Genomic DNA, 144,179 nt, shown 5'->3' on the forward strand with positions numbered 1-144,179 from the left:
ATTGGTGCAGCAGAAAATGAAGTTGCCTTTGCATAATTTTTCCAGCTGTTCTAGATGACAGAATTAAGATAGATAAAAAACCTCCTGTTTCACCATTGATGGCTGGGCCATACTGATTGCAACAGTTACTCAGAAGCATACTCAAAAGCAAGAGGTCCATCACGACGCCATGGAGTGTGCTAAAGTGCCTGATGCACTTTAAATGTGCATCTGTGACATCTACACCAAAAAGTGTGGTTTTGTCCAAATTCTCATGCGTGAAAACATGCAGACGTCTCCTTTGACATACAGATATATATTTTGTGTGCAATAAAATTTTGATGTCATAAAATTTCAACTCTGACTGTGTGTAATGCCCTAGCAATATGGTGCATGACGATATGTGATGTCTATTGGCGCAAGGGCCATTTGATGGCCAAAGAGCGCCCGGTCATCGTAACGAATATGAACAATGATTATGGTAAGCGGCTGTAAAAGGGCCTTAAAATTCCTCGCGCAAAAGGCGGGTAAAACACATATGTATTAAAATCATGAGCGTGACGTGAAATGTATGGGTAGTGGGAATAAATAGAGAGAGAATTAATAGCGCAATGACACTATGGGTATATGGCATGAGCACGAATGCCTCGTCAACGCCCTTGAGACCAAGGGCTGCGAGGCAGGTGCTTCTTTAAAGGGGCCCTGCAACACTTTTCGAGCATGCTCAAAAAGCGCTGCCGATCGGTAGTCGAGGCTCTCGAGAACACGCGAGCCAAATATTATAGCGATGCGCACGGCCTGGAATTTACAATAAATTCTCAGTCAGCTGAAAATCGCTCCCTCTTCTCTCGACAAATGATGTATTAGTCCGCAAAATATGACGCGATTGTCGGCAGTTCCACCATTGGCTGATGTTATAATCACAATAACACCCTCATTATTACTTTCATTGTTAATTTTGAGTTCAATAAGTAGATAATATGTACGTTTATATTATGTTATCGCGTTAAAAACACCGAACAAACATTAATATTAGCACTTCCGGTCTCACCGACAGCTCATCTGCTCGTAGTTGCGTGGTTCCGTTTTCTTCGCCATGCGCAGTGCCGAAAACGTGAATATTTCTGTGCTTTTGACCATCGCCGGTTGCCGTTGAGAGTGGCAGCCGTTCGAGTGTTGCCTCGTCAGCTGAGAACTGCATCGTCGGCACGTTCTCACGACCGACCGAGGCACGGGCGCAGCGTGTCTCCGATAACAATGCTGGCCTCCGGTAATGGCGGCGCTTCGGGGTCGTCTGCCAGTGCCGTCTTACGAGGCGGTGTATCGGAGTATGGGCCGAAACCGATCTCAGCTGTCATTCGTTCCAAACGAGCGCGCACGTTTGCTTCCATGGTTGGCAGAGTGATGAAAACACTACGGCGTTCGAGGTGCACACCCAACATTACCAAACCGACGCGCAGTTTTCAAGCACGCGCGATACACAGCGCGATCGACTCCGCTCGACGAGAACGACGCAAGCCGACCGGAAGTGGCGGCACAGACCACGTGGTTGCGCCGAGACGCCAGAGAGAAAAAAATGCCGCCGGCGCTGACGTCGCCTCCTCGCACCTCCGCCCTCCCTCCCTCCCCTCACGCCGCGCGCAGCTTTCCGCGCGCTCGCTGCGTTGAGTTGAGAAAGAAAGCTGCGGAACGTGATCTCTATAATTTGGTAACACCACTTAGACTTGACTGATTCGAAAAATTTTTGCGGCATATGACTAGTGAAGAGTCATACGTCAATAATGAGACTATTCCAATATAATTAAGAAAGGTGTTGCAGGGCCCCTTTAAGTGTAACTACCGCAGCAGCAGCCGCTGTTAGGAGGCCATGCTACGGAATGCCTGTGTAGATAACATGAAAGTTACGAACTTCTTCTAAAAACGCGAATAGTGATTGGTGTTTAAAAACTGGTTCCCTACCAATGAACATTGATGGGTGTAATGGAATTTGTTGTTGGTAGGGCAGTGGAAAGTGTTTTTTCCTAAGTGTGTCTAATTCTTTACACTGTATTAAAATGTGAAGCACGGTTAGTGCTTCACCACCTTTCACACAAAGGTGGATCGCCACCAGACAGAAGGTGTGTGTGTGTGTACTATGTGTGTGACCGATTCTAAGTCTGCAGAGTGTAACTTCTGTGTGGCGTGACTTCGATACTGGCGGCCAATTTCCCAGACGCGGTTTGACAACGTGTAGTTTATTTTGTGTCTGAGTGTCCCATGTGCTCTGCCAAAAGGCCCTGAGCTTTCTTTTGAGGAAGGGTTTTATGTCTAGTGTGGGAATAGCTATGGATGTATTGGGACTGTTTTCGTGGGCGGATGCTGCTAGCTGGTCCGCCAACACGTTGCCTTGAATCTCGCGTGGCCCTGGCACCCAGCACACTATGACATGTTGCTCGAGTGTGTATATCGTGCATAAAAGAGTGTATAGCGAGACAAGTACAGGGTTTTTGTGTTTTTGCAAAGTTTTTAATGCTTTGACCACGCTTAGGGAATCTGTGTATATAACTGCCTTTTGTAGTTTTAATTGTTTAATGTGTTTAACGGCCGCAAGTATTGCGTAAGCTTCTGCTGTGATAATACTTGAATTCTCCACGGGGCTGGTGCGACAAGCACCCGTAGAAAGACGAATGCCCGTGTGGTGGACAGGGTCAAGCACCTTCAACGCGCTCGGTGTCACAGACTGATAAATTACCGCCCCATAGTCTAGACGTGTGCGTATGCGGCTTTTATAGAGACTCAACAGGCACTTCTTGTCACTACCCCACGTAGTGCGTGACAATACTTTCAGAATATTCATAGTTTTTATGCATTTGTTCTTGAATTAGGGTGCAGAATACCGGAAGCAGAAAAGGATGGACCAACCGCTGCGTACGACACAGAAGTATTGGACTTTGAGGCGTCTGTAAAAAATTCTGGACAAGTGTACTTGTGCTGGAGTTCGAGGAAGTGTGTACGGATATGTGGAAGTGGCGCATGCTTAGTAACTTCCACGAAAGAAACATCGCAATCTATAAGCTGCCACCACCACGGCGGTAGTTGTGCAGCGGGAGCCATTAGAGAGTGTTCGAAAAGTGGCACACCCATTTCCTCGGCTAAGCCCCTCACGCGAAGTGAGTAGGGCTGTCTTAACTAAGGACGGTGGTCAAAAAGGGCAGAACTGGATAAATCATTAATTGTGGGGTGTGATGGGTGTTCCTTGTCTGCGTTCACTTTGAGGTAATATAAAAAAGACATGTAAGATCGCTGCAGGTGGAGCGACCACCCGCTTGATTCGACGTAGAGGCTTTCCACGGGGCTGGTGCGAAAAGCACCCATAGAAAGACGAATGCCCGAGTGGTGGACAGGGACAAGCATCTTCAACGCGCTCGGTGTCACAGACTGATCAATTAAATTACCGCCCCATAGTCTGTACGTGTGCGTATGCGGCTTTTATAGAGATTCAACAGGCACTTCTTGTCACTACCCCACGTAGTGCGTGACAATACTTTCAGAATATTCATAGTTTTTATGCATTTGTTCTTAATATACTTTGTGTGTGATATGAAGGTAAGTTTCGTGTCTATGATTACGCCTAGGAATTTATGCTCCGTTTTCACAAGTAGCCGCTGACCGTGCAGATCAATGTCCGGATCCGGATGGAGGCCTCTCTTTCTTGAGAATAATACACAAGTGCTTTTTCGCGGGTTAAGGTTGAACCCGTTCTCATCTGCCCATTTGGTTACCTTGTTCAAACCAAGTTGTACCTGCCGCTCGCACATTGAAAGGTTGCAAGATTTATAACCGATCTGCACGTCGTCGACATATGTGCAATAAAACATGTTACGCGGGATTGACAGACACAAGAAATTCATTTTGACAATAAAAAGTGTACAACTCAGTACCCCACCTTGCGGCACTCCCGTTTCTTGGACAAATGTTCAGAAGAGCACACTGCCCACTCGAACACGGAATGTTCGATTGGACAAGTTACTTTCTATTATATTTAGCATTCTCCCGTGTACACCTAAGTGGGACAAGTCTCTCAATATTCCAAAGCGCCAAGTGGTGTCGTAAGCCTTTTCCATATCGAGGAACACCGAAAGAAAAAATTGCTTGTGGACAAAAGCGTCGCGAATTTGTGCCTCGATACGGATAAGGTGGTCAGAGGTAGATCTACCCTCTCGAAAACCAGATTGGTATGGGACGAGTGATTTGTTTGCTTCGAGGAAATGTATAAGTCGGCGGTTTATCATCTTTTTTTTGTTTACAGAGGCAGCTTGTCAGTGCGATGGGCCTATGCTCGCAACGGAGGATGGGTCCTTGCCCTGTTTTAGAATCGGAATGATAATGGCTTCTTTCCAGGCCGAGGGGATCTCGCCGGAAAACCAAACAGCATTATACAGTGAAAGGAGGGCTTTTTGAGTTTCAGATGGCAAGTGTTTCAACATTTCATATACAACACGGTAGGAGCCTGGGGCGGAATTATTGCAGCAATTAAGCGATGCTTGTAGCTCAGCTATGCAGAAAGGTTCATTGTATGCTTCGTGTTTTGTGGATTTGCGCCCCAGTTTCTGTTTTTCGATTCTTATTTTGTATCGTTGGAAAGCTTCGGAATATTGCGATGAGCTCGATACCTGTTCGAAGTGTGCGCCTAGGAAGTTCGCCTGGTCTTCTAAGCTGTCGCCTTGTGTGTTTACTAGAGGAAGTGAATGTGCTTGTCTGCCTGCTACCCTACTAACCATGTTCCAGACTTTAGCCTCCTGTGTATATGAATGCTCGATAAAAACTTGTGCCAACTTTCCCTTCTTGCCTGTCGTTCTCCTACCTTGTGACTTTATGTTCTTAAAATTTGTAAGATTCTCCGCTGTCAGAGAGTCCCGAAGTAACTTCCATGCTTTGTTTTGTTTCTTGCGGGCATTTCCGCACTCATTGTTCCACCATGAGACTCGTCGTTTTCCAGAGAGTCCACTTGTTTGTGGTATACATTGGGCTGCAGCGTCAATCAGAAGTGCTGTAGTGTACAGCTGCATCTAAGGCAGACATGTCCGTCCAACTTAAGAGTGTAACTTTCCGAAACTGTTCCCAATCGGCTTTCTCAATCTGCCATTTTGGAACCTGAGGGGGACATTCGTTATTGGTGTGCTCAGAACTATTGGAAAGTGGTCACTTCCATAAGGATTGTTGATAACTTTCCATTTAAATAGAGGTAAAAGCGATGGAGATGTTATGCTAAGATCTATGGAGGAGTACGTTCTGTTTGCAAGGCTGTAATAAGTTAACTGTTTCTGATTCAAGAGACATGCACCGGAAGTAAAAAGGAACTGTTCAATTAGACGACCTCGCGCATCGCAGCGAGCGACACCCCATAAACTGCTGTGTGCATTCAAGTCTCCAAGGACCAGATAAGGTTCTGGAAGTTGATCTATTAAGTACTGGAATTCATTCTTTTGGAGCTGGTAGTGCGGAGGTATGTAAAGCGAGCAGATTGTGATCAGTTTGTTGAAGAGAACGGCTCGAACGGCCACTGCTTCAAGGGATGTCTGGAGTGGTAAGTGTGTACAGGCTATTCCTTGTTTGATTATAATGGCTACACCACCGGATGGCGCCATAGCGTCAACTCGGTCCTTTCGAAAAATAACATAGTGTTGTAGAAAGTTGGTGTGTTCGGGTTTCAAGTGTGTTTCTTGTACACACAGCACTTTTGGTGAGTGTTCGTGTAAGAGTTCTTGGACATCGTCGAGGTTTCTTAGCAGTCCTCTGGCGTTCCACTGTAGAATTTGTATGTCCATTTTAATGTAGTATGGTGCTGTGTGTACAAAAAGTGTTTCCTTAAGTTACAGGGCCCTTTCCAGGCCCCGTAATGCGCGCTTTTTCTTTTTTGGCGCGCTCCAAGGAGCTGCGCCGTTCCTTCGACGTCTGAGACGCCGGAGTCGTGCTGTTTGTGTCCATCACCTCTTCGGAGGTGGTGGATGGTGCCTGCTCAGCAGGCACGTTCGCGGCGGCTTCGGGCCTGACTGCGCTTGCAGCGGCCTTGGGTCCAGCAGGATTGGGAGTCTGCTGGCCCTCTTTGGGAGGTGGCGGAGCAGCACAGGCTACTCCAGCCGGGGGCGCTGATGGCGCGACCGCAGTCACATTCCGTGTGACTCTTGCGGGCACTGGGAGATGTGGCGCGGTGCCCCGGCGCGACACATCAGCATAGGAGAGACTAGACTGGTTGTGGAGGGAGAAACGTTTGCGAGCCTCTTGGAACGATAGGTTGAATTTGACCTTCAGTTGTATTATTTCTTTCTCTTTCTTCCACCAGGGGCATAATCGTGACTAGGCTGGGTGGTCCCCTTCACAGTTCACACAAGGAGCTGCAGATGTGCAGCTCTCAGACAAGTGCTCCTTAGATGCACATTTTGCACATGTGGCGCGCCCTCTGCAGCTTTGCGACCCATGTCCAAAGCGCTGACACTTAAAACATCGACGGGGATTCGGAATATATGGTCGGACACGAAGCTTACAATAGCCGGTTTCAATGGAGTCTGGCAGGTTGCTATTTCCAAATGTAATAATAACGTGCTTTGTTGGGATCTGTTTATCATCTCGCCTTATTGTTATTCTTTGGACTTTGACTACGTTTTGGTCCTGCCAACCTTCCAGCAGTTCACTTTCGGATAGTTCGAGGAGGTCATCATCAGAGATCACACCGCGCACCGTATTCATCGACCTGTGCGGGCCCACTGACACTGGTATGTCCCCAAATGCTGTGAGTTTGGATAGATTGTCATACTGTGTCTTGTCGCAAAGTTCGAGGAGGAGATCGCCGCTTCCCATTTTTGTTACCTTGTAACCTGGGCCGATTGCTTCCGTGAGAGTTTTGGACACAAGAAAAGGTGAAATTGCTCGGACTGCCTTGTTTTCATTCTCACTGTGGGCTACATGGTACTTCGGAAAGGTCTGTTTAGGTTGTTGTAAAGAAAAGTTCTCATCGGTGCGCCACCTTTTCAGGCGGCGATCAGGGAGTGCGGGAAAAGGGTTATCCATATAAGAAATTTGAAGTTCGGCAGCGATGGTGAACACCCACCACCGAGCCCAACGAGGGGACGCTTCAAGGTAGAACACTTGAAGTCGCCAGCCATACATTGCCGCTATAACTAAACATAACTACCCAAGATTGAGTAACTACACAAGGTTAACCCTTGCCGCCAGGAAGATTGGAAGTAAATAGAAGAGAAGAGTAGACAGGAAAGATGTAAAGTGAGAGGGAAAGACGAAGTTGTGGGTAGAGAGAGACAGGAAAAGGCGACTGCAGATTTCCCCTGGGTGGGTCAGCCCAGGGGCGCCATCTACGTGAAGCCGGGGCCAAAGGGGTGTGTTGCCTCTACCGGGGGGCCTTAAAGGTCCAATCACCTGGCGTCGGCTCAACCCCCAGGATCCCCTTTTCCCAGGACACGGCAATGCCACGCGCGGCTAGGCGTGGGAGGGGTCGACACCCCCCGTTAGCTCGGGTCCGTGGTGTCGCTACACACCAAACGCCTGCTTGTGCAGAAGCCCCTGCGGGGAGCAATACGGTGCAGTTTCCAGTGTGAGTGCAATGAAATCTTTTGATCACAATCAGCTGCTCTGCGTAAAAGCAGGAAAAGAGCCAATTATTGTCAATAATTTGTTGAGATCAGGCTCAATCACCATCAAAACTGTACTGTGCTACTTTAGTATAAACAGGATGCATGCCAGCTTGATACATGTGAATATTTCAAATATTTAACTGTATACTTGCTGTATCCTCGTGTCATCTATAATCTGTATAAATAAATGACTGTAAATGATTCTGTATGCTTTGAGCTCTGTATAACATGAAGCCTTCATATTGCAAACTCATAAGGTGTGTTCTTGTAACAAATTCCACTGGAGGACAACAAAAGCAAGAGAATAAAAGCACCTAAAGATGTATAAACTTGAATGAAACATGAAAAGTCACAATCTGTCTGCCACTAAGCAAGTGTTAAAGATTATGCAATCAAAACAAACACATATCTGTGCACCAATACGTCCTGTGTCTTAAAAGCCATGACCACACTACAGGAAAACATATGCAAGGTGCTGCAACGTAAACAAGTGTTTATTTGTCTACCATAACCATCAGCCTCCTTTAATGAGGGATGAAGGCCGATTTCCAATTAACCCTCCACTGTGCGAGCAGATCCCATTCTATGCCTGCAAATTTCTTAATTTTGCTATCCCAACTAAAAGCCACCCTTGGCTGCGTTTCCCACTCCTTGGCATTCATTTCATCGCTCAAAAAAATCATTGGTTGTCTGTCTTACACATTATGTGATGTGTCCAAGTCCACAGGTTCCACATATTTTTCATGTCAATTTATAGACAGGACACATGGGCTGATCCCAAACATAGGGCAGGTCAACATAAAATGTGTTCCAACCCTGAGGGCAGTGTAATTAGGCAGTGCACCTCGAGTTGCGAAACTGTGACTCAAATGTGACTGATTTCCGGACTTCAGTAAAAGGGACACTAACGGCAAATAATTTAAGTCAGAGTGAAAGGTCAATGCTTGAGAACGTTTAAAACGCCGATATTACACTCAGCAGCACTTTAGCAATCAAGAAATTAAGGTAAATATAAGACACCATTTTCGCCGCCAGTGGGACATACTATAACACAAGCCCGATGACGTACTAGAGCCTCAATACATTTAGTCACAAGTACTCGAACTGCTCATGAGAGAAAAGAACATTTCGGTGCATTACAAGACGGAATAAAATGCCACTATAGTGTATTTCACTCTGATTCATGAAAAAACTTTTTTATGTTACCCTCGAGAATGATGCAAGTTCCATTTGCACTGAGCTGTGCTCCACTAGAGCCCTTGCTCTGTTGCGACGCAGCAATGGCTGTCGAAATCCAAAGTTTGACGGCAACCCATCTGGCCGAGGAAGTACATAGTGTAAACGCGAGCACGTGGAATCTACAGGCCACCAAAGTGACTGGTCAAGTGCGCGTGTTCTGACCAAAGAAAAGAAGCTTCCATCACGCCTACACCTGGAATCCCTGCATATACAGGCGACTGCACACACGCTGAACAGGAGTGATGGGACGCTTCCGACAATGTACTATCGCTGCTTACGTCACGTACTTAGGCGTACTTAGATACGCTGTGCCATCCTTATGGCTTTTATTGTGAAGAAGACTCCTGTATGGGGGGCCGAAACGTCAAGTAAACTGTGTCCCATTTTTGGCCCGTGTATCTTTTCGTGTTTACACTAAGCAATGGCTGTCAGGCAGTGAAGTGAGTCAAGGGCAGGCATAGCTACATCAGAAGGCCGTTCTCGTAGGCGGGCAGTTTGAATTGCACCAACGGTGTGCAGACTACTAAAAAGCAATTCTCTTACAAACTAAGCATTTCTTTGGCATGAAACAAGCAGTACGAGCTTTATGGAATGCTATTTCAGCAATCCACGTGGACTTATTATTTACCTTTAGTGCCCCTTTAAAGCTCGACCTAACGAAACCTGATTTCACGAAGTTCCCAATCTAAAGAACAAATTTCCATTCTCCAGCAAATACCCATAGGGTTCAGTGTTATCAACCCAAATTAACAAACTAATTTGGTCAACAAACCTGTTTTACGAAGTTTTTCCAGAAATAACTGGGTGAAAAAGGGGCGACTTCCTTCTAATTCTGACTGAGATGGGTTTTTCTTCGAGTGTGTGCTCAAATACTATTAAGTTAAAAGATCTAGGCGCTTTAGTTATGACCCTAGCTTCGCTTTGACGAGGCTGCATGCCGCTCTCATGCACGGAACAATGGACTCAGCAGTTGGTAGCACTCTTACATATCGGATAGTACTAAAGGCTTTTGTTATTTTATTGCTTATGCGGCCGAGAGCACTAGTTCTCCTCGCAGATTTCTCACTCGGCCTGCTTGCACAACCGTTGCATTCGTTCTCTGCATCATCACATATTAGTAGCCTGTCACACCTTCACATGACCATCTGCCTGGCCTGCACCATCCGGACATGGTGTCCCTTATGTCTAGGCCACCCTCATAGACTTTTCAGGTGCACAGGCATGGGTTACCAGCAAAAGCAATATCATGGTAGCTTTTGGGTGTCGCTACGTTACAATTTTAGATTTCAAGGGACCGAAGAAGCCCCTTCTCGATTTTATAAAATTCCCGTTTTAATTAATTCGAGCGTGGTCATCACTTGATCCAATCGAGTTTCAACTGTACTTTGTAATCATGGACGTCATGTAATCAAATAGGGTCCTTTAAACAAGGGGATATGCACATCACTTTTGTCCTGTCAATGTGTGCCTTTGCAATACAAACGTCGCCAAGGCACTCCCCACCGTGCGATACATACTCGTTATATGGCGCGCTCTCTGTAGGTATTTTCCGATCCGGAAACGACGCTTTTCTTACAAGATCGAGGTGTGTTCTGTATCGTCCTCGGGCGATTCAAATGCGATTGCGCCGAATAGGAGGTTAGCTTGCAAGTGCCAGCCGGTCTGGCCACGGACTTGGCCAACCCGCAAGGTGTGACTGAGTCGAGGAAACGAATATGCGAGAATGAACGTGCTTCTTGCAGTGTGGTGATATACGGTCTTGTGGGGAGGGAGCCATGGCGAGCTCGATCACCGTCATCTCAGGCAGCAATAAAACTATGATAGGCTCCTTTGCGGCGTCACCATGGGCTAATGTTACTACCGACGCCCATCACTTTAGCATTATGTGTCCCCTCACTGTAGATCGTACGTGAGCTGATCAAGACAGAATTTAAGCTTAGCAGGCAATTATAAAAGCATAAATGGCTGCCCATCTGGCTTAAAATACTGGCTTTCTCGTTTTGTCATTCACCCATTCATGTGTATAGTACTTCATTAAATGCTGCTTCTACCCTGCCAACCCTTCAAAAAAGGTCAACGCAAGTTGTTCAATTATTAACCTACACATGATGGAGGACAACAGCTCCGAAGTATTACCCCTGACACACGAGCACTCACATCTTTCGAAAAGGTGTGCAGTGACACACGACAAAGGAGTATCTCCCTTCCGGAAAAGTTCCACTGCGAGAAAGCAGATCCCGCATCTACTTTGCGAACGTAACGCAGCGTGCACATCTCAACAACTCAGCCTTTCTACGAAGGCTAACTGGGTGTGGTCATAATCCCCTACGGGGCTGTTGTGAATATGCGTGACCCCCTTCTCCCTCCCAAAAAATGCACTGCAACGACGCGTTCGCCTAAGCCCATCAAGGGGCCGTGATCTGAGGAACCGGAGCTAATCGCAGAGGCCACCTAAAGAACGTGTGCGGTGCCGTGTGTCAAAGGGTTCTTCAGAGTAACTTCACAAAAGTGGTTTACTGCAAAGTACTTTACTTTTTTTCCCATGTCATGGGTATAAGAGTGCGCCTGCAAGCTGCTTGAACGGCACAATGCAAGCAGAACGATGATAGCCTCTCGCAGTGCGCTCCAGCAGCACATTTCAGACACATTTTTCTGGACGACATATATGAAATAAATACTACAGTTCCTACGTGCGGAAACTCAGCCGAATGAACGTACAAGTCAACGCACGCACAGGAATCAACATGCGTAGATATCGATGTGGTCATATGAGAGGCTACATGATCACAATGAAACCACACCGACCGCTTACCTTGTCAGTGCCGCAAGTCCTCGTGTCCGGCGCGCATTCTCTGGGTCGTGATATATGGGAGCAAAGGGACAAAGGCGTCGTCGATCTGACGAAGCAACAATGCTCCACCGAACGGGCACATTCCCGACCCGCCAGGGCGACGGTGGGCTCTGTCCTCAAAGGAGCGCGCGAATGCAACACGCACCACCAGAGACCACACAGAACAAAGGTGTATGCATGCGCAGAACACGTTGGAACTAATAATACGGCAGGGCTAGCAAAGAGCCGGAAAATTAGAGGAAAAGCTCCCCATTATAGAATCCGCAAGGGCGCCGCCATTCCAACTAGAGGTGCGCGTCAGCGGTACAGTGTAGTAGCAGTAGTAGCGTAGTTAGAGGTGTGCGCCAAGACGTCGGCAAGACGTCGGCGCTAAAGTCGGCGCGCCGCCGCCGACACTTATCACTTATCGAAACGTTGACTTATCGCTGCGCCGCCGCCGCCGAGGCCAACTGATCGGCGCGCCGCCGCCGCATCGAAGCACCCTACAACCCCACTCTCGGCGCGATCGGAGCGCCATTTAAGTACGATTAAATTTTTTAAAGACGATAGTCTTTCTTGGGATACTTAAACAGAGAAATTTTGGTCTGTCTTTCTGTCTGTCTGCCTTTCTGTTTGTCGGCACGTCCCTCGATTCAGCCACTTGGCCAAAGTTGAACCACTTGCCCAAGGTCCATACCCAAGGGCCAGCCAACGTTCTATAAAAGTTGGGCCAGCCATCTTGAACGGCTAACTAGGTTCATACCATAGCCTCCTCTATACTTTATAGAGAACACTGTACTTTATAGGCAGTGACTATTCCGACCCTCGTGAAAATAGCGCTTCGTTATTCTGACGCGGGTCAGAATAATGGCATCTTCGGTTGGCGGCACTCGTGGCGTATTCTCGTGCGGTGCCGTACGTTCGTCTGGGTACAGTGGCTAGAATACTAGAAGTGTGATCACCGCCAAGCGGCTGCAATGGGAGGTAGTGAAGCCGCCTTGCGATGTTTCCGCTAGGTGGCGCGCGCTGTCGTATACACGTCAGGCAGCGTCAGGCTCTCAGGCTGAACACGTTGTTCAACGCTGCAACTCGCCGGTCAAACGTGATTCTTTTGCATGTTTACGCTGTTCTTTCGTGCTGCATTTGCTGGTCGGACAGCCTTGTCATGTTTACGTTATGTTTTTTGCGGGGTGTGTGGCACGAGCAGACGTCAGAGCCACTGTTTTGTGCCTAGATGCTCAACTGTGTAGAAATCGTGCAAGCAGAAGCATTCATTGCTTGGAGTCCCGAAAGACGACCATTTGTTCCAGCAGTGGCAGCGTAATATACCAAGAGCAGACAAGCCTTTGGAAAAGAATGCTGTCGTTCCAATCGCCAAGATCCAATCGAAAAGCTATTCGGCATAATTCGTCAGTTATCCGGGTGCAATGATCATCCCACATCGACCCAGTTCCTTACTGCCGTGAATTCCCTTAGCTTTTACAATTTGGTAAAAGCAGCAGGCACGGACAACTGTGCAGGTGACATACTTACGTCATTAGTTGGAACTGATGAAGTGGCCATCCATGTCTACGATTTACTGGACACTGGAAACCTGGACGAATGTTCAAATCTACTACAGGCATCGACTCTCCTTTCTGACCATGTGTATCCTGTGCAAGTCAGTGACGGAAGACTGGTGTACTATTTGGCCGGATATGTGGCACGGAGGAAAGTTATGGCAACGAAATGCCGGGACTGTTTTGAGCAGCTCCTCACATCCCTCGAGAACGCAGATAAGGATCTTGTGTCATTAACAGCGTTCTGTGATGTTGGAGGGCTTTTGTACCTGTCACCGGAACTATTTTCATTTGTGGAGGCACTGGAGGCCACATTCACATTGTGGTTCAGTTATAATAAGCTCCAAAGGGACACTATAGTTGAACTTCCTAACTCGATGCAGACCGTACCATCCGCAGGGTGCGACTTGCACAAGCAAGATCTGACGAGCAACATATAATGAAGTTTTTTGTTCTCACACGGCTTCACTTCTTCGCGAAACCTCTAAACAAACAGAAAAGTTCTGCAAGAGGAGGATAAAAGCACCTCAAGCTTCGAAGAGCGATGTTATGTGCATCACCCTGTAGTGTGCTAGCTTTCTTCCCTACTTTGATGCCTCCCACTTTAAATAAAATGTGTGAGAAGAGTGAAATGCTCTCCGATTTTCTGTGCAGTTGTTAATTGAAATATATTTCCAGTGTGAATACGCAAGGATAATTAAATCCTTAAGAACTATCTCATGCAAAATGTTAAGTATACTGTATAACAACATGAAGAAAATGAATATCAGTGTCATAGTAGCATTTTTTCGTGCTTCTTGAGGTTGCGTATAACCTTGTGAAATGGCAATCCCCTCAAAATGTTAATCGGTTACATTTCTCAGCATCGAGGAATGATCACAAGCAGTGGCAAGCTTAGCTGGCCGCTATGTTTGCGAATGTAAAGCTTCACTTATGATACTGTGCGTACGGTCATACCATACGGTGATAATGTTTGATAATATATGCCGCGAATTTCATTCATTTATGAGACACTTACACCCCGCAATATAGTATAGTAAATTTACGGCACAAACAAAACCATATCCGCCACAAATCAGCCTTGACATGGCAGCTGCAGCGAGCCGAGCGAGCGACGTGTAAGCTACAACCAGCGCCACCTAGACAGCGCCGGTCGAGGCATCGGTGGAGAGCGTCAGCGCAGGCGGCGCGGTCTTCACACTTCCCTATTCTAGCCACTGTAGTCTGGGCCAAGGAGGTTATATACTATTTCTTCTGGAGTGGAGGTGGCGCCCCCGTAAGTGAAGCCGGTCGCCGCCATATTGCAAAAGGAAAAACTCGGAAGCAGACGACGCAGTGCGCTCCGTTGCCCCGCCGTCGCAGTTGTCTTTGGGGACGGTGGCATGCTTTTGTAAAGCAGTTAAACATTTTACGAGGTCATGGTGACTTCGTGCGTCGCTTATGGCTGCACAAATCACAATAAGAAGACACCTGGGATCACTTTTCACGTGTAAGTGTCCTCACTTCGTTCGCTGACGATTGTCTGTTTTTCCGTGCATGCTGTTAAACAGGAAACAATTTGAAAGGTGCGCATACATGTAATACATGCGTACAGTTGTATCGACGAAAATTTTACGCTTTAAATGTTCGCTGACACGACGTTGTACGTGATTTTGAAGTGTATGCACGAAGTACCAAATGATAGGATGCAGTCTAGCTGGACGTACCGAGCATTATTGGTACGAGTAGGAAGTCTGAACGCCCTCAGAATTCCGAGCTTTCTGATGTTTTCTTGCAAGCCAAGATTGACGGCGTGCATGCATATTTATCCGGTGCATGGATATCGAATTTGATGCATGTTTATCGAGGAATTGGCAAACGCAACATTCCATGACTTGATTATCCGCGTTACATATGTTTCCAAAAGACGGCGCGCAGCGTTCTACCTGGGGACGTGCCGGTCGAAGAAGTGGTTAGAGAGCTAAGGACGATGACCAACTCTGACCACCTCTGCTCCATGTAAAACAATTTTATCTCTAAAATAAGGTGCCGCCCGTTTCATGGCCGATCCCCCGCGGTGGGCTGCGCCAGGTTGCCAAGGAACAACCAACCAACCAACCACCTCTGCTCTATTCACTTCGCAGAATGCTGCTTCGACAGAACGGGGCAGACGGCCTGGCAGTGTACCTACAATTTTTCCTGCTTTCCCAGCGCATCTACAAAAGCCTGTTAGTTTCTACCTCCGTGACGTAGCTTCAACACAAGTAGTTACGAAAAGAAGAAATTGCGGCAAAAGCAAGATGTAACTCTTTTGAAATCCGACCAAACCGAAACTGAAACACCGAAGGACGCGGCTGCTTTAATTTTTTATGCGTCTAGTCTGAGAGGGCGAGCTACCTCGTTTTGAGGCTGTGCGCGCTGCGCTTGCCGTGATGGCACACGTCGCCCACGTAGGATAATGCTTGCTAATCCTCCTTCTGGCCAAATGTTCGCGTGATGGATGTGTGCTTATGTAAAGAGAAAAAGTGCGTTCCACGTTAGCTTGTGGTTACCCCTTGAACACTGACGCCGTTACATCGCAAAAACCCTGTTCCTAGTAGCATATATGTAGTTACAGTGCGCCAGCGCGCTCGATATACGAAGCACCCCTTCGACAACAGATTATTCTGAAAGTCTGCAGCTGACAATGGGTGTATGACAATTTATTTCATAAACGAGAAGAGGCAACTGTTCGTGGGTGTAACTTTAAAGCAGTTTCCATCTCATTTTTTGATTGTGGGACTGCAAATCAACGCGCGCGCCGCGCGTATTCCATTGCCGTCTATGGCGGTCGCGCCCTGTTTTTCCTCTAGCTACATGGCCGCCGGCGGCTTCACTTGCTCCCGTTGGCGGCGGCCGGGACTGCCAGACTGCCACTCCAGAGGTTCTATAGAACCTCCTTGGTCTGGGCACCACGCGTGCGGTGCCGCATGTTCGGCTGGGCCGGCCACGACACGAGTGCACGCCACCGCGCCACCGCGGAGATCGACGGTGGAGCGTGGTGCAATCCCGTCGTGCAGCGCGCTCTAGCAGACGACACTGCGGCAGCAGACGACGTAGCAGGAGAGCCGCGCAGTTCAGAGGGCATTTTTCGCAGACGGTCAGGATGGATCCCGCGTCTTGCAAAAAGCTAATTGTGCTGCTAGAATCGAGTAGCTCATCGGATAGCGAAGACGACACAATCATCGCTACCATCCAAGAGCATCGACGCGAGCGGCCAAAGGTGGACAACTTCGTCGCTGATGTTGTGGCATCGTTCGATGATGAAGAGGTACAAAGCAGTTGGGTCAGGTTCGACGTTTGATCCTGTAACGTTTGTTTTCGTTATTTCTTTCCAGTTCAGAAGACACTTCAGACTGAGTCGCAGTACCTGCCGACTCAGTCTGAACCACTCACATGGCGGGACGCCACAGAAGAGTGCCGAAGAACACATTTTAGCTTTCCTTTGGTGAGAGCGCGCTTACATTAGAATGCTCAAACGTTGTCGAAAACAATTATAATAAGCTACGAAAAAATGTAGTCACGAGGACATCTTCAGTTGAGATCTGGATGTGACTACTTGTTACAGGTATGCTGGGAAGAAGGCCACATTTCGATCTGTAGCCCAGCTATTTGGGATGTCAGAGAGCACGCTCCATGAAGTGGTGGACCGGGTCGCCGACTTCCTCGAGGCTGTTGCTCCTAAGTTCCTGAAGATGCCGCTCACAGAAGAGGAGAAACAGCAGACGAGTGTCTGCTTTGAGGCGGTATGTATGTATTCTGCCCAGTCAAAAAAATTCAAGTGGTCCAATTGGAAAAATACCAATTGGCACTAACTGGTTTTCGACCAATTGGAATTTCGCCACCCATTGGAACGCACCAATTACATCCAATTGGTAAACCAGTTCATATCCAATCGGTAAACCATTTGGGTAGAGCTAGTGGTAATTGGTTGACCAGTTGATATAGACTGGGGTCCAATTGGTCAACCACTTGAACACGCATGGTCATCCAATTGAAGCTAACTGGTGCCCAAATGGGTAACCAGTTAAAGTGAATTGGTGTTCAACTGTAATCCAGTTAATCGTAAATGGTCACCCAATTGAAACTAGGTGGTGTTTAATTGGTCAACCACTTGAACACGCATGTCATCCAATTGAAGCTAACTGGTGCCCAAATGGGTAACCAGTTAAAGTGGAATTGGTGTTCAACTGGTAATCCAGTTAATCGTAACTGGTCACCCAATTGAAACTAGGTGGTGTTTAATTGGTTAACCAATTGAATAGATGTGGTAATCCAATTGAAGCTAACCGGTGTCCAAATGGGTAACCAGTTAAAGTGAACTGGTGTTCAACAGGCAATCCAGTTAATAGTAAATGGTCACCTAATTGAAACTAGGTGGTGTTCAACACGAAGAGCCTTTATTACACAACAGTTGTTCGATGAAAACATCTCATACAGAGGGGGCTTCATAGTACAGCTATACAATTCCTGCTACCAAGGGTATTCGTTGTCAAACTGTTGCCCGTTCTGCTTCAGCTTCAGGAGACAAGGTCGCGGATATATTCTCGTTGCTTAGGGTTCTTTCTTTGTTCCGCGTTGCGTCAGCAATGAGGCATGCTGCGTGAAAGAAAAATATGACAAGACTGTGAGGAAAATGAGCTACATGGCTGTAGTACAGAGGTTAACACACTTGTCTAAAAAGCTGTAACAGCACGCTCCAGCACGAGCAGTTTGAGATAGCCCACGCTCGAGCATTCACCCTAAGCAGTCATGCATGCAAACGTCCTCAGTACAGTCCAAAGCGCGCCGTTTGAGTGTTCTAGACAAGTGTGTTCACCTCTGCACGAAGGATGAAAATGTTCAATAAGTTGGTATGCTGGGCCAGTTGGTGCAACATATTGTAGATTGTATGAGCGGAAAACAGCAGGAATAGAAGGAAAGAACTTGACAGGACAGACGCTCAACTTCCAACTGCAGTTTATTGGAAATTTTTCTCACAAGTGCAGCCACCTTACCACAAGAAAGACAAGGCCAACAGGAAAGTTACTTATCCGACTACCGCCCTTTAACTATTTAGAAAGCCTATTTCTTTATCATTCAGCGCTACGGAGGGAACACTGATGCACGTGGTTGAGTATGCTTTAATCTGTACAGCTTCCGTGATCTCTGTGGTCAGTCTGTTTTGATTTGCTAAGAACATTACTGCTCGTAAACTGCGGATTGCACCCGCAATCTCTCTCAAGAGACAGGTGCGTGCCACCTGCGAGAACCTTCCATGACGATGCATGTTCTCCGAGTCTGTCATTTAGACACCGGCCCATCTGGCTGATGTACACTTTTCCGCAGCTCAACGGAACTCTGTACATGGCATGCGTTTTTGTGCAACCTTTCTGGTTCCCTTTTCCCTTCCCATGATCTTTAACCATGGAGCACAGCTTGGCCAGTTTGCAAGGGGCTGTGAGCACGACGTCAACCCCATGCTTGCGACTAATCTTCTTCAAATTGTGCGACACAGAATGCACATACGGCATGACCACAATCTTTTGTTTTCCTTTTATCCTTGTTGTTGGTAGCATTTGTGCTCTTTAACTCCTTTAACAACGTGCCACCCACTGCAACTAGCAGACTGTCAGGGTAACCCGAGCTGAGCAGGCGACTCGCTTGCAGAAACTATACTTTATGTTATGCAGACAAGGCTTCTTCAACGACAAACTAAGGCAGGAAATAGCAATTGCTCTTTTTTTTTTGACAAGCTTACTGTGAGATGAATCATAAGGTAAAAGACCCTTCTTAGACCGCAGCGAAAATTCCCAGCAAACATGGTCAACTCAATTAAAAACCTCGGTAACATCTAAAAACTGCAAATCATCATTGGCTGGTTGTTCATGAGTGAATGATAATGAACTTTAATCGAGTTGACCATGTTTGCTAGGAATTTTCGCCACGGTCTAAGAAGGGTCTGTTACCTTATGATTAATCTCACAGTAAGCTCGTAAAAATAAATAGCAACTGCTATTTCCTGCCTTAGTTCATTGCTGAAGAAATCTTGTCTCCACAACACCTGCTCAGCTCGGGTTACCCTGACAGTCTGCTAGTTGCAGTGGGTGGCACGTTAAGGAAGTTAAAGAGGACAAATGCTAACAACACCCGGGATAAAAGAAAACAGAAAATATCGTGGTCATGTTGTATGTGCATTCTGTGTGGCACATTTGAAGTAGATTGGTCGCAAGCACGGGGTTGACTTCGTGCTCACAGCCCCCTGCAAACTGGCCAAGCTATGCTCCATGGTTAAAAATCATGGGAAGGGAAATGTGAACCAGGAAAGTTGCACAAAAACACGTGCCATGCACTTTGTTCCCTGTACCGATGAGGTCGTGTACAGTTTCATTGAGCTGCGGAAAAGTGTACATCGCCCAGACGGGCCGATGTCTAAATGACAGACTCAGAGAACATGCATCGTCATGGACGGTTCTCGCAGGTGGCACGCACCTCACTCTGCACTGCGGAGATTGTGGGTGCAATCGGCAGTTTACGAGCACTAATGTTCTTAGCAAATCAAAACACAGACTGACCACCGAGATCACGGAAGCTGTACAGATTAAAGCATACTCAACCACGTGCATCAGTGTTCCCTCGGTAGCCCTGAATGATAAAGAAATAGGCTTTCTAAATAGTTAACGGGCAGCAGTTCGGATAAGTAACCTTCCTGTTGGCCTTGTCTCTCTTGTGATAAGGTGGCTGCACATGCGCGATTCCGTGCTCTCCGTGAGAAAAATTTCGAATAAACTGCTGTAGTAAGTTGAGCGTCTGTCCTGTCAAGATCTTTCCTTCTATTCCTGCTGTTTTCCGCTCATACAATCTACAAGATGAAAATGTTAGCGATGTAACAATACTTACCGCGTACAAGTAGCTCCCACACGTCATGCTTGCTGCGCCCGTCACCGTGTCCACTGCAGTTGGCTGCAGTCGCGAGCCAACACTAGTTAGGGTAAAGAACGAAATGTGCGAAAGCTGCTAATAATGCAACAATTGCAGAAGTTCAAAAGTAAAATACTTACCTCGAATGTGGCTGAATCCACGGACTGTGCCAACATGAATATTTCAAAGACGCCTGATATAAAATACGCCGGTGACCTGTGGCATGATGCGTCTGATGCGTCCACAAAAAAGCGCGGTCCGATCGCGATGACTATGCTGATGGCACTTGCCGCAACGCACGCACTTCTGAGAAATTAAATTTTAAGATTCTCGCTTGTGTCAACAACAGTACAAAATTTTGTAAGCAAGAATTGTTTTTTTTTATTTTAGAGCTTATTTTTACCTTATCTTCTTCAAGTGCAACTTTTTTGGAAGGGTTGTTAGTACGAAACCAATGTTTGTTCAGCCGTTTCCTGTCCGTGTTCTCGTGTCAGCGAAGTGCGGCGGCTGTTCGCAAACTTCGCATGGGTTGTAAAGTGGCTAGGCTTGCAGGTGGTATTCAATTGGTTGACCAATTGAGTAGATGTGATCATCCAGTTGAAGCTAACGGGTTCCCAAATGGTTAACCAGTTGATCACAAATGGTCATCCAATTAAAGCTAACTGGTGCTTAACTGGTGAGCCAGTTCAATCAAACTGTCAACTGGTTATCCGGTTGAATGCATATGGTCATCCATATATATATATATATATATATATATATTGGATGACCATATATATGATGGATAAAGAGAATTTCTTCTGGCTACCGTAATAAAAAATTGTCAAAAGCTTCGTAATATATATATATATATATATATATATATATATATATATATATATATATATATATATATATAAGAGCATGACCTACATTTTTTTAGGGTTGCCATGTTAGTTACAAACATATTGCAACTAAGTATTTCAAACAATGGGTCTACTACGATTGTATAGTGCTTTTCCAATTCGAATGTGCACATCCAATTGGACCAACAAGCATTCCAATTGGGAGGCCAATTGGAACGCACTGTTCCAATGGTTTTCCAATTGGAATTTCTGACACCAATTGGACTAAGAAGCATTCCACTTGGGAGACCAATTGGCAAACGGTGGACCAATTGGAATGACCACTTGGAACTGTGAGGTCCAATTGGTCCTCCCTGTTGAAGTGCAGCATTCCAGTTGGTTTCCAATTCATTCCATTTGGGACCAATTGCTGGGAACTGGTATGACCAGTTGGACCCATTCACTTTTTTTGACTGGGGCTATTTATGGGAACGCGCAATAAACCTTTTGTTCTGTTGCTGAGCGTCTGGCTCCGAGTCACGTCCATTACAGTGGCGACGAAGACAGGCAGCGGACCAGCGCAGGCCCGAACAAGACGCGCAGTGCAATGCCAGTCAGCGGCATCGGGGAGTACAGCCTCGGTACAAGTGCGTCATGGGACGAGTATGTGGAACGACTTGAAATGTACTGCGAAGCCAACAAGCTTTCGAAGGATGAAGAAAAGCGCGCTGTTTTACTCAGCTCCTGTGGAGAAGAAACGTACAGTCTCATCGTGACGCTGGTCAAACCCGAAAGGCCAACTGCTGCAGCTTACGAGAAGATCAAGAAAGCGGTCCGAGAACACATGCATCCGAAGCCGTCAGTGCTGTACGGTAGATTTTTATTTTACAAGCGTAACCAAGCGCAAGGCGAAAGCGTCGCAGATTACGTGACAGCGCTGAGAAGACTGGCTGAAAACTGTGGCTTCGGAGACGACACGCTTCCTATGGACGAGATGATGCGAGACCGTTTCGTCTTCGGCATCAGCAACGAGGCTGTGCAGCAACGCCTACTGGCAGAAAGGGACCTGACATTCACTGTGGCGTACGACATGGCCGTGACAGCGGAAGCAACCCAACGGCAGCAACGAGAAATCAGGACACAGAGCCTCAGCGACGCGAACGGCATAGGCGACGCGGCCGTCCACGAAACGCGCCCAAAGGAGCCAGCTGCGTCCAGAGATGGCGTCTGTTACCGCTGCAACGGTGAGCACAGTTCTAAAACTTGCAAATTTCGTTATGAAGCTTGTCACTATTGCAGGAAAAAGGCCATATCGCTAGAGCTTGTCGCTTCAGAAAGAATCGCCGTCAAGTCATAATCAAACTGCGGCACAGAAGCGAGGAAAAAATCCGGCACGGAAGCAAAGTCAGGCAAGCAGACCGTTGCACGAAGTGGAAGAGCTTTACTCTGTTTACGAAGTTCGCGAGTCAGAAAAATTTATTACCACTGTGCTGATCCAAGGGAAAGAGGTGCAGATGGAAGTAGACTCAGGAGCGTCTCACTCGCTGGTTAGTCAAGAAACGTGGCGAGCAATTGAAGGACGCGCAGGCAAAATTCCGCTAGTCAGTACCGGAACGCAGCTTGTGACTTGGACGAAAGAGCCACTTGAGATGCTGGGAAAAGCATAGTCGAAGTGCGTTTCAAAGAAAAATGTGCAAAGTTGCCTTTACTAGTGGTGAACAAGCAAGGTAGTAGTCTTCTTGGAAGAAGTTGGTTTAAGGCTTTAGGAATTAAAATTCAAGGAATAAAGAAAATATCTGATGAGTCAGAAATACTTCAGCGATTTCAAGAGGTTTGCGAATGATCTTCCAGGATGCACTCAACAACCAGTGCACATTGATCTAAAAAATGAAGCACAGCCGGTGTTTTTGAAAAGCAGAGCAGTACCGTTTGCCCTTCGAGATGACGTGGCAGCAGAGATAGACAGGCTTGTTAAGCAAGGCGTGTGGGAGCCAGTACAGTCCTCTACATGGGCAACCCCCATCGTAGTCGTGAGAAAGCGAAATGGTTCCGTACGCTTGTGTGGTGATTATCGCAGCACGGTGAACAAGGCCGTTCAAAGTAGCCTCTATCCCTTGCCCACAACTGATGAAATGCTAGCAACGCTAGGACCAAGCAAAATTTTCACGAAGCTGGATTTGGCTCAGGCCTATCAACAGCTTGTGGTGGACGACGCATCAGCTGATGTCCTTACTGTAAACACTATGAAGGGCTTATTTAAAGTGCGCAGACTGCCTTTTGGAATTACCGTAGCGCCGTGGTTGTTCCAGCGCACCATGGACACGTTGTTGGCAGGAGTATCGGGAGTCAAATGCTATCTCGATGACATCTTAATCTCAGGAGAGACGCCAGAACAGCACGCAGAACGCCTACAGGCAGTGCTCACCCGGCTACAGAACGCACGTCTGCGGGTGAACAAAGAAAAATGCGAATTCCGCAAGTCGAGCATTGAGTTTCTGGGTCATGTGATTGATGCTACGGGCATTCATCCTTCTACAAGCAAAGTGGACGCGATCCTGAACGCACCGACGCCGTCATCAAAGAAGGAACTGCAATCATTCCTTGGGCTAATTAATTTTTATAGCCGATTCCTAAAAGGAAAAGCAGAAGTCGCGGAACCACTTCACCGCTTGTTGGACAAAGACAGTGCTTGGAGCTGGAATAGCCAGCACGACCGAGCCTTTGTTGCGCTGAAGAAATTGTTATCGTCAGAAGCAGTTCTTATTTCGTATGACCCAAAGCAAACAATTGTGCTGTCGTGCGACGCATCACCTGTTGGAATTGGAGCCGTGTTGGCTCACCGGGAACAAGATGGCACAGAACGCCCAATAGCATACGCTTCTAAAACGCTTGGATCGAGCGAGCGAAAGTATGCGCAGATTGACAAGGAGGGCTTAGCCATCGTGTATGGCGTAAAGAAGTTCCACCAATATTTGGCTGGACGTAACTTCATTGTTACAACTGATCACCAGCCTCTGCTGGGATTGTTTAACAGAGAGAAACGCATTCCGGAAGTTGTTTCCCCAAGAATGCTTCGTTGGATTCTTCTTTTGGCTGCATATGACTACACCTTGGAATATCGACCAGGTCCCCGCAACAGCAACGCTGACGCATTAAGCCGTCTTCCAGTACCGGGACGCGAGGACGAGACGCAACCACCTGGTGACGTGTTGCTGTCGGACGCTGTGGAGTATCCACCCTTACAAGCGTCTGACATCGCGGAACTCACGAATAGAGACCATATATTGCCAACTGTGAAGAATTACATTCTCTCTGGTTGGCCAACAAAGTTTGACAACAATCTTGCGGCTTTTGCAACAAGAAAGAATGAGTTATCTCTGCATCGGGATTGCATCCTCTGGGGAAATCGAGTGGTCATACCTCAAGCAGCAAGAAATAATGTTCTTCGTTTGTTGCACGCAAACCATCCTGGCATGACAGCTATGAAAAGTCAAGCAAGATCGCTAATATGGTGGCCGAAAATGGACAAAGAAATCGAGGAGTTTGTGCGTCAATGTGAAAGATGCCAAGTGAACCGCCAAAGCGATCCAAAAGAACCAGTTCACTTCTGGGTTAAGCCAGACCAACCTTGGAGCCGTTTGCACATCGACTTTGCCGGACCAGTACAAGGCGAAGTTTTTCTCGTCGTGGTGGACGCATTCTCCAACTGGGCTGAAGTGAAGATTATGCCTTCCATGAAAACTTCGGCAGTAATCTCAGCTCTACGTGCACTGTTTGCCACTCACGGAGTTCCAGATGTTATCGTTTCCGACAACGGAACCGCATTTACAAGCGAGGAGATGCAAGCGTTTCTCAAGCTTAACGGCATCCGCTCAGTGCTTACAGCACCTTATCACCCTTCTAGTAATGGAAGGGCCGAAAGAATGGTGAGGGAAGTAAAAGAAGCGTTGAAGAAACAGTCGGGAAACGACACCCAATGCAAGATATCCGCTTTATATAAACAACATACCACCCCACATTCAGAGACTGGAAAGAGCCCGGCGGAGATGATGATGGGCAGAAAATTACGTTCAGCATTAGACAAGCTGCACCCAGTCCGTCAGCACTCCACCTCTGACATCACTGTGAAAGGATTTGGGGTAGGAGATTCGGTCTACGCCCGATGCTTCGCTGCGGGACCGCGATGGAAGTTGGCTGAAGTAATCAAAGTGAAGGGTCCTGTCTCCTATCTAGTTCGAATGGCAAATGGAGACGTGCACCATAGGCATCGCAACCAACTGAGGCGTGCATGGCCGACGGAGAAGCCTTCAGAGCCACTACCTGACTACCACTTCCTGCTTCCTCCGGTACAATCACCTGTCGACGTGGAGCCTGGCATCACCAGCCCAAGTCCTCTGCCCGAGGGACCCGAGCTGAGAAGATCTACACGAACTCGTAGACCAGTCGTTCGTTTTGGCTCCAGTGTTTAGAGACATTGTGTATATATTTAAACTTTGTGGAGATAGGTTTGCGAGACGCTTACCCTACGAGGCGACCGGCAAGGGACGCGACGTTCTCCACTGCCGCAGCGAACAAAGACGCTACGGCCGGGTTCGTCGATTCTCCGGCACGGCGCAGAAAAGGCACTCGAGGCAGGAGGTCAACAAACAACACGGGTTTATTAACCCAAGATGCATCACAGTACGACAGTCACGGGCTTGCAGGCCGTAAGGGGAACTCCGCAAGACCGATCGAGTACGCTTGCCAGCGGCGCTAAGACTACCACACAAAGGGCAGCGGTTGAGCACACAAACGAGAAGCCGCCTGCTAGAGCAGCGCGTCAACCTCTCGTGCTAGCCTGAGAGCATCTCCCGCGGGCAAGCCAGGGCCCGACAGAAGCGAGCACAAGGGGGAAGGGGGGTTGTCACTGGCGGCCAATGAGGACAGGCGTTGCGCAGTGACGTAAGCTAGCTTGGTGGCGTGAGCATGTGAGCATGTCCAGGCATGCCCGTACGCGCACCCGCGCGCCGGGAAGCTGACGCATGGCTCGCACCAGACAAAGAGGCCTGGCGCTGCCGCCGTGGTCGCCATACTGCCGATTAACGGCTGTTCCCAGCGCTCGAGCCGCGCGGGGCCAACACGCGCGCTAGCTGGGGAACGAGGCGCCAAAGGGAAGGGCGCGCTCGATTCCCACAACTTAAAAGGGAGGAATGTTAGGACGCGGCACCAAACGCCGCTCTCTGTGTTGAGGCGCACGTGAGCCACGTGCAAATGACGTCATCTGTTAGCCGCTATTTATGGGAACGCGCAATAAACCTTTTGTTCTGTTGCTGAGCGTCTGGCTCCGAGTCACGTCCATTACACCTATGAAACAGACATAGAAGAGCAATCATGCAGTGGTTTTGCAATGGCTCAAGTGAAATATCTTATTTTATTCGAGCAATGCTAGAAGAATCGATTCAGTGAGTTACTGATCACATTGGCAGATATCAACTAAGCATCAGCAGGTTGACCATGTACCGCTTGCACACACAGAGACAGAGGGGAAAGAAAAGCAGTTTATGTACTGGAGGAGGAGTCGAGTTGCTAGGAGGTAAGTTAAGAGGAAAAAATGTGGGTGAAGGCAGACCGACAGGTGGGCAAATGAGACCAATGATGGGACAGGGCATGGAGAAAGCTGTGTAAGCACGAGAGGGGAGCCATGAATGAGCGCCAATGCATGTCTCTGGGCATGGTCACGGTGTGCTTTCGAGTTTCACGCGTTACAAAAACCAGAACATGTGCAGGCGCGCTGGCGTATTGTTTCTAAAATGGGCAGTTTGCCAAATGAATGCTCATCTGCCATTGAAAGCAGGTCACATAGTCGATGAGGCTGCATTTTTCCAAAATAAGCCCCAGGGTTCTCAAGAAAGAAAACCATTCCAGGACTTTCAAGGGCCCTGAAAATGTACAGGGGTGGTCAAAAGTTCCCAGGCCGCAACGCCCACCCGAGGAGCAGCAGCTCGCTGCTATCGGGGCGCTGTTATCGCGATCACGCCTTGGTGCACGCTAGCGTTGAACGTGTGCATGGAGGGGGGTGTGCAGCCCTCTTTCTTTCTTGCTCTCGTTCATAAGGAATCGAAGAATAAACGCGGCGTGTCCTGTTCCTTCACTGCTAGCTCTTCGAATTGTACACTACTGTGCAGCGCTGCTTATTCCACTATATAAGATGTTCCAACTAGACCCAACACAAGCTCATCTAAATGCATTTCGGGCTCAGACCATGCTCGTATGCAGTGAATTGGCCTGCGCAGACATCTGAGAGAGCTCCCGCTGTGCCAATGAAAAGTTGAGTGCACGATATTGCTTTCCAGGAAGGTGAAAACCACAGTAATGTATACGGTGTCTAGCAAATGTGGCCGCAAGCATGATGCATCACTTTCCGGAACACTGCTGCCTCGTTACACGCTGCACAGTAGTAAAGCTCGAAGAGTGAACAGTGAGGGAACATGACGCACCAAGTTTATACCTCGCTTTCTTTTCAAGGAGTGCAAGAAAGGGAGAGGGATGCGCCCACCCCCTCCCTCTCCACGCACACGCTCGACGCCAGCGTGCGCCAAGGCGCGATTGCGATAACAGCGCCCCGATAGCAGCAAGCTGCCGCTCCTCGGCCGGGCGTTGCGGCCTGGGAACTTTTGACCACCCCTGTACTTCTGAATTTAAGACATTTCCAAGGACCTGTAGGCACCCTCTTACAGCGGCACCTACCAGCACACAAATGCACAGCCACCTGAAACATTAAATGTGGATAGACTTTAACTATTATAACTGGCTTCCAGTCACACTTTTGTGCCTTTGGGAAAACCAGAAAGGTTTCATTTACCTGGAATTTTTCCTCGGCTTACTCGGACCACACAGTGGCCTGAACGTTCACTAAAAACGCAGCCAACCAACTTTTCTTTTTCATGAAATTCTGACGCGACGCAAAATCTCAATTATTCGTGCTCTAGCTGTCTTAATGCTACTGTTGTAACAGCGACCAATGGATGCATGGCAAAACCAGCTGGCCACTGTTTCACTCTTGCACGCGAAAGTATTAGTAAGGCAGCATGCAAGAAAAATATGCACAGTTTTAATATTCAAAGGTTTAAAGAATACCCTGAGCGTTATTATTAGATTAGGTATTACACAAAAACTACCACCCCTCACTGGCAAAGTAGAATATTCAGTTAAATACGCAAAATAAAACCTGTGAATGAATGAAACAGTGAAATTACAAGGAATGCCGATTTGGCAACGTCGTGGAAACAACATCAGTGACACTACAAGTTGAATTCTTAGGTTTTATGTGCCAAAAGCCTGATGATTATGAGAAACACCATAGTGGAGGACTCCTGATTGACTTTAACCATCTGGTTCTTCTTTTTATGTGCACGTAGAGATAAGCACACAGGCATTTTTTTATTTCACCCCTATCGAGATGTGGCTGCCATGGGTGGGAATCAAACCCGTGACCTCATGAAATGCACCACAGCACCACGCCCACTAAGCTGCCGTGGCAAGCAGCATGATACCCAACCTGTAGTGGACTACTTTGTGGTCTTTTAGACAGCACCCACGCAGTCTTGCACAAATATTGGTAACTAAACTCCTCACTCAATAAACCCACTATTCCCCATAAAACTAATGCCTACACCTTGTGGCCTTGATTTATCAACATAGTGATTTTTAGTGTCCCTTTAATTTGCACACATTAATACACATATATGTTTCACAACCCTGAAAGATGAAAGTCAACACAACAGGAGCCATTCATGAATCTCACATAAGGTAAGTAATCACCCATGTGCTGGAACAAAAACAACAGTCAAAGAGACATTTGCTGGAGATTCACATGAAGAAGATACAAAGCATGAAGGAGATAAGAAGCATGAAGATAGGTACAGATTGCTTGCTCAGCTCTGCGAGGTAGGCGTTGCTTGATAAAAAGTTTGCTGACCTACAAGGTCTTCTTACGACATGAATATGGCACAACTTAAACACATGAAAAAGTTACTACTAACATTGTTGTGCAAGTGTAGAGTTCAATTCCACCACGGAAATGACTTCTGATCTATCTATCCGCATCAACGAGTCAGGGCAAAAACAAAAAGAAAAGCTAATTTGCAGATGCTTCAATGAAGAGGTTTCTTTTTTTTTACTCCTTTTTCCTCATCCTAGGCAGTTTTATTTACCCTCAAGGAACAAGCTCCATACGCCGAATGCTAATGTTAGAAGAGAGCCTGTTATGGGCTGCCACCTTTTGTATGTTAATTGCTCGCACGGCCACTGAGTGTGCAAATGAGGGGAAGTTCTTCTTATGAAACATACATGTGTTGCTCTCTACATCTGATAAGACCAAGAAGGATAATGCTGGTTACGCTTACGTCACGAAACTTACACGTCAAAGCACATGACGTGATGATGTAGTGCCGGGTTTTTCTTTTCCATCAGGGTATGACTAGCTTTTCACTTTTATTTCTCTTTTCAGGAGCCAAGTCTGAGAGTGCTACTCATGCAGCAACAGTAGACTTGACCACCTATCACTGTTTTTTCATTTTGCTGAGCACACCTAGACCCCTGTAGGCAAGAGAGCTTCTTGCCTGTCATCCCACCTTGATGTCCCAATAAAAGGAATTTGAATATACACATACATTGCTAAACTTTTTAAAAATATACAGTGGAATTGTTTAAGGCTTGTGTTCAAGTTAGTTGTAATAGCATGCTTGTAACTGTACACAGCAGTGCAAAGTTGAAACATACACTGAAAAGTGAAACAAGCTCAGACGGTCTGCGTCTCCTATGTCCGACATTCCAAGTTTGCAGCAATGTACTGTAATTACAAGTAGAATTATGTACCCTTTATTTTCTGTTTGTGTTGAGATCTGGGCCACGGCCGCTCGAGAACTGAAGGTGTACTCGCAAATTGAAACACGTGCACAAAATAAAGAGTGCTGCAGCTTTACAAGATGCAGTGACAACAACAGTGAGAATTTTAATGTTGGCGAGAATTTTAATGCGTGTTTCAGAAGCAGAAAGGAGCGTTTGTGGTTCTTGACTTCTCTCTTGTATCAGTGTTTGCACGCCCTGTATTTTTAACATCAAAAGGTAGAAAGCTACTTTAATATGCTCGTAACAGCTGCTAGTGAATCTTGGTTACTGAGCAATATTCAGACATCTGCAGCTGTTTCCAATGACGTTTATTGTCCACATCTGAACAAAATGTGCCGTGAGCTGTCGTCTACGTCAGGCACTGAGAGCATGGTGCAAGCAGAGTAAGCGTTACATACTTGAAGAAAAATAAATGCATTTATCAGTTTAAAAACTTGAAGCTTTTGGCAAAATGATTCGAATGAATAGCTCTGAATAAACAATTCACCGATGATTACTAGAGGCCGGATTTTTAGGTAAAAAAGTGCATTTTAGGTGCTAAAAATAGGCAGGCAAAACAACATTTTAAGGCCTCCAGTATAGGCACAATAAATTTTTACATAAATGTAAATAATTTCAAAGGAAGACGTGCGCGACCTCTATCTATGACAGGAAAAAAATATTAGCGCGACTTGCACTAAGTAGCGCAAGGCTGGGTCGCAGCAGAGCTGATGGGCACCTAGCTGGTCCTGGCTTGGCTAGGCTTTTACCCTCACCTCTTTCTTCTTCCCACCCCTGCTATACTATACCGTACAGAGCTATGCTTGCTCTCTTTTTTCTATCTTTTTTGTGTCTGTTTCTTTCTTTCGATCTCTTTCTCCCTGTCTCTTTATTTCTCTCGCATCCTATCTTTTTCTCTCTTTCTTCCCTTCATTTTTACCTATTTTTCTCTTTCTTTCTTTCTCGCTCCGTGTACTTGTTCTCGCCTCCTCATTTCCCTTCTCCTCACCCTCACTTCCATTTCCCACACTATGCTCTCCTAGCGTATCTGGATAACCTAGTGGTTACGATGCTTGCCTTTGGACTGTGGGGACGCGATTGAGCGCGTTCCGTTTCATGATATGATGATCATTTTCTATCAACGACACACGGCAAACCTCGACCATAACAGCTCTGCTGTAAAAATGTTGTTGTTTAAAGTGGTGCAAAGGTGCCAATAGTTGAACATAGCCATGCGATTGTCCTTAGTTCTGCACGGTTTGCAGAACACGGTCTCTCCGCTTATCTGTAGCATGGTGAGTCAAGTGTCCACTGTCGAATTAACACATTCCTGGGTGTCTTTCTTTTTGGTATGACTGAGAAGGGCAGAGCAGGAGCAGATACCCAGCTCGCTAAAAGACCAGATGGAAGGGATTCTTCCTAGTGACGGGGTCGACTCGCATAGAGCCAATTTCTCTCCTGGTGGTGAACACCCTAAAAAGGTAAATTACAAACTCCAAAAGGCAGAAAAAGAGTGTTCCACACACGCCGCCATGGCTGCAATTGGCGCTGACTAACACTCCCAGGTTTAAATTCACATATATGCCCCATAAAGTGGACGGGGGGATGACCGCCGCCGTAGTTCAGTGGTAGAGCATCGGACGCGTTATTTGAAGGTCGCAGGTCCGGTCCCTGCCGCGGCAAGATTTTTCGTCCACTTTACTTTCTTCACATTTATAGCCTAATTACTACAAATAACATCCCCTATACTCTCCTTGGCATTATTGTCTGTTAGTTCTCATTAATATTGTGTTTAAAAAAGAAAAACAAGCCCTTAAAAAGTAATCTTCTTTCCTTCAAACTACACAAAAGCCACGCACACATCACATCTTTCTTTCTTTTTTGCTCTTCATTCTCCCTTGACGGCTCTCTCCGGTTTCACATTTGCCAACCACTCGCGCCATATCAGCGTGGCGGCGTGCACTCGCCGGCGCGTCCCATTTGACTACTGCCAGCGGTTGCTTTACGGAAGTTGGTTAAACTAGAGTCAGAACAGTCAATGTTGCCCGTTAACATATACAGTGGTCTCAAGCTACACTCAAAAGCGAAATTTGAGGCTAAATAAGGTTAATATAGGCGCCAATTTTGAAAATAGCCTTTTACAGGCACTTATAGGCATTTAGGCACAAACGCCAAAAACAGACATTATAGGCACTATAAAACACAATAAAAGCCCTTCTAAGCCTCTAATTCATGCTCATATTATCAAAGTGGCACAATAGGAGCACAAGGAACAAAATAGGCATTTCCTACAATCTGGCCTCTAATGATTACGATACTGCCTAGTGCTAATTCTGAGTGCAGCTTTGTGTTCTGGCAAGGCTAACTGTGTCTGAAGTTTTGGCTTTCCGAAAGGTATCGACTAGCCATAAACCATAATTTTTGTGACGTACGACAACACTATTAGTCTTTCTGCGGATAAGTGAGGAACATGCTACACATCTGTAGGGTATTATGTGCACTTTGTTGATGCTGCATGTGGCTGATGACGATGAAGAATTATGGCTGAGCACACTGCAGTGGGTGGGGAGCATTAAACCACACTCTCCTTGCACAATAGACGAGTTGCAAAAAATAGCGCCATCTGTACATATGTACAGAAAGCAGCCAACGGCCGCCATTGTGCATGAGCAGTCTCGTGCATTTGGCTGCACATGCATACCACCTGGATCACACAAAACGTTCACATCCAAGTGAAATGTTTATCTCACGTTCATACTTCTTGTCACTAGCACGAGCGCCGCGTTCTTGCGTGTTTTTTTATTGGTTTTCATGCACAATGGCGGCTCAGTCCAGTGTTGCCTGAACACTTTGGGGCTTTTACAGTGTTGCTGGTATTTATGCAACTCGTCTATTAGCAGTGTGTCACGACTAGTTGTTATTTTACTCTTCTGCCACGCTATATTACATAGGTTAACGCAATTCCTTGCTCGACATGATGCCTATATAGGGTCTTTTTGCAAATGAGTTTCAAGCACTAGCGTGGCTCTGTGGTAGAACACTCGACTGCCACGCAGAGGGCCCGGGTTCAAATTCCATTTGATCCTGCGTATTTTTTAAAAAATGTTTTTCATGTCTATCGGTTACACCGCCAATGGCAATGGCAATGCTGCTCAGCCCAAGAAAGGGCACCTAAGAGCTGTGCTCTAAAAGCCACAGCAGAAAGCGTTCGTCACTGATGAAAATCGAGACACTGTATTGCCATCCCTCATCAGAAGTCAGAGACAAGGCACAAACCACCTAGGTTTTACATGAACAAACAAAGATGGTGCCTTAAAGTGGCCATTTATAGAAGTTGTCAGTGTCCTGCTGTATATATATGGTGTTTCAGCTAACTAGTGCCATGTATATTTTTTAATTTCGTACACTCTAAAGAAAAGCTGGAAAAACAAAACAGGGCAGTTATTAGCATAAATGAAATAATCAGACACTGCTGAACAAGCATTATAACTTTTCTATAGAATGTTTCTTGTTAGAGCTACTATTTTAAAGGTGAATTAATCAATCTTTGTTAATTATCTAGCTTATCGAATTGGCATTTATCTTAGCATGGATGAAATATTCTGACGTTCCATAACAAGTGCTACAACTTTTGTATTGAAGATTTTTTTGCTAGATTTACTAATTAAAAAGTTAATTAAGCAATCTTTGTCAGTTACCCAGCTTGGCGAATTGGAAAAATATGCTGATGTGCTGCATATGGCTCAGAACAATAATAATAAGCCAATTCGACACGCATAGCGCATATGTTTATTTTTTTTATTACTGGGCACAAGTTAGCTGAAACACCCTGCATATATGTATGTGTGTATGTATGTATACATATCCTCTAAATGATAAGAACATGAGTAACTGGTATCTGCGGAGGCCAAGCTCACAGCAGGGTATCGGTTAACCCACATTCAAGAGCCTCTTCCCGAAGAAGAGATGCCAAGTGATAAGAACACGGATGTACGTGCCTGTCTAACAACACAAAGTTGTTGGGAAGTGGTTGCCTTAGCAGCATCACTCACAGAAACCTTTTCTCTAATGTTTCAATCAGGGCCCAGCCTTCGTCAGAGCGGTATATATATATATATATATATATATAATATATATATAATTATATATATGCGCAAACGCATTATTGGGCATATTTATGCACATTGCCTTAATTTACTGAAATATGTTTGTACGTTTGTGAGCAAAATTCAATGCACAAAAGAATGCACTATGCTATAATGGCAGTAACTTTTAACACCATAAGTGCAGTGTGGCACAGCACAACCGATGTTAGAGGCATGGATTTAGTGTTTTTGTTTTGCCCCTGTGACATGGGTGCAAATTAGATGCCATGCTGAACCACATGGTCCTAACTTGTTCTGCTGAGTATATATAGTATGCATAGCAAATATACATAAATAATTTTAATATACAATGTATTAACACTGCATATACATAACACCTTCCAAGTGAGTTTACTGATTGTCCAAAGTGTGGACATTACCATTCAACTTCACTTGCTCAACTTGATCTGCCGTTTCATCATCCCCTTTCATATTCCTCGATATGCTTGCTAATGTGCAATAACGCACACCTTTCGTTCCTTGCACTAACATTCTGTTCAATGCAATGAAGGAAACAACCGTTTTTGTTGGAACGTGCTCAAGCACGTTGCAACAAAAACGGTTGTAGCAAGGACGTATTGTGAGCCTGTTCCGAGCTAACGTGATCATGGAGTTTCCTGCTAAATCACTGCAGAACTCTGGTGCAGCAATCTTTAAGTCAGCACGAGAATGATGCTTAGGACGTTAGTTTGTACAACTCTTATGCTTGTTACTTCAAATGTTCACAATTTTACTTGCTGCACACCACAATATCTGTCGTATTTATTGTCTTCAATTTTGATGCAGCCCCGTATTTCCGAATGCCGGAGGCAAGACTCTGCACACATGAAGGATTATTGCTCAATGTTGCAGTTACAACGCAAATTTTGCTGAACATGAATCATGTGCAGTCACAAAGCTGTTAGAAGCCAGAACGATGAAGTTCAGGCAAATCCACATGCTAACATCATTTCCGAGCTAAATGAACTACCAGCTTAAAGCTCCCGTAGAGACTAGCACCAGAGTTAGGTGTTAAAAGTTTAGCACGAAACTTCACGACTTTGAAGAGAAGATAACCTGTCAGCCGAACGTCTGCAAGTGCTGCATTGTGTCCTGATCATTAACTTTTCTTGGAAGAGTGCTCATCCTACATGCCTCACCGGTCAACCTGCTGTAAGCATTTAGGAATTAGCGTATGCATAGAGCTTAGAAAACAGGATGAGAGAATTACTCACGCGAAGGCGCTGCCCATGGGGAATCCACATCTTCGAGCTCGGGGCTCTCGTTGCCATTGGTGCTACTGCGCTCGGATCAAACGACATCTTCTTCAGCTGTCAACACAGCACCACAGGGTTAGTTAGAACATCCGTCTTGCTTCAAGTTCTCAGCGTGCAATTAAGATACAATACCGCCAACCTATACAACTGCAGACGTTATACATTTGAGCTGGTCTAATTGATAAGGAAGAGAGATGCAGGTGAACATTGCTGCAAATTTTAGAAAATTAGAGATGTGGTATATAGATGTAAAAAAAAAGAAAAAGGCGGCTCTGGATATGCTACTGCGCGTGGCGGGAGTCAAGTTAATTAAGCGCCACGCAGAAGACGATACAACAATCATAAAACGTTTCAACTGAACGCGCACTCAATAAATAAATAAATAAGAACACAGCGTCAAGGTGCGTGACAATATCATGAGCGGCTGTCACGCAATATACCTGTGACGGGTCGCAACGCTGCCTAGTAAATCGTTCGCGGCTTCGCGAGACGCAGATGGGATAATTGGCAGCGCCGTTGCGCGATTTTCACTTTTTCGCTCACGGTGTTCGGCGGGTTTCCGTCGGTCGGCGGTCTTGCACAACAGCACAGCGCAGCGACCAAGCGAGTCGCACGTAGCGGACAAAAATGAATCACGCGAAGACACCGCGTCCGTCCGGGGCAGTTTCTTTTATTTTTTGCTCTTGCCCGATTACCGACGACGATCGCAATCCCGTGAAGGTCAATCATAATAGTGCCACGTGACGCGAGTGGAGTCCACAATTATAAACCTACCCCTTTAAGCGCACAACAAGCACGCTAATTTACGCGACGAGACCTACGAAAAGTTCCCGACTCTGTTCTCTGCTGTTTATCCTTGAGTGTTTCTAGGACCTCAGAGGACAAGTTCGATAACGATCGAGGGGTAAAGAAGCATTGCGCGATGCCTCGTCGGATAAGCTACCGGATCGACGCGATTTGAGCGCTGACGAGCGCACCACTTATTAGTTTTCCTCTTTCTAACTTGGCGGACGCACGCAAGCAACTTACCTTCGTCGACGTACGATACACCTCCGGCACCCGCTAGACTCTTCCGGCGTTGTTTTAGCGTGACAGCGAGCGAATACAAAGCTGACGTAACCTGTGAGCAGCCCGATGCCGGCCCCGAGCAGGAACGAATAAACTCAATTGAACTCTTGTGAGAGCGAGTTGCTCCGGCGCGTACAAACACAACCGGCCGAGCAAGACCGTTCTCCACCCCGAAACACGAACCAAACTTCCGCACCCACGCTCGCTGCCGCCCGCCGACGAAGTGAGCGAGGAAAATGAGCGTAGAGAGTGAGGAGAAGCGCGTTGCTTAAAGCCGTTTAAGTACAGCCGTAGTAACGCCTTTTAGAACTTTTTTAATTTGTACTGCTACTAATTAACTGAAGGTCGCGTTTAAAAAAATAAAATAAAACTGGACATTTTACGATTAATTTGCTGTTTAGTTTGATGTATGAGAGTCAGTTTGCAAGTCTTCCTTAAAACATTGCACGTAAGTTTACGCAGAATCATAAAACGCACGCATTACTGTTGTTTAATAGAAATATTTAGTCAGCAATTAGTAATTCAACTATAAATTGTAACGTTACTTGCCACCAAATTAGGCCTAGAAACACTCAGCGTCTGCGCACAATGGGGCAAAGCAAAACCAAAACAAACGCGCGTGTCAAAAATCGTGCGTAGGCGGGCTTGATCGCGCTTTTGTTTCGTGACCCGAGCGCGTGGCATCGTCTGCTACGATGACCATCACGGCGTCGGCACCGGGAAAAACCATAATTCAGGCGAGCACGCTGTCGTCTACGGCAAGGTGAGTTCTGCAGCACTGCATCGTGGTCTTTCCCATCGTCTACGCGGACATTTCAACGAAGGTTGCTTTAGAGATGCCTCCTTTTTTTTTTTCCTTGCGCTGAGGCGAGTTAACCATGGAGCCGATGCTCGCTCGTGCGTGCGCTTCCGTCCCGCTTAAGAAAACAAAACGCGACGCCACTTTTTTCCTCGTGTTCGATTCATGTCTTCGTAGCTGGGTTTTCTGCCTCTTTCTTCCGCCTTGTGTCTTGCTCGCGACCTTTAGACGCTTATCTTGTGGGCCCTGATATACACACATATATTATTGAACGTATATGTGTATTTTTGTTGCGTGCGTCGTACATATATCTTTTGTTTTTTTCTCGAGGCCGCAGTCGCGACGAGCGTCAACTGCGGACCCGCGTTACATGCGCGACCACGAGTCGTACGTTGTCTTGGAGGCGCCGGACTCGCGACTTCGTCGAAGCCTGGCCCGTCAGCAAGTTTGAAGCTTTTCCTGTTCCGACGGAGGTGCGTTTAATGTTACGATATATAGACAACCTGCTGTGTATATAGTCAACCACAGTGCACACGAATATTCAGCGCTCTAAGCGCGATATCAAAACGCGGATAATTCGAAATTCCGGTTAATTCGAACAAACTTTGAAATATTGGTTGGCTTGCCATGTTGCCGTCAGACAGTATCTAACGAATTGAGTGTAATCAATTATACTTTGGCTAGCTTTGTAACTGAAAAAATTATTTTTGCTCAGTAATGTTCACAGCATTTCGGAATTTCGTTTAGAAACCATGGTTATACAAAACCAGTATTTTTTTTTAGTGACAAGAAAAGCCGTAACCAGTGACGGACCTTGTCACAATATTTTGGCCACAGCCATAGCAGAATGTGGGTCATGCTGCCTTGATATGTGCATGCACAGGCAAACACAAGTACTCGTTTCATCTGAACGCTCCACTAGAATCTTAGCCAATGAAATATGTATCAGTGCTGCTCTGTTGTCATGATCACATTGGATACCGACGATGCCAGGAAGTCACCTATGGACGGTTTTTTTCAGCTTTTGTTTTCAGTACTGAGAAGGGCTTCTCCGAGCTGCAGCAAAAACAATGAAATGCTGTGCTTCATAGAAGACACACATGCCAGCATCTGGCTATTAGTAAGCGCAACCTTACGTCTGAGGTGTTCATGCATTATAACACCCCCCTCTCTGCAGAGCGCACATCAAGTTGGTAATAAAGTTCTGTTGCCAGTACCTCACAAGAAAATATATGGCCAACTAAAGTTTTATTTGAACATCTAAATAGCGCGAACTTCAGGGACGAAAGACAGGGAGAATGTGACACACACAAGCACGAGAGATAGTGTAGTAAAACGTAGATTAGTAGTAGTAAAACGCGAGAGATAGTAGAAGCAGCAGAGATGGCCAAGGATGTTAGGCTTGTATAGCGGTGCCTTCCATTGCTCTGTCCAAGGAACTATGTTTTTTGGGCGTATTGCAAGATAGTGGTATGTGATGTATTATTTATTTTGTTCTATGTAACTGGTGGTGTGCCTTTAGCGAGATAAATCTTATCACTTAGGAGTGAATGTGGTACGTGGATGTGAAGCTGCGCAGGCTGGGGTTACCTATATATTCATGTGTTTTCTTCAATAAAATCAGTTGGAAGTTAGCGCTTGTGTGTGTCGCATTCTCTGTCTTCGTCCTGAAGTTCGGCTATTTAGATGTTCAAATGGAGTCCAACTAGCCCAAACATGCACCGTGCTAAAGTTTTAAAAGCATTCCTTGTGAGGTAATTGAATCAAGTGTGAGGGCAGCTGTGGAGGATGCATTCGAAGAGCCAGGCCTCGCGCTTATTGTAATAACTGCATTTGTGAGATTTTAATATTGATGTGGAAGAAAGTAAACCACAAGATCAATTGATATTTTAGCAGTTATCACCTGCATTACGTTATTGAAGTGGACTGTCATCTTTCTTTTTTATTATTTCTTTTCACTAATCGCTATGAGCCATTAGTTAAGCAAGAGAGTACATTTTTTTACGACTTCAACAATAGCCAAAACATGCCTAGCGTGTGTGTGTATTAATGATCTGTGTGTGTATCTATATTCTGGCCCATCTGTTAGAATGTTACAGGGCGAGTAAATGTGATAACCCTAATCTATTGAGATTTGTACTTATTTCAGATTGGGATAGTTCAAGTTGAGTTAGTTGAACAAACTATTTACAGAGCTGTAATTCACTCCATAAAGAAAGCAAGAGGGAGGTGAAAGAAAATGCAGTGAGCACTGTAAATGACACGCCCCCAGCAGGATACCTTATAAGTGCCCGTGGCCAGGAAGAAGAGTGTGGCAATTGACTAGAGTTAGGAAGAGAGGAAAGTACACTGAAAAATCTATAATTAGCGGGACTAAAAGGTGTAAGTCTTGTTTAGTACAAGCCGATCTCACAATCATGTACAACAGCGGTACGTACTGTGCCACGTGGTAAAGATATCCGATTATTTTACAGGCTGCACAACCACTGTCATCTCGTTCGGAGCCCTTGTGCCAACATTTGCAGTGCCTCGAAGCCGACGCAAAATCCTCCAAGCCTGGAGACCAGGCAAAGCTGGCCTTCCTCTTTTTGTTCACGGGCATCACACTACGGCCAACGATGGGTGGGTACAAATGCATTGCAGTCGAAGTTGTGGTTTGTGTCCATGTATGCCTCTGAAATTAAAGTAGCCTGCACGCTGCTGTATTGAGAGGAGAAAAAGAAAATTCAACAAGAGAAACGTTGGGGAAGTCAACCAGAGGAGCGAGGGATGTAGTGTATAACTTCAGCAAAACAAAAGGCAGGAACGTTTGCCTTGAAGTGCGAGATAGTCGAACAAGGTGTAGCTATGGCCAGCGTTTGACGAAGGAGTTGTCTTGGTCGTGGCTACAGTTGCAGGCTTTCCTTATGGGTGCTCATGTGTGCATAGTTCTCGGCTCTCTCTCCCCCCCACCCCCCCCCCCTCACACACACAACACTAGATGGTGAGCAAAAGAATAAGCGGAGCGTACAGTAGGGTGAGACAAGTCAAACGTGTTCAAAGGAAGAAAAAGTGAATGCCTGAAAGGAAAAGCCGTGACTGAGAGAGAAGACGTAGGGGCACTACTTTCAGACTTCCAGGAAGTATGGTAACATAAATGAAAAAAAAAAACTGCGTGTGTCCGCAGCCACCCTCAAACTGATGGGCCTGTTGTTTTTTTTCTGGGAAACGGAAAAGATAACTTTTGGAGATTTGAAAAAAATGAGCAGTAAAAAGAGGAAAAAAAATTGACAAAAATCAAGGACAAGTAACCGCACTTTTTTTTCACTCTCTGTCACGACTGAACTCCCAACCACATTTTACGTGCTGCTTTCCGTGTCTCTTCTTTCAACATTCCCACTGCTGCTGCTGTCGCTGCTGTATTGCCAAATAGCATCACGCGCACGACAGCATTCCCATATATACTACGTCTAGAGCTGTGCTGGCCTTGTCCCTGGTGTCACTGCCAAGGCTAATCTTGTACATATGCGCAAGTGTCCAAGAAAGTTTATGGGTCGTCTTACAATGGGCACACAGCTGCCATGATAGCCTAATCAGTAAATTGCTGCAATAGGCATAATAAAAATAATCCGCGTTCAAGCTCCTACTTACAGCGACTTGCCATATCGTTCACTTTCACTTCCCCCCTTTTTTTCTTATTATTTCTACATTTCATTTAATCAGTATAATTATCTCCCTATGCTCTTCCTGGCTTTATGCTCTCTCTCATCTCTGTATTATGAGAACAACAAAAACAGAGCAACAACGACAACTACAACGAAAGAAAAATGAGCTCCTGGGATCCTTTAACATTCTTCCTGCTTATTGTCACTGAGCTGTCACTTGGCTATTAAAAATATCTCTCTCACTGAGGTTCATCAACAATGATGGCATTGGTAAAAGACAAGAAAATGTGCAAGAACAAGCGCATGTGTCTAAACAGGTGCATGATTGTGAGGTGCAAACAGTTTGTATGATTGCACACTGGAGCAGTTAGCACAAAAACAGACGCAAGCGAGAAACAGACACGAGACGAGCGCTAACGAGATAACGCTCGTCTCGTGTCTCTGGTTTCCCGCTTGTGTCTGTTTTTTGCGCTAACTGCTCCAGTATGTAATAGGGTTTGATCCCAACATGCTTTTTGTATGCAGGGTTTTTCATTTAAACTCGTGCTAAGACTTAAAAAAAAAATCAGCACATGTATTGCAAGAATGGATTAAACCTACTATTATTGTTGACAGTCCCCTTCAGCAACTTGGCGTATTATTTTACCAAGAGCTAAGGTAAGCAATTAACAGTGATTAATTAACAAAACTTTAAATTATTCGCTTAAATGCAAAATTCGCAACGGAGAAGTTGTAGACTCTTGAAAACTAGCCAAACCAACTTTTATGTTGCGATAGGAGCTGCGGTTTTTAATTTTCCTGGGATGCAAAGAAAGCGTGCACAGTTTTGTGAAGTACCTCATGACTATAGGTACATGCATGTATCAGCATCAGTGCCGTAAACAATATTTGATCAATCTGTGATGGAGAATTTTCGACGCAAAGTTCAGTCTGAATTAAAGTACGAATTGCCCAAACATGAAAATTGATATCCAGTGGTCGCGCTCATAATTTTTTTATACATGTTGCCGTTCATTGCCAGAACCTTCTCGTCCTTTATGCTATAACACCAAAATCCTGACAGAGCTTCAAAAATTGCCCTGAATTATTTGTCGTGTATCTCGCGGCTATTTTGCTTCATTGCTTCAACAAATACAATCTTTTGTAACTAGAAGTCTGGATCGTTGTATCTGGTATTTTTCTGTTGTGCAAGGCCTACACGTGCATTCGGTTTGTGTGTAGCAAAAATCATTCATTCATAGCAGATTAGATGCCACACTACATAATGTTGTTTGCATGTAACTGCCTAGTCACATGATATCTTCCCAAATCTCACACACTTTCTCTGCATCCTAAAAAAATTTAAATCACAGCTGCTATCATCACGGCAAGAGCTACGTATATTTGGATGTTTATCACACCATACAACTTCTTCATTGAAAACTTCTATCTTGCTGAAACTATTAAAAGTTGGTTAATATTTATCTCATTGTAAAAGATACGCCAAGTTGCTCAGTAGGACGGTGAGCATGCAAAGTTGGTTAAGTTTTAAAGCCTAGCATGAGTTAGCTGAAACACTCTGGAATTTTGCACTGCTGAAAAGCACAATACAAACTTTTGTTGCTGCTTGACTATGCAGTTGCTGTTGTTAACAGTATAAACCTTTTGCAAAACCTCTGCAATACAACTTTGCTTTACTGAAAGGCAGCTGTCACATGTGCTAACGCTATAAATTTATGACTGCAGCGAGGGAGGGAGGCAGCTGCGCAGCTGCTAGTAAAAGATGAAACGAGGAATGCCTCCACGTCTAGTTACTGCATCATGGTCTGTGGAACACGTGGAAACTGTCTCATTCGTTGAGATGGCCTTGCTGCTCTATGGCCAAGTTACCAAACGAAGTAATTACAGGAAGAATTAATGGGTGCCACCACATGGTATTCACTTGGCCCAATTTGTTAAGGAAATCATAAATATCTATAAAAGAACAAAATACCATCTTGACTTCATGAGTACACAAGCTTCTTTTGATGCATTGTTGCACAGTTGTCATGTACCCACTCGGCAGCAAAAAAATAACAAAAAATGTGAAAACGCCAAATTGTGCATGATACACCTACAAAACTTGATGGATAAAAGAGAGGAGTTGTGGGGTGACATATAGGTTCTTATTTTGAGTGCTTGTACAAGATTTAAGTTATCTATACTAAAACACTGTTTTTGGTATGGTGTATATCTTGTACAACCTATATATAGTTCCAGCCTTGAAGAAGACAAGTCCACTTGTCGAAACGTCGGCTCGAGCACTCACCCCCTGTTTACGGATTTTTTCATCTATATAATCATGTATACCTTGTATAACCTCACGTATATTTTGCATATCTTGTATAACCTTAAAATATCATCAGCGACCTAAATTGAGCCGAATAATTGCTCGAATGACGCAGGCACTTTGGCCCGGTCAAGTTCACCATCAATTCGAGGCTGCCACTGGGAGCGGGTCTCGGATCGTCGGCGTCCTACAGCACGGCCCTGGCGACGGCGCTGCTGGCGAAATACGGAGCCGTGCAGCGCGCCCTGTCCAGCAAGGACCGCGAGCTCATCTGCTCATGGGCCTTTCAGGCAGAATGCATTCTGCATGGTCAACCCTCGGGCATCGACAACACCATCTGCACCTACGGTACTCATCAATCAACTTAGTATATGCTCACCATCGTGCAATACTGACAGGAATAAATTTATGTGTACCCTTTAGGAAGCATATAAATTGGGGGTTATTACACGTATGTCTCAGATGCTATGTCACAGTTTCTTGATGGATCTATATAATGTGTATGCCAACCGCATTGACATGTTTGTAGTTGTTTTTTTTATTGTCATCACTCATGCTGCTCTTTCTCCCTTTTCAGTTTGGATATCTTGTTTTGTCCCTATAGTACAATATCTTCAACACCTTTATGGTGCTGCAGATATTGCAAATAATTTTAGGAAAGGTGAGGACAGGCAAGAATAATTAGGAAAAGGATTACATTTAAGGTAGACAATTTGAATTTAGTGTCTTAATTAAAGAGCATATCCTTATCAGGACCACAGTGGCCCATTTTAATAGAACAATGGTTTCAGACTGAGCCTGCCATTTGAACCGTCCTACAGTACTAGTGAAACGGGCAGTTATGATGACTGGTTCGCTATATAAAATAAATGAGTGTAAAAAAATGTAGTCAATACAGGGAACAGCATGAGCACTCATTATCAACTGACATCAGTTAGCTTGTTTATTTATAGCCTGTGGTGAAGTTTGTTTCTGTGTGTGTGCAGACAACAAACATCAGTTGTTAGGTCATTCTTTGCACTCTAATTTATTTCACATGGACATTAATCAAAGCTTCGATAATTCTTTATTTGCCTTCCATGCTGCTGAATTTTGTGGTTACTCTATTCAAGTCAACAAATGCTCTTGTGAGTGAGTTTGTGATAATTTGATTTCACTGTACTTTTATTTATATACTTTTGATTTTTTGTGCCTTACCTCAAGAGATGAAAGACTGGTTGCGGCCGCATCTATAAAAATTGAAAAAAAGGTCATATGTAGTGTCTGGTATACCTAACCTGGAAGATTTGAAACAAAACGGCAAAGATTAGTTTTGAACAGCTGTATAGTTTTAGCATGTAATGGCTTTTCCTGAAAGTATATGGAAATAACTTTTTCTTTTTCAGGAGGTGCTGTTCTATTTAAGGGCGGGAAAATAAGTGAATCTCTTGAGAGGTGAGTTAAATTCGTGAGAGGCGAGTATGGTCTGTCATGGAAGATTTGCATAAAGTTAGTGTTTCTCACAAAGAAAGCACCACAGTTAAAGAAAAATTTGTCCCAGTCTTGAGATTAAACCCGAGACCAACCCCTATCTGAGGCATTCACTCTACCGTCTGAACTCTGAACATTCCCCCAACCTCGAGGGCTTCCACAGATCTGATTGCTGCATTTAGTGCCCCTGTGGTCCGAGTTGTCGAAACACTAAACCTCACTCGGTGATCGAGTAAACTCTGCTTAGGCGAGATGTTACAATGATCTGCATTGGTCCTAGGTTCGATACCTGAATCGGGACAAATTTTCTTCTACTGCAAAGCTTTGTTTCTGTATTACCTGTGTTTACTTTGTAAATTCATGCTATAGATAGGATGTTGTCAAACAGTGGAATTAGTTCATACTGTTTGCTCTCCACCAATAAGGAAGCAGTAGGTAACGGCGTTAAATTTCTTAAACTTCGTATTGCTTTCGTAAGAAGATGGCTTTTGCAAAGTGCTTTTGTTGTATGGCTCAAAAAGGATGAATGGGCACTCACCTGCATGAGCGAAAGTGGCTGGGAGGTCATGTCAGAAATCTAATATGTAAAGAAGGTGTGTAACTCTTGTGACAAAAGTGTGAATATGTTACTCTTGTATTACGCCCACACCATTCTCCATATTGCCACGTGTATGATGTAAAAACATTATAGAGTTTTCTCTAATGTTTGGGCCAGTTTAGTGAAACTTCTCACCGCCTCATCTTGATCGAAAAAGAGGAAGTTGTGCCCACCAACAGGGCCAAAGTGCATCAAATCAACAATGAATCGTGTAGTACTGTTAATTAAATACTATTAATTTTGTTTAATTTTACAACCTAGACTCTTCAATGATGGATTCATTATATTAAAAACGCAGTGCATTAACAGAGTGCAAATTCACATTTGCCACAGGTCCCACGTCTCGTAAACTTTTGTTGCTGGCTGCACATACGGGGAACAAAAAAAAATTGCATGCATGTGTGTGTATATTCGCTGCATAATCACTAAAGCACAAGCACTGAAATTAATGTGTACAGAATTAAATTAAAGCAGGTGAGAATGGCAATGTTGCAATAACAAAATAAAAGGCTATTTCAATGAGTCGCCGCTCAGAAAAAATGGACAGAATGAAAGTTACGTGTAGCTCAGATGAAAAGAAAAAGCATTAGGACCAAGTAATAACATTTTAATCACCAAGAGAGTCTGTAGATACACTCTCTCGGTAACTTAGTTACTTCTGATATTGAGACAGCGCTAACTGCTCAGCACATCACTTTTCTCATCACAACACCAGGATACTCTCTTTGTTCTTTTCCTTCAGCATTCCCAGCTACAAGGTGTTGCTGGTCAACACCCGAGTTCCCAGGAACACCAAGGCTCTGGTGGCAGGTGTCAAGAAGAGGCACGATCAGGTAGCGTGTTGTCAACATGCATCACCCACTCTTGTCGGATGCCTACTCTCAAAAACAAATCGTCTTGTGTGATCACTTTTACGATATATTTGTGGCAGCTTGTTTGATGTTATTTTTATGGTATATGACGCTATCCAATGATAAGCGTAGTTCATCGAAGGATTGCTAGTCGAATTAAACGCCATGCGTTTGCTCGTATATTGCACATCTGTGTCTTTACAGATGTTTACGAGGTATATAACATTTCCACCCGCATGGATCTGCCTTTTTTGTGAAACCAGCTTTTGTGAACAAGCGTGATTAATCTTAATTTAATCATATTATTCAACGAAATATGAGGTAGTCCCACAACCAGTGACATTATCAAAACAGTCGGCATTCTTTTCGTCGCAGTCAAATCCAACAAAGTTCTGATCAGGTTAATTGAACTGAATGCCTTCCTGTTCAGTTTCCAGATGTTATAAAGCCGGTCCTGGAATCCATTGAAGCAATATCCGAAACCTTTTGGAAGCTCCTGAAGATGGCACCCGAGGTGGCAGAGAACATGTTCTCCAAATCCTTGGTAAGCTCTTACCAAAACATTTCAATTACTGCTAATTATAGTTGATCTTTAGATACCCTGATTTTAGGCAAAAAAGAACAAAAGCATGACTGTTACCAAGGTAGTGTAATAAAAGATTCCAGGAGCCCTTCCCCTATCTGGAAAATCGGGGCAAGCTAAGTTTGGTGTGTGCATGCCTGACCTACTACTTTTATTTTTTTGTATCACATTGCGCAATGCTCCCTCCTAACTTTTTCCTCCCTCTGTGCCGCAAATTGGCGAATTAAATTCAATGATAGGATCTTATAATGCTGTCATATTACGCTTATTCAGGCAAAGTGAGAAGACCTATGAGCATCGAGTATGACAACTTAATGGACCAAGTGCGATGTTGACCCCGAGCCAAAAAAGGAAGAAGCAGGTTACTTTCGCACTTGAATAACAATGCTGTCTGGTGGCACCAACACAGAAGCATTCTTGCACCATTCCCACCTTACTGTGCGACTATGCAGACCTAGTCTAGTTAGGGATGTACACTCTTGAACAATATGAAAGGGAACACTGCAATTGCCTTCAAAAGGCCGCAGTGGCTAAAAGAAGTTTCCAAGAACAAAAATCTCCATAACATCAAATGTTCAAGTAGAAAGGCAAGTCAACCTGCACATCACGAGCAGTTGTTGCTAAGCACAAACTTGGTGTTCCCTTTCATATTGCTCACGACTGTACCATTATGGGAAGCTAGATTCCGGGAGACATGTGAAACATGTAGGAAAAACATCGTCACGGATGTGGGTGAGTCAAGCATCCCCGCGTGCTTTGTATTTGAAAGTGCATGAGTGTGCGTGCTACGCAGGAACTGGTGGAGATGAACCAGTCCCTGCTGAACTGCCTTGGAGTTGGTCACCCACGACTGAACAGGATCGCCGAGATTGCCACCCTGCATGGTCTTGCTGCAAAGCTGACGGGGGCGGGCGGCGGTGGCTGCGCCTTGCTCCTGTGTCGTGTTGGCTGTCAAAACAATGTGGGTGCGTAGAAGTTTGCCACCAAAGACCAACAGTCTTGATGGCCATAGAATTGTTTTTTTTTTTTTTAGGACAATTTCATGCAGCCAGTGTAACAAGTTGGTGAAGCTTGCACTAAGTCGTGCAAGGCTTGAAACAGCAAAACTAGACGATTCTGTAGTCTAATCTGGTTGCTACTAGGTTGTCGCTAGGCTTTAGCCAGGTTAGTCGTGACATGGATGTCCAAACTCCAGAACCGAGTGTTTGCACCTGTCATAGATCTATGGGCACGTCGTCGTCAATGTAGGGCTTCCATCGCTTCGGGCTCTTCTCGCAGCCGCCGTTGCCTTTCCCGTTCCCTAGTATGGCAGCTTTGCACTAGTCGTGCGAAGTCTTTCTATCTTTTTATGTCTTTATTCCCATTATTTCTCTCTCTCTTTCTTTCTATAGCTTTCCCTTTCTTAGTGAACCTGTGGTGAGTAGTGACATTTCCTCCTCCTCACGCTCGCTTCCCTTTCCCACCCTTTTGCTACACTATACAAGGCTATGCTATGATCTGCTAGTGTGCCTGGATAGCCGAGTGGTTAGGACACTCGCCTTTGGATTGAGCGTATGCAGGCTCGAATCCCGCCTTGTGAAGGATTTTTTTCAGCAAAATTTTTCTCTTTCTTTATATCTTTCTTTCGGTCTGTTTGTTTCTCTCTTTCTGTCTTTCTCTCTGTACTTGTTCTCCGGGTTATTACAGGCCACACCGTAGTGGCGAGTAGTGGGATCTGCCCAAATTCTGTGGCACATACCTGTTCATGATGACGGTAGTTTTATGACAGGCCACAAACACAAATTACGGCTAGTTTAAACAGCTTTGCTGTTAAAAGCACATGCATCATCATGTTTGTGTCATCTAAGAAGCCAAGCTGTCTTTGGGGCATCTGTCATTGTAGCTCAATTGCAGAGCACTGCAAACGTAATGTGAAACATATGGGCTCCAATCTCACAAAAGGCAAACTGCCCTAGAGTCAACTTCCATTCGTACTTTCCTTACTTCAACATTGGCCAAGCAATGCAGTTTCTTCATAACGATGCCTTCCAAATCACTGCCAGCTAAATCATTGCCAATGGCGGCTTCAGGAGCAGTTTTGGAGGGGGCCGCTGCACGGCTACAAGTATATAATCACATGCACATTCGAAACGGGTGGCGCAAAAACAAGGGACAAAGGAAAGACTACACACCACAGAGCGCCTTTGTCCCTTGTTTTTGCGCCGCCCGTTTCGAACATGCATAACCAATTCCAACTAACGGCGTGATGGAATCTGGCCCCGGTGAAGAACGGGGTGGCATGTGGTTGAGGACATCCGCGACCTCGGTTTCGGTAAAGGGAACGTTCACATCACACGCTGGACAACTCACGGCGCATCCATCTCTGGGAAGTCCCCAAGGATCGCCGTTGTCACCAATACTTGCCCAGGCATCAATTCTTCTGCAACAATCACATTGCCGAGGATTCTTTGTGTCACAACAAACGTGCTCCCGACAACATCCATTTGAGCTAGGGATGTCTATTGAGCTATAACTTACATCAAAAGCAGCCAGGGCATTGCTATTTTGTTAAACCAGAAATGAGTACACCAAGTGCAATTTTGACTTACGGTGAAGTGCCCATCTTTACTGGCAACAAAAAGATTTATTATGCCTTCTTAACTATCTGTTAAGATTTAACGCTAGTGTCTTTTGCAAATGAAATTCTGCGCAGGTTCGAGTGGTGAAGCTGAAATGCTCACAGTGTGCAAGCAGCTTGAAGAGGAAGGCTTCCTCTACTGGGAGGTGGACTTGGGTTGCCCCGGTGTCACGCTAGACTGACCTCGTGAGCCAAAAGGAGCTAATTTCAGGCCAGAGCACACTTTACAGTGCAGCATCGATCAAAGGCCAATGTGCTTTCAAAGCTTTATTTAGTAACGCAACACATGTCTACACTCCTGTCCCGAATGCTTGTGTACACAGTACAATGCACGGCGCTGCGCATACATTGGTACGGCATACTGTATGTATGCTCTCTGTGTAGCTTAGGTTTTCCTCGGAAGGACCTGCATAATCCTGGGAGCCATTACATGAGGGAACCTTGCGTATGGGACCAAAAATATCATAGCGCAGTGGCTTCCATATCCATCTTGAAACAGGACAGCCCTGAGGACGTGGATGTATAGAAGGCACAAAAAAAAAAAAAAAAAAGACAAGGCATAGCCTTTTTTGTTGCCCCCACATCTGTCCCTTCAGCACTGACATGATTCATGATGAGCTTGTTCATGCTTCCATGTTAATCCCCATGTCCAAAACACTAATCTAACTAGCCACGCATGATGTGGCTTCGCTGCCGCTTCACGACAAAGAAAAAGTCACGGTGAGCGCAGCAGATGGACACCTGTCTTAGTGCTAAGCCAACTAATGCGTAAAACGTAATTTTGTTGACGGAACTGCGGGCAGTTCGAAATACTCATCTCTCAGCCTACACAGTCATTTTGATTTTACTGTCTGAATCACAGCGCACATGATACCAACCATGCTTAACTGAACACAAAAAAAAGCTATACTCGCACTGTACTTCTGCAGATGTGACATTGCAGTGCTAACACATTGCAGGAAAAAGTAGTTTGACAAAAGCAGCTATGCACTGATCCATGCACATTTTAAGGTGGACAATTTTGACGGATGTCATTGGCGACACCAGTTTGAGACAAAGGAAGTTCCACGTATCTTTCAAATGCGCCTTTGAACTTGGCCACCATGCCTATGCTAGTTCATGTGACATATGCATGGATGGATGGACGTATGACGTACGCATTTTGCTTGTGCAGACTACAGTACCAACACCTTGTAACCTAACCCTTATACTGTGCATTTATTTAAAGCATTTACACACTAAATAAATAAAGTTCACTTCATCCGAGCACTCGTCTTTTGTTGTGCACTTTTGATGGTTAGCGTCAACACCGACCAGAGCACTGATTCACGTGACGACACAAGGGTTGTGAGAAATCCCAGTGGAATGGCTGCGGAATAACTTCGACCACGCGATGCTTTTTAACATTCAAGAAAAGTTCAGAGTGGAAGAATTTTTGCATTCTGCCGCTTTCTTTTTTTTTTCAAAATGCTTTGTATGCTCCCAGTAATCGAACCCAAGACCTTGTGCACGTGACAGGAGGAGAATGTTAGACATTGTGGCACTTGGGTGACATACCACAAGTGCACCTTATAAGACCCGCACACTCAACTTCAGTGACCAGTGAAATTGAAAGCCACTGAATTCCACAAACCTCATTGAACCCCTTCCTCAAGTCTCTACGTTGGTGGTTGGCTTGTTTGTGGGGTTTACCATCCCAAGGCCGCTCAATCTATGAGAGACGCCATAGTGGAGGGCTCCGGATAATGTCAGCCACCTATAGGGTTCTTTAAAGTGCACCGACATTCCACGGTAAATGGGCCTCAAGCATTTTGCCTCCATCAAAACGCGACCACTGTGGCCGGGATTGAACCCTCATTATTCGGGTCAGCAGCTGAGCACCATAACCACTGGGCCACCGCTGTTGTTGCCTCTCTCTCCAGGCTGAGTTTCACTGAGAGTGAACGAATGACAGTCTTTTAGTAACTGTGGCTTAGTAATAGCGGTGGCTTAGTAACGGTGATTTAGTAATATTCCAGTGAAATTCAAGTCCCTCGAGTTGAACGCATGGTAGCCTTCTCTTACGCAATCTTGAGCAAGGACATTTCCTTGATGCATTTTATGTTGTTCGAGAACACTGTAATCTATAAGATAAGAGAGTGATAAGATAAGCAGGCAAGTAGTGCTTCCTCAGACTTCAATTGCATCTTCTGCACTACACAGAAGGGTGATGTAGACAAAGCACTGCAACGAGTAAATGTTGCTTTCTGCCTTAGACAACAGTTCCATGCATAAATCGAACCTTGAACAGTTTTTTCTTTTAAAGCAAAGCAAAAAATGACGCCCGAAACAAGCACTTGTTCTTCGTAACCCAGAAAGAATTTGCCAAGCACAGCTGTGACGAAATTGTGCACAATTTTATGTAAATCTGTGCACTGAGCTTGGATGTTTACGTAACGTTGGGTTTCTTACAGTAAAGTAATCAACATGCCTTTCAATTCAAAGATTAGCTGCAAGGAGGTTTTGCGATGTTATCTATTGCCAGTGTGATTACCTGCAAACAAAATTTTTTTATTAGAGCTATCAGCACTGCAAAAAAAGAAATTAAGGCTCAGTACTTCTTGCAATACAATCGAACACTGATACCACGAAGAGCACAGATATATTGCTAAAAGGTATAAAATGACATAATGAAGTACCGTATACACTCGTGTAAGGGCTGCACTTTTTTTCCGCGATTTTGATGGGGTGCGACCCTTCCACGGAAGTGTGAAATTTTGGTTCAATTTTCGATCCACGTATGGAAAAACCTATTTAATCGTGGCATATATACTTAACGATGGGATATCTCGTAAAAATTAACGGCGGCACAAAGGGTCAATGGCGCCGGCGAGAAGAGCGACAAGATCTCCCAAATAGTACCGCGTGCCCGAAACTCGCAGACAGCGCCGCGTGACGAAGCTGCAGGACAGCTACTGCCATTTGGTAGCTCCCGTGAAATGAGTTGTACGCGAGACGCAGCAACGCTGCCGTTTGCTGGCGAGATTTTTTTTTTTTTTTTCAAAATTTGGACTGCCAAGTTTTGGGTAGCAGCCCTTACATGAGCGTGGCCCTTAGTCGAGCGTATACGGTAAATTTAAAATGCTGCTTGTCACTAATAGTGCCTAACAAATACAAACCTATCACATACATTGGATTTAATGAAGGTATTTTGCAGTGGCCGTGGCTTGTTATGGTAAGGCTCAGCTGTACTACATTTTAGCATTGCACGTCTGAAGTGTTATAACATATGTACTTCAAATCTGACCGATGTTGACTGAGAACAGGCATGTGAAATGAAGTCATAATACGAAAAAAGAAACAGGCATTCCAATGACTTGTATAAGTTTATTCATTTTATGCACAATGAGAAAAACATAATTTGAACAGTTTTTCCATGCTCCTCATCTAAAATACCTTTACATACAGTACCTCCAAGGCCTCTGTGACATGCCCCATCACAACAGCTAGAGGCAAGCAGCCCCCTGTTCCCGAGGATGTTTTTACTGGCATGATCACCAAACAACTAATTTGAATACAATCAACACGCAACGTCGTTTAGTTTCTTCTACCTTTTCATACCACCTCGGCCACGACACCAGGTACCAGTCTATTAACGCCACAGCCTCTGTCGCGAATGGAAATCTATATGGGACTTTCGTATCTGACGTGATGCAAAGGCTGCGGCCGACGAGATTACGATGCAGTCACTCGAGCAGCTCATCTCCTTCCTGGATTTCCTTGAGGCTGATGACCTCCAGCTGACCGCGGCCTCTGCTCTCCTGCTCACGAGCTCGTCCACTGCCGGAAGTTGCCCGGGTCCGTCAGAAGCACCTGCACAACAGACGCACGCACGTGCAGGTAGTCAGACGCTGCTGCACACAGTTCAGACAGCAGTCCCTACGTGCCCATACTTAATCTGCAGTTAAAATGCTGTGCACAATACTTAATAATCATGTGTGCTGCATAGTGCTGGCATCTCTCTCGCACCCCGGTCTCTGTTAACCTATGGCTTGAGTCAGCTGACTCAACCGAATGCATAAGGACTTCTAGAACCTGTCATAGCGCCTTATTCACTGTCATCCCTTTCAGAAGGCACCCATTCTGTAACTCTAACGGGCTATCTGTTACTGGCACTATGCTGCTATGGGGGGTATCACAATATTAACAGCGGGAACCTATGGTGCTGCGGTGGCCTCGTCCCATCTGGTGGTTTGCCTTGAGCATTTTGACTTTTAGTACGAAGTGCACCGGAGACATGGACAAGGAAAGGGGACAGGACAGCGCTTATTGTAGCCATATCGTCGAGTTATTGTTAATTTTGAAGGCTATCACTCTTGGTGAGGAACTTGCAATAATGCAGAGACGGCAAGCATTTTCTACTTTAATCCTTTCCGCACCATTCCGTGCACCATAATGCAGTGCATGCTGACCATAACGCTACTGCTTTGCACCGCACGTCATAAATGTCTTTGCGCTGAAAGGCATGGGACAGCTCAGATTGCTTCCGGAGCACGAAAGCAGTGTTTTGCAGCAGCTAGTAGGAAAAAAAAAAAAGAAGCAAGATAACTTTTTCAGTTATAGATTACCACAGGAAAAAAGTACTGTTAAGAAGCTATTTTATGACAGCTATGGCGAACGATATTTCACATCAGAGTTATTCACATGGTAACATTGCAAGAGGGATAAAAAATGACTCAGGAGAGGTACCGAGCGGCTCAACATTTTTAAAATTAATTTTGATATCATGGAGAAGAAAATAAGCTTTACATGGATATTTTGTCTTGACACCATTTTTGCTTTCCCTGCACATTGTCAAACAGTGGGCGCACGGAAATACAAGCGGAAAAGTTGCCAGACTAACGACACTTTATATAGTCTAAATCTGAAACCAGGGATGAAGGAAAGAGGTAATTGCCTTACGAGCGTGTGATACATGTGACCTGCGCACGGAGGACTAATGTGCAAGGTTCCCTCGAAGCACTAAATTACAGTGAAACCTCGGTGATACGATCACAGCTCATACGAATTTCGGGGTGATACGAATTTTTGGTTGGTCCCGGCCAAGGTCCATTGGCCTGCAATGCAATGGAGTACGGTTGTTGCGAACCGATTTTCACACAGCGACGTTTGATAAGAACGTACGCTACCGCCCAGCTACGAAGAGGTGCTGTCCGCGCTGTCGTGGAAGACGCGCCAAGCACGTGCGAGGGCGGGAATGCCAGCGTGGGCATGCGCGCCGCACCGCCAAATCGTCAGAATCACGGTGTAAGAAAAACAATTTTCTTACGGTCAGAATAAACCTTCAGAGACGCGTCACGGCCTGATGAGGTTGTGTGCGTGAATCTTGGAGGCTCATGTGCCTCTGTGTGCCTTCGCGTTTAGGTTACACAGGACATTAGAACCCTGCTTTTTTTAACGCGTCGACGCGGGCTGCTGTCGTACTGTGTTTACACGTGCCTGCCTCGTGCATCAGACATCGCATGAAAGGTGGACGAGGACCAAAAGAAGGCGAAGATGGTCTTGGCGAAGGAGTCAGGTCTCACAACGCCAACATGCGCGATCGTTGAGGTTGTACTTGTGCGGGCACGGCCGTAAATCTCCCAAAAAACATTCCCAACACTTCCGCGATAACAAAATCACAACACAGGACCATGGTTCTGCAATTTTGTGGCCTTGATGCATCGCGTCAAAGCGATTCGTTCGTTACTTTTGCTGCGCTGCCATGGTGGTCTAGTGGTTATGGCGCTCGACTGCTGACCCGAAGGTCACGGGATCGAATCCCGGCCGCGGCGACTGCATTTTCGATGCAGGCGAAAATTTTTGAGGCCCGTGTACTTAGATTTAGGTGCGCGTTAAAGAACCCCAGGTGGTAGAAATTTCCGGAGCCCTCCACTACGGCGTCTCTCATAATCATATGGTGGTTTTGGAATGTTAAACCCCAGATTTTATTAGTATCGTTACTTTCGCTGCAGTACTTCGATGTCATGCAAAAAAGCATACTAAAATATGGAAGGGCTATTGCTGTCGCGGGTCACAACGCACCTGGTTCATTAATTAAATACGCGCGTACGGACCGTATATTTACGAGTGCTGGTACGATTGCCGACATCTAAGAACTTAACTGACAATCATTCAGGTTTCTTCCTGACGTTGCTGCGGCCCTGAAAAACAATAAAAGAAAATGTATGCCAGCTTTCTTTTGTCGCATGCTAATTTTCCGTGCTTTCTTGTGATACGAATTTCGGATGATACGAATATTTTTGGTGGTCCCGTGAGTTCGTATCACCGAGGTTTCACCGTATCAACACACGTCTACACGAGCTTTTCCAACCGTTCGGTGGGCATTTTTTTCGTATATGACTCAGCAACGTATGTTTATCGTCTTCGTCGCATTGTGCGAGTGCAGCAGCTGCATGTTCCTGCTGCACACTTTCTTTTGGAAGTGTGCGCTGAGTGTGTGGTGGATCCGGCCTGGGAGTGGTCCACCTAAAGAGGTGTCTATACTATACATACTACATGGCAAGTTTTGCCAGTGCGGCAATCGGGTGAAACAATCTAGCCTCGCACGCTCACTGGTGCAGTAACTCGACAGAGCAAGAAAGGCAGACATGCCTTCACACAGAGGTGGTACGCAGTCCATGGCCACCCGCTTGTCTGGGCAAATTCTTGACGCTTATAAAGTAGCCGGTGCAAAATATCTGCATAGAGTTGCCAGCAGCCTGGGAAGCTGGAAACGTGGGTCTATATACCGCTATAAAAGTCAGCATGCGGTAGTCATAGAGTTTTCTAAAATTAACTAGAGGGGACTCTGGCACTGCGATCGTTCAGCCACCATGGGAATGATGGGTAGTACACGGATTTGCCTATAGTCTTCATGCTTGTGGGCTTTCAATGCACTTGTGGCTTTGTTTATTGTTGTTTTGGTTTTCTTTTGGATAAAAGAATGGACCGTTGTGAACTTCGTGACCAGAGTTCAATTGGTGAGCCTAAAAAGGTCAAAGTGGTGAAGTGGAACCGCTGACTGTTGCTGAACCTTGTTTTGCAACAAAGCGGACGCAGGCGACGCGGAGCCAAACGGAGCCGAAAGAATGAAGTCTAGACAAATCCGTGTACTACCCATCATTCCCATGCTGGCTGAAGCGCCATGCATTGCAGCTCCCATAGACACTAGCGCCAGAGTTCCCTCTAGTAAGTATTGTAGGAAACTATGGCGGTAGTGAGATGTTAGGCCTTCTTTTCCTGGCTTTAGTTTCATCCAGAACGTTCCATACTAAATTGCGGATGAAGCAGAATCACAGTTCTAACACAGCTGTCAGTTTTTGCCAGGGGCGTAGCCAAGGGGGGGGTTGGGGGGTTCAAACCCCCCGAAATTTTTCAGTTTTGCTTGCGTATATAGGCACGCACACATACAAACGCACGCACGAACGTACATGAAGTATGGTTGAACCCCCCCCGAAAAAATTTCTGGCTACGCCCCTGGTTTTTGCTAAACGGAGCAGAAAATGAATCCACAATTGTTGGTTTCAGTGTTTTGGAGCATTGTGGTGCAATTTCAAGGAATATTATGGTTTGGGGCAAATTGGCATGGGAAGTCATGAATGTAGTGCTTTGGTGCAACTGGTGCAGCTGTACCATCCCTGTGGTAATGAAGTGCAAGAGGTACAAAAATTGGCTACAATTCTCCCCCTCCCCCCTCCACACCAAAAGTCACACTGCGTAACGGCCTTCCACCTACTGTCATAGACGCTAAGCCTAATGCTCATGTACCCTACAGCCGGCACAAAGAGGTTCCTCTTGCATGGATTGAAGTGTAGTGCAGAAGCAAACCAGCAGCTATAGAAATTGCGCCATGTAAAATGTGCCATGGTCTACAAATAACACATGAATGCGTCACACATATCCGCTACAAAATGCCATTTGTACAGCCAATGCTGCCAACCATTGGCAATTAGTGCACCAAACCAGGTAGACAAGCGGCTCTCAGCTTGTACAGTGCCGTCCACTCTTAGGGTGAACACGGCTCAACGTGGCTGTGCTCTGCGGAGCGCCAGAGCATATAGCGCGGGTGCGCATCGAAATGAAATGGCGCAGGCGCACGGGAACGCGCTGCTCTTGCTGTACTACAGCGAAGCAATCGCAGGCGTGCCAGCACCGGCCAGCATTGCAGCAGACGATGTGATGTAGTCGCTCCTGTGAGTTCTTGTGCGCCTGCGCCACTACGCTTTGATGAGCGGCCGCTCTGGGTGCACTGGCGCTCCGCAGAGCCGTGTTCACCCTAAGAGTAGACGGCACTGTACAATTTGCAGATTGATTCCTGCTCAAGTGTGACAAACTGTGCACACGAGCAAGCGTGCTCAGCCAACGCTCCCACAAGGCTGTTTCCGGGAGGTGTCGGCTCAGTACACACAGCCATAGCGGGTCTGCAAGTCATGCAAATTTAATGGTTCACACAATGATAATGATTCTTAAGCGGTGCTGCCCCATGGGTGTCTTGCTGCTCATAGATTATCTAAGTGTGGATATGGAATGCAATAGCACCGTTAAATCTAAAATACAACGGACATTTTCTTCTCTAAATCAATAAATTATATGAGTTAACCGGGGTTAATGAAAGCCAGTTGCACTTGTCTGAACTGCTCGTGGCACCTTAAAATGTAGGCTTGTGGGAATAGTAAATTTTAGGTTTGAAGCTAATTCGAAGCGAATAGTGATTTGGTCAATAATTACTAATCAAATTCGAATAGTATATATCACATATTATAAAGAACAATGAGCATATTTGTCGTGACCCAACTAACCTACACAATATTTGTTTTAAATTGAAACAAGGCATGTGCAAATATATTTTTTTTGGTTCAAAGGAAGTGGAAGCAGAATAGTAGCAGGATTTAGACTTTCGGTGGAATGCAAGCGATAACCTGTAAAATATGTTAAGTTTTAAAATTTACTATACTTAGAGCATATAGCGGGTACAGTCGAACCCGGGTATATCGAACTCGCCAAAAAACGTTTATTAGTTCGATATATGGCATAATTCAATATAGGCCCGCTATAGGATTTTGACACAAAGGCACATAATAAGAAAAGTTATTAATATGGTGGCTTACTTGCGTGCCCTACTTTGGAACAAAATAGTCCTGGATTTTCTTCTGTGTCAACGACTTCGCTGCCTGCGACAGCACACACCCTCCACGTTGTCCAACGAGTCGGAGCAGCTGAGGCTGCAACCTTCCACATTCACGCAATAGCGCCGGACCAACGCAAGTGCACTAATCACTTCGGAGGATGTAGGCAATGGGCCATCGTCAATTTCCTTATTGTTGTCGCTTTGGCTCGTGGTCGGCACGACGTCTGCAACGTAGCCCTCATCTTGTAGCTCACCCATGATGGCGACATCATCGTCCGCACTGACGAACTCGTCGAATGTCGATCCGTCGATAGCTCTCGGGAACTCTGCCAGCTCGCTCCAAACTTCGGCGGAAACACCTGCGGTGTTTTCAGTGCTGTCATCGGAATTTGGGGTGTCATCACCAGGCATACGGAAGCCGGCACGCCTAAAGCAGTTCTGGATCGTCTCCTTCGTGACATCTGCCCACGATCTACTCAACATAGAAAGAGCTCCGAGCAAGTCGATCTTAAGCTCCCTGCCGACACGAAGGTTCACAGAGCCCCAACAGGCAACACCACCAGCACGGACCACGCTGAATGAGGACTCGAGGAAAACAGGCAGCAGGAGGCACAAGCATAAAGAAAGAAAAAATGGCGCTCACTTCTACCGCCTCTGTACCTCGGAGAAAGCACGACGGCCTCTGATTGGCTGCAAGCGCTGCGAGCGGGCCAGGATCATTTCTTGCAGGGGGGTGTTCGCCCGTGCACAACCGGGTCTAAACCACTTTTTCTAGGGTGGCGCCGGCAGTTTTCCCCGCCACCGCGAGGGAAAGCCAACTTGCTGGGCACTTTTGAGGCACATGGAGTTTGATATATCGGTTGTCGTTGCTTTTCGTTCGATGTAACAGTAACTTTTGCTATATATCTCAATGTAAATTTACCGTGTTTAGAAATTGTTCGATATACGGGATAATTTGATATAAACGGGTTCGATATAGTCGGGCTCGACTGTACAACAAGTTCTAAGCTTAAAAAAATTATGAATCGATGTGAGGGCATTATGTTCATTTAACCTTGAAGTGGGGCTTCGTGGCAGTGCGTATTTTCCCTGGAAAGGTGTATTCACAGTGGAGCACCCCTCCACTGCAGCGAAACTGCCTTCACAGGGGGTTTACATGCGGACTAATATACACCTATTCGTTCATTTCGAATACTTCGAAATTTCGAATACTGTAACATTCGCACAAGCCTATTAAAATGCCTTTCGAGAAACGATCGCAGGCTAGCTAGTCGCGCTTGCACTGCCATTTGCTGGCCACCTGGTCAGCTAAGATGGTGAAGCAATCACCCAGGAAAGTCATTCATCCTGGGTTCGAGACCCAGACCAGAACAAACAACTTTGTCAAGTGGGAAGCTTTCTTTCTGAGAAATCTACATGAATTTCCGCATAGCTTTGTGCTACAACATCGTGGATGGCAATTTTTCACCTTGCTTGCTTTTGCAGAACTGATTTGCAAGTAATGCAATGCTGGCACTTGACAAAGATGTGTGTATATGCGTGACAGGTAGAATACTGATAAATACCGCGCTGAAACCTTCCACTGCAGCCCTTCGAGTAGGAGAGAATTAGAGAATGATTGTAGCACGCTTTGCCGTCGAATGACAGTCTTTTCCAAACAAGGCACTAAAGATGCACTGACCATCTCGAGGGTGCCCGTGTCACCATGGATGGTGGCCATCTCGACGGATGAAGCGAGTGCTTCCAGGCGTGGCCGCACGTTTTTGCCCTGTGGCAACACCACGCGCAACTTCATCTGTGACCGCTCCAGGGGCATCACTTCTTTCAGCTGACGGATGGCCTCTAGAGCCTGCAGTGGACATTTAAGCACAACATTAAATTCGATTACAGAACACTGATGATGATGACAATTAGTGGATTTTTGTGACGTAAAGCCCAGGGTGGCCAAAGACCGCCGTGTCTTTTATGTGGTGTTAGCGATGACCAATGATTACAATGACAGGGTGTATTATGGCTGTAGAGAGGCCTAAAATCAGGTGCTACTATATAAAAGCATCAAAGACATGTATATGGCAGAGAATTATGGCAGTGACACATGAAGTGATCTATGGGTCTTTAATGAATGACAAGCGATCATAATTCCAACAAGTGAGAAAATGTGATTAGCACAAATGCGTCCTCAAAACTTTTGAGCCCAAAGGCGGGGGGAGTATGTGCTTTCTTTGATACAACTACCACAGCAGCAACCTCAGAACATTAATGTAGGTAAAAATCCTGCAGACTAGACATCGATGAAGAACAGGAAAAGAGAGAACTTGCTCAAAGCGAGTGTAGTTGAATCGACCTACAATGAACATCACAGTCATGGAGGATGCATTTGTTAGAGCCAAGCATTCAAATACTGTATTAGTGAATAAGCAAGAAGGAGCCAATGGAATGGGAAAACAGTTACTGCTTTCTAAAGGCATTGGTAAGCTTACCTTGCTTTTTCGATGTCAACAATACAGTAGAACCCCGCTGTTACGTTCCTCACTGCTGCGTCTTCCCGGCTGTTACGCCGTTTTCCGCCGGTCCCGGCATAGCTCCCATAGGATACAATGTATTGGGAACCCCGCTGTTACGTTGTAACTGTCGGACCGTTCCCGTATGATACGTCGCGAAGTGCGCCCGGAGCCGACCGAGTGACTACCAAAGAGAGCGGCCATGGTGCATTTTCACGCAGCTTGGCCTCGTTTGACCGTAATATTAGCCGCATGAGAGGCGCAAGCAACAGAATCTTTCAATTGATGCAAACAAAAGCATGGCCTTCGAGATTCAAATTGCAAAGATGGCGTCTATGACGTAACTGCTCGCGAAAGCAAGGCCTTCGAGATTGGCATTTACTATTGACAAAAGCATAGCCTCTGAGATTTGCATTGCACAAACATGGCGTGTATGACGTAATTGCTTGCGAAAGCAAGGCCTCCGAGATTGGCATTCACTTCTGCCATCGCGTTGGTGTAGACTCATCATCATCGTTATTGTCGGAGAACGGGAGGAGTTCGAGCTGGTTGGAGCTCGCATGGTCGTGCGTGCGGTTCGCGGTCGGACTCGCCGCGCCGGTCGTGATTGCGTGTGCTTAGTTCTTTCATACCTACAGCTGTTGGTGTTAAAAAAATCACATACGTTGATTACATTTCTGTGGATAAGGCCGTCCTAAGCTCCGCGTTTCTATCCATCGACTAGATCGCGGCTGAGCGCGCCAATTTTCGTGCTGCTCGTAAGAATTGAAATAAAATTCTGTACCACTAAATATTTTGCCGTTTTTCCTGTTTTTCGGCTCTTACGTTTCCCGCCTCTTACGTTTATTTCCTACGGTCCCTTCAAAAACGTATCAGCGGGGTTCTACTGTATAAAACTGGCTTCCAGATTGTTCAAAGCAAACAAGTGGTGTTTGACGGGAATGTTTAAACAGTCATGTGAGCTATTTCAGTGTTGAAATGTAATCAACCACAATTGTGACATTTTCCAGTCATCGTGTAACTGCCACAATTTCTTTTTTTTTTTCCAATTCACAGATGACAAAGCTTCATGCCTCACTAACAATGCCCCAACGTATGCATGACTAGGCAACATCAACTTTGTCATGTGCAGAGAAAAAGACATTCTAACCAATGTTTTGAAATAACTGTTTCAGTGCAATATGTTGAAGCCTTCACACAAGTCAATTTTATCTTCCAACTGTACCACCACTTTCACTCTAGATGAGTCTGCAGCGGCAACATCTTCGTTCTAACACACACTGCCACAGAAATCATGAAAACTATGACTAATATAATAATAATTGTGTGGTTTAACGTCCCAAACCCATGATACGATTGAAAATTATGACCATCACGGTATCTTCCTAAATAAGGCTTGCTGGGCGCGTTGTTACATGGTACTTGGTAAGTGTTCACTAGCAAATGGTATGGTATGCATGTTCAGAATAAACGCACATTTATTATAATAGGATAATTATAATGACCGGAACTGCATTTCTACAGCTTCCATTCACCATCAGAAGTCATGACGCAGTATGTTTTCCAGCTGTGAGGAAGTGGCACCGACCTGCTGCTTGGTGCTCTTGTTGGGCCGCACCGAGAAGTGTGCCTCCTTCATGGACCTCTCGACAATGCTGACGGGGTAGGGCCGCTTGGTCTCTGGGTTGATGCACATGTCGGCCACCAGGGTGGCAATGTCCCGAAAGCTCGATTCCAGCTGGCTGTGGCGTTCCTTCTCCGACACCTGGAGCTCACCCTTGGTCAGGATCTGAATGTCGATCGAGTAGTGGGAGGTTAGCAATCGCGATAACACAATTTCACTCCAGCTAAACTTGCCATACGTGAGCAGTGTATGCCATCGAAATACTACAGTGTCTTATCATGGGTGGTACCGCGTTGCGTAGGCGTTGTCTGCTTTGGGCAAATGCTCTGCGTTGTATGCCAGATATATACACTCGGCAGCATTTGCGGGTCACTGTTCTTGGTAGGGGTGGGCAAACAGTGAAACTTGATCTAAAACTAAATTCAAGTTGAATAGTGCCAAACAGTGGCCAAAAATATCAAATACCAAAGAGTGTGCCTTCGGAAGCGTCGATCAGTTATGGAATAGCCACTATTTCAATCAGCAAACAGTGGCAATCTATTGGAAGGGTACCGATGGTTGATGACAGAGCTTCTTTTTGGCTATAGCCAATTTGGCAGGTTTTTTTTTTTTTTTTTACCGCCACATACTATGTACTGTTGTACTTGATCGTTGCGCTTCACCATCATGAGTGCAGCGTCTTCACAAAACTTCCGGCACTCGTTCACAGCAGCGTTCAACAGAGCTGCTATTCTCTGTTTTGAAAAAACACAGTGGCATGCAAGTTTGTGGAGTTTCTGAACTGGTGGTGAAGAAGTGGCGGGTGCTGATATAATAAAATTTCCACATGTGTCACCAGGCTCCATAGTTTTCACGGACCAAAATGGCAGAAATACTGGTGATGCACTTCAAAGACGGCAGGGCCTGGGCATAGAAGTTACAAAGAGTGCTGGCATGACAGTGACCAGTGAGGAATAGTAGTCAGTCCGGCAACTGCGTTCATAATTTTCTCTTGTGGAATGCACTCGCATGTATGAGATTTCTATTTTGAAATGCGTTAATCACACATAATCTCCTTTGAGGTAAACATGCTTTAGAGCTAAGCTTGTGCGAATATCACCTTTTGGTTCAACGTGAAGCTGAAGCAAATGGTAATTAGTATAGAATAATTTTGAAGCAAATTCGAAGAGTAGGAGGCCTTCAATACCAGTAGAATGCAAGTTTTAAGCGGTAAAATACATTTTAAAATTTGCCTTACTTGGCCCATATAAACATGCATAACACGCTTTTAAACTCAAAAAAAGAAAAAATGAAGAGATAATCAGGGTACAGGTAATATCCGCACTCAACCTTGAAGTCTACCCTCACAGCAGTATGCATATCCCCTGAATATGTGGCTTCACGGCATAGCAGCCTCATGCTGCAGTGAAACCACCTTTTCAGGCAGTTCCCATGTGGCAAAATGCCACCATTCATTTGTTTTGACGTGTAAAATTATTCCCAAGTATAAATACTATGAATTCAAGAGTCAAACCGCATTATTTGAAAATGTACTAGCGGATTCAAAGTCAAAACTTAAATATTCGCACAGCCCTAGTTTTTTTTTTGGATTTGTACTGTCCATTTCGTGGTATGACGTAGAATATTCTACGCTGTTAATGGTTCCACGATATGTACTGAACATGAGACAAAACACGCACAGCGCTGTCCATGTCCTTGTCACTTCTTTGATGAGGTCGCCATCGGATGTCACTGCTTTACAAGGCAAAGAGGCAATGCTGGCGAACATGTTGGTTCATCAACAGCAGTGACTGCCACGTTGAGCCGCACTGTCAGCCTGATACAAGAGGCTAATGTGAAGTAGACTAGAGCTGCACAAGAACAACGCAGGTGCCTGACGCAAACATTCTAAATGCTGCTTAGATGTTTTGGGGCTGTACATCGATTCGCATACACAAGCGCTCTTGTGTTCCAAGTTTCCACGCCAAGTGATTAGACAGCGAGAATATCTTCCAATACAGGATGGTGATCCACAGGTGACACCTGCCTTTTGTTGAGTGGAAAACAAGGCAGTCAAATACTTCACAATACCACACGCACTGCGGCTGCCGAAGCACACATTTTTTTTCAAATTTTTTTCCACACTGTAGTTACCGAAGCATCCAAATACTAGAAACCAAATACTGACAACCTCGTAAGAATGGACATCATGCATATTTTTAAAATAACGAATGTCTGAGAATAGTTACACAGCACACAATGGCAACACATTTAAGCTAGATTGCACTGGCTTGCAAAAGCCAGAGAGAAGGAAAGGTTTGTCACGTGCTGCATGCCAGAACTTTCCTCCTCAGCCAAAGAAATGGTGTGTACCACCGAAGTGATCTCCATAAGTCGACAGAATTTGCAACTGTTCACTACTCAGCTATTGGCCTTTAAATAACACCAATGCAGAAAATGTGTGTGCCTGGTAGTTCACCACACATATTCTGGAACGTGGCATCAGAAACATTCGGTGTATTACGGGTGCCGCGAAATATCAGAGGTCGAGTGTGCCACCACACTGCTTCTCCGGGTTCTGGTCATTTCTAGCGTCTAGTATCGGCTGCACTGTGACATTAGTGGTGTACGGACGACATTTACTAACCAGCCAAGCATGACACCTTTTCTATTTTTTGCCTCTCAAGAGACTGACAAGGGGAACATAATTTTTTTAGCAAGTAATGTAGCAACATTACACTAAAGACAGAAAAAAAAAATCAACTGTGCACACGTGCAGCATATGTGCTATAACACATTAACATCAATGAGCTGTAGTACCTCTTTGCAAATCTTGGTCTGGTCTTCTGTACCAAAGCACTTGATGAGGTCCTCTTTCTTGGCAGCCTGGCCCTTGGAGACATTCGTGTACACGGTGTGCATCTGGAGAACTTCGTCAATGTCTTTCTCCCTGTGATGGAAAAAAAGAAAACGAAAACAGAAGCAAGTCCCTGCTTGTCAGTGATAAGCTCTGATAATATACATTGGATGACTTCATTCTACGATCCCTGCTCCTTAGTCTTACAACACAACAATTTGTGCAGGGTTGTTTGAAGAGTGAAATACCCCCATCGAATTGAATGCTAATGTTCCTCAAATACACTCGAGTAATCAGGTGAACAAACTGAAACACGGAGGTAGCTTAGTCTATTTGGTGAAAAAAAGTGAGGCTGATGTGAATTAGTGAGCATATGCGTATAATACTGCTTGCAACCACATGTTAGTAAATGAATGTGCAAACAACCATGAAGCTTGCAAATGAGAGACAATTGTTACCTAAGGCACTGTGACAATAAAAGTGATGAAATAAGAGACCAGCACGTCGTCAATGTACAGTGTTGTGTACATTAAAGGGGAGAAGTGTTGCTATACAGCACCATACATTCTTTGAAAGGTATACAAACACGGCGAGACTGACCAAATAAATAGGAACTTCTAGTGGTCTTCTTTGCTTGTCTACCTGGAGTGGCCACTGAAATCTTCGGGTGTTCATTTGGCATAAAGAAGTTAAGGCGTGCAGACATTGACAAAAGAGAAGAGAACAAAATAACACAAAGCTGTTCATTCAGGTTGCATCAATTTTAATTTGTCAGAGGAAAGCGAAAACAAATCGTAAAAGAGCACACTGGAAGTTGTCTGTGAATATACACCAAAGAGAGTCAAGACAGTTGATGCGAGTTGTGCATGAATAATCAAATTACTAATGGTAGGTGAACCATTCCAAATCTCTGTTACATCACTCACTGCACAGCTCCCGAGTTTCTTCTCAAATCTGTTAATACCTTACAACCTGGCGAATTTAGTGACGGTATCATTTTGCTGCGTGCTGCACATACAAGCAAAGGAGCCAATCGCAGGTCAAGAAACTCAATCCGGATACAGCTTGATGGCCATCCGAAGCACACCGTGTGACATGGGTATAAGATCAACTCTGTGTGTTGTTTGAGTTCCTTTTACAAAGAATTAAGAGTAACAGAATAGCATCATGCCTGAATCAAATCCATTATGAATACATGAGAAATATATTTCAATATCGAATCAAACAATGAATATTTCTCATTTTTAAAGAAAGCAAAATAAGAGCTGACTGGAGTTCGTATGGCAAAAAAAAATAATAGGGCTCACTTAGACTATTTTACAATTACAGTACCATTCCGAACTACGCACCTCGTTGAGTGGGGCCTTTGTAAATGATAGAAAGGTCCTCGCATCTTAAAGGACCAGTAAACCACCCCACGGTCCAAAATGTGTGATGAAGCGATAACTGCGCACTTGTACGATGTCAACTGCTGCTGCAAGAATTTTGCAAATAAGTGCTGCAATAAGAAAGTCACAGGCTTTAGAACAAACCACTCCGGCTGGTTTTGGTTTCTCGCTTGGCCTTTCCACAGTTCTCAGAAGCCAAGAGGGGTAGGTGTAGCCCATGATTGTGGCTACGCCCACTTCGGCAGCATAACATGATGTCGGCGATTACGTCATAGGCACGCAGCCAACAACCGATCAAGGCTTCCTCCACATGTCGCTCATGTCATAGTGGCGCTAGGGTCACCCTAGCATCATGAAGAAGCGTGGAAAATGTGTGGCCAAAACTATCACCGCAGGGCCAAGGCGCCATTTCGTGGTGCAGAGGGCCAATCGACGAAGTTGGTGCAACATAATTATTGTAATTAATAATGAATTACGAGATTTCCTGCCGTATTTTGAACCCAGTCTTGGCTCCTGTTCTCTCAACGAATGCTATTTCTCTGGGGCCCCAGAGAAATAGCGTTGTGCCGCAGTGCATGCGCGAGACCCAAACGGAATTTGGGTTTTGCGTTGGGGACGCTATTTCACGAGTTTAGCGGAAGCCCCAAAGCCTGCCTCAAAAGCTTTGGGTCAAACAAACATGATGGCACCCACTGAAGCGACGACTCTTGGCCCAGGCTAGAGTGACCTAGAATGGGGGAGTGTCCAAAGCGCCGCAGACCCTATTCGAAATCTCTTAGCTCCTGCTTGACCCAAATCGAGCACACGCAAAGGGCTTTGGGGCGCCTATTCGAAAACTCCCTAACCACTTCAACTACTTACATAATACAAGTTTTATGCAAAAGCTTACGTAAAACTGACCACAAACCTGTGGCTGTACGCTTACAGTTTTGACATGCAAACGCCAAACGTGTTCAAGTACTACAAACATGCTATATATCTTGCCATTTCAGTTCTAAACGCTGTGAACGCAAAGCAGGCCGAAACAAGACAACACAACACCTGTCTCGTGCATCTAACAGCGGCAGTAGTAGCTCTATCTGGTATGACAGTGACGCAGCTTGCTCACTTTCACGCTAACTGACGGCGCTTGAGCAAACGTCATCTAAATAGACAAATAATAAAACAAACTTACACGCCGTTTCTCCAAGCCACAACCTTGTTCTTGTAGCAGGCAATCTCGAAGCGCTTACCGCCTTTCTTCATGCGAACCACGGCGACGTTAGTCAACCGTATCTGGTTCGTGGGCGTAAATATCGACATTTCGGGCCCTTAGCTAAAGACAGATAGGTTTTATACTAAACGATATCGGGCTATCAAATACTGTGAGAGTCCGAACAAGAGATGGTACTCAAATATTTGCTGGTAAATGCGCCAAAGTTTTGCATTCCTCTGACTCCGTACTTGGGCTGCAACCACGAACAGACGAGAAATTTGATGACTGCGATGTCGATTGAACTTGTGAAACTTGTTTTCGAGAACGGTCGGTAAGCTCCGCGTTTGTACGCGTCAAGTTACAAAGTTACAAGCACGAAGACATTTATAATTTGACAGCGAGGGTGATGTAAGGTTGGTATCTGCGTCAGTTTACTCGTAACTGAATTTTTTGCCGTTTCGGTGCGATTGCTTAGTGGCGACACCTTCTCACAAACACCGGGAAGCGAAAGTTTAGACGTTTACATCATCCCATTCAATGTTCCTTTCTCGGCAATCCGTGACTGCGTGGTGCAACACGCCGCATCCGCTCCGCTGAGTTTTGCGCTCCGGAGCCGGAACAAAACGGTCCCGTTTTTGTCTGGTTGTGACAGCCGGCGTGCCGCATTGCAAGATGCAGCTCAAGCTAAGCTGCAGCAAAACAGAGCCCCCGTGGGTGCCCTGATCACGGCCGCGTACGTCAAGCCGGCCGTCCTCGTCAACGTGGACTGGAACAACAGTACGTGCTTGCAGCTCGACGGCGGCAAATCGTTCGGATCGTCGGCGCTCATCTCGCGCTTTCTGGCCCGCGCGGTGCCCGACGGCCAGCTGTACGGCAACACCGTTCTGGAACGCACCGAGGTCGACCACTGGATCGAATTCGCGACGGCCCGCCTGTCTCGTGGCTCGGACGCCGGTTTCGCCCATGCGTTGGGATGCCTCGACAAGGCTCTCGCTTCGGTCACCTACCTCGTGGGTCGGGCCGTCACGTTGGCCGACATCGCCGTCTGGGAGGCCCTCTACGGGAACCCGGCGTGGCACGCGGCGCTGGCCGCGCAGCGGTGCCCGCAGAACGTCTCCCGCTGGTACCGCTTCATCGCGGAGCAGCCCAACGTGAAAGACGTCGTTTCCAACTTGCCGGCCGGCGTCGCCCCCGTGCGCGAGCAACCCAAGGCGACGGCCGGTGACGCCGGCACAAGGGTCAGCAAGGAAGAAGGCAAGTTCGTCGATCTTCCCGGTGCCGAGATGGGTAAAGTTGTGGTCCGCTTCCCTCCCGAGGCGAGCGGCTACCTGCACGTGGGCCACGCCAAGGCGGCACTGCTGAACCAGTACTACCAGCAGGCCTTCAAGGGCAAGCTCATCATGCGCTTCGACGACACCAACCCGGAGAAGGAGAAGGAAGACTTCGAAAAGGTGATCCTAGACGACGTCAAGAAGCTCGAGATCACCCCCGATCGCTTCACGTTCACGTCCGACTATTTCGAGCTCCTGCTGCAGAAGTGCGAAGAGCTGCTCAAGAAGGGCCTCGCCTACGTCGATGACACCGACGCGGAGACGATGAAGGCCGAGCGTGAGCAGAGGATCGAGTCCAAGAACAGGTCCAACACGGTCGAGCAGAATCTGAAACTCTGGGAGGAAATGAAGAAAGGCAGCGAGCGCGGGCTCAGTGCTGCGTGCAGGGCCAAGATCGACATGAACTCCAACAACGGTTGCATGAGGGACCCTGCCCTGTACCGGTGCAAAATCATGGACCATCCGCGAACAGGTAGCAAGTACAAGGTGTATCCCACGTATGACTTCGCCTGTCCAATCGTAGACAGCATCGAAGATGTGACGCATGCCCTAAGAACTACCGAGTACCACGACAGAGACGAGCAGTTTTTCTGGGTTCTCGACAGCCTCGGTATGAGGAAACACATCTACGAATACTCCAGGCTCAACATGATGAACACGGTGCTGTCAAAGAGAAAGCTCACCTGGTTTGTTGAAAACAAGATCGTGGATGGCTGGGACGATCCGCGCATGCCCACTGTCCGTGGAGTTCTTCGCAGAGGAATGACCGTAGAAGGTCTGAAACAGTTCATCATTGCTCAGGGCTCATCTAGGTCAGTTGTGATGATGGACTGGGACAAAATCTGGGCATTCAACAAGAAGGTCATTGACCCAGTAGCTCCTCGGCACACGGCTGTTGAGGAACAAGATGTTGTTGTGGTTGATGTCCCAGGTTTGAAAGAGGATAGGCTACAGGTTGCGGTTCACCCAAAGAACCCGGCTCTCGGACAGCGTGAAGTTATTGTGGCGCAACAGTTGCTCGTGGACCAGGTTGATGCCCAGGCGATGAAGGCCGGTGATAACGTCACTTTCATTGGACTTGGAAACTTGAAAATCAAAAGTGTCGACAAGGATGCAGATGGCAAAGTAAGCAAGGTTGTTGCAGAGCCAAATCTTGATGACAAGAATTACAAAAACACACTCAAGGTCACATGGCTTGCCAAGACGCCTCAGCACCATTGGTGCCCTGCAAGTGCGTCTTCTCGACCACATTCTTTCTAAACAAGTGTTGGGAAAAGACGATGATTTCAAAGATTTTGTGAGGAAAGACACCCGCCTTGAGGTGCCCATGCTCGGTGACCCACATTCTGGCGAAGCTCAAGAAATCAGACATCGTCCAGATTCAAAGGAAAGGCTTTTTCATTTGCGACCAGCCTTACGACCCAGAAGCTGCACGACCACCAAGTGTGGAGGGACCCCTTGTGCTTTTCCACATTCCCGATGGAACGCAATCGACCTCGACCCTTCCGGAAGGTGGTCCAAAAGTTTTACGACGCGCGCGAGAGCCTGAAGGAACAACAGCAACGAGCCAAGGGCAAGGCATCCGAGAAGTCGCCCGTCGAGGACAGCAAGCCCGTGGTCGCGCAGTCTGGACAGCTGGAGGAACTGGGCAACAAGATACGGGAGGTTGGCAACGAAGTCAGGCAGCTGAAGGCCAACAAAGCGCAAAAGCCGGAAATAGACGCCAAAGTTCAGGTGTTGCTGTCACGAAGGCAGAGTTTAAGAAGCTCAGCGGCAAAGACTGGCAGCCAACCTCGGCAGCTCCTGCAGCGAAGCAAGGTAACCCGCATCCTCCCACACAAAACTCCGCTTCCGTCACCGACCTGGACAAGAGCATTCAGGCACAGGGCGACAAAGTCAGGAAGTTGAAGGCAGAGAAGGTGTCGAAGGAGACGCTGGAGCCCGAGATCAAGGAATTGCTGAGGCTGAAGGCAGAGTACAAGGCTCTCAGTGGAAACGAATGGAAGCCGGGTAACCCCGCCGTGCCACCAGCATCTGGCACGGGTGACATTTCGGTGACGGGAGGTGCGCAGGAACTTGACAAGAAGATTCAGGCACAAGCGGACAAGGTCAGGGCCCTCAAGGCCAACAAGGCTGCCAAAGATGTCGTCGACGTCGAGGTAAAGACCCTTCTCCATTGAAGGCAGATTACAAGGCTGCCACTGGCCAGGAGTGGAAGCCGGCAGCAGTGGAGAAGTCCTCGTCGAGCAGCAGCACGAAATCGTCATCTCAGGAAAAGCAGAAGGATCAAGGTGACAAGGCTAAGAAGGCAGACAAACCCAAGCAGGCAGAGAAAGCCAAGAAACCAGCAGGCGACGAAGGAGAGCACTCCCACGCCGCAGGATGGTCCCAAGAAGGTCACACGCCTCGGGACTGGAAGCCAAGAAGGAAGAGAACCTACCAGACTGGTACTCTCAGGTAGGGAACTTCAGTCAGTTTCCTAATCAGGCTTATGTTGCTGCATGTGGTCACATTTCTGTTTAATGAAGTGGCTCTATACTCGGGGACAATCTTGGTAGTACTGTGGAAGCTACAGAACTGAAACACGTGCTTGCTAGTGCGCCAGGAAATAGTACCCAAGTTTATTGATAATGTCTCATTTACCCTAGCTGAAATAAGTTCTGCTTTATTTACTAGTTAGACATCAAGCAGCTATGGGAAGTTGCAGGTAAAATGACATTATTAATCACTTTACAAGAATGTCTTTCTTTTCTTTCCATTCTTAGACCGCACCAACCACGTTTTCCTGCACGCCTACTTCCCAAAGTAAACATGTCATCTGTGGCTGTGTGGGTCAGAGTGCAGCTGCAAATTTGCCATTTATTTCTCCTAATAAAAATATACTTGTAATGTGACACTGAAATGTACACTGAACATGGAAATGTCTTTCTCCCATTCGTATTTTTTCGCATATATATTTTCTAAGTGTGTTAAAGGTGCGAGCGAGCAAAACCGAATCAGCCACAAGCTGCCTGTACTACTTGAGGAGTAACAGGAATGTGAGGAGGCCCCGCTTCCCGTAGCCTTCACTCCACTGCCAAGAAGAGCTGTCCTCGAGTATATTTGGGGTTTACCATTCTGGGTTTTACAGTGAAGTTGTGTATAACTAGGCAATTCATAACTCCATGAACAGTTACCTGCTTGACAGAAAATTATGACCGTGAATGGCTTTTACCTTTAACCTTAAAAAAAAGCGACCGTGGGCACCCAGACTGAGCTCATATGGCAGCTGGTGAACTAGGGCGAATTGGCTGACGTGACTGGGGACCCTGAGAGTAATGAGAAACATAAACCTATCGTAACTCTGTGAACTGTTACCTAGTCAACAATTACCTACTCAACAGAAAAGCCTTAGCAGGTAGTTGCCATAGAAATTAGGCAAGTTCCACTGCTGCCCACTACTCCACTAAAAATAAACAAAGGATAAAGTAAATAAATGCATACATATACAAACTAAACAGATAAAAGGAAATGAACAAATGAAGTAAATAATGAAATAAACAAATATTTAAATTAGTAAGTAACCTGCGTGCTGCCTTCTGGCCACGTGCAGATTGAAGTGGAAGTGCTTCGAAGGAACATACCGTAAAATGTCGAAGCAAGCGCCCCCGCCATTTTTTGGGGAGATTTGAAATAAGTGCCAATGACCGAGCAAGCGCTACCCCCCCCCCCCAAAACCCTCCTCCCTTGCGGCCACTTTTTTTTTCAAGACTGTGCATCGCTTGTGTAAACAGAACCACAAGAATGAGTACACTGAATGCGTATCTAATCGTTGTTTATGAAATTCCGTTGTCATGTGGCCGGTCGTATATTGGTCATCGTTCACCGGGTGCGGCATATCTAATGAACCAGGTGGATTCGGAGGATGGTGCGCTGCACGCCAGGCTCACCGGTGTCGGCCATGTACCACTGCAGGTCCTCTGCAGACCGAGTGCGCTGACTTTTGTAGTCCGACTCTGAGGAGTTCGTTTGATAAAGACAAGGGGGAATAAAAACAGTAAATAAATAGATCATTTCATTAGAAACATAGATGGGCATTCTTTATTTTTAGCGGCTCTCCCACCGCCATCTTGAATTTCGGTCCGGGACCGAGCAAGCATCTCCCTCCTAAATCTGGTCGCATTATCCTTCACCAGTAGGGAGGGCGCTTGCTCGGCATTTACGGTAAGCTAAATTAAAGAAGTATAAAGAGAATAAATCAAATGAATACATCCATGGGCTTACACAGTTTGCTGTTCATCCACCTTCACAGGTTGGAATGGCTCTTCCATTTTTCATTTATAAGGTATGTACTAAGTTGCAAGAGGGGACATGGGGATGAGTGATTGTTCGTGTAGCATAAGTGCAGTAGTGTTGCATGTAACTTAGTGGATAATTTTCGTGCATTTTTGATGTTTGCCACTTGCTTATCTCGCATGTAATGATGACACCAAGTGTAGATGCTGAGAACCATTTCCTAATATACTTTAAGGGAGACGTGGGTTGTAGAGATCAAAAATATGATGAAGAGAAAAAAAAGTGTTTGTTACGTTATTGAAATCTGCACCTCTTTATTTTTTTCACATATAAAGCATAGTTTAATTCTTATAAGAACAGCATTTCATCTACACTAGATGTTTTATGAAACATGTACGAGCTGAATCTGAGATGCTTCTTGGTCACTTACTTAGTTTGTCGAGTCATATCTCGTGATCTAGGACAACTAGATCTAGAAATTTTTTCTGTAATTAAAGGCACTCTAGAGTGAAACAATAAGTAATTTAGAGTGATAAATATACCATGAAAACTCTAGTGTTGTTAATTTCATGACCATAGCTTTATTAACAGATCACAAACTCCGTGTCGGAAGTTTCACTTTTGAATATCCCGCCGAAAGCTCCCATGGTGACGTCACGGATTTCGAAGTGTTTTTTTTCGTAGTTTGGCCACGTTGCCTCAACAAAATTCGCTGAAACTTAGTATGTTAAGTCTCTGGCTTCTTAGAAGACAAGTACTTCATTTTTGATTAGGAAACTATGTAGGCCCTTGTAGACGATGTAAAATCTATAGTGTCACGGCTAACTTATGTGGGAACTTCAAGGTGGCGTTCGCCACCGCACTTTCCTTTCACGTGTCTTCTTGCGCAAGCATGGCAATTTTGGGGTATCATGAAGAGTAATTTACTAATTTCAAGAAATATTGTGGTTATCTTTAATGTCCCTTTAATGCTGATCCTCTATTTCACAAAGTGCTGCGAGTGTAATCCTAATTTTCTACACATCTTTTTGCTTTCTTTATGGCGGCCATGGCACCAATATTGAGTTAGATTGTCTGCAAAATGACCAGCTGAGATTTGATTTGAAAACTTTGCAGAGTTTTACTTAGTATTTAATATTATAGTATCAACCTTTGCAATAAATAATATTCACATTCTGCTGAGCTGTCTTTTTGATACTATCTCTGGAAACAAGTGTGGCAGCTTTGTCTGTCTTAACCTACAAGAAAAATTGTTGCATATTTGAAATCAGGGATGAGAAACTAAAAGAGGTCTGTTTATTTTCATCAGTTTTGATCTTAAATTACAGGAAATATCTCCAGCAGCCATGTTCTTTCTTTATTCGATACGGAAGGTTTCCAGTTAATGGCCTTGGTGTTCGACATCAGCAATGTCGTAAGAGAGTGAAATTTAAGGATACTGTGTGGGGTGGTGTTCCTCATAAAAAAAATAATGAACATGTGTGCTGCACACATTTTTTTTTTTTGGCTAACCTCACATGTAATCGCAACAGTGATGCAGAAACATATTAAGCCAATGTATCGTGGTGTCCCTGTGTGGCCACCTACTGCTACTGGACGCAAAACTTGTGTAGAAACAAGTATGAGTACTCAAGTCATTTAACGGCTGTCTGAAGCTTTCCAATGTTTTTTCAACGATTAAGGAGTTTTGAACTACAATGTAACGAAACGAAACTGCATTTAACAAAATGTTTTGTCTGTATTTCTCTGAATGTCAACTCTATACTTGTTCCTTGTGATATGCTAGTGGTCTTTTATGTAGCACGACCTGAGGTGTGAGTAATCCCACACTGGTGAAATGAAATGCACCACTGTGGGATTAATCCACTGCGGAAATTCTGAAGTTTGCCAGGAAGTTCAAGTTCTTGACTGAAAACCATCGACACCAAACATGTGTCTGTATGGAAGACCACCGACCTGAAATATGTGAAAGGTTCTTGATGTCACTGAAATAAGCAAATGCAATTTGCTTATTTCCATGGCATCACGCAATCGATGGGGCATCTGTGCAAATTCTTTCTCGGTGGGACAATGACAGCTTTGGGAGGAGCTTACATTTATTCTTAGCTTGTAACTGGCTGTAGTTGTTGCATTGGTGCTTTTCTAGCAGATAAGTGTACACACTGTCACTTTCTCTGTTAATGTCATTGTTAATGTTCCGCGGGCTGTCATTGTTGCTGCTTGTGTTTATGTCGGGTTGCGTCAACAAGTCTTCTGATGTGGTATGACTGTACGTATGACTACTTTGTGGTAGTTTCACCTTGTCTGTTCAGCTATTCTCTCCAATGAACCTCCAACAATTCTTGCATGCCGAAACAACATATTTCTCCTTACATTGTGCCATTTGAAGAATGTGTAATTGGCATACTGTTATGCATAGCGACGTCGCCATTCAGGAGTTGGCACAAAGGGATGAGGGGGGGGGGCAGCACGGCAGCGTTCCGCACCCCCCTGCTCCCACCACTACCACAGTGTACAGAAATGCCAACCCTACACATACTTCTCATTATATCTAGACATCTCTCATTGTAGCTGGCCCCCCCTACCGCACCCCCAGAGGAAGAATAAAAAAAAATCCTGGCACCGCCCCTGTAATCCTTCTGAGGCGACACTCTCTACTGCCCTTGTTTTGAAGACATATCCTGACAGACAAAACTAGTGCACAGTATCGACTTGTGGCTTTCCTCTTTTTTTATTTTCAATAAACCAGGTCATCACGAAGGCTGAAATGATCGAGTACTACGACGTGAGTGGCTGCTACATCCTGCGTCCATGGGCGTACAGCATCTGGGAGAACATCAAGGAGTTCCTTGACGCGAGGATCAAGGCCATCGGCGTCCAGAACTGCTACTTCCCCATGTTCGTGTCGGCTCAGGCCCTCGAGCGGGAGAAGACGCACGTGGCCGACTTTGCCCCCGAGGTCGCCTGGGTCACCAAGTCTGGCAGCAGCGAGCTGGCCGAAGCCCATTGCCATCCGGCCGACGAGCGAGACGGTCATGTACCCGTCGTACGCCAAGTGGATCCAGTCGCACCGCGACCTGCCACTCCAGCTGAACCAGTGGTGCAACATCGTCCGCTGGGAGTTCAAGCACCCGCAGCCGTTCCTGCGGACCAGAGAGTTCCTCTGGCAGGAGGGTCACACGGCGTTCGCGACCCGGGAGGAGGCCGTGGAGGAGGTCTACAAGGTCCTCGACATCTATACGGCCGTCTACGAGGAGCTGCTGGCGATTCCGGTTGTTCGGGGCCGCAAGACCGAGAAGGAGAAGTTCGCCGGCGCCGATTTCACGACGACCGTGGAGGGCTACGTGCCCGCGAGCGGTCGCGGCATCCAGGGTGCCACGTCGCACCACCTGGGCCAGAACTTCAGCAAGATGTTCGAGATCCAGTTCGAGGATCCGGAGACGCGCGAGAAGAAGTTTGCGTACCAGAACTCGTGGGGTCTTACCACGAGGACGATAGGTGTGCTCGTGATGGTGCACGCGGACAACCAGGGACTGGTGCTGCCGCCGCGGGTGGCCTGCTACCAGATTGTCATTGTGCCGTGCGGCATCACGGCCGCGATGTCGGAGGAAGCAGAAGGCGGCAGCTCATCAAGTTCTGTCAGGAGTTCGAGTCCACGCTCAGGAAAGAGGGTGTCCGATGCAAGGGCGACTACAGGGACAACTACTCGCCGGGATGGAAGTTCAACCACTGGGAGCTCAAGGGAGTCCCCATCAGGGTGGAGATCGGTCCGCGTGACATGCAGCAAAACCAGTTCGTGGCCGTTCGGAGGGACACGGGCGAGAAGACACGTACAGCGCCGCGAGCGCCGTCGGCGACATCAAGAGCCTGCTGGAGACGATCCAGAAGGAGATGTTCGATCGTGCCAAGGCGGACCAGGTCAAGTACCAGGCGGTCACAAAGAGCTGGGACGTGTTTTGCAGAAGCTGGAGCAAAAGTGCGTCATCATGGCTCCCTTCTGCGGCGACATGGACTGCGAGGACGAGATAAAGAAGAACAGTGCCAAGGACGTTGAGGCGGAGCCCGGTGCGCCGGCCATGGGTGCCAAGAGCCTGTGCATCCCGTTCGACCAGCCGGCTAAGGTCGAGGAGGGAGACAAGTGCGTCAACCCCGGGTGCACGAGAAAACCCGCATTCTACACAATGTTCGGTCGAAGCTATTGATGGGCCACTCAACGCCGTTCTTAATTTAACAGGATCTGACCCAATAAATGCGATTGTTTTTTTGTAAGCTGTCGTGCATGTAGTTGCACCTGTGCAGCCTTCACGCCCGAACTGCTGACTGCGTCCCACTTCTGAAGCCCGAGGTCGCAGGTTCGGTTTCGGGACGTAGTTGCGCACTCACGTGGTGTCGGGATGCGAAGTTGCTGGTATTGTGAGGTAAAAGTGTGCACGAAATAAGAAATGCCAAGTGTTTGCATTGCCATGGTGCAGCCAGAGGTGGTAAATCACATAGCCTTAAATGTAGGAGAGGGGTGTCCTTGCCCTCGTAACTGTAGCCATGGATATGCTGCCGCACGAAGTGCATGCACAGTGCACCTCACCTTCGTGCTGCAGCCTAGCCTGGCCTTGCACATAAATATCCCAGCGATACATGGGAATTGGCCAACAACCAATGTTGCGTACCATGCATCACCAGAGGGCTTTTTCCAACGTAGCAAAATTGCTACGTTGGAGTAACCAACGTTTATAGGGAGTAACTACGCGCGCAATCACGCATGCGCGAATGCACTGATGCGCTTTGGAATGCGCTAGAAAACGTGATACGTACTGCAGAAGCCTCTTTTTCCTTCATCGAAATTACTTCATTGTGGTCGCTAAAGCGTGCGTACTAGGACAGTAATAACTTCAGATCGAGCTAAGGAACCGGTTGGAGCCGGTGTGGCGGAGCTGTTTCAGGCGGACCTGATCCAAGCGCACCTGCTCGTGCAACCCGCTCACGTAACCGTGCCAGTCGTTGGCTCAGCCGAAGGCTGCATGCTCGCGATCTTTCTAATCGCGCTACTTATTCAAAAACGGTACAGGGTTTCACTGCCAAGTTATCTTTTTATCACGACATGCGGGTTCGTCGACCACTGAGCGTGTATTGCATCAGCGCGATGTGTCGCGTTCTTCGCTCTTGTTTTGCTTGCGCGTTGCTGTCCGTATTTGCCTTTTACGGCGTAAGTACATTCTAGCGCCGAGGGCGCAGTGATACGCCTTAAGTATTCTTGTTGCACATATAATTGTTGTGTTTAACGTCCCAACCCCACGGTACGATTATGAGGGACGCGTACTGGAGGCTCCGGAAATTCGACCACCTGGGTTTTCTTTGACGTCCACCTAAATCTATAGTTACATTTTCGTCTCCATCGAAAATGCGGCCACCGCGGCCGAGATTCGATCCCGCGACATTCGGGCAGACCTGTACACGTTACAGCAAATAAGTAACCGATTACAATTACAATTCCTTGAAGTGTAATGTATTACAGTGGTCAATTACAGCCCCAGAAAAGCAACTGGGCAACTACAGAAATGTAATGGATTACTTTTGCGTTACTTCCTTCAAAATTTATTGCCATAACACAAGTAACACAAGTCTTACTCAAACTACAACGAACTACTGTGGCTTTTACATGGTAGAGAAGGCTGGAGGCTTGCGCGAAGGCTGGGAGGCTTATACTGTGGCTTTTGTCATATAAGTGGGACGCGCTGTTAACTTTCAACAGGCGCCGGTTTTTTTTTTTTGTTTTTTTCAATGTTGTCTCTTTTTTTTTGCGCCAGTGCCCTTACGGCATAAATGAAAAAAAAAAATACAACTCGGTTGCCTATGAAGTGCAAGAGCGGTCTATGATTCGCGGATGCATTTAGAATCAACGTCCATCGACACTGTCGACGAACACGGTTGTGAGGTTCTGATATTTTAAAGAGTACACTAGTAAGTGTAGTCGGCATTTGGGGAAATGAGATACATTCATTGCGTTGCTCGCACCATATATGTAAAGATCGATAAGTGCTTACTAACCGTTCGTTGGCGCTATAACTACAGGTTGGAATAACACTTAGAGCGAAAAAGGAAAGGAGCAGTAAAGGAAGGAAATGCACAAACCATGCGCTCACACACAACTGAAAGTTTATGCACGCGTGAAAAAAACATGGCTGATCCCTCTGTCATAGGAGGTATAACACGAAAGTGTAAACGTGTCTTCACAGACTAGTTGAGCGTTTTTGCATTCTTTTGCCCCAAGCGCGAAGGAATGAATGCTACAGCATCAAATTGTAATGTTACGCGAAGAATGGCAAGTCGCTCGAAACTTGCAATGGGCGCTCAAGCGGAAAGGACGCGCGGAACGAACATCACAGGATGAGCGCGAACTATCACAGTTTGTAACTTATTTCTGTGTGAGCAGCGCTCTCTTTCGCAAAAGCGGCGCTGCAATGAGCGACGTGACCTTCGTGCTCTCATCGGAAACTTGCGGCAGAGCGCAAGACGTACAAACCACCGAGATCAAGAGATAAGCGCCCGCACGAGCGACCACGCCCTGTCGGGCGCGCGCTAATCCGCGTGGGGACGACTTTTAAAGCGCGCTCTTCGAGCCCTTCGCGCCATCTCGCGAGTGATAGCGAAAACACGCTGTACCGCCGATCTCCGAGTACCGCCGCCGGCAAATGGTACATAGCTCGCCGTTAGCATAGCAGAGAACATGCGTCTGTGGCGGAGTCGTATCGCGCTGCGCGCTGGCGAGCGAGAGTCGTAAGTTCGACTCCCGGGGACGGAACTTTTTCTTACAGTTTTTCTTTGCCATATTGTTAGTCTTTATATTTTACAACGTCATCCCGTGACGGAAATGCGTCAGTGGAGCCGTGGTGGACCCCCCCAAAAACACTTTCGTGTTAAAAAAAAATATATACAAAAATGGGAGCGCCTCGTGCGTGTCATAAGAGGCACAAAAGTCAAACAACCAGGCGCAAACGTAACACCTCTCTACAGTTTGGTTTTAAACCCGATCACGAGCCGCTATGGCATTAAATGCCATAGCGCTTGTGAACAAGTAATCATTGAATAAATACGAATTCGGTGTTCCAGCTCACATCGCTCATGAAAGCACGTTTTGACTGCATGTATCGGCACGTAGTATACGTGATAACTCGCATGCCGCTAACTGCTACTTCTGGTATACATCGCTCAGTAATACATACACTGACTGCATCATTCCTTTCGCATTTCATGCGTGGAGATACATGCAGGTGCGTTCAGACATGGTAGTATTTAGATTTAATAATCAACCAGCGGCGACGCGTTTTTTTTCGTTTGGTGCTCCCCGGCGCCAACGAGCAGCGAGCGACGGAACAGCCGGCGGGCTCGCGTACACACACTTTTCCCATAAGCTTCGCGCGCCCGCGGGGGGTTCTGGTTGCTTGAAAAAGGTCTATTAGCGCAGGATTTAGAACTACACCAGACCCACACAAGAACGCCATTGGCGCAGATTCTTTTCTTTCTTCTTCTTTCTTCTTCTTCTTTCTTTCTTTTTCTTTCTTTCTTTCTTTCTTCTCTTTTCTTTCTTCTTTCTTTCTTTCTTCTTCTTTCTATTCCGTATCGTGCAGCATAATCGTGGCTGACTAAAACAGCCATTTCCCCTTTTCCTGATATGCATAATGAGTCATTATCTCGCGAGTCACTTGATCCATACTGCCGAAAGATGACTTCAGTTCCGTGAAACACGGTATAACATCCACTATTTCACGATTAGGCAGCTAGGTGAGTATTGCTTGATGCAGGCCCGTAGCCAGCACCCCCCCCCCCCCCCAAATTTTGGTGAAGTAGGTGTTTTTACCAAAAATAGATAATAAGAATCGGGGTTTTTCCTCAAATAGCCCAGGTTTCAGCAAGTGCCCCCCCCCCCGAAAAAAATTCCTGGCTACCGTGCAGGGGCGTAGCCAGAAATTTTCGGGGGGGGGGGGGGTGTTCAACCATACATTATGTATGTTCGTGCGTGCGTTTGTATGTGTGCGTGTATATATACGCAAGCAAAACTGAATAATTTCGGGGGGGGGGGGTTTGAACCCCCCCCACCCCCTGGCTACGCCCTGTGGCTACGGGCCTGGCTTGATGGTTTATAGGCGTGTGGTGTTCTCTAAGCCGATCATTTACGCATCTTCGGGATGACCGACGTAAGCTTTACCGGACTGTTGCCGCTGCTTTACAGAGCAAACTCTTGAATCTTTCGACTTATTAACGCGTGGACACAAACTTCCCAGTTTGTTTCTTGCCGTAAGCTTCTCACCTACGTTATGCCTACTTCCATAATACTTTAAGTTGTGTGACAATTTGTGTATACATATGGAATAGCCATTTTCCTGCGGTTCTTTGACGTGCTTGCTTACAAACTGGCTTCATCTTTGCTCTCATTATTTCTCTGGCTAGAATGTCACATACTGAATGCATTAACTGCGTGGGGCAACCTGATTTCTGGAATTTTTTCCACTGACTCTTTAAGCTATCGGTGATGAGATGAACACACGATTTTTTGCTAAGCGACATGAAACATGGTTTCACTGTTCAGTCTTTACCAACTTAGAGTGTAACACCAGCAAATAGTTTTCTAGTAAGCACCAACCTTAAATCGAAAATTTGTAATGCTATTATTTTAGGAGGTGTTCTGTAGTGAAATAATGGCCCCATGCTAGTCACCTTAAACACCTTTAAAAACATTACCTTCTTGTCGACATGGTTCCGTTTCTTTGTGAATATTAGGAGTCATCTACGTACTTGACAATATAAGTTAGCAATGCCAAAAATGATGCCGTTCAACTTTTCTGTCAAATTTGCTCAAAATGTTTTCGTCAAGTTGTGGGGTCTGAATATGAGCCGCGCTCATCAGAACACGCGGAGACAGTCCACGCGGGTCGTGCAACAACAACACGCATACATTTATTAACCTCTTCTTTTACATACGACGAGCTCGCCTGCCGAATCTAATACACAACTATAACACGCTAAGTAACCTTATACAATGCCATACAATAGCCGGAAAAACATAACCCAGACCAACATAAGACATATAATGCACAGCGAATGCGGCGTCCCGATGTTCGGCTCACCACGAGGGGCCCGCGGGAAACGAGCCGCGGTATCGTCCCCCACGGACCCACCTCGGGAGACTCCATCCACGGCGCTGCCAAAACCCCAAAAGAGAGTACCTGCCGTTTCCTGCACGCCGCCCTAACCTCCCAGGCGGCGCTGCCGGCGCCACCGCGCTAAGCCTACATAGTGAGAGCACAGCTCCACTCATCGCTCGGCGGCTTTTCAACCCAACTTGCGGCCATACGCGAGACGCGCGTGCGCCATGAGGCGCAAGCGACTTAGAGGTGGGGGGGGTAGCAGCCTCACAATAACTTATTTTCCCAGGACACAAAAGTATACCGTAAATAGAATTACAGTAACTCCAGGAAACACTGTTACGCTGAACACGTATTTTCGAAAAAAATTCATTTTGTCATTTTCAATGGTTAGCATTCTTTCACACCCGTCCATCAGTTTGTCGTGAGGCGATAGAACAAAACAAATCCTGTATATCAATGCCGAAACCGTAGCTATGACAAAAATTACATTCCTAATTTTTTTGCCGCTTGCATCGCAATCTAAAAGGGACACTAAAGAGAAAAACGACTTTTTAGATTATGTAAATTACTCTTTCCGATACCGAAATCGCCACGCCTGTCGCAAGAAGACGCTTGGTAAACGACAAATGCGCTGAGCGACGCCACCTTGAAATTCCCGCACCAAACGCTGTGACGTCATAGATTTTGACAGTGTCTACTAGGACTACATAGTTCCTAGTGAACCAAACACAACTACCGAGACGAGACGATAAGAAGAAGGACACGCAAGGCGCTGACTTACAACTATAGTTTATTTTCTTGAGAAACACCATGTATATACGCGGCACAGAAAAAGAAAACAACACGGAAACAACAACAACAACAAAAATTGGCGAGCTTGGCAATCTATGCAGAGCTGCAAGTGGTTACCTGGATACAGCTGCAAACTAACCTTATCATAATCCACGCTATATCACCGAATATACCCGAGATCTATAAACCCAGCATCAGTAAGGTCTGCCAGACAGACACAGCTACGCTTAAGCATATGCTCTGGGAATGCGAGGCTAAAGCCAAACGTATTAATCCCGATGCTCTCTCGGCGAGGTGGGAAGCCGCTCTGCGCAGCTCCAAGCTCGCCGACCAACTCTGGGCAGTCCAGCAGGCCCGTGAAGCGGCGGAGAGGCAAGGCCTTGACACCCGACATGGGAGACCTGAGCCCGGGCCGTTAATCTGCCGGACAAACAATAAAGTTCTTCCATCCATCCATCCATTGCACTAGCCGCGCAAGGCTTGAAACAGCGGAAGTGGACGATTCTGAAGACTAATCTGGTTGCTCTAGGTTGTTTCTAGTCCTTATGGGTAGGTGATGCAGGTTGTTTCTAGGCGCTTCTAGGTCGTTGCAAGGCTTTATCTAAGTGATGCTAGGTTGTTTCTACGTTGATTCTCAGCGCAGAGAGGTTCGAGTGAAACCAGGGACGGTCACAGACACGACACAGATGTCCTAAACTCCAGAGACAGAACCTCGCACTGAAACCAAGCGTTCGTACTTCTCATATATCTAAGGGCACGTCGTCGTTGGAGTAGGCCCATAGAGAAAGGCCCTCCATCGCTTTGGCATCTTCTCGCAGGCCGCCGTCGGCTTTCCCGTTCCCTAATACTCTCGTTGTACGTAGCTCGCCGTTGGTACGTACTCGGCAGTAGCCATTGCTTGGCCTTACTGTTGCCTTCTTCATTTTAGTAGAGCAGTGCTGAGTAGCGAGATTTACCCAATTTCTGCGGCACATACCCGTTCAATGACGCTGATAGTTTTTTTGGTTCGCCGGGCAAGGAACGATTTGCTAAACAGCTTCGCTGTTAAAAACACACGATAAATCAGCGCGAGATGAAGCCTAGCCATAAACCTTCTTCTTATCGTCCTCGTCTCGGTAGTTGCGCTGTGGTTCACCATGCACCACCGACATCGCCCAAATTTTCACGTTACATAGTTCCCATCAGTAAAAAAATCACAGCATACCCACGAGTGAATGATGAGAAGGAGCTTTCTCCAGAGGTTAAATCCGGTAAAGCGGGAATCTCTGTACATCTGCTCCTATAGCGGAGCACGCACCCTTGAGAATCAACGGAGAGCACAGTTGCGCCTCTAACTGGAGCACTGAGAACTAGCGTACACGGCAGGAGGTACGAGAGACAACCCCCCAGCCAGGCCTGCGCGAGCCGCAGCACAGTCACAGCAGGCGTGCGCAGGGTCCCCCTTCAGTGGGGGCGAAGGTGCATCGCGGCGCCCCGCTCCCTATAGACCTCTACCAGCCTACAGTCACTCACTCCCCGTGACGTCAGGTCACGTGACCTCTCGGCGCACGTGCAAACCGCGGGTGGTTGGCAAAACATTGCCGCTGCCGGCTCAGCGTGGTACAGTCGCACGGTGTTTGGCGCACGTTTTTTTTTTCTTTGGAACCTTTTTCTGAATCTTTCGGTTCCAAGATTATTTGTGGTATGTGTCAAAGAACATATAAATGTGTCGGGGACTGCGTGACGAAAAATTTGCCACGCTGCTGGCTGTTTAACTTGGAGAAGTGAACCCACGTGGTGGTTTGTGCGAGGAACAGCCGCATCGTCTTCGAAAATGTGCCGCGTTTACTGTGGCGTGTAGTGTGCGTTGAAAGGCAGCCACGATATCGGTTCACATTTGCGGACGTTGAAACGGACAATATTGTGTGTGGTGTGTGTTGTGGTGAATAAAGATGCATCTTGTTTGCGAAAACATCGGCACGCGTTGTTTCTAACTGGCATTTGCAGTGACCGGTTGTCGACGGAACATCAGGATGGGACATTTTATTTGACGCGATGATCTGCGAGTGCGTACATCTCAGTGGTTGTGCTGCGTGCACAAAAAAAAAAAAACAAAGAAAGTGCTTGATGTCCGGACTGAAAGGTGAGACTACGCATGAGCTACCAGCGTGTTTAGCATTGCGAACACTGCACGTACGGTTTACCACGGCGAATATCCAGAACCATACGCGTATCGCCTTTTATTGGCGATATACGTCATAATGGAACAGTGGAGATTCTTGTTTGTCATATTCTAGTTAGCTTACCTTTACGGCTCGAAATTTATGAAGTTTATATGTATACATCCGAGTTTGTGTACCAAGTCTAAAGGAGAGGAGCAAGTAATGGAAACACGTTGAAGGCATCAGATACAGCGACGTAACCGCGCAAGAGAATATTTATAATTAAAATTATTGTGTCAACATCTCTAAACTGCTCAGTAGATTATGAGGAACGCGGTAGGGGAAAACTTCGCTTTAATTTTCACGGGAATTTTTAACCAACGCAGGGTAATGCGTGTTTCCTTCGTTTTTTTTTTCTTTGATTCATCTCTGATCAGAATTTTGCGCCGTGAGTGAGAATCTAATCCGTGACCTCGCGCACAGAGCCGCCAATGCTGTACATCGTTTAAAACTGCAGTGCAGATTTCGCTAACGGAAATTCATGCCATGACTATCCATGACATACTAATATTTCTCCAAAACACCAGTCGCCGTGAAAAATGTAACAACGTTCGCTTCCGAGGAGCATAAGATTTTTTTATGGCTGTCATCCACGACGTGCAAATCACATGTTGAACTACAGAATCGTTCATTCCAGGCAGTAACTCTTCCTTCTCTAACACTGTGAGTTCAGAAAACAGCAATTTGCAAAAACTTCTATCGAAGTACAAGCAGACACACGCAGCGCTGCTATGCAGAGAGATCCCGCCGGCGGAACTTTCTTGCCAACCCGCACCTGCCCGAAGGCGGGGACTTGGGGCGGGACCTGCCAGTGACGTCACCACTTGTTTGCAAACAGGGAGAGGTCTATTAAGACAATGTATTGGGGCAGACATTTTGCTCCCCCCCCCCCTTCTTCTTAGGTGACTAACGGGGGCGCCAAATAACAGATAAACACACGCAGATCAATGCTCCGCGGTTCGCGATGATGTATGGGGCAGCCATTGCGCCCCCCTCTTCTTAGGTGACTAGCCGGGGCGCAAAATAACAAACACACGCGGATCAATGCTCCGCGATGCTAAGACAATGTATGGGGCAGACATTGCGAGTCCCTCTTAGGTGACTAGCGGGGGCGCAAAATAACGTATAAACACGCGCGGATCAATGCTCCACGGTTCGCGATGCTAAGACAATGTATGTGGCAGACATTGCGCCCCCTCTTATTAGGTGACTAGCGGTGGCGAAAAATACCCGATGAACACACGCGGATCAATGTGCCGTGGTTCGCGAAGCTTTCACTTCCGACTCTTACTTTTGATTTGTACATGAGGCCTCGCCCAAACGGGCAAGGCCTCCCAAAAATTGGCCTACAGGCTCATTCGAGTGTCCTTCCCCACGGTAATCTTTAGTAAAAGGCGAAAGATTAGTGCGCTGCAGCTGAGGAAGGACCTGAGCGATTGACAAAACTTGGCCCTCATTGCGTTGTGTTTAAAAAGGACGCGGTTACTTGGCCAAACGATATGCACAAGCAGTTTGGAGGTTTGGTCTTTACCCTCAAACATTTCTTTTCTTATAAAAACACCTTACTGCTCTACACTGTAAACCACTTTACACCCGTATGGGTGTAACTTGGTGTCTATAACTCACACCCCTACACCCCAAAAAATAGGTGTACCAAGCAGGATTACACCTATACATGGGTGTAATTTCAAACTTTCACCCAATGGGTGTGGTTGGGTGTAAAAGCATATTACACCCAAACGAGAAAAAGGGCGTTAGGGTGTTTATGCACAATTACACCCAAACACCCAGGCAAAAATTCCATAATTCGAGTGGTTCCCCCCTCCCAGTTGGCTCCCATTGAAACGCTAGAAAGCTTACCCTTTAGCCAGTCCTTTCAAGGGCGCATGACCTATTATAGTGGCTCCTGCCACAGAAGGAAAATGCTGGCAGCAGCACTGATTTTATGGTGCATATGAAGCACGGCATATATGGCCCTTACATATACAGTGCAATCTGTGACTGAATACAAAGTCATTACTTAAAATGTGTTGACACACATTGCAAGATGTTCACACAGTTATCCAATAGTACAAAATAAAATCAAGCTTTAATAAACACAGAGCTCGTACATCCGAGACAAATTCTACGGTATTCAATGACCTTTCTCGAGTGTGCGGAAGCGGCATCGCGTATGCCGCCAAACAAGGAGCACAAATGACATGGAGCACAAATGACCAAGGCGTTTGTGTCAAAATATGAAGCAAGGGCGTTATTTCCACTTCATAATGAGGAATTCAATTTAACATGCTTCATTGTAACACAGGCGTATAGTGCAGTATGGGTCTTAGAACAAGCTACACCCGTGCGAGTGGGGTGTAATAGATGAAACCGCCCTCGAAAAGGTAGCAGTTACAGGGAGAAGCACAAATGAACCTTCTTCCCTGTCAGCACCCTTGGGGCACTACAGACACCTTGGTCCCTTTGGGCGCACCCCAGAATGAATTTTCCCGCTGTAGTTGCCCTTCCCAAGAAGGGAAATATTGGTGCCACTTCTTATACCTGCACTTATGCAGTTGATAAAATAAGGTGCCATCGTCTTAAATGGGCTGCATAACATCAGTGTATGTGTTTGAAATCAACTGGAACACACAAGGTACGGTCTGGTCGTTCTCCTGTTAAGGAGATAGTTCAGAAATGTGCAATCCCTTGATGAGAAAGTGGATTGATAAAGTTTCAAAATTCCAGCAGTGCCCACACCATTGTGCCTGTTGTCGACTTTCTTAGTAGGGTAAACACTGTCATCACACAGCTGTAGCTGATACACGAGCAGGGTATCAATGCTCCGTGACAACTCACGCAACATTTTAAGGACTCAGAATGTCGTTTTCCACAGGCAGGCCTCCATATTATCTCTTTTCTGGGAAAGTACATGAGTGAAGTAGAAACTGTGCACATTGCTGGAATTATGAAATATTTCCCACTTTCTCAAAAGCAATGGATTGTGGCTCCAACACAAAAAAGTGAGCAATCGGGCCATGACGCGCACGTTGCAGCGCATGCTGAATGCGGTAATATGCAGGAAATGCATGGGAATAGAGACGTTATGACCACGACAGCCCTGCAGAAGCATTACCTACATAACAACAGTTCAATCAAATTTTACACGGGCATGTTCAGAGAAATTTAAAGATTATCCCTTTCCAAGCAAAGACAACAGAATCATTGGTAATTGAATAAAACGAGTATTTATTTCCTTTAAAAATATTGACTAAACTTAAAGCTTGTCATATAGCTCAAAAATAAATTTTAAAACAATATTCGATGCAATGATTTCACTGACAAGTACTGGCAGTTTTGTTAAGCAAAAGTTTCAATAGCAAAAGATCTCAATTATTAAAACTACTGCAAAAAAGTCACAAACTCCTTTGAATATAAAAACTAAGCCAATAACCACAAAGTGGAATGACCTGTGAGAACATGTGAAATCGGCAGAGACAATATGGCTTGTATTAAAATGTCACAAGAAAATGAGCAGAAATTGAAATGAATACTAGTACCACCATAGTATTCGTTTCTGTATAATGTAAAACAAATAACTACTCGTTACCATATGAAAATATAACTTTATGGCTTAAGCTCGAGTTAATCACACAGGTGGCGACATACTTTAAGCAGAAGCTAAGGCCTATTTTCTAGGCTTTCTTTAAAATGTTCAGGAGCTTTACTACTTGTGTCCTCGGAGTCATTACCCACTGGCTAAGAAGGAGCCATTCAACAGCGACGAGAACGTTGAACGCCTTGTGGATGGCAGTCGATATTTAACAGCCAATGTGCTGCCATGAGTGCAGCTACTCATTCTTCGGCATTGGACCCACTGAAGAGCAGTTCTTTGTCCACATGGAGGAAAAGCTTGCTTGCATAGGGAAGATCGGGGCCATCGTACACAATGCAAGGTGTTATTGGAACGCTCGCTCCCTGCATGATAAAAAATAAAAAGATCATTGTCTGGAAAGCGCTACGCAGACTTCAATTATTGTTTCAGTAAATACCAGTTTCTGTACCGTGTAGCTATCGTGAGTAATATGAGCTCGAACATGAGAGCACGTGGAAAATAGCCTTAAATCTGAGATAGGGTGATACGTGGATGGCGCTGCCGAAACTGGAGGGGAGAGGGGGGGGGGGCGCTGTTCCGCTGACTGTTGGTACTCCCGCCTCGCTAGCGTTGCTGCGAGATGTCGGCTGATTGCGTGCCAATGACCGCTAGCAATGATAACAAAATAAATAAATGAGGCGCAGCAAAATCCTCAGCCGACACCACCGAGATACCGATGCGCAAGCATGGCCTGCGCATCGTGGCAGGCTACGTCACAGCCGATATCTCAGCAGCTACCTAGTCTGATGTGGCTGTTCGCGTTGATGGGAATTCATATCACCGCTAGCGGCCACTGACACTCTCTAAGATGCTGTTTCGCATCAACAATATCGAAGCGGGAGGGTCAACAGCTAGTGGAAGCGCGGCGCCCTTTCCGCTTTAGTTTCCGACAGCCGCCGCTGCGAATCAGCCGACGTAAGGTTCAAGGCTGTTCGCCACGCGCTCGCGTGTTCGAGCTCATATTGTTCACGATAGTACCATCCAAAAATGAAGCTCATAACATGGCCCATATGGAACTGAGAGAATTAACAGCTTTTCTACGTGCAATTAGCTTGTTTGGGAAAGAGAAAGTACTATTTGACAAATATCATCCGCATTTTAAAGAAAAAGGAGCATTCTTTAGTGGCATGAAGGATTCCTGCACAGCGATAAAAAGCATATAAAACAAAACTCTGCACAAGGAGCTTCTCTTCAAGGCTGCAAGTTGCAGCCTTGAATGTCTTATAAATCTTATAATGAAATGTCTTATAAATCATTAGGCTTGTCTTTTACCAAATAATATCATTGGAGGTGGTCGTACAAACTGCGTTTTTTAATGTTTGTACACGTAAAAGTATTTAGCGAAGTTACAACGCCAAAGCGAGGCGAGGCGAGGCGCATATAACTCTTAATACCGCAACAAAATAATGAAAGCTAGACATATGGAAACAAACAGAATAAAATAATTGTGCTCGAGCGCGGGCACTCAGGCGTACGCACGAAGGGGGGGGGGTGCACCCCCCTAGTCAATTCAGACATAGGGGAGGGGGCGCAAAGTCTGCCCCCATACTTTGACTTTTTAGTAAGGCGGGGGGAGGGGGGCAGCGATTAACCTTCCTACTTCCCTCCCCCCTGATGGGGAACCCTGCGCACGTCTAAGTGCACACTGATGCTCGAACTAGCGCTTGCACAGTTTAGGTAGTTAAGGCGGTTCGGCCACACACAGACATGAAAAATTCATTCGAACACAAGTCAAGTTTAACGAAGGCTCCCCGTGCACGGGTGCCGGCATTATCAGGAAACCTATGTTAAGGATGAATTAAAACGTCGGTAAGAATTTAACGAAACGGAATGTATTAGCACTTAGGCGAGCTTCGCGCGGCGTACCTAAAACGAAGCAACATGCTGCGTTAAAATGACCCACACGCATCAACCCGAGCATCACGGTAGTTTTAGCGCACAAAACGAACAAGGACGGAAAAGAACGACGCGGAGACCACGTCGTTGTTTTCTGTCCTGTTTTTTTTTTTTTCTTGTGCGAAAAAAACATGCACCAACAGGCCGAAGCATACGCGCCTTGGACACGCTTGACGCTTAGAGGTAACAGGCGCCGTCACAACCCAACTATTCTTAAATCAAAATAGTGGTTCATCGAGAGGGCGGGTGCCCCCTTGCCAACACCACCGCCGACAGGAGGGCCACCGCCACACTGCGTTCAAATCCCCTCCGAATCACAGCCGCGCATGCGCCACACTGCTTTCAACACCAAACAAAGCAAGCTTGCCCGCGCCTAATGTCACAACAACTTTGCGTTCATCCCGATGAAACAATACACTCACATATGCCTCGCTACATTAACAAATGCTCACCGATCGTCAACCAGTAAGAAAAGCTTAGTTAACGGCATTAGATCGCGCTCTCCGGAGTTAACAAAGCACTGGTCGTAGCAACGTGATAGTGGTACATACCGTTTCAGGTTCGAGTGCTCCACGATATGAAGCTGCAGGTCGCCCTTTGAGTATAGTGCATCTTCGTAATAAGCAGCACTGGCAGAAGGTAAAGGACGAGCACACAGCGCACGCACACTTCAAACAACCGAAACACACCGATTGCAAAACTCGTCCGATCGAGAGGCGATGCACAACACACGCAGAAAAGCGATGGAGTCCGGCGGCGTGTCTGAGCGCGTTGCTTAGTCACTTGGTCACGTGTGATAGAGCTGTTCCGCGCGCTGCGCACGCGCGGCGGCTGCGCCGGCAGAGGGAGTGGTGCCCCGGCCGTTGTTGGGTCGCGTGGGCGCAGCTTTCTTTCTGCGGCAGTGTTACGTTTTGTTATGCTTTACACAGTGTATTCGAATAGGAGTAAGCATTGCGACGACACAGTAAGGGCTGCTTGACTACAAGCAGGGCTTAAAGTCGCCCTTCACTGGAGGGGAGGCCCTCACAAAGCGGCAATATATATGTATATATATAATCTCAAAGAAAAGATCGCCTAGCAGAGATCTTTTCGCCGCTAAACTGGTGCTGCTGTGGTCTCAGCGGCTCTGCTACGCGCAGATCGTGGCTTGTTGGAACGCGGTGCGAGCTGTCATAGCGAAGAATAAACGCAGGATTTCTCGATATATCGGTCAAGATCCACTTTCGCGGTCGTATTATCCAGTTTTTGGCAAAAATGTGATGGTATTAAACTCATGAAAATGCATTATTTTCAAGGGATGTTGACAGGAAATAAAAACGATAACGTATTAGGCTAAAAAACGTATTATGCAGAATCGTGTCAACGAGATTTCACTGTATATGTATGCTATAGATTAAGCGTTAGGAGAGGTGTTTGCGATGATCACAGAGCAGTGAAGCCAACTGTCCTCTAAACTGAACAAATGCTTATGAATGCTAAACAATACATATATTATTCCGAATGTATTTCGGGCATTCATTCAACGTGTCAATCCAATCAAGCAATAAATGAAATTATTTGGAAATGATTTCTCAAAAATAAATCTGGATGTAAAGGCTTAAATATACGTGAGCTCAAAATAAGTAACATCAGTTGACTCACTGCATTCAGAACCTCAGGCACGACAATGCTATATTTTATTTTCACTACCACTTGCCTAATAAAGTAGGCAAAATACACGCGTCCTTGCAATTACAACAGACTTGTGATGCACAACTAAAAGAATGAAAATTGAGTGGCAAGCTTAGCAGACCAAGGTGAACCATTACTGATTCACGAGCAAGTAGCTTCACACTCAGGTGCCTCGTGAAACATTATCCTGTGCCAAGACGCTCTGTCGAACAGGGTGGTGACCCGTGGTTTCAGGAGGCTTTGCCCGTGGTGTTCAATGTCTCAGTTAATTGCATTCAGCAGTACAACGATGCCTGTTTACTCCTATGGGTCAATTCACTGCGTGAATTGACCCATAGGTGTAAATCCAAAGAACACCCATGGGTGTTTAACGAACATACACCCATTGTACACCCAAAATGACAAAGGGTGTGCGAAGGGTGTGCAGAGAAGACATTACACCCTTTCGGATAATATTGACAGAAAAAAAGGGTGTACGATAGGTGTTTATCGCAAATACACCTATAAGGGCTGTGAACGGTTTGCAGTGTATTTGCCTTTGTAAACATACACTTTTAATGATAGATGTGAACATTGCATGTTCTTTCCAAGCTTATGCCACCATTCGGCGATAAACGAACGCAGCCGCGTATCCATCAAAGTTTTGCTTGAATGCGAAAAGAATTGAATTAACCAACATCTCTGCCTTAGCATATCTATCCTATCTATCTATCGATCTATCTATCTATCTACATCTAGCTATCTATCTATCTATCTATCTATCTATCTATCTATCTATCTATCTATCATCTCTATCTCTCTATCTATCTATCTATCTATCTATCTATCTATCTATCTATCTATCTATCTATCTATCTATCTATCTATCTATATCTATCTATCTATCTATCTATCTATCTAGCTAGCTAGCTAGCTAGCCGCCCACGTCTGGGCGCTCTCTTGGTCGTCTCCGTAACTTGTAACATACCAAAATTGGCACAGCAGGGGTCAGTGCATGACGAACACGATTCACTGGTCATCATAACGGACAAGTATAAGCACTGAATATCAGCTTACCACGTCTGGTGTTGTTGATACCGATATATGCTGTTGGCATCGTTACGCAATTGTAAACAACTGGTAATATAACACATGTGTGCGCGTATACCGTTTGCACATATCTTAGCGTCATTTCGTAACGTTTCGCTCAATGTGAAAAATTGCACCACAGTCACATTCCCGCCGCATCTTTGCAAAACACCGATTCCCACCGTACCTGGGATCTGCCGATTTTTTTTTTACTCTTCTGCCACGCTATATTACATATTTAACGCGATTCCTTGCCCGACATGACGCCTGTACCGGGTCTTTTTGCCAAGGAATTTCAAGCATCAGCGGGGCTCTGTGGTAGAGTACTCGACTGCCACGAAGAGAGCTCGGGTTCAGATCCCATCCGATCCTGGATATTTTTTATTTATTTCATTTTTTTCTCATTTCGCGCGATGGTGTTTACGGACACCGGCGGCGGCAAACAACTACCCCACTGCCGTTGTGACCTGATAAGAGCTTTCGCTGTGAAATCAAGCACATTGACCTCCGAGCGGGGTCAGAGACTTAACATACCATGTTCAGGAAATTCGATGGCGCCAATATTGCCATAATAGGAAATAAACTCTTCGACGCCCCTGGCGTGACATGCAGATGTTTCGGGGCGAAATTTAAAAATGAAAGTTTGACCTTGATTTTTCTCCTGTATTAACAATCTATGATGGTGAAATTAACGATCTTAGAGTTTATCAATCTTAGAGTTGATCAATCTAAACTGCTTCATTGTTTGACTTTAGTGTCCCTTTAAAAGCGTTAAGGCGAGAACTATCACTCAAAGTGATTCTTTCCAAGTTTTTTTTCTGCATCGGAATGCTTCTCTGCGGTCACTGCAGCTGTAGAGTGTTTTTGTGAAGATTCTTAATTCCGGCAAGACGAGGAGCCCGCGACATGCTTGGCGACGTAAAAATTTGTTCTTTAGAGTTTCGCTCATTTTTTTTTCTCACAGAAATTCACCCATGCTTGTTGTGAGACACTTCGCGACATCTCGTGGTAACACACACACACACACACACACACACACACACCACACACACACCACACACACACACACACACACACACACACACACACACACACACACACACACACACACACACAACACACACACGCACACGCACACGCACACGCACCACACACACACACACAGATGGATGGATGGCACATCCTCTTGTGTGTCTGCTTCTGTCGCTCTGTTCAACACGTTAGATAAATAGCCCCCAACTCGCCCACTTGTCGCATAAACGCACGAGCCGCATAAAACGCATGCGCTCACGCCTGAGTGCTTACGGCAACTTCGCGTGCTTCTATATTAAGGATTTGTAGTGTGATGCTCATGCTCGTATAGCTACTTTGACTTTTAAGTCGTTTTGTGCCACAATAAAAAGAACAAAAAAAAAAGACATGGTTGATCCCTCTGTCATAGGAATCGGTATAACACGAAAGTGAAACCTACCTTTACAAAAGTAGTTTAACGTTCATTGTAGTACATTTATAAACGAGAGCTTGCACAGTGTCTGTTGGTGTTTCGCGACGATCACCGTTTGATGTGGACGCGCATGCGTATATCGTAGTGGCACATCTCCATCCCGACGACTAACGTCAATGACCATGACTGAACCTTTGTGGTAGCTGAAGTAGTAACATAAACCTGGACACAGCGTACGGTGAATCCCGCGCAAAAATGGCATCAACACGCACATAATCACTAGCATTCGATGTGCGCCCATGGAAAGCGTCGTCATTTGAGGAGAGATGCGACAAGGTTTGCGCTCTCCAGCAATCGGGTAACCAACACTTCTGCTCATGCATGCATATACGACACAGCGCTTCAGGAACGCGAGAGGTAGAGCTCGGAACTTAAGCCGTGAACGCGCGAAGGCATTCCGCTGCCCTCTGGCGTGCTGCTTATTATATTATTATTATTATTATTATTATTATTATTATTATTATTATTATTATTATTATATTATTATTATTATTATTATTATTATTAGCATATATAACCATCGCTTTGCTAAAAAATCTCGTTCAAATACTGCTGAATTATTATCATTGCCATCACTTCACTGCCGACGAAATCGTTCTGATCTCTTGTTTCTTTACAAGCTAGTCCACGGTATCATATCCTGCCCTGTACTTCTCAATTGTGTTAATTTTCGAATTCCGCGTAAGTTAACCAGAGAGAACAGACCGTTTCATGTACCCGCCTGCTTCTTCCAACACTCTACCGTTCACAGAATACAAAGTCTCTATAATGTTAATTTTCTTGATCTTGACATTTTTCATAGTCCACAATCATTGTTTTTATCCGAGCTTTGTACTGTTTTGACATAGTATGGCACAATGTACAAAGTCTTCCCTTCTCCGTCTTTCCGCATAGTTGTATATATGCAATCTGATTTTTCATTCCCCTTCAATATTTCTCGTGTTGTCTTATTTTACTCCTCCCCTTTTGTGTTCATTTCTCTTTGTCTACGTGTATTTGCTCTTTTTATTTCTGAAGACTGTCTGTATTGTATAGTTTATTTTTATTGTTTTTTTTTGCGTGCGCCTGCACAAAGACCTTACGGTTGTTCCTGGGCACGTTAAATAAATAAATGACTGATTGATTGATTGATTACTACTACTACTACTACTACTACTACTACTACTACTACTACTACTACTACTACTACTACTACTACTACTACTACTACTACTACTACAACTACTACTACTACCACTACTTGATTTGAATACACACACACAAAAAAAACGCAAGGCGTGCACGGGAAGCGCAGCACAGTCACAGCGAAAGCTGGAAGAGTGGCATTTCTAGAGCCCGTTATAAACTCTCTTGGAGCTACTAATACAAGTACACTAGCAATGTACCTGCTACACCATTATTCGTCATTCTGTGGAGACGCGAGGTACCAGCTACACATCATTAAGCACATTATGTGGACTTTGTTGATGCGACGGCTGATGACGATGAAGAATTATGGCTGAGCCCTTTGTAATGGGTTGGAAGCTTTAAACGACCCATTAGTTACGGTAATTCGCACAGTGCGATTCACCTATTCGGCATAGTCGACCACTAACCGATGAGGTTGTGTTAGGTCCTTGGCCTGACGTCAGCAGCAAAATGTGGTTACAGAAGCAGTCGTAGCCTTCTTACAGGCCACTGGACTGGATGCACGTCTTTAGATTTGCCCCAGTGTAGCGGGACTATCGTACAGCGGGACTACCGGGACTACCGACTATCGCAGCGCCCCCCCCCCCTAATAAGTCAATGTAGGAGGCAGATTTTGCGCCCCCCTCTTTGGTAACTAGGGGGTCAATGTATGGGCCAGATTTTGCGCCCCCCCCCTCCCCTGTGCGCACGCCTATGAAGATGAAGACAGGACAAGCGCTTGTGATGTTCTGCACGAAAATGGTTGAAGACTTAGAGCACCATATGTATTCTACTACGGGGAGCAGTGAGCCGTCCCTAAAATAAGGATGGATGTAAGCACCAAGGTCTTGCGGTGTTTAGAAAAAAGAGTGAGGATTCAGTATAGTGTGTACTCTACTATGGGAGAGCTATGAACTCCGCGAAGGAACGGTGTTTAGAAAAAGTTTATTCCATCGTATGGACGCTACGAACACTTGGAAACAGTGTCTATTGAACAACGACATTAACATACACAAATGACTAAGCACAATATGCATGAACGTTTTAACAGAAATGTCCAAGTCCACAGGGTGTCCCTAACACTTGCTACTAAGGACTAACACAAACACACTTATCACAATATACACAACGTACACGGCGATGTATATACACAGTATTCATGACTTGTACGTGATATGTACAGCAGATGTTATAGTACATGTAATTTACATAAATGTACAGTGTTAGCATGAAATGTGTATATAAAAAACCCACGCCTACGGGGACATGCACACACACAGAAATAACCAACACAAACAAATTATATGCCCTAATAAATCACTGTTTGATGACCTGGCTACAAGAATCAGGCCAGATGAAAAGCTAACCGCACACGTCCATTAACTATGCCGACAGGAAGCGGCACGACCAGTCTTGGGCAGTAACTAGTTACTAGTAACGCGTTACCGGTAACTAGTTACTTCTTTCAGTAACTTGTAACTGTAACTAGTTACTTTTAAGTTAGAGGAACTTGTAACTGTACACTGTTACTTTTTTCGCAGTAACTGTAACGGAAAACATCGTTACAGTTACTTTTGTCTTTATGAAAAATTATCCAACAGCAACACTTTTTCGAACTTTCTTCTTTACCATATATCCTCTCCACCCCTCAACTTTCCAGAATAGGGCTCCCCTCGCAGTTTAGGAGAGGAGGTGACTAAGCGTATTATCTTCCCTGCAGAAGACCGAGGTTGGAGGTCTGTCATTAACGGAACACGGAAATCAATCGTGGTTCAACTGAACAGCCTGCTAAGTTCGCGTCCGTTTTTCTTTTTCAGCATATATATTCTTTTCGTCACTTGAGCATCTAGCTATGTTCTTGGTGTACAGGTGGAGGAGCATTAGGATGCCATGTTTCACGGCCGGACTACAGTGGCGGCACGCGCGCACTTAGTGCGCCCCTCTAGTCCCCTCTAGTCCGGCCGTGCATGTTTATAGTCTCCCTCGTCTGAGGCTCCCAGCTAATTGTGTTTGACAGGTGACTAGAAAACAGCAAACCGCGAAACGGCTAAGGGCAGAAATTCCGTGAACTAGCGAAGCGATATTTTAAAACTTCTTTGTAACTGGTTGTAAAATGTTTACTCTGACTTAATGCAACAATTGTTAACAAAATGACAGACGCTTCACCCCCAATGCAGGTGGCATCCTAAAAAAGAAAAAAAAAAATGAGCCGAGGTCAACCAGTCACTAGTCACACATGTCCTTGTAAATGTCCAGTGGGGGGGGGGGGGGGGGGCTGTTTTTGCAAGCCGCGGCGAATGAACCACGATTCCAGGAGTTGCTTTTCCCCCACCTTCGTTCACAAACCGGCGTCGTCGCATTGTTTAGGTCAAAGCTATGACCTGTCATCCAGCAGCGCTCACCAAGCTCGGTCTTAGAACGCGTTGCATGGGTTGCTTTAGCGACATTCCGCTTGAGTTCTTTAGGCCTCGTTGATCATTTCCTGCCCGTTTCCGCCGATCCCCGCATCGCACTTTTAAATACCGCCATGATCATCCGCAGGTGTGCAGTCTTAGGATTTCGTGAACACACGCTGTCATGTTCCAAGGTATAATAACGGGACTTAAAAACGGTTTGTATGCCCAGCGGACCGGAAGCTCTCCGAACGGAGTCTGACACACCTTAAACATATGGAGCAGACACAATGGACGTCGTAACCACTCGTGATGCACTCCCCGCTGCTCTTCGCATGCGCTTCTGCGTATAGTTAATAAACGTCTTAGGATATACTGCCGTCGTTCCAGTACATCAACCACGTTTTCCACTTCAGGTAAGAGGCGTTCAAAGTGATTGCTGGTGTTGGGGCCCCTTTTATGTTTCCTTCGTCTAGGGTTTTACGACGTGCAACCCTTATTAAATAAATTCTATAATTTGATTTGTGATCTATTATTTTATACAGTAACGGAAAAGTAACGACGTTACTTTTGCACAGTAACTGTAACTGTAACAAGTTACTTTCGGAAACTCTGTAACTGTAACTGTAACAGAGTTACTTTTTTGGCTTAAGTAGCTGTAACTGTAACACTGTTACTTTTTACTGGTAACGTGCCCATGACTGGGCACGACCACTGCCGTGGAAATTCCTCTTCCCCAAGGAAGAACAATTCCTCCGACAGAAAGGACAGAAATTTGGAGTACAACCGTTCCAGAATCGGAAACAGAGCACGACGACGGGGACCCGCGGCAACAGCCTCACACCTGTTACGCCACAAACAAAAAGCCCCTGCGGCAATTAGAAGGCGCGCAAAGCGACTACGCAAGCAACGACCAGATGTGACAAAACGATTAACTCCTAGGCCACGGAAACCAGTGTTAACGGCTCTCCAAAATACCCTTGAAATTACACATTGCTGCAGCACATGCTGGTTGGACTCTAGTAGCGGACAGTTCGTACAAGTGGAATATGGGACCATGCCTCACCACTCCAGTATGTCTCGTTTTGGGAGTACTTTCCATCCCAGATGCCACATGGAGTCACGGAGATGACCAGGCAGAAAGGATGCCGTTGTCGCGCTCCGCGAGACACGACTCGAGCGTGCTAGACGGTCTGGAGGGACCAGAGGGAGCAGCAAGGCCACCGTTGTATCTACAACACGGTTTTCTATAGAATGTCTACATCAGGACAAACCTGCTGTGCGTGGCGATAAAATGCCACTGCCGTGGAGTAAAATGTAGGCAAATTAAGTACTTGCGGCGCAGAGTTAAGCCGTGCTCCCGGTAACAAATAGCGTATCTTAGTGCCTAAGAAATAGCAGGCAAGATCACGCGCGGGACACTGATCACCGTGTGACGAACGAAGCAAGAATCGCAAAGCAAGCAGCCGGCAGCGAACAGACACGGACGGGAACGCGAATCACCCCTGTTGCGTGGTTTGCCCAAACGCAGCTCGGCAAACCAGCCCAGCTTCCACGTAACCAGAAAAACGAGCCAAGAAAGGATTGCAACGACCGAGTTATTCGCAATGGGTGCTGTCAGACATGAGAAATGTACCATGCACGGCAGCAAACTACAGACTGTGCTAAGTATCTCCTTTCCAACAGTGGTAAATCGTACTCCTACGCTTCCGGGACGCGTCGTTTCACATCCTCGAGAACTGAAACCCACACGGAGGCTGATATGCCGTAGTAGGTATAATCAAGCCCCGGAATGCGAATAGAGTCCGTCTTTTGAGTTTAGAATAAGTTTATACCGTCATAGTACGCAACAAACACTTGAAGACCTCTTGTGTTTATAAAAAGTTTATTTCATCGTAGGACGTCACGAACAGTTGGAAGCAGTGTCTGTACAACAAGAACATTAACATACGCAAATGACTAAGCAGAATATACTTAAAAAAACACAGTTTCGCCGCAACGGCGAAGCAATGGGTGCGATAGCAACAAATTGGAATGTAACGCGAAGAACGTAAAGCAGCTCGAAATTGCCAGCGCGTCGCTCGAGCCCAAAGGACGCACGAAAAAAACACACACAGGACGAGCGCGAACTATCATGCGTCACAGCTCGATACTTGAAGCGCACTGCTGAAACATAAAGCAGGACGCACGAAACGAACGCACAGGTACACACAGGACGAGCGCGAACTAAATGTCGCAGTTGTTACTTATTTCTGTTTGAACAGCGCGCTCCTTTCGCAAACGCGGCCGCTGCAGCGAGCGAAGTGACCTTCGTATGCTCTGTGACTTCAGCGCGGACATCGCGGGGAAAGCACAAGACATACAACCATCCACGCCCGTTGCGCGTTCTTTTACGAAGTTCAAACACATTACTCTACCATCGTATATAAACGTGACAACGTTGTTATATATGCATTATATACACAATGTTTATTATTGTAAGGCTGGACGCTCTATATACATTTTGATGAAGTATATATACATTCGATGAACATATAAACATTATATACACAAGAAATGTTGTTTTACCAAGTTCAAGAAGGGCGTCCCTCGATGAGTTGGGGGACTGGTTTCCCTTTAAAGATGATTGCTTTATGATGGATGAACTATATGCATTACATATACACAAGAGATGTCCTTTTACAAAGTACAAGAGGGGCGTCCCTCGATGAGCTTGGGGACTCGATTCCCTTTTAAAGATGATTGCTTTATGATCAGTAAAGTATGTTGCCAAGGGATCATCGATGATGGGACGCAATTAGGGGTGTGCGAATAGTGAATTTTGGAACCGAATCGAATACGAATCGAATAGTGACGACACCGAATCGAATACGAATACTAATCGAATACTTTTCGAATAGTTTTCGAATAGTAAGACAACCATTCTCAAAACGGTCCTAGAACTCCGCAGCGTTTTTTTTCTTTTTTCTTTGTTTGAACCAAATATTCACGAACTTTCACCAAAGAGCGTTGCGCTTACTTTTAACTGACTCAAAATACCACACCTATGAAATCTGAGGTAAGCTCGTATACAGCAACGACCAGGGCCGTCGATATATTTTGTACCTGCAGGTTGACATACAACAGTGACTGCAGATACTTTGTCGCCTGCTTTTAAATAAAACTGAGACATAAAATCTAAACAATTTTGAACCGAAGACTATGCATATAGCTAAGGCGGTAATGAAACACATAAACCTACCATCGCAACATGGTCCTCGGCACTGAAGGCATGTAGACATCGGTGTTGAAAGCTGTATCTGCAAGAACAATTTACGCAAACACAACCCTTGCATCTATTGCTATTCATGAAGCTGAATGCAGGTGCACCTTCAGTTATTACAAGATGAAGTCAGGAACTGATTAATGCGATGCAGAGCAGCATAGTAAAAACTGAGCGAGTATGGAGCTTTCATGAAAAAAAAAACGCCTTCATCCGGTAATCAATATAGCGTCGGTAGTTTCGTAAAAGCTTGGGCTGCATGCATACTGCTAATTTAGTGATTAAAAGAAGAAAAATGGCCTTTAACTATTCCAAAGTTTCATTGTTTTGGGGTTCTCCCGTCGGCGCTAATTATTCGAAAACTATTCGAAAAATATTCGGTATTTCGAGTATGTACTATTCGATTCGAGTACCGAATCGAATAGATTGCTATTCGATTCGTTATTCGAAATTTTCGAATATTCGCACACCCCTAGACGCAATGGAAAGTTCGAGAAGGCAGCATCGATACAGGTGCCCCCGATGGTGGTGGGACGTTTGCAGTCGTACGATACGCATCGGAGAGCGTAACGTGACATCATGTGTTGGCTGGTTATTGGCAAGGCGAGACCTTCCCGAGCTGCTGTTGCGTTGCGAGCCCGTCGCGCTGCTGCCGTTCATGCTGCGGAGCGGCAACGAAGAGTGTTCACTTAGTGAGCTCCTGGCGAAGAGAAAGGAAGCCAGCGAAACGATAGGTGCGGCCCTCGAGCAGTCACCTATAAAGTCCCTGAAACTTCGTAAAGTAGCGACATACGTGCATAAAAGTGCGCCTCCTCTCTTTTCTCCCTCTTCTGCCCTCTTCGACGCTGACGCCGCGTCGGCATTGGCCAACTGCCGTCACGTGGGACAGCGCGCAGCGTTCGTTTGTTTACAGCGTTTACAGTCGCTCGCGACTGCCATCTTTGCTCTCGATGTGCGGGCGTGCGGGCTCGCTGGTTCTCAGCGCACGTGTTCTATGGATACGCACTTTCCATTCCGCGTGCGTTGGGCTCTGAGATACCTTGCACACAATACCGACGTCGCGGTTGGTTGCCATGGGCTTCTGCGGCGCTTTCGGATGCCGAAACAAATAAAGCGAAGGCAAAAACCGTCCGGGAAGCGCAACGAGTTGCGAAGGAAGGCTTGGTTACACCGAATCGGAAGATAGAACATTCGGCCGACGTTTTCGACGCGACTATGCGAGGTAAGTTGCTATCCTCTCACTATAAGTACTCGTCGAGGTTCGCGCAAATCGCTGCGTGCTATAACGCCGTAGACACGTCTCAGTTAATTGTGCAGTACGTCGCTATTCCTCACACGTTGTATTGCTGCTTCTTCGGGGTCTGTACTAGTGTTTTTTTTTTCAAGAATATATGGTTAGGTTTTCTGCTTGACGTGATGCGTCTACTGGTTTGAGTTTGCGGTATTGGTTTGTGCGCCTAGCAGGCACGCCGACTACGGAGGCACGCCGACTGACGATCGAAAATGTGATTGCGAAACTTCAGAGATTCGGCGCAGTTCTTTTGAAGAAACAAAGCTGCAGTGTGAAAGCTCACATTAGGAGTGGTACTCTCTGTTTTTGTTGCGTGCTCGGTTGTCTTTTTTCTCTTGGAGCAAATGGCTTTCTCTGGCTCTTGTACGTCGACAGATCCGCCGGTGGACTTGCGATAGAAGGTAGGTAGGCAAAGCGTGTGTGCCCAACCGAGTCGCAGGGTGCGTTCATCGTTTAGGAAACTCGCGTACACGTGTTTAGCGCGAAGGTTTACGTGCCATTTCGTGTGGAGGTTTATATCCGCGAGTGGCTTTCCGCCGCGGTGGAGCAAAGGTTATGGTGCTCGGCTGCTCACCCGAAGGTCGCGACCGACCGCGGCGGTCACATTTCGATGGAGGCGAATAGCTTGAGGCCAGTGTGCCGTGCGATGTCAATGCTCGTTAAAGAACATCAGATGGTCGAAATTTCCCGAGCCCTCCACTACGGCGTCTCTCATAATCATATCGTGGTATTAGGACGTAAAACCCCGGATGGTATTATTATCCGCGAGTGGAGCTCTCGCGAAGGAAACGTTTACGGTGGCAGCTGACTAGTTATTATTTCGCTTGCTCGTTCATTGAGCAGCGAGTATAGTTCGTCAAGTACGTCTACGAGGCGCACTTGCGCACTATGGTTGCTGCGTGTAGTCTCTTAACGAATCCACCAAGGCAACGCTGTCTAAATGTATCGACTGGAAATGATGTACACCTTCTGGCGCATTCTTCTTTCAATGAAGCTCCGAGCTGCTGCTTGCACTGATGGTCGTTTTCCAAATAAATAATAGTGACCACTCTTTACCTAGCATAATACCGCCAACACCCATTGTCCATGTGTTTCTTGCACTCTAAAAACTGTCCCTACCCTTTGTGGAGTCTTCTTGCCCCTCACCAACAACCGTCCTCTGGCTAGTTTGCGCTTCCTTTCTTGAAAACTCGGCGCTCGCCACTTTCCTATCAAGGTGCTGTTTCATAACATGCACGCCATTCGTGACCTGGAAGTACGGCGCGCCCGGCGATAATGCAAGGAAAGACACACGAGATTGATGGTTATTGTTTCGGGACAGGAATACGCCTCTTAGCACGCAGAGATTTGTCGAAAAAGAAAAAAAAACAAGCGAGCCAAATGCTGGATGTCGTTTTGTGGGAAAGAGATGCCTCAAATACGCCCCCTTTTATACTGCAGTCTACAGTGCTACATAATACAGGCACGTATAGCGGCGTTAACTATATTTACCCAACCGATACTTCGGAACGGCTACCTCTAGTGCGTACTGGCAGCCTCAATGCGTCATTGGTATGCGCGGCGAATTCGCCTCGCGAGGACGACGTGTACAATGTATAAATTTCAGAAGGCTTCATGTAGAGCGGGAGATTAACGTTCAACAATACACATGCCCTTTACAAACGTGTCCTAACATCTCCCAAACAACATATAATTAAAAAATAAAGGATACCAAGAGCTAGACGGCTAGTGCGAATGCTTAAAGCGCGCCGCCTGGCAAGCAAGCGCTCTCTTTGCGAAGCGTCGTCTGCTACGCGGGAGCAAGGTAGGTGGCGCCATGCTCGAAAAGAGAGTGCGAAGGAGAGGAGAACGAGCAGGAACTCGAGCGGAGGAGGAAAGTGTCGCTGCTTTACGAAGTTTCAGGGGCTTTAGTCACCTAACTAGCGCTTGCGCCCAGCGTGGTGTGTGCCGCCTTGAGCGGCGGCGCCATCTAGTGAGCATTCTTGAAATCACCGGAGAGAGCGCAGCTGCGCCGAGCGTGGTGTGTGCCGCCGACGGTCACGCAGGTGAGGACAAGGCGCGAGCATAAGAAGCTTGGCGAGCAAGCTCCTAAAAGTCGCCCGCACCTTCGCACGAGGGGAACTCGAGTAAATGCGTCGCAGAGTGGTGGGGGTATCGCGTGAATGTTGCGTAATTGGGTATGGTTTGGGAATGCTTAGTTGTTACACGATGCGCACACCAAGTACGACTTGAACGGCTCCAGCGTGCACGAAGTTCCGGGTCCGCAGCTCGCTTCAAACGCTTGCGTTCAGCGTCGTATGCTCGTCTCTTCGCAGCCTTGTCTTCTGCGTTGCTTGCTGTTGTTGACGCCGACGATGGTGAGGGTGGGGTAACGTTGCCTTCAACGAGTGGTGGGACGCTTATTGAAGGTACCGTTGCTTCCATCGCATCTACTCGAGTCAAGTCAAGCGAAAGCCAAGTAAAGACGCCCTTGACTGAATTCTGAACGCGCGCTCCGCCGCTTATATACACACCGCCCGCGTTCGATCGAGAGGAGGGAGGGAGTGGCCTGCTGCCGACATGAGACGAGCCGAGCATGCGCAGTGGGGGTGTGGACGGCGGCCGACGCCGCAGGTGCGACTAAGAAATGCTCCGCATTTAAAACAAGCCGAGACTGTCCATATGATTGCTATCGCAATAAAACATTTTAAAGATATGTCTAGTCCACAGGGTGTCCCTAATGCGTGCTACTAAGAACTAGCATGCGCACGCTTATCACCATATACACGACTTGGGGAACATGCCAGCAAATGTGTTTAGAAAAATTTATTATCACAGACGGTAAACATCAATAACAATTCAACGTAACATTCCGTTTACGAGAATGACAAAACAAACTTCAGTTACATGGAAACAAAACATAAAATGACGAGGAGGCAACACGTACAATCGATGTTTCACACACATACACACACAAATTTGTCACAAGAAGATGGATAGACATATTTACGTTGCATGACAAACAAAAGGCACAAAAATGCCCCCACCTCCCCGAAGGGAATCGTGAGGAGACGCGAATGCATTTCTTGCGCCGAGAGTACACGGCGTAGTAATTTTAATGGCGTAAAGCTGGACACATCGACGGGCTCAAGTGTCTCTCTGTTGGGCGCCTCTTTCAACGAACGCTTTCTACGTGCGTTCGTAATCATCTCAGGGATGTTGCCACCGCCTTCAATGCAGCACAAACGCGTTTAGAACGCGCTGTTTTCAGGCTGTGCCAAGGCAGCACAAACGCTACAAACGCGTTTCAAACGCACTGCATTGAGGCGGTGGCGCAGGGAGGAGAGAGCGAACGGCGAGAGCGGCGAAGCACTGCACCTACCCTCTCTCCACACACGCGGGAGCTCCGCCGAGCTCCCGCGATGCGAGCGCCCTCACACGCCAGAGCGCGCTCCTCCTCTCCACTCACTCTCGCTACTCCGCCCGCACCACCTGCTCCGGTTGCTAGGGGCGAGGATAAGCGCGCGTCGCTCCCGCAGCTGTTGCTATGGGAGAGGGAGTGAGAGCGGAGAGGCGCGCGGACACCGACGCCTGACATAGCCCGATTAAGAAATTCATTCGCATTTAATAAAACGTGAATATGTACATTTTGCGTATTTACATGGTATTTCTGCCGGCATCAAACGAGACATCAGCCTACCAAAACCCGGCAGGCCGAAAGACAAGCTTCACGCGTCTGTCACAGACCAACACAAAAGGACAAATGCATAGCAGATGTCAGTTACCCACAATTTCGAATAGATATCCCAAACAGGGCAATGAGGTGTGGTGCTATTATTTATTCAAGGCGGCCTTGTGTTGCTGGTTTCGAACCAGGAACCTGACTTGTAATGGAAGTTATTACTGGTGATCTCAGATCAGTGTCTCAAAAAATTCAATATTTACCTTTAAAAAGCAGAACTTTTATTTTGTCCTTCGTCTAACATTTGTACTAGCCCAGCAAACGCACTTAAGCTGACAGCGGACTCCAACTAGCACGGCTCTCTCACAGGTGTGTCGGGCAAGTTCATCGCGGTCGCGTGTAGGTGGCGCTTGCCCTGACACGAGTTTAAATCATGGTTTAAAGGGCCCCTCACCAGGTTTGACAATTTTGAGCTAACGAGTGCAATGCATACACTGGGCGTTCACGATCACGTCTGCCAAAATTTGCAACGCTACGCGCCGCGGAAAAGGGTCAAATTTCAAGGTGAACGCTGCTTGCCCTTCCTCTCGCGGGCGCGCGCTTTAGAGAATGAGGGGATGACGTACATGAGAAAATGGCCCTACGTAGATGGTAGTGCTGTGACGTCGCTCCTTTACGCAGACGACTGTGCTCTGACGTCGCCAACAGTAGCACGTGACACTGCGATAATTATTTGACACGACATGTGTAGTTTGTGTAATTTGTTGCTTGAATAGATTAATAAAACTTGAGAGAATAATGAGACACACAAAGGGAATGTGTGCGTCTTTTTCATTTTTTTTCGTGAATTGCAGCAAGACGCGGGGCTAATGTGCCTCCCTTTCCCATGCGTTCGTGTACCCGCCGTTAGCGCATCGAGCAGACGCCAGCCCTGGAAACGAAAGTAATGTTCTGGCGCGTTCGAGCATTCATTATGCTCATTTATTCTACCGCGTCCAAGTAAACGTTAATGCGGCACTGGCTCATGATACCACCACTCTCGTGCCCGTACAAATGTCTCAACTTTCGTGCCCGTCCCGCAGAAACAGGCAGTACACCACAGAGAACGCCAACAGAACGCCCACGGCTGCTACATAAAAACAAAGGTAGCGGCCGTGCAACGCCGCTCGCGTGCTCGGGCTGGCTCGGGCACGTCATGCGGATGTGACCATGCATGCGCATGACGTGTTCATGCGTATGTGTCAAGTGAAGAGGGCAGGGAAGGAATTTGGCTTGCTAAGGCTACACGGGGCGAGTGGCAAGGGTTTGAAACTCGCCTCTTCGCATCATGGTTTCGCGCCGCTACAAATTATTGTTTTTCTCAGCTCGTAATGAACCGATTTGAAAAATTCTTGCGGCATACTGCTCTTCATTCGGCACACAACAACTAACAGCGTCTAACTAAAACTTGCTATGTGGCCTGGTGAGGGGCCCTTTAAATGCACTGCCAGCGTTATCGCCTCGTGCGCCACCGATGGCGGTGCTGCGAACGGCGCTCCGGGCTTTACGCTCCGGTAGTGTGCGAACAAACGGAAAAAACGCGCATCAACGCACCGCACCCTACGCTACGGCACGGCCGGTCTAGAGGCACGCGCTCGCTCCCTTCCTTACGGCGCGCGTCGCGAGCCAACCCCCCCCCCCCCCCCCCATTAAATCGCTGGAACGGGAAAAGTACCGCGACCGTCCTGCCCGCCGCCATATTTGGTCCAGCGCGGCCGAAGCTGCGTTGTTTTCACGCGGAGTAACGCATGTTTTACGCATTGCGTGCGCTTTTGCAGTCCCAAATGAAGCATACCGTTGTTCTCTAACTGATTAGGAAAGAAACAGCGGCAGTTTTCACTTGCCTAGATGCGCACGCACGCGTACTAACGCGATAAAGGAATGCGAACTGCGCGGCATTTACGCGCTCGGCTGTGGGCATTTACTAAATGCGAAGCATTTCTTAGCGAACTTCTGCGACTTTGAACATATCTATCTATCTATCTATCTATCTATCTATCTATCTATCTATCTATCTATCTATCTATCTATCTATCTATCTATCTATCTATCTATCTATCTATCTATCTATCTATCTATCTATCTATCTATCTGCCCACGACTTTGTGCTCACATGACCGTTTCATTAATGGGATGTACACCAAATTTGTTATGGCATATCATGACTGTATGACGAATATAAATTACAGGTGATAACATGAAAATAGTGACACGCATGCCATGTATGGCATGATTTACATGCCACGCTTCGCTAGCTTGATACACACCAAAATTGGTATGGCGTGACAGGAGTGTATGACGACCATAAGTGACTGCTTATAACGTGCAAATCATGACAGGCATGCCATGTAAAACATGCTTTATATGACATGGTCTCAGAGCGCTCGCGGTCATTTAATGAAATGCGTATATACCATAACTGATATGACGAGATATTTCTGTATGACGAAGGTTAGTGACAGGTGGTAGATCATGTTGATCATGCCTTACATGACGTGCGTGCCATTGTTTTCATGTTACCACCTGATATTTACGTTCGTCATACAGCCACGTCACGCAATACCGATTTTGGTGCATATCAAGCGAGCGAACCGGCCGCGAGAGCATCATTAGCATGGCATGTAAATGATGATTTACATGACACGCCTGCCATTATTTTCATGTTACCACCTGTTATTTATGTTCGTCATACAGTCACGTCACGCAATACCAATCTGTAGCAGTGAGCTTTCATGGCGCGCTGATCGTTGTATGTGAGCCCAAAGGCGTCAAGTTTACGCCAAACATAACTAAGAGGTGCCCGACAATGTTATTGTGCATGAACCTTCTTCGACAACCACGCGACACAATCTGCACTGGTGCAGGGGAGATGCAAACATTCCCCGGAAAAACATTCGCGAATTCTCAATGAAACGCTTACCTTACAAAGGCGGGTATGAGTCGTGGGAACAAATTTTTTCTGTGTGAAGAAAAAATTCTGTACGGCCACACAGCCCGTCGCTTGGCATCCTGTTTTCCCGCTGGGAATAGCAAAGAGGGCTTTGCCCGTGTCCCGCCGGTTGCTGCACCCAAAAGCGCAGCACCCAGGCATTCTTGGATGCCTCGACAGGCTTGAGATGAAGTGTGAAAACGATACGGGATGTCGTAATGTTCCTGCATGCTTTTCTGAGGTTACAAAAACAAACGCCCTCCAAAGCGCTGTGCGTCGGCGGCCGGGAAGCACTCGCGAGGCGAGCAAGCTGGCCCCTTTCTGTGGCGAAGCCGCCGAAAGGGCGCGGCAGCGAAGAGAAAACGAATGCGGTACTTTTCCCGTTACAGTGATTAACCCCCCAAAGCGCGTTGCGCCGCATGCGCTTCGCATTGTAAACTAGCTGTGCCCGGCCAATTTCTCGTGCTAATTGCTTCTTCCGGTTGTAGGAAGCGGTGAAGGAAGTACAGGTACGTGTGGGGACAGTGTGGCTTTCTCGGCACTCAGCAAAAGAAGACCCACACGCAGCGCTGCTAGCCACAGCAATCTTTATTTTTTAAGACCCGACCACCTTATATTCGATGGAGGCGAAAATGCTTGAGGCCCGTGTTCTTAGATTTAGGTGCACGTTAGAGAACCCCAGGTGGTCGAAATTTCCGGAGAGCTCCACTACGGCGTCCTTCATAACCATATCGTGGCTTTGGGATGACCATGCTGATGCAGATATCACCGAGTGCGTCCTTGTGCTCAGTTTCTACAATGAGAAGGGTAATGTCATCCTTATGGCGAGCCACTGAGATAGGGTTGGCTTTGTAAGCAAGATCGGTGCGACTAGAACTATGACATGGTAAAATATGTGATCGTCACTACAATGTCTTACTAGCCGTGCTTTTTTTTTAGTTCTTCATGCGCAATATATTGTTGCAGTACCAAGGAGAACATTCCGTTTCCCATTAAAAGGATTCTCTGAAAGTTTCTTTCTTTCCTGTTCGTCTCCGGCGTGCATTATTTCATCTGAATATTTTTCTCGTCTTCACATGCGCACTGAAGAGTGCATATGGACTCGTGTGGGCTTGGGATTCTGTACATATGCAGGGACTCAGCGTAGTGTGGTGCGACTTGACTTTTACTCTATTTTTGTGTATTTTAGTGCTTGTCTGAGGCTATATGAGTGCGTGCTATATCATGTTATTCTTGCCTTGTGTTTTTTTTTTCTATTGTGAAAAATGTATTATTATTATTATTATTATTATTATTATTATTATTATTATTATTATTATTATTACTATTCTTGTCCTTCTGCTTCTTCCTATTATTATTATTATTATTATTATTATTATTATTATTATTATTATTATTATTATTATTATTATTGTTATTAATCCTGCTATTCTGATTGCGACTCAAAGCTACTTGCGGAAAACAGTGGCCGTGGCCATTATGCAGTGACTTTCACCTTTTTGAAGTATCTATTTCAATAATAAAGCACGAATTATGATGCCTTCAACAAAAAATGTGCAATCTTGTTATTTTCAAGTACAACGACGGCCGGCATGTGCATTTGAAATACACGTTTTTAAAACCATTTTTTCCCAAAGAATAAGTTTCGCGTCATTTCTTACGCCGGTCGGTGACAGTAATAATAATAATATCTGGGGTTTAACGTCCCAAAACCACGATATGATTATGAGAGACGCCGTAGTGGAGGGCTCCGGAAATTTTGACCATCTGGGGTTCTTTAAAGTGCACCTAAGTCTAAGTACACGGGCCTCAGACATTTTCGCCTCCATCGAAAATGCAGCCGCCGCGGCCGGGATTCGATCCCGCGACCTTTCGGGTCAGCAGTCGAGCGCCATAACCACTAGACCACCGTGGCGAAGCGCCGGTCGGTGACAGATCATGCGGACGAGCCTTCTGAGTGCGACGCACGATCGCGCATGCGCGCCAAATGCAATATTCATCCTGTTACTTATTCTCGAGGTTACAGAAAACTGAAAAAAAAAAGGCTTTGTTATAACCGCGTCGATGCTCTGCCGAGCAACAGAAGAGGGCGTATGAGCGGCCTGCGCCACCCCTTCTGAAAAGCGGAATTTACCAGAGTCATCATATCTATACTTGCTACCCAAGCATACCATATAAAGTAACATCATAAGGGGCCACGGTAAGTCTGAAGTCAAGCACTCCCTGTGAGCGTTAGCCTACGCAACGGCCGGGAGCGGGTTGGCTCGGAGCGCCACCACGAAGTGGCGGCCATAGGTAGAAACAGGCCCCGTGCGCAGGCCGTAAGGCAAAGAGCGAACGCGCGCCTCCAGACTGGCCGTGGCTCCGGTAAGGTCCCTTTTAAGCTCCGGTGACGCAAGGAGAGGAGTTCAGCTTTTGTCGTCTGCTAGCATAGGTCGGCAAAAATTGTGTAGCTCTCTGTTTCACTCATGAAATATATTTTGCCCTTAGGGCTTTCTCGGACTCAGACTCACCAAAATTTTCCGCAACCGGACTTACTCGGACTCAGACTGACTAAAATTTTCCTCAACAGGACTCAGTCGGACTCAGACTCACCAAAATATTCCTCACCCGGACTCACTCGGACTCAGACTCGGCTCGATCTGAGTCAGAGTGAGTCTGAGTGAGTCTACTCATGAGTGAGTCGACTGCCGACCTGAGTTTGCCGACCTATGTCTGCTAGGCTCTGGCTAGAACAGCAGCATTTTCGTTGTAGTTCGCTCGCGTCGCACGGCGTTACTCGACTAGGTGTATTTTCTTCTAGTAATACTTCTTTAGAAGGCTGCCAGCATTACAGGAGGTTAAGAAACGTTGACAATTGACATATCTTCTATATAGCGACAGTCATCGCGGGCAGCTGATCATGCCTCCGAGTTAGTAGCGTAACGCACCGGGCTGGATGGCGTTGAAATAGCTTGCGTAAAAGCGTGAACGAGTCTGCGCTGCTTTGGAAGCGAAGTGCGATAAATTTTACGGCTTATTCGCAAAAGTTAGCATTGTGTAAACAGACTTGAGTTGAACTAAAATTCACACTTCACTCCCAATTGTAATCATGTGGATCTGTGCACACAAAACGTTTGTCGACAAAATAAAGCTGATAAGTTCCCCGACCAGCGGGTTATTGCGGACAACTAGCGTAGATTGGGCGAGTTGGATGCCCATTAAAACTTGTTACACGTACCATTGGCTCCGAATGAAACACCAGCAGTGGTTTGCGTGGTACAGTTCGCACCCTTACGATTAGAGATGGATACGCTCCTGCGGCTAGTCGCTCGTGAGCCACAATCATGCTTTTGATTGCGCAGTGCTGCATAATCGGGTGTCAATGGTGACGACAGGACGGCGCGCACTATACAGTTCCTGATGCTTGGGCAACGCGCTCCGCTGTTCGTGTTTCATTTGACACCGATAGTACAGGTTGGTAAACAGTAAGCAAGAAAGAGAGAGAGAGAGAGATGTTTATTTACAGAAAGGCAGAGAGGTCGGCCTGAGCGATAGCATGCTCTAGCCTGCTACTCTACACCGGGGGAGGGGAAAGGGGAGGAAAAAGAGTGATGGATGACGATGGTAAGTAAGGGAAATCGGCGAAGGGGTCTAGGAAGAATTCATTCTGGCCCTTTTGATTGGTTATTGCTATTGTTTACCGCGCTGTAAGATTGAATATCTTAAGGCGAAAGCCTTAGATTCCTCATCAAACGCGAAAATTGACCGTCGGCCTCCCGCGACGGCAGCGCACGATGACGCACGATACCATCGCACGATGACGTTCCATATGACGTCATCATGACATCACAGACCTCCAAAATTTGTGACGTCATCATGATGTCACATAACGTGACGCCTCATGATGACGTCATCAATGAAATCGTCGCTTTGTATTGACTGCGTGATCGGCCCTCCAATCAAGGAGGCAGTGCAAAACCAGGTGATGTGTAGAAAGTTCGCAATGACTCCGGTTCTGGAGGCAATGCAAAACCACGTTAGATCGAGAAAGCATTCGGAGGGGGGCGGGGGAGGAACAATACATCGAATGAAGAAAAAGATGGTTGATCCCTCTGTCATAGGAATCGGTATAACACGAAAGTGAAACGTGTCGTCACAGAAGTAGTTGATTGTTTATAGTGCTTTGATATATGAGAGCTTGTACAATGTCTACTGTTGTTTGGCAGATATAGCACCGCTTTATGGTGGACGCACTCACGTTGACGCCTAGTGGCAATCTCCGGACCGATGACTAACGCCCGTGATCATGATTTAACATATACGTGGACACCGCATATGGTAAATCTCGCGTAGATATGCATCAACAAGCACGTACTAAACACTGATACTCGATATGCGCTCTTCCAAAGCGTCGTGAAACGCGAAGAGAAACGCTACGCGCGTCCTGTCTTCCCTCCAGCCTGGCCGTTAATTCTCACAGGGCGAGCGGGGAACGTGGTGCGACAGCCAGGTGAGCGTCGGAGAGCTATTTTTCGATATGAATTTATGCCATGCGCGAGGCTTGGGCTAAAGCCACCACCTCGCGGTGTGTTAAAGCGTTGACAAAATTACCCTTTTATTGGAAACGCGCCGAATGGGACGGTCGTAGCAACGGCGCGTTTTAGGGGCGAAGCTCCTTAAGGCGGCACCCGTTCGTCCCTCGTAGTCGTAGTAGTAGTCGTAGTGCGTAACCATTCTTACGCTTTGACCTCCAAGGTGGTGCCGGTGGGAGATTTTTCTTGTGCGTTGTTGAAAAATAAAAAATTCGCAGCGTGCGCGTTAACTAAAAGCCGAATTCTTCTGTCTCTCATTCCCCATTAGCAGCCATTGGCATGTTCCAGTAGGAAACGTTAGTAGAAGTAGAAGTGTAAGTGTTAGCTAAAAGCCGACTTCTTCTGTCTCTCATTCCCATTAGCAGCCATTGTTTACCTCCAAGGTAGTGCCTGGTGAAATTTCTCCTGTGCGTCATTAAACAATAAAAATTTTGTTCAAAACGCCGTTGATTGATGAAATAAACCAACGAAAGACGCCAGATGTTTTGTAAAAGCAAAACGAAAGAACGCCAGATGTTTCTAAAGCAAAATGAAAAGACGCCAGCTGCTTAACGAAAGACACCAGATGTTTTCTAAAGCAATGGTTTTCTAAACAATGAAAATTCACAGCGTACATGTAAAATTAAAGTGAGCTGCAAGTCGTCATAACTCATCGAACCTTTAGTATAAACGCGCCCGATCTCACGTCGGTGATGATGTACTGGGCAGAATTAGCGGAAGATTCACGGTTTACCGATGAACCTCCGCAGCTTCGCCCACTCATCATCATTCACTCCGTGGATATGCTGTGTTTTTTTTTTTCGAGCCTGGTGGCACACATGTCACCACCCCGTTATATAGGGGACGCTCATGGCATCCATCCATCCATCCATCCATGCAAGAGCACTGAGAGAGGAAAGTGTAAAAGATAAAAGGCGCGTTCATGAGGCCCTCACTTTGTGTTTGGCGGTAGCTCAGTGGGCTAAACGCCCACAAGCCATCGTCGCGGACCGAGAGGTCATGGGTTCGACTCCTGTCAACTCAACTTTATCTTACTTTTTCTTTTTTTGCAATTTGATGGCGTACACTTTACTGACGTATTTCCGCGACGGAAATACGCCATGAAAGTCTTGGTGGACTCTGGCATAAAACACTTTCGTGTAAAAGAAAAGAATCACAGCATATCCACGGGGTGAATAACTTTTTTATTTATTTATTTTTCAATACTGCGGACTCGTGGTCCATGCAGGGTGGTTATTACAAATACAAAAGAAGTAGGAATGACACAACCAGAGTGTCGCAACGGAACGAAAACCGAAAACGAAAAACGAAGAAAACGATATTTTTGACCGGAACGAAAACGTAACCGAAACGTTATTTATTATTTAGTTCCGGAGTGAAACCGAAATTTTTTCAATCGTTTTTCGGTTCACGAGATAATTTCGCGATCCGGAACAACTGAGCTCATGTAGTGTGAGCATATCTCAGGGTATAGTATTAGCGCGTACCTCAGACAGGAAATCCAAAGCAAATATATGTTGAAATTGTGCGAAAAAGGACAACAGTGGCAACCAGAGATGTTTATATTAACGCAAGTGGACTTTTGCGCGCATGTCAAGCAGGCCAAAGTGGAGAGGGCATTGTCGGCGCTGAAGTTTGTTACAGCGAAAGCTGTTATGAGATCACAACAGCCGATTTTGGCTCCATAGTTATCCGCGGCCGCCGGTGGACGTGACCGCTATCGCGTGGTATAAGAAAAAAAATTAATGAGAAACAAATTTCTAGGATCCGGGCCCTCTGCGTGGCAGTCGGGTCTTCCACCACAGTGTCACGCTGGTGCTTATAACTCCATCGCAAAATACTCTACACAGGCGTCATGTCGGGCAAGGAATCGCGTTAACATATGTAACATAGCGGGGCAGAAGAGTAAAATAACAACCAGTCATCACACAATGCTAATAGCGCAAAGAGTGTGTGGTTTAATGCTTCCCACCAGTGTTGCGGAGTTACCACTCCTGAATTGGAATGACTCCGGAATCATTCCACATTTTCGCGACCACGGAATGGAATGGGGACAACGCTCGGAGGAATGGAATGGGAATGGAATTACGTCTTTTTCCGAAAAAAGAGGACGTTTCGTCTACGTGCTGTTTTTCAAGCTTCAAACGTTATTAAGTCAGAGCCTCGCAAGTTAACACTAAAGCAGTATTTTTAAAATGGCTTAGCTGATTGCAAGCACGGTACATTTATAAGCAACGCGCCTACTACGAACGGAAGCATAAGTTAGTGTACTAACAAATGCATTATCCCAGCAGATACCGAAGCGAGAAACAAATTACCCCGGCGCGTTGGTTCCCAGTGATACCCCCACCCGAAAGTGGCGAATACTCCATGCACAGCCTGATCTTTATCTCACGAGCAGTTTAGTACCTGACACACGTAAATAACCTTTGCGACAAGGAAGACATTGCATACCTGCGCACAGGCGAACACAGAAAGTTCTCCTCACCCCATCCATGCTTGCGAGGCGCGCTTGACAAGCGTGAGTGCTGACGGGCAGTGCGGCCCAGTGTTTCGTATTCGATGCAAAGGTGCTTTTGTCAGCATAAAAATACGCTATGTCGTCATTTTAGCATTAACAGATTTAAGCTTAAACAATATTGAAACACCACCATTCGTTCAAACATGTTGACCACGCAAATACTATCGGTAGCGAGAGAACTGCCCCTATGGGAATTAGTAGGGTGGTTGTACTGCACGAGATATGTCCCCAAGCTACTATTCCTCGACCTTGGCAACGTGCTTTGCTTACTTTTGCAGTTCTTAATGCATTTGATGACATCAGCTTTAGGGGGCGTTCATTCTTAACTCGATAAAATTATCAAGATGCCTTTCCTACGTTGAATAATTACAGGAATGGAATCGGACTGCTAGGCCATTCCCTGAGTGCCAATGGGCTAAGTTTTTTTCATTCCGAGGAATTGAAAGGAATGGAATTGCGGCAAGTTCTAATTCCCCGGAATGGACTTGGAATCGAATGGAGGCGCCCATTCCGCAACACTCCATCCCACCCACTGCAAAGTGCTCAGCCATAATTCTTCATTATCAGCCACAGCACAAAGTGCAGATAATGCCTTACAGGTGTGTAGCGGGTACCGCGATTCTCCGAAGAATGAAGAAAAATAGCATAGTGGTAACTTCGCTACTTCAGAAAAATTGCGATGATTTATTGACGTAGTGGGTACGTTGCATGTTTACTTGTATTAGTTGCCTCAAGAGATAACAACGGGCTCTGCAAAGTCCGCTCTTCTAGTATTTGCTGTGACTTGCTGCGTGTTTCACGCAGGCCTGGCGATCTTTTTATCAGAACAGCGGTCTCGCACATCAGAGAGTACACTCAGTGACGTGCTGCTTCTAAAATCGTGCTCACTCCCTTGACACAAAGAATTAAGCCAACTAAAAAAATTCGTATTTGTCTTGTGAGAAAATAAATACTATGACTTTGAAATGAATACTGGTTTTTGCTAGTTGGTAGGAATACGTGGTACAGTTACTTCCGCTCTTCTGAAGAACGTGTTTTACCCTTTTCCCACTTTCTTAAGAGGAGGGCAATCAACTACATCACAAATTCATGTTTTTTTTAATGATTGCCTCACCTTTTTCATACTTTCTTTTTTTATACAAAGAAAAAAAAAACCATTACGAACCGTTACGGAACGTTTTTTTTTTCGTTCCGGAACTGAAACGAAACGGAACTTTTTGCGGTGAAACGAAACTAAAACCGAAACGAAAAACATTTCGTTCCAACACCCTGGACACAACAATAATAAAGGGTGGAGAACGTTATTTTGCAGTTTGATCACATGTATCAGTAAGGCAGTTCCATACACTAATGGTTCTCGGAAAATATGAAAACTAACTCAGAAATATGAATATGGGGCTAAGGCGTTTGGGTGTTGGTGTCGGGTGGGCCTGCTAGTTAGGGGCGTCAAATACGGGGATGGATCTAGAGCTAGTTTTTTATTCCAAAGTTGATAAAGAAATTCTAATCTAGCGTTTCGCCTTCGTGCCTCTAACAAAAGAATGTCGTTGGTTTGCATTAAATCTGAGGGTGAGTCCAACGGGGAAGATTTGTTAAATATAAATCTAACAGCCTTTTTTTGAATACGTTCGAGAGAGTTAATATTACGCTTAGTGTAAGGGTCCCATACTATTCACGCGTACTCTAGTCAAGGGCAGTGTAGCAGAGCAGTTTAACATTTGTGGGAGCAGTTTTAAGTTTATGTTTAAGGAGACATAGTTTGCGAAAGGCAGATGAACAAATAGTATCAATATGGAGATTCCACGATAAGTTAGATGTAAGTGTCACGCCGAGGTACTTGTAGAAGTTTACTTTTTGAAGTGGTGAAGACCCCAATATATAAGTATATGATATTTGACTTTTTTTACGAGTTACCGGAAGGCAGACACATTTGCTCGGGTTAAGACACATTCCCCATTCATTACACCATTCATGTATATTGCACAGGCTACTGTTCAGGTCGTTGTAAACCGTGATTGGAAGTGATTTCTTTAAACTAAACACAATCACCTGCAAACAACCTTATTTCTACACTAGGGTGGATAACAGCTCCGGAGGGAATCATCGGTAAACCGTGAAACTCTTCCGTGAAATTCGCCCAGTACATCATATAAAGAGTGTGAAACACCGTGTATATATCTTAAACATCCATCTTTATTATTATCACCGCTTTGTGATCGGTGAAATGCAAGGAAAGTGTCCGCTCCCGAGCGAAAGAGAAAGCGTGCCAAGAGCGACCGCGTTCCCCGTTCGCCCCGTGAGAATTAACGGCAAGGCTAGAGGGAAGACACACCGCGCGTAGCGTTCCACGACGCGATGGTCGGTAGCATGCCAAACGAAAGCCAACGGAACGCGATCGTGCAAGTGCTCCGGCTTCGCGAAAATGCGCGGCGTTTACTGCACATAAGCGCCCCAAAACCAAACATCTTGCTCAAGGCGTGCTTTGCGTTTTTCGTAGAAATAATTTCTTTATCGTATACATTAAGACGAAAAGATGAAAGCTCACTAGATTATATCGCTCGCAAAGTATGTCTTTTAGTGTGAATAAATCATGGAACACTACGATGCCTTGTAAATTATGATATCTAGTGAATTGCTCATCTAGTGAGCAATTCATTAAACTAGAGCTGGCTACATACTACTATTATTACTACTACTACTACTACTACAGAGGAGGGAACGACCCACACCCTAAGGAGCTTCGCCCCTAAAAGAAGATGGCTTTCGCCTTCGAGTCGTCTTAGGCAAATGCATAATGGGACCCTGTGAGTCTTTTAGGAGCTTGCTCGCCAAGCTTCTTATACTCGCGCCTTGTCCTCACCTGCGTGACCGTCGGCGGCACACACCACGCTCGGCGCAGTTGCGCTCTCTCCGGTGATTTCAAGAATGCTCACTAGATGGCGCCGCCGCTCAAGGCGGCACACACCACGCTGGGCGCAAGCGCTAGTTAGGTGACTGCTCGAGGGCCGCACCTCTCGTTTCGCTGGCTTCCTTTCTCTTCGCCGGGAGCTCACTAAGTGAACACTCTTCGTTGCCGCTCCGCAGCATGAACGGCAGCAGCGCGACGGGCTCGCGACGCAACAGCAGCTCGGGAAGATCTCGCCTTGCCAATAACCAGCCAACACATGATGTCACGTTACGCTCTCCGATGCGTATCGTACGACTGCAAACGTCCCACCACCATCGGGGGCACCTGTATCGATGCTGCCTTCTCGAACATTGCATTGCGTCCTATCATCGATGATCCCTTGGCAACATACTTTACTGATCATAAAGCAATCATCTTTAAAAGGGAAACGAGTCCCCAAGCTCATCGAGGGACGCCCCTCTTGTACTTTGTAAAAGGACATCTCTTGTGTATATGTAATGCATATAGTTCATCCATCATAAAGCAATCATCTTTAAAGGGAAACCAGTCCCCGAATTCATCGAGGGACGCCCTTCTTGAACTTGGTAAAACAACATCTCTTGTGTATATATAATGTTTATAGTTCATCGAAATGTATATATACTTCATCAAAATGTATATAGAGCATCCAGCCTTACATTAATAAACATTGTGTATGTAATGCATATATAACAACGTTGTCACGTTTATATACGATGGTAGAGGAATGTGGTTGAACTTGGTAAAAGAACATCTTTTTTTGTATATATAATGTTTACAGTTAATCCAAATGTATATATACTTCATCAAAATGTATATAGTGCATCCAACCGTAAATTTATAAACATTGTGGATGTAATGTATGTATAACAACGTTGTCACGTCTATATATGATGGTAGAGGAATGTGCACGAAGCATTCGCGGGTTACCCGATCATCTCCGAGCAAGCTCCTCTAACATCATTCACTTCGTGGATATGGCGGTGAATGCTTTTTTTAAAAAGTACAATGATCGCACCACGCCCATTCAGGAGTCGACCACTGAGAGTGATTTACACTATTGTATTGTAAATACATCTTACTACGACTTTAAGATGCGAAAGCTTTGTATTTGCGTTAGTATGATTACACTAATTCTGTTCAGAGTACTTTCCGACGACCGTGAACGGGTCAGCAAACGTCGATTTATAAAAGCAGGGATTAAAACATGTCGCAAAAAAAAATCTCCGCACAGCCTGCCAATATTTCGTATCACCGTCGTGCATCCCCTTTTTCTTCGTGCTCTCAACCTTTTTATTTCTAGTGTACGTTTTAAGTACTTACGACGCGCTTGCATTGCAGCTGCTGAAAATTTGGATCTAATGGAAGGTTGTTGCCTGTAACCACTAATTAATTTATTTGAATGACATCACACGTCGTTTGTCATGCGTTTAAAACTCCGAACAACGGAACTGAACCAAAGGAGCGGGCTTGGCAAGCGAGCACGCGCAGCACGCGGTATACATGCATTACGCTATAACGCAGACACGGAAGCCGAAGCCCGATCGCTGAAGTCAGTGACCGAAAACGGCCCGGAAAGTCATTTTGAGTGCGCCACCGCAGCATAACAGTAAGGAAAAGAAATCCTCGCCATACATGCAGATGTACACATTCATGGCTAGCAGACGACACCAGCAGCAATCGACACTGAATGTGCTCCTGATGGCAGCTCCGCTCGATTTCGTGGGGCATTTTGCTTGAACATTAAATACAAATTGTTTTACGAACTTGCCCAGTAATGTTTCAATAACTCGAGGAGGACAGACTGGCCGGCAGCGTCTAGCAGTCTTCACGTAGCGAGCGCGCGGGCGAAGAGCGGCACCAGAGTCCTCCCTCTGACGTCACACGCGAGAGGGCGCCTCTCAAAGATCTTGGGCGAATACCGATGCACAATATAAACGGACTCGCCGCAAACTTCGTGGGAACTACGTTCTAAAATCGAGCTTCGACTGAAGTCCGATTGAATGACTTGCAGGCAGCACTGGCTACTACTGAAGCAGATTTTGCTTCTCAGTTTAGGTCGGCGCGCAACAGAAGCATCGCTAAGAATTTGACGACCTCATTGTATATCGAATAAATACCAGCTGACCCGGTGAGTGTGGGAGATGGGAATTTAGATATTAAACTCTGTAAATGTTTCTACAATGTTGTAAGTGCCACAAAGCGTCTCATTTCCAGGATTTTGGGACATTTGTGCGTGGCGCCATCTCTTGGCGGTAGCAACGGCGTCTTGAAATAACTGAATGGGAAATGGGCGAAAAAAAAAATATCGCTTCAAAAAAGCAAGCTTTCAAAAACGACTTCGGGTTCTATACAACAGAGACCAACTGGAACGTTTTGGCAAAATTATAGTGTCGCACTACAAATCGTGTGGCTTCCCAGGACAATTGAACACCGCCCATTAGATACACATGGGGCCCCATTGTAAAATTTTAAACACTTCGGGAAGCCACGCGGTTTGTGGTGCGACACAGTAATTTTAACAGAATGTTCGAATAAGTCTCTACTGCATAGAACAGGGAGTCGTTTTTGACAACTAAATTTTTTCGTCAGATAGAACTTTTCCCCCTATTTTCCATTCAATTACGGCAGGACACCACAGTCACCGACGAGAGATGGCGGTACGTGCATATGTCGCCAAATCCGGGTCATAATCGGAACGAGGGGTATTGACACGAAAATTTTCAGTTGTCATTCTTTTTGCGTCGAGTCAAAGGCCAAGCCCTCAAGAGCCTAGAAAACGTACTGGTAAGCGTGAGTGCACACTGAAAAAATATTCTCATGATATTTTGAAGAGATAGTTTAGGTTTAATATGTACCCTGACGCCACGACACGGTATTAGCGTCTGCTCACGTGCTCACGCAAAATATCCTGACGTTACCATGCCCGCTCCGCGTCATGGTAGCGTTAGTGACGCACAAGCGGCCATATTGAACGTTTTTGGTGCCGTAACACCTGGAATACTGGTGCTAGGTGTTAACACGTCATAACACCTAGCATTCTGGGCGTGAGCACGGTGTGCGTGAAGTCACCAGAAACGATACTGTAGGCTGACTCACGATACTGTCGATGTCAGTAGGTGCGCCATGCGAAAGTCGACTGTAATGTCAAAATAAAGTGTCTTAACAGAATTTACTGAGCTTCACACTTTCTCAGAGCCGTCCCTGTGTTTGGAAGATTTGTATGGCACAGTAAACTCAGCTTCGAAATTGGTGTATTACACCTTTAAGTTTGCCACGACGGTTTATGGTTACGGTGCTCGGCTGCTGAACTGGAAGTCGCGGATTCGATCGCGGCCGCCGACAGTCGCATTTCGATGGGGCTGAAATGCAAGAGGCCCGCGTACTGTGCGGATGTCAGTGCACGTCAAAAAACAACCCCTCCACTAAGGCGTACCTCATAGTCATATCATGTTTTTGGCACATAATAGAAAGGCATTGCTGACATTGGCAATATGTACTCGGTGGTGTCTTGTATCGTGAATTATTTCACGCTTGCGCACATTGCTCAACATGAACTCTTTTAATTAAGCTGGTTAGTCAAAAGCATTTATTATGATTATTGTTTGCACTGAACTAGACATGTGCGCCGGACCCAAAATCACAGGCGGCGGCGCGCCGATGTTTGCTCCTCCGGCGGCGGCGCGGCGCGGGGGGAGGGGGGGAGGGATGGTGAGCAGTGGATGCGATAAGTTGCGAAAACTATCATCATCATGAACTGGCCTCTTCTCGTCCTCTTCTTTCATCTTCTGCCTCACTCCCAGAACACGCACGCAGATTTGTCCTGCGTGAATGCAATAAGTCTGATGGGGCGAGATCACGAGTGCAGAGGAGGAGAGAGAGAAGAGATAGAAAGAAACAGAACACAAAAAAAAGAGATAGAAAAAAGAGAGAGAGCAATTAAGTATAACCATATATAGTATAGTATAGTATAGTATAGTATAGTATAGTATAGTATAGTATAGTATAGTATAGTATAGTATAGTATAGTATAGTATGGTATAGTATGGTATAGTATAGTATAGTATAGTGTAGCAAGAGGTGAGAAAGGGGAACTGGGTTGAGGAGGAGAGGGAAGGAGGTGAGAGGGTAATGCATTGCATAGTCTTGTATAGTATAGAATATCAAGGGGTGGGAAAGGGAAGTGATGGTACGGAGGGAGGGAAAGGAGAACGGCCACGCCACCAGCTCCGCCGCTTCCTCCCACCACCATTAGTTCGTGGCTGCCCCAATATTTTAACTGGTTTGCTTTCCGGTACTCAGAGTGGCGTAGGCTTCGAAGATGACTGTGGCCGACGCTTTGCGAGTTTTCGTGCCTTTATGAACAATGCGGGAGTCTGGAACACGGGGCTAGAATAGTGGTCCGGACACTGCGCCGTCTCGCTCGAAAACAAAAGAAAAAAAAAGACAAAGCACGCTGAAACGACGAAGTTCGAAAGAAATAGAAATGCATTATGAGATTTCATCGCGCTGAGAGGCAGGGAAAGGGACAAAAGAACAATAACGTGGCCGGGCGCTAACGGCGACCGAATGCGCTCGACACCGGGAGCAAACAATTGAACTGTTCTCTGCTGGTTTTTTCCTCCCACCTTGGCCACATGTTGGCAAACGCGAACAGCGCAAAGCTATTGTGGCTTTCGCAGGCACTGCGGTGGCGTCGAATGCAAGCGGGTCTTTGTTTTCTCTTTGCTCTTGATTCTTTGGGTGAGAAAAGGAAAGCGTGGTATGCGGTGCTAGCACCAGACGTTGGATAACGATGACGCGCAAACATGTGTTTCTTTTGTGAGATTTTGCGCACCGTGTCGTTGTAATAAAAACAATACGACGCTATATAGAGGAAGAGATAGAGAGGGATAGATTAACAAAAGATGAAGGTATTAGCGTGGCTACATGCAGGGTTTGTAACTCTAGCTTGGGGCATGAAAAAACGACATAAAGGGGCCGAGGAACAACAAACAACAAAAAATCATTTGTAGGGATTTCCTTTCTGCGAGCCATTTGTTCACCGCACGACGATTTTTTGGCGCCCCGTTTTATCAGAACTTCCACTGCGGCACTACCCTCTGTCGGATTCCACCCATGACGATAGTCCCTGGAATCGGACAATAAAAAAAACAACAACACAATTTTCGCTTCTGATGCAAATTTTTAAGGCGACAGCCTTAAGTGCCTCGCCAAGACGCTGAGCGTGAAAAACGTGGCGTGCTGCGCAAAAAAAAACCCACAACGAATGTATAAAATTCGGATAAAAACCAGGGTTCGAGCCGTAATCGAACCCGGGTATCCTCGTGGCAGTCAAGTGTTCTACCACAGAGCCACTCCAGTGCTTGTAACCCGCTGTTGAAAAAGGCCCTATACGAGGAGTCTCAAACTCACCTTAGCTAGCGGACCGCAGTCACGAATTTAGTCCCGCATGGGCCGGGACAGTGAAGAAGGGTTGAAGTGGGGAGAGGCTGGGGAAGAGGAGCTTGAACGAAATGTACACTAACGTTGCCATTTGAAAGACGGTCTTTCCCACATTTATAATAAGGGCAATTTCTGAAGGGGATTTGGCGTGAGTATTCGAGATACATATAGATACCGATCTCGTGAATGACTAAAACTTGGACGCCGATTCTGAAATATGGAGTCATTGTTTCACGGTTATGTTTCAAAACACGGTGATTGCATGGAGTGCCTCACCGACGTCACTGATACCAAGCAAAAAAATTCTTGGTACCAGTCACGTCCGTGTAGCTCATGGACTTATTTAAAAAAATGTGGGAAGTTTGCACTAGCGGCGAAAGGCTGGACGAACTTAAATAGTAAGTAAGGTCTTATTTAGCAGAGTCTTCATTAACAAAGTTTAATTAACGTGGACCTAATTAGGAAGGTAATATTGCGAAGTTTTAATTAGCAAGTCGTTAAATAACATTGATCTAATGACCAAGTAGTTAATTAGCATGCTATTATTTAGCATGGTCTTAATTTCTTTGATCTTAGCATGGCTTGGCCATCTAACTTGATCTTGGCATAGCTTGGCTGAAAGGGACACTGAAGCATGAAGACTGACTAAGAATATGAAGAGGACGAAGAGAGCCAGAGTGCGCGCTGGCCGCTGATGATAGTAGTGTCGACTCCGCACGGCATAACGGAAAGCTTAAGAGCTCCGCTGTAAAATTTGGGACGAAGACAATCGTGTGCAGGCCGGGCCGCTAGCGAAAGGTCCGCGGGCCGCGTGCTTGGGACCCCTGCCCTATACAGTCATCATTTCGGGCGTGGAGTGACGTTAACAAACGCAATACTGCGTGGCAGAAGCGTCGAATGCACCAGGCATCACAGCATCTGAATCGCGTAACGAGTGAGTGGCGCAAAGCTTATCACCCATTACAAAGAACTCAGCAATAATTCACCATTATCATCATCATCTGTACAACATGAACAAATTGTGCACCTGCGTAGGGCGCATATTTTCTTACAGACACGTGCTGGGTGCTTTGCTAAAGCCTGCGCAACATAAAAAAAAGGCATACGAAGATAAAGGCATGCAAGATGAGGCGTCCAAAGGGTCGATTTAATGCAAAACATGTCTACCTACCTTTTGCGGCTCATTTGTCATTCATGAGTGTAACCAGGTTACAACATAAAAAAAAACTCACAGAGTCATTTATGCATTCACCTAACAGACGACTCGAAGGCGAAAGCCATCTTCTTTTAGGGGCGAAGCTCCTTAAGGCGGCACCCGTTCGTCCCTCGTAATCGTCGTCATCGTAGTAGTCCGTAACAAGTCTTACGCTTTGACCCAAGGTGGTGCCGTGGGAGATTTCTCCTGTGCGTTGTTGAACAATAAAAAATTCGCAGCGTGCGCGTTAACTAAAAGCCGAATTCTTCTGTCTCTCATTCCCCATTAGCAGCCATTGGCATGTTCCAGTAGGAAACGTTAGTAGAAGTAGAAGTGTAAGTGTTAGCTAAAAGCCGACTTCTTCTGTCTCTCATTCCCATTAGCAGCCATTGTTTACCTCCAAGGTAGTGCCTGGTGAGATTTCTCCTGTGCGTGATCAAACAATAAAATTTGTTCAAAACGCCGTTGATTGATGAAATAAACCAACGAAAGACGCCAGATGTTTTGTAAAAGCAGAACGAAAGAACGCCAGATGTTTTTCTTAAAGTGTAGTAGTAGTTGTTGTATGTAGCCACCTCGCCCGATCGTCAACGGGTGAGGTGGACCGGCAACGGCGCGAGGACCCTGCCGTACGAGAGTTAAATCACACTAAAAGACATACTTTGCGGGCGGTACACTCTAGTGAGCTTTCAACTATTTTCGTCTTAATGTACATGATAAAGAAATTATTTCTACGAAAAACGCAAGGCACCTTGAGCAATATATTTGGTTTTGGGACGCTAAATGGAACCATGAGGCGATGCGAAACCGGAGCACTTGCACGATCGCGTTCCGTTGGCTCATCAAAGCGAGTGGCAGAGGGTTACTAGCAGCAGTTCTAGGTCGTGCCGTCTCCCGGTGCCCGCGATCGGCCTAGCCGGTCGCCTGCAGCGCGAGGATGGCATTCCGAGCCCCACCCCCTAAAGCGCATTGCTTTAGTTTTAACACGCCCACCGACTCATCCGCCGATGACATCATCGACGCGATTGAGGAAATAACCGGACCAAGAGGACTCAAGTCTTTACAGCACGAAGGTGGAACTAAGTTTTGTATCGCCGTAGCCACGGCTGCGGCGGCAGGGAAGCTTTCGGCACGTGGGAGCTTCGTGCTCAACGGTGCTGCAGTACCGTAGCCCAGATCGGCCCTCAAGTTGTCACCGTCACGGTCTTTCGGTGTCCCCTCTTCGGCGGCGACGCCTCCCTGGCCGCGGCGTTCGCGCAGTATGGTAAAGTCCTGGAGATCTACGAGCAAACTTTTAAAGGACGCCAACATGTGGGCAACAGTCTACGGGTCGTGCGACTGGAAATGTCAAACCCGTACCCAACTTTATGTCTGTACAAGGACATAGAGGTATGTGTGACTATAATGGCGTGACAAAAGTTTGCTCCCGATGCGCCCAAGAGGGCCACGTTGGAAAGGACTGCCACACGCCGCGATGTGCGAGGTGTGAAGCGTTTGGCCACGACACGACCGGTTGCTCCGCCCCGTGCCGCCGCTGCGCCGGGGATCACGCTACGGCAGACTGCTTACAGCCAAGGTCGTACGCCGCGGCTGTGGGGGAGAGACCAGAGGCACGTGGGAGGACAGTTGCTACGGAAGATGAAACGCGTGGTCAAGACATGGCGGCGCCAAACGAAGCACACGAGGCACAAGCCAGAGAGACGGACAGCTCTCCTGAAGAAGCACGCGTCAAGGACTGGAGCACGTGGGCCGACGACGCGTCCTCAAGTCTACCAGCGGAACGAGGCACGGCAGCCTCTACGGATGCGGAGTCGCTGTCCGGACTGAGTCAAGCGGCATCAACGGAATCGGAGAGCTCGGGAACGTCAACATGCCACAGCGCGAAAGCCTCGCAGTCACCTTCCCCTTCAGGTGCCGAGTCCGCGCCGAGCAAGGCCCCGTCCGTGAAGCACACCGGTAGCCAGGTGGCCGCCGGGCGAGGACACCGCACGCACGTGGTGGATTCCCCTATTAGGCGGACCACTACCGAACCGGCAAGCACACCACAATACCAGCAGCCGCTGAGCCCGACATCTCAGGCGGTTAAACAAAGCCGAGACCCCAGCCTTCGAAACCCGTTGTACCAGTTAACCGACGTCCTCGGACAAGGAGATAACATGCACGTCGACAAACCGGACCTGAAACGGCCACACTACTCGTCGTCGTCAAGTGCCGACGAGCCCGGAAACCCCCGCAAGCTGCCGGCGACGGAAACGTCGCGTCCCGGGACCTCCCCGGGCCCGAGACCCAAGACCTGTAACGGACGTTGTTTGGCCCGTCGTTCGCCGACGGGAAGGTATTGGTTTGGTTCTTTTCCGCTTGACCTTCTCTAGAGCCATGGTTAACGTTCTAACTTTAAATGTACAAGGATTTTGCAAACCAGATAAGCAGACGGAAGTATACATTACGCTAGAGAAACAGTTCGTCGATATTTTATTTCTACAAGAAGTGAATTTTGTGTCGCCGTCGGATGAGCCGCCTTTCAGAGGCGGTTTAATCTTCCATGTTTTTTTCTCGCTTCCACACGCAGCTGCGGGGTCGGCGTTGTGATAACGAACACCGCCCCCTTTTCGTCTGTCTTCAATACGGTTGATAGTGAGGGGCGCGTGTTGGTTTTGAAATGCGCAGTAGGAAGCCTGCGCATGCGCTTCGTTTGTGTGTATGCGCCAACAAGGGCAAGATATACAAATGCGTTTTTCCGATCCCTGACACCCTATCTCTTAGATGAGTGTGCCAGTTTTGTGCGGGGATTTTAATTGTGTCTTAGATAGCATCTGAGACGTCCGTGGCCCAGGCCAGGGTAGGAACACAAGCAATGCACGAGAACTCGCCACCTTAGCCCGGGACTTTGGCCTTCACGACGCGTGGGTCCTTAAGAAAGGCGGAACATTTGTTCCGACGTGGAAAAGAGGAACCTCCGAAACCAGATTGGACAGGTTCTACGTGAGTGAGGGCCTAATTCCCGTGGTAGCTGACGTGGCGGTAGGCTCGTTTCCGCCAGAATCGGGTCGCATATCCGACCATTATCCCGTAATCCTATCTATGGCTTTGCCAGATCGTCGCCTAGAAGGGAAACGTTTCTGGAAGTTTGACCTCGCGGTGCTTGCAGACGACGAAGCGAAAGATATCCTACGCGCGGGGATCAACAGAACGCTGACAAACGCGAGAAACCCTTCCCTGGAGTGGGACGCCCTCAAGTCGCAGTGGCAGCACTGGGCGAAGGAGAGTGGCAGGAATGCGAAAATGAGGCTCGCGCGCGATCTGAATGAAACCCTGAGAAGGATCAGGATAGTTAACGCCGGAGCCCCCGCTGACCCAACTACGAGAGAGTATTTGGAACTATTGAGAGCGAGGTACGATAGGCTCTTCCTGAAGACGACCCAAAAGGCGAACCTATACGCACAGGACACCATTTTCCGAGACGCTCCGGAGCTCACCCGATTTTTGCGATCGCGGCGCTCGCCAGACGGCCCGAGCAGTTATGTAATGTCAGTTAGCATGCCGGACGGGTCTGTGTCTGAATGTGTCTCCGATATAGACAGGCGCTTCTCTGAATACTTCGCAGACCTGTTCACCGAAGGAGATATGGCCGCAGATTCGGACGCGCTCAATAATGAGCTTGAAGGACTGTGCGCGACAGTATCAAAATTGCCGGCTGCAGCGAGCGAGAGCCTCTTGAAAACGGTCTCCGCGGCCGAAGTATTTTCGGTATTACGGTCGATGAAGGTGGGTTCAGCCGCGGGCCCGGATGGCCTGCCTACGGAGTTTTATAAGGAATTCTGGCCGGAAATCGGTAAAGGCCTTGTAGGAATGATAAATGAAATCCTATGCAATGAGAGGGTGCCGGAGTCGTTAAAAGAAGGGAAACTAATTTTAATACCTAAAGAAGGTAAAGATCACCGACTACCCGGGTCATGGCGACCGATAACCGTACTAAATGCCGACTATAAGATATTTGCGGCGGTCCTGGTGAGCCGACTCAAACACTGGTGGCCAGATGTGATATGCACCCAACAAGCGGGCTCGGTCGTCGGTAGAAACATCTTTAACGCCCTGACGCTCACTCGTGACCTTCTCGCCTACATGGACCACACAAGGACACCGGGCCTTTGTGTATCCCTCGATCAGGAACATGCATTCGACCGAGTTCGGCACGAATACCTCTTTGCCATATTAGGAGTATACGGATTCCAGCCAAAAGTAATCGATCTGTTCCGGATCATATACGGTAATATGACGAGCACCCTGGTGATAAATGGGGTGGCAAAGGGGAAGATACGGCTAACCAGAGGCGTTCGACAGGGGTGCGCCTTGAGCCCCATGCTGTTTGTCCTATGCATCGACCCCTTCATACGCTCGATATCGGCGGACGCAAAAATACGCGGACTCCCCCTTCCGGGAACAGAGACGGTGACAGTATCTGCGTATGCGGATGATGTAACGGTTTTTGTTAGAGACCTAGATAGTTTGTTTCAGGCTCTGAGGCGCTTTGAAGATTACGGTAGGCTCTCGGGAGCGAAACTAAACATCAGTAAAAGCAGTGCCTTGGTGCTGGGCGACCTGCACCAGACGAACCTACCTTGTAATCTAAGGATAGAAAAAAAGATAAAGATTCTTGGGGTCACGTTCGAGAAAAAGGAGTCGCATCAGATGTCTGGGACGATTTGGTACAGGAAGTAGTGGATTCCACACAAAAGGCAATGAGGTGTAACTTCTCGTTTGCTGAAAAGGCATACCTCATTAAGTGTATCTTTTTGGCACGCGTCTTCTATGTTGCACGTGTAACGTTGCCTCCGCCACCAGTGTTGCAGGTTCTTCACCGAGCCGTGTTCTCCTTTTTTGGGACGGAAGCACGGAGCGCCTCCAGAGAGACGCGCTACGCCTACCGCGGTGCCTCGGCGGCTACGGTCTCCCGTGTATAGGGACGATGGCGCAGCTGCTCGCACTTAGGACAGTGCTAGGAATATTGGATGATGTAGGGGCACCCGCAAGGCCACTGGCCATGTTTTTTCTAGGCCCGCTGCGCAGAACACTCGTCCCCAGGGCATTAGGAAACCTATACCCGAGTGCGGTGATCACCCCCGCTTACTACCGAGCGCTAGTTGCGCTTTCACGGGAACTCACGGCTTTGGACCCCGACCTAAATCCACGGGAAGTTCCGCCAGCAAGGCTGTGCGAACAACTGGTGTCAGCCAGAACGACACTAAATAGCCCGCCACCAACGTTCCCCTGGCTGGAACTGACGTCAGGTAGATTACCCAAAGAGGCTGCCGACCTACAGTGGCAGAGGGCCTGGCGTATCTTGCCGACCCTGGATCGCCTCCAGCGATGGGGGATAGTGCAGTATGCGAGGTGCCCCAACTGCGGCAGTACCGAAACAGCGGCACACGCCGTCTCGACCTGTGTGGTCGCAAGGACCTTCTGGCGACTGGTTCATAGAAGTATGCCCAGTTTGCGTGTAGCGAACTACTACACGAGAGACCGGTGCCCCCGAGGGGCCCTCGGCAGGTTAGCTATAGCCGCGGGCGAATATGTGCTCTGGCGCAATCGCTGCAGGGCATGCGTCCGTCGGAGACGTTTGTGGCTACAGTGGCCGTTGTTAGCTCAGTTTAGGAGGACAATATTAAGCTTTCTGGAGGCCCAACTGTCAATACATGGCGAAGTCGAGTTCCTGCGGCACTGGTCCTGCCCGTTCTTGAGCGTAGTAAACGGTAAAGTGAGGCTCTCGGTGGTTTTCCCCGACCAAGAAGTGCTTTGAAATGTACATAATTTCTGGCCGTGCCATGGCCACGTGTGAGGTTTGTGGACAATACTTTCTGTCACGGCTACAGTATGCCTCAATATCGGTTGTGATGTTTAGACAGTAAAGAAAACTGTCCTGTGTGAAGGTGTTCAGGTGTTAGTGCTGTATGTCGAAATGAGCATTGTAGGTTTCAGTGCCTTTCTGTAACACTGTTGGTGTGGATTTCTCAGAAAATAAACATTTTCTCACTATGCTACCGACCTCGCGTCGTGGAACGCGCGTCCTGTCTTCCCTCTAGCCTTGCCTTTAATTCGCACAGGGCGAGCGGGGAATGCGGTCGCTCTTGGCGCTCTTTCGCTCGGGAGCGGACTTCTTCCTTGCATTTCACCGATCACAAGTGATAATGAAGGGACCACGTAAACCAACAGTACAATAAAAGTTTGATGTTTATATACACGATGTTTCACACTCTTTATATTATGTACTGGGCGCATTTCACGGAAGAGTTTCACGGTTTACAGATGATTCCCTCCGTAGCTTCGCCCCACTCATCATCATTCACCCCGTGGATAAGCTGTGATTTTTTTTCTCAGTCGATGTGTTGATCCTGCCCCGCACTCTTAAAGCTTTCTGCACCTAACGTGCTTTTGCACTGCCTCCAGGATCGAAGACACCTCGGCTGGTTTTGCACTTCCTCCGTGATAGGCTCACCTTTGACCAAGCAGAGTGTAATGTGATGACGTCACCACGTGACGTCACTTTATCACAGCCACGTCGGGATGATGTCAAATTTTGGCGATTTGTGACGTCATATGGCGACGTCATCCATCATCATCATCAGCCTGTCTACGCCCACTGCAGGGCAAAGGCCTCTCCATGTTCCGCCAATCAACCCGGTCCTGTGCTTTCTGCTGCCACGTTATACCTACAAACTTCTTAATCTCATTTACCCACCTAATTTTCTGTCTCCCCCTCACGCGTTTGCCATCTCTTGGAATCCGACGTCATCACGTGGCGATAATTTTTTGCATCAATCGTGTTGACACCGCCAACGGGGGACGCCGACGCGAGACGCCGGTCAATTTTCGCGTTGGATGAGGCTCACCCTGCAGCTCCACTACTGTGAAACATGCAGCTCCACTACTGTGAAAACTGAGGAAGTGCTTTGCACGGGCACCCAGCGATTCTCGTTCGTAGAGGCCCACTGCTCCGATTATCAAACCGTCGATGACGTCAATGTTTGAGGTAAGCATGTAGGGTTTTCCCCGGCACGGAGCGGAATCTTCGTATGGCGATTCGTAAACTCGGTGCGCTACCTTTTGCAGCGCTTTATCGACTTCCTGCTTGCTATGACAGTTGAGATACGTGTCATCTGCAGCGAGTTCCGTCAGGTCAGGGTTACGTTAGATCTAGTTTTAACTGTATCACACAACAAGAGCAGAGAAACACAAGAAAGAAAACAAAAGAACACATAAATACACGCTGATCAATGTTCAGCGACTCTTTCTTTTGATTTATACATTAGGCCTCGCCCAAACTGGCAAGGCCTCCCAAAAATTGGCCTACAGGCTCATTCGAGTGTCCTTCCCCACGGTAATCTTTAGTAAAAGGCGAAAGATTAGTGCGCTACAGCTGAGGAAGGACCTGAGCGATTGTCAAAACTTGGCCCTCATTACGATGTGTTGAAAAAGGACTCGGTTACTTGGCCAGCAATATGCACAAGTTTGCAGGATCGGGTGTTTAACCCTCAACATTTCTTCTCTTATAAAGGACGTTACTGCTTTGTTTGCCTTTGTAGCATACACCTTTTAATGAACAGATGTGAACATTGCAATATTCTTTTCAGCTTATGCCACCATACCGGCGATAAACGAACGCAGCCACGTATTCATCAAAGTTTGCTTGGAAGCGCGTGAGTAGCAGTACGCGAACGCGCGTCTATTAAATGCGAATAATTTCTTAACCAACACCTCTGCCTTAGCAAATCTATCTATCTATCTATCTATCTATCTATCTATCTATCTATCTATCTATCTATCTATCTATCTATCTATCTATCTATATCTATCTATCTATCTATCTATCTATCTATCTATCTATCTATCTATCTATCTATCTATCTATCTATCTATCTATCTATCCGCCTTCGTCTGGTTCTTCTTGTGGTCGTCTCCTTAACTTGGTATGCACCAAAGTGGCATAGGAGGACGTGAGCCCATGACGAACACGATGAAACCCTTTCCACCAGTCATGTGTGGCTTATACCCGCATAACAAGGGCGCCACAATTGATTCACAGTATATTGATACCCGAACAGCAAGAACTGAATTTGGGTACTTTAACACGCAAGCGTCAGGAAAAAAAGAAAGAAAAAGAAAGAAAGAAAGAAAAAGAAAAAGAAAGAAAGAAGAAAGAAAGGAAAGAAGAAACGAAGAAAGAAAGGAAGGAAGGAAGGAAGGAAGGAAGGAAGGAAGAAAGAAAAGCAGTGGGCTAGGCACGCGCACGCCAAACTTCGTTTGCTCACATCTCCCCGATTAGTGAAAGGGCTGCCGAATTTTACAGCGAAAGCTGTTATGAGATCATTTCAACGGCCGTTTTTGGCGCCGTAGTTGTTCGCCGCCGCTGTCGCCGGTGTCCGTAACCGCTATCGCAAGAAATAAGAAAAAGAAAGGGAATTGAAAAAAAATTCCAGGATGGAACGAGGTTCGAACCTGGGCCCTCTGCGTGGGAGCCCAGTATTCAACCTCTGAGCCATGCCGGTGCTTGAAACTGTGTTGCAAAAAGCCCCTTACAGGCTTCATATCGGAAAGAACGACATTAACATATGTAGTGTGGTCGAAGAGTAAAATAACAACCAGCGTCACCAAACGCGAATTCTGTAACGGGCGCTACAAATGCGAATTGCGCAACGAGTGGGGGGTTTGGGTTTGAAATGCTTCAAACCATTACAGAGGCCTCTGCGATAATTCTTCATAGTCATCAGCCACAGCATCAACAAAGTACACATAATGCCTTACAGGGGTTTAGCGAGTACCACGGTTCTTCGCAGAATGACGAAAAATTGCATAGTGGGCTGCTTCCCTATTTCACAAAAATTATGATTATTTATAGCGTAGTGGGTTTCTCACAAGTGCACTTCTTATGTTCCAAGGAAGCCCATACGGCTAACTCTCTCTCTCTCGCTCTCCGTTTCTGTGGTTAACGAATGTTATAAAGCGTGATGGGACAGTTAAACAACGAGCGGGCGTCACACAATATGAATTACGTAACTAGTGGGTCGTTTAAAGCTTCCAACCCATTACAAAGGACTCAGCCATAATTCTTCATCCCCATCATCCGTCGCATCAACAAAGTGCACATAATGCCATGCAGATGGTACCTCGCTTCTCCGCAGAATAACGAATAATGTCGTGGTGGGTGCTTCCCAACTTCCCAAAAATTATGATTTGTGGCGTAGTGGGTACGTTGCTAATGTACTTGTATTAGCCACAAAAGAGTTTATAACGGTCTCTAGAAATGCCGCTCTTCCAGCTTTCGCTGTGACTGTGCTGCGCTTACCGCGCAGGCCTGGCGTTTGTTGTTTTAAACAAGCTGGAACGCCGCCAACCTGTCTGTTATGACGCCGCAACCGTTGTAAGGGCGCTCAAACCCCACCGCAGGTAACCGCAGGCATACTTGACAAAACGGTATTTCAGCGTTTTTGTATTTTTTTGGGCCGCAATTACCGTGTGTAGTGCAGTGCGCACGAGAGTTTGCAACCAAAGACTGCATTTTTAAATCTTTTAGCTGGTTGACCGGATGTATCGTTTCGTTCTCGCAGTGATGCCCGGATAATGTGCCCAGATGTCTCGTTTGAGTGCCCGGAAAACGACGCTGACCTTGTCTCAATGCCACTTGAAAGCCGACGTCAACGGGACATTCCCGGGATTTGGGGGCATCTGTACGTGGGCCCATCTCCCGGCGGCATCAACGCGTGCTGCCATAACTGAATGGGAAATAGGCGAAAAATAAACCACATCTCTTTAAAAAATCAAGTTACCAAAAAGGACTCCGGGTTGCACACAGCAGATACCTACTGGAACATTCTGGTAAATTGCGGTATCGCACTACAAAACGTGTGGCTTTCTCAGGACAGTTGAACACCGCCCATTAGAAACACATGGGGATCCATTGTATTAAATTAAACACGCTGGGAAGCCACGCGATTTGTAGTGCGACGCTGTAAGTTTACCAGAATGTTCAAATACGTCTCTGCTTATAGAACCGGCAGTCGTTTTTGATAACTAGCTTTTGTCGTCAGATTTGATTTTTGTTTTCGTCTCTTTCCCATTCAGTTACGGCAGGCCACCGCTGTCACGACGAGAGATGGCGCTACGTGCACACGTCCCCAAATCCTGGTCGTTCCCACTCCCATTTATTGTCAATAAAGTTTATTCCTCCTCTTCCTCCTGGTCATGCCTGAAAGCATTTCACGCTTAAAAGAGCATAATATATTGCAGCGCTCTCAAGTATGCTTCTAATTGGCGATAGCGCTTTCGCAAAATCTCGCAAGGGCAAGGACACTGTTGGAGTTTTCATGTACACTGTGAATCCACGTCGCATTTGTCCGCTTTGAGTGCTCTAGCAGATGTAGCTTACAAAGAATTAAGTGTAGAAGGGTAAGCGACAGGCTAGTTGGTGAGTATCCACGATGTATTACAGCGCGCGCTGTTGGTCAAATGACGAAGAAAGAGCAGTTAAGGAAAACAGCGCTTGTCTTTGTTTGTCGCTCTGTCTTTGTTCTTTGCGTAAGTACGCGCTGTATAATACATCGTAGTTTACGAAAGTACGATTTTCTGTCTTCTGCGCGGAGCTATATCTATTTGCGATTTCACCGATTTTTTGATCATCTCTGGTATAGTAGCCGCCGGAAGCAGCATGCTGAAGCTGCAGTCTTTTTTCACTGAGACACGATGAACGCGTATGACCACCAATCAATATTATCTTTACGGCAGAGCTGTAATGGTCGAGGTTTGCCGTGTTGTCGTAGATAGAAAATTATCGTCATCATGAACTGGCACGCCGCTCATGACCGCCCAAGCATTCTGCAAAGATGTTTACAAGAAAGCTGACGCGTGCCCACCAGCTCTGCTGCGGTATTTTTTTTTTTTTTTTTTGAGCTACCGCTCCACATCCTCCTTCGATTCATGTTTCACAGGTTCAGCCTCACAACCCACTCGCTCCCAGCTTCTTTGATTCAGGTCTCTATAGATTGTGCCCTTCGTCGGCCGCCTATAGCATCAAGGTCAATGACTTTGGGTAGCGTCCCTGGTTATAAACTTCTAGTTATTTCACCAGCTCTAATATTTTATACCCAGTGAACAGTGCGGTACTTGGGAGGAAGCTAAACTTAGATTCATACTCAACAAAATTGAGGGTCTCATTCTTGCGCTGAGCCAAAGAAATGTTAGACACATTCTTACAACCACTCGAGCTTAGAATAAGCAGAGTCTCCAATTCCTTCGTGTTCATATACTCTACAACCTGCCTCTCGGTTCGCCATATTTATCTCAGTTGTCAACATTGGAGGAAACCAGTCTCCAGCGGCGGGCGCGATAAAGTTGTATATTTTACAACTTATCATAAGACTGCTTACTTGGGCCGCGTTTGCTACTGGTCGTCTTACAACCTCCCCGCTCTGTCTTGTCCGCGTTCGCGCTGCTAGTCGTTCTCAATACTTGCTTTTCTTCGTTGTTGTATCGTTTTTCATTGTTTGCCAATTTACATTTGTATCTACAAAACAGAGTCTCACAAAGTGGTCTTACCGAGTCATTGTTTGCCAATTTACTCTGTCCTCCTTACAAAACAGAGTCTCACAAAGTGGCCTTACAGTGCTTGTTCTACCATTTAAATTTGTATCTTACAAAACAGAGTCCTCACAAGTGGTCTTACAGAGCATTGTTTGCCAATTTACATCTGTCCTCTTACAAAACAGATCTCACAAAGTGGCCTTACAGAGCATTGTTTTGCCATATTTAAATTTGTATCTTACAAAACAGGGTCTCACGAGTGGTCTTCCAGGTAGACCCAGTACACTATACGCCATCGACAGAGATAACGAGACAACCAGTTGACAACCAGAAGAGGGCCTTTATTCGTTCCTCGATATATATATGCACGACGAACAACATCTGGTGCACAGTATACGTAGTCGGAGTTTGTAAACAGCTTGTTTACGCAGTGGGTGCACGTGTTTTACTTTGGATGCCGTCTGAGCGGCGGCCTTGTCACTCTTTTACAAAGGTTCCATCAAACTTGAGCTCGAAGGGAGAAGGAGCGGGAGAGAAAGGGGGGAAGGGTATTCACGATTCCGCGATGATGATTATCAACGTGTACAACAACCGAGGCGTGAAACTGGGAGGCCACGAAAGTACACAAAACTACACAGTGAGCGGGGGCAGACGCTCTACGCAGTCCCGCGGGAACTTACTGGAGGCATACACGACAGATATGTGACGCCGACAAGACAGTGGGGAGGATGACGATGCTTGTTTTTTTTTTCTCTTTCACTATGTGTCTTTTGTGTGTTGTGTATGTATACGGGGTCAACGAACCCACGCCGCACGGCAGTGGGCAACGAATGTACGAGATTTTTTGGGAGAATAGAGGTAGTTATTTGCTTAGACTATACGCCATTGGGAAGGTGTATAACCAGTGACGTCGCCAATCAAAGTGACCTTCCTACTGTTTTCTCCAGTTAGGTTTATTGGAATATACTCTGTTTATCACGTACAACACGGTGTCTAAGAGATATATTCGTGTTGGTAATCAAACACACAGCTTGACTAACGGCCAGTGCAGACACTACATTAATAGGTGCGCAGCGTTTTATGTCACTCGAGGAAAGATACTTCAAAACACGACCGCGAAACAAGGACTAGGGAAAATATAGCAGTATGCCTATAACTCACTTTTATTACACTAACAGCACCAAACAAACAATGCAACCAAAAAAAATTGTCGCGTTCACCAGTGCGATCATGTTGGCCGATGGCTCAAGCCGATGAAAGGACAGCAGTGTCCGTAAACGACAGGAAAGGGGAAAGACTGTCTATAAACTGTTCACTATAGGCTGAAAACGAAGAAGCCGGTAGCAGTGACGTTCAATAAAACTTTTTGCTGGTTGAGTTGGTTTTGCGCACACCATTTTTACCTTTCAAGCCGTGACACACGAACGGCTTTCGAGGGTTCTTTTGAGGCCACCGTCGTCGCGACTTCAATTAAGTAAGTCGAAGTCGCTGTCGCATTAATCTTACGAGGCGACAGCCTCGCAACATTTGTGCTAGTTATGCAAGTTATGCTAATTTGTTAACTTGTACTCTACAAAAAAGGACAAACAAAAATAAAATAAGCCTTGATTGCGTTTCTGATATTGCCCGGTGCTCTGTGTTTAACCATTTCACTATGTTTAAAAGTGTTCCTGCTGGTCCCATGCCGGCAATTTACCATCATTCGCACGGCCGATGCTAAAATACACGATTGCGAGAGTTCTTTGCATGTTTTCAGCGTTAGGAAATGGCGTAAACATGAAAACTGCGGAGCAAACTCCCAAAGTTAATGTTCAATCACTTGGCAGAATAAAAGTTTATTATCAATACAGGAAATTCATTTCATTTAGTAGAATAAAACCTTATGATCGAAAAGGAAATTTATTTCTTACAAATTTTGTCCCGAAAGCTCTCGCAAACCACTGCGACATCGTGGGTTTCGAAGTATACGTGGTCTTTTCTCAACTCTAAACAATTAAGTGGTGTCGAATGACGACCGTGTAAATGCACCAGAAAGGGAAACTTACACGAACATTACATGAACATATTTTGTCTTAGTGTCTCATCTACGGTGCGAAGCTCCGGCTTGTAATATTACGTGGTCATCTTTTGTATGGAAGAAACGTGGTTTACTAATGCATCCTAGGTTTGTGTTTCTACTTAGTTTTCCTTCGATCGATGTGAAGATAGATGTAACAATGAGTGCAGTACATGAAGTAACATTTTCTACCAGCACCGTGAAACCGTACATGCGGTAATTCCTTGCAGTGTGAGAGCCTCTGGTGAGGCGTGAAAAAACAAAGTATTTGGGCCATAATCGCGAGTTTGCGTCCTACGTTAATGCACGATACTTGCTGACTAAAAAAATCTCTTTCAGGCGTGGTCTCAAGCCGTTGCACCATACCTTACCTGTACGAATTTTGTATTGCCTGGTGTCAAGAAAGTATGTGCAGTGTTAATTTTCTGTTCCTGAACGTCCAGCTAGCGTGTGGTCACGTGGTTCAAGACTTCGATGATTCTGTGATGTGGTCGTGCAAGTACACCGCTTCTGTAACGGTTCCGCATGCAGCCGAATAATTTCGTACGTTTCCGGTACCGCTCTTGGCGAAATCGATACGCATCTGTTCCGCGTGACTCTGGAGTCATTTCTGCGAGAATGACACACGTAAACATACTGAATTACCGGACCGCTTTCGGAAACGTTTGACTGTATGTATCTTTCAAACAGCGCTTTTGATTTCAAGTATTAAATCTCTGCCGTGTGACGTAGGTGTGTGTGTGTGTGTGTGTGTGTGTGTGTGTGTGTGTGTGTGTGCGTGTGTGTTCGTGTGTGGACTATACCGCGGGTTCTATGTTTTGCATACTCGTACAACCATCAAATATAACAACCATCATGTTTTACAACCGACGATCACGCCCGCAGTGTCGTGGGCTGCCCGGTGGCGACGACCTTCGTTTCCCCCCTTTCCGGACAGGAAGGTCAGGTGACCCGCACGGGACTCGAACCGGGAACCAGCGGAAGGTGGTGGTAGTAGTGGTGGTAACGGTGGTAGTATAGTGGTCACGAAACGAGGAAGGTTCCCGCAGCTTCACCGGCCACGGCCACGTCCCAGTCTAGGACTCCTTCACCTTGGTGCCCACCTCACGACTCTGCGAACAGGGGAGAGGAAGAGACGTATAGAGGTCACCTTTCAGCGCACGCGGTTACTACAGTTACGTACGCATACGCATTTTACGCGGTGCTGTCATCCAGCTACGCTCAATGACATGGTGAGGCACCGTCTACGGTGCTCACCATGTCTTTGCACATAAAAGGTCACTGCCACACACACAAGGTCATTGCCACATACAAGGTCCCTGCCACATACAAGGTCAATGACACATACAAGGTGAGTACTGTTATGGTGCTCACCTTCTCTGTGGCGACTTCAACGCCAGCCGTAGCACCCGTGGCCTGCTTCGGCCTTTGCTAACCAAGAAGCGCGGTGAAAACCTAAGCCACGCAACTAGTGTCTGTGATGCCATGGTACCCGGTCAGGTCACGGGTCAGAGTCCATGCTACAGCCCATCTATTAAGGGCTGAATTAGAAGAGAGAAAACATTTTATTAAAAAAGTACAAACTAAACATGTGAGAGGGAACCTTAATATGGGGTCCCTAGGATGGTCTCGGCGACCACACGGGCAGGTGTGTACCGATATCTATTGTTGTGGTATCACACACAGAGGAATGACATCAAAGGAGAATGTCAAGCGCTCAATTGCGTCGCCCCTAATATATAACTTGGTACGCTGTGCCACGACCAAAAGAATTTGCAGCCAGAACATATGCTCATACGCGTTGCTTTTGGGAGTTTATTGCGCAGGAACGCCAATACGGGTTCATCAACCTCCTTTGCTTTTACGCTAATCTCTAGCTTATACCGAGCATACAATCGGAGTACAAATTACCTTGTCTATATATGCTACTGCAGGAGTCCAATCTCACAAACCTCAGTAGAACAAGTATTAAGGGGAACGCCTTTAATGTCTCATACTCGCGGTGTCCGTCTAGCTCACACCGAGCATACTATCGGGGTCGAAATTACTTGTCTATATATGCTACTGCAGGAGTCCAATCTCACAAACCTCAGTAGAACAAGTATTAAGGGGAAAGCCTTTAATGCCTCATACCCGCGGTGTCCGTCCGTACGATCGTGGCCTTGCACGGTGCCAGCTGTGGCCTGTTTCCCTCACACTCTCAGCAATCACGTGATGGCTCAGCGGCGCATAGCAACAGGGGCGCGTTGCTCCTTCCAACGCACGTTGCGCAACTGTTGAACAACGCGGCGGCGTCCGTCGGAGGAGTCGGATGGCCACAGGCTTTCGCCGAACACACTTTGGAATTTACAAAGTGTCCTTCAAATTTTTAGGGGCGAAGCTCTTATAGCATCACCTGGTCGGTCGTCGCTCCATGCGGCGTGTGCCCGCTGTCGCGTCTCCGTATCATTCAGTAGATGGCGCTGTCGCATATAGAGATGCATGCAAAGTGCAGTTGGGTGACGATATACTAGATGGCACTGTCCCATAGAGATGCGTGCAATACGTGTGAAAGAAAAAAAAGAAAAAGAAAAACGAAAGAAAAAAAAAGCAGCGGCACCCTGCACGCTAGATGGCGTGCAGTAATCAAAGCGGCGTATCGCTTTGATTACTGCTGGGCGAAACCACTGAACATTTCACGGTGTAACCATGATTGCTTCAGGAGCTTCGCCCAAGCTCTTCATCATTCACCCGTGGATATGCTGTAATTTTTTGTATTTCTTCAATAGGAACTTGGAACAGCAATCGAAAATAACGAATAATTAAAGATACTCCATATAAAGCAATACACGGTACCAGTTTAGACGGGGTGAATTCTTTCAGGTCGCGGTAAGCGATTGATGATATCGCGATCGACAATCTCAGGGCCAGTGTGTTATTGTGAGGACACAAACGTTAATATGCTATCTTGTGCTGTGACAGTTGTAACGTAATAAGTTCTCAAAACTTGTCAAGTCCAGCTTGAAGCGTCACTGCAATATAACGTAGGCCAGATGAAACTAAATGAACTAGGTCTGGGCAGGCGGCGTCTAAACCAATGACGTATCGACAAGATGTTGAGGAAATTTCAAAGCCACGAAGCCATCCGTATTTTTTCGCTTGGCGTCTTTATTAGCTTAAAATGATTAACGATCCTTCTGCAGTGGTATGGTGTGGTTTGCTCTTATTGCAAAGGGCGCGGTTTACAAACCCTGGTGACCTAATTTTAATTTTTAGCTGTCTTTAGGAATGATGGTAAAATGCAATATTGGAGGAAGGAAATGCCTCAGCGTCGCTGTAGTAGGTTTCTGCTGAATAGACGAAGTTTGACCACGAGCTTACCATTAAGCATACAGAGACCAATACACTCGTCTGCAGGACCTCCGTGATTCTGGACCCGAATAGGTAGATATGTTCCACAAGGCATGTATATGGCATGCTTATGAGCACCGAGGTCGAGAATCACGGAGGTCGTGCTCGTTTATATAACATCCTCTTGACGGTCATGCGAGCTGTGAGGTTACAGAGCGTGAGGCTACCAGAAGGCCGAGCGGAGGTATGCCGTAAATGAATCCGCGCATGGTAATCTAATAATAGCTGTTGGGGTTTAACGTCCCCAAACCACCACATGAATATGAAGTGCCTTAGTGGAGGGCTCCGGAAATTTCGACCACCTGGGTTCTTTAACGTGCACCTAAATCCAGGCACACGGGCCTCAAGCGTTTATGCCTCCATAGAAAATG

At 46.4% G+C, this 144,179-nt stretch overlaps 3 protein-coding genes, 2 long non-coding RNA genes, 2 other non-coding genes and 1 pseudogene across 7 annotated transcripts in view; 3 read left to right on the forward strand and 5 right to left on the reverse strand.

Annotated features, from left to right (window-relative positions):
- Window positions 1-17,642: 17,642 nt before the first annotated feature.
- Window positions 17,643-20,354, reverse strand: LOC119377659 (uncharacterized). Its single transcript, XR_005180844.1, has 3 exons — window positions 20,294-20,354; window positions 20,133-20,214; window positions 17,643-17,852 (listed from the first exon to the last, which is right to left on the reverse strand). It is a non-coding gene; the product is annotated as an uncharacterized LOC119377659 (long non-coding RNA).
- A 1,230-nt stretch (window positions 20,355-21,584) lies between these two features.
- Window positions 21,585-29,560, forward strand: LOC125756713 (uncharacterized). Its single transcript, XM_049411620.1, has 2 exons — window positions 21,585-22,221; window positions 29,466-29,560. Exons 1-2 carry the CDS (start codon window positions 21,585-21,587, stop codon window positions 29,558-29,560), a joined length of 732 nt encoding a protein of 243 aa, XP_049267577.1.
- Window positions 29,561-37,009: 7,449 nt separating this feature from the next.
- On the forward strand, window positions 37,010-50,081 carry LOC119377657 (mevalonate kinase-like). The gene is made up of 7 exons (XM_049411621.1): window positions 37,010-37,077; window positions 43,181-43,413; window positions 44,451-44,499; window positions 45,876-45,966; window positions 46,415-46,528; window positions 47,361-47,532; window positions 49,260-50,081. The coding sequence occupies exons 1-7, from the start codon at window positions 37,010-37,012 to the stop codon at window positions 49,364-49,366; spliced, it is 834 nt and encodes a 277-aa protein (XP_049267578.1). The 3' UTR covers window positions 49,367-50,081.
- A 2,429-nt stretch (window positions 50,082-52,510) lies between these two features.
- Window positions 52,511-68,159, reverse strand: LOC119377661 (ribosome maturation protein SBDS). Its single transcript, XM_037647033.2, has 5 exons — window positions 67,856-68,159; window positions 65,257-65,386; window positions 62,422-62,622; window positions 60,014-60,181; window positions 52,511-53,036 (listed from the first exon to the last, which is right to left on the reverse strand). The coding sequence occupies exons 1-5, from the start codon at window positions 67,981-67,983 to the stop codon at window positions 52,989-52,991; spliced, it is 675 nt and encodes a 224-aa protein (XP_037502961.1). The 5' UTR covers window positions 67,984-68,159; the 3' UTR covers window positions 52,511-52,988.
- A 233-nt stretch (window positions 68,160-68,392) lies between these two features.
- Window positions 68,393-77,747, forward strand: LOC119377660 (bifunctional glutamate/proline--tRNA ligase-like; annotated as a pseudogene).
- A 9,178-nt stretch (window positions 77,748-86,925) lies between these two features.
- Window positions 86,926-87,051, reverse strand: LOC119377663 (U5 spliceosomal RNA). The gene has a single exon (XR_005180846.1). It is a non-coding gene; the product is annotated as a U5 spliceosomal RNA (small nuclear RNA).
- Window positions 87,052-134,099: 47,048 nt separating this feature from the next.
- Window positions 134,100-134,225, reverse strand: LOC119377662 (U5 spliceosomal RNA). The gene has a single exon (XR_005180845.1). It is a non-coding gene; the product is annotated as a U5 spliceosomal RNA (small nuclear RNA).
- A 6,996-nt stretch (window positions 134,226-141,221) lies between these two features.
- Window positions 141,222-144,179, reverse strand: part of LOC119377658 (uncharacterized) — a 54,727-nt gene continuing 51,769 nt past the window's right edge. Inside the window, exon 3 of the long non-coding RNA XR_005180843.2 lies at window positions 141,222-141,530. This is a non-coding gene — a long non-coding RNA (uncharacterized LOC119377658). The remainder of the gene's footprint in view (window positions 141,531-144,179) is intronic.

Source organism: Rhipicephalus sanguineus, unplaced genomic scaffold (genome assembly GCF_013339695.2).
Source record: "Rhipicephalus sanguineus isolate Rsan-2018 unplaced genomic scaffold, BIME_Rsan_1.4 Seq533, whole genome shotgun sequence".
Lineage (NCBI taxonomy): Eukaryota > Metazoa > Arthropoda > Arachnida > Ixodida > Ixodidae > Rhipicephalus > Rhipicephalus sanguineus.

Bases quoted from the DNA above. Each gene is read 5' to 3' on its own strand.
- LOC125756713 (XM_049411620.1), top strand. From the start codon at position 21,585: ATGCCAGTCAGCGGCATCGGGGAGTACAGCCTCGGTACAAGTGCGTCA. The intron at 22,222-29,465 runs GTGAGCACAGTT...TTCTCTTTTCAG, and splicing joins CGTCTGTTACCGCTGCAACG to GAGCCAAGTCTGAGAGTGCT.
- LOC119377657 (XM_049411621.1), top strand. From the start codon at position 37,010: ATGACCATCACGGCGTCGGCACCGGGAAAAACCATAATTCAGGCGAGC. The intron at 43,414-44,450 runs GTACTCATCAAT...TTTCTTTTTCAG, and splicing joins CAACACCATCTGCACCTACG to GAGGTGCTGTTCTATTTAAG. The intron at 47,533-49,259 runs GTGCGTAGAAGT...AATTCTGCGCAG, and splicing joins TGGCTGTCAAAACAATGTGG to GTTCGAGTGGTGAAGCTGAA.
- LOC119377661 (XM_037647033.2), bottom strand. From the start codon at position 67,983: ATGTCGATATTTACGCCCACGAACCAGATACGGTTGACTAACGTCGCC. The intron at 62,623-65,256 runs GTACTACAGCTC...ATCGACATTCAG, and splicing joins AGACCAAGATTTGCAAAGAG to ATCCTGACCAAGGGTGAGCT. The intron at 53,037-60,013 runs GTCAGTGCATCT...TCTGTTGTGCAG, and splicing joins ACACGGGCACCCTCGAGATG to GTGCTTCTGACGGACCCGGG.